General features: G+C 41.5%; 5 protein-coding genes across 16 annotated transcripts; 2 read left to right on the top strand and 3 right to left on the bottom strand.

The window, feature by feature from the left end:
* The first annotated feature begins 31,854 nt into the window (after window positions 1-31,854).
* Window positions 31,855-68,774, top strand: dnah9l (dynein, axonemal, heavy polypeptide 9 like). Of its 4 annotated transcripts, XM_040142981.1 has the most exons (91): window positions 31,855-31,933; window positions 32,178-32,368; window positions 33,640-33,835; window positions 34,127-34,226; window positions 34,645-34,856; window positions 34,962-35,195; window positions 35,496-35,663; window positions 36,377-36,493; window positions 36,768-36,905; window positions 37,187-37,311; window positions 37,883-38,078; window positions 38,779-38,883; window positions 39,037-39,228; window positions 39,588-39,788; window positions 39,899-40,234; window positions 40,371-40,448; window positions 40,535-40,590; window positions 40,721-40,841; window positions 40,981-41,150; window positions 41,374-41,596; window positions 41,705-41,821; window positions 42,052-42,138; window positions 42,275-42,433; window positions 42,737-42,820; window positions 42,919-43,077; window positions 43,280-43,402; window positions 43,919-44,041; window positions 44,318-44,542; window positions 44,673-44,891; window positions 45,187-45,354; window positions 45,572-45,697; window positions 45,790-45,897; window positions 45,987-46,118; window positions 46,208-46,368; window positions 46,863-47,019; window positions 47,139-47,284; window positions 47,412-47,528; window positions 47,628-47,766; window positions 48,480-48,572; window positions 48,709-48,903; window positions 49,327-49,404; window positions 49,820-49,952; window positions 50,265-50,392; window positions 50,585-50,733; window positions 50,837-50,987; window positions 51,163-51,294; window positions 51,413-51,586; window positions 51,692-51,896; window positions 52,502-52,667; window positions 52,840-52,942; window positions 53,320-53,457; window positions 53,645-53,746; window positions 53,904-54,065; window positions 54,332-54,415; window positions 54,843-54,952; window positions 55,099-55,261; window positions 55,397-55,520; window positions 56,109-56,251; window positions 56,386-56,547; window positions 56,820-56,879; window positions 56,971-57,144; window positions 57,249-57,395; window positions 57,569-57,682; window positions 57,976-58,119; window positions 58,787-58,969; window positions 59,115-59,120; window positions 59,348-59,449; window positions 59,862-59,996; window positions 60,188-60,361; window positions 60,582-60,714; window positions 60,855-60,957; window positions 61,252-61,374; window positions 61,500-61,704; window positions 61,925-62,089; window positions 62,283-62,423; window positions 62,724-62,894; window positions 63,040-63,162; window positions 63,332-63,525; window positions 63,777-63,925; window positions 64,254-64,381; window positions 64,648-64,785; window positions 64,981-65,070; window positions 65,148-65,339; window positions 65,512-65,631; window positions 66,009-66,068; window positions 66,433-66,615; window positions 66,890-67,072; window positions 67,419-67,534; window positions 67,823-67,935; window positions 68,077-68,217; window positions 68,316-68,774. In XM_040142981.1, exons 1-91 carry the CDS (start codon window positions 31,904-31,906, stop codon window positions 68,561-68,563), a joined length of 13,092 nt encoding a protein of 4,363 aa, XP_039998915.1. In that variant the 5' UTR covers window positions 31,855-31,903; the 3' UTR covers window positions 68,564-68,774. The 4 variants fall into 4 exon arrangements, with proteins under 4 accessions (XP_039998915.1, XP_039998917.1, XP_039998916.1 ...); XM_040142983.1 differs by lacking the exon at window positions 31,855-31,933 and having other exon boundaries at window positions 32,278-32,368; window positions 33,684-33,835; window positions 67,823-67,968; window positions 68,080-68,217; XM_040142982.1 differs by lacking the exons at window positions 31,855-31,933; window positions 32,178-32,368 and adding an exon at window positions 33,073-33,337 and having other exon boundaries at window positions 67,823-67,968; window positions 68,080-68,217.
* On the bottom strand, window positions 68,762-79,078 carry LOC120798595 (mitogen-activated protein kinase kinase kinase 7-like). Its single transcript, XM_040142990.1, has 11 exons — window positions 78,631-79,078; window positions 76,491-76,578; window positions 75,157-75,258; window positions 74,417-74,482; window positions 74,222-74,250; window positions 73,980-74,117; window positions 73,695-73,781; window positions 72,673-72,747; window positions 72,434-72,540; window positions 70,396-70,576; window positions 68,762-70,283 (listed from the first exon to the last, which is right to left on the bottom strand). Exons 1-11 carry the CDS (start codon window positions 78,787-78,789, stop codon window positions 69,312-69,314), a joined length of 2,004 nt encoding a protein of 667 aa, XP_039998924.1. The 5' UTR covers window positions 78,790-79,078; the 3' UTR covers window positions 68,762-69,311.
* Window positions 79,079-80,823: 1,745 nt separating this feature from the next.
* On the bottom strand, window positions 80,824-105,553 carry LOC120798593 (rap guanine nucleotide exchange factor 4-like). Of its 4 annotated transcripts, XM_040142985.1 has the most exons (30): window positions 105,484-105,553; window positions 100,892-101,034; window positions 99,680-99,768; window positions 98,540-98,686; window positions 94,388-94,460; window positions 93,921-93,976; window positions 92,543-92,649; window positions 92,261-92,382; window positions 91,513-91,696; window positions 91,160-91,244; window positions 90,263-90,323; window positions 89,122-89,198; window positions 88,338-88,484; window positions 87,857-87,951; window positions 87,639-87,724; window positions 87,019-87,097; window positions 86,234-86,384; window positions 86,047-86,135; window positions 85,905-85,932; window positions 85,743-85,818; window positions 84,789-84,935; window positions 84,491-84,588; window positions 83,994-84,119; window positions 83,459-83,637; window positions 83,213-83,303; window positions 83,035-83,085; window positions 82,462-82,549; window positions 82,296-82,360; window positions 82,114-82,168; window positions 80,824-81,988 (listed from the first exon to the last, which is right to left on the bottom strand). In XM_040142985.1, the coding sequence occupies exons 1-30, from the start codon at window positions 105,549-105,551 to the stop codon at window positions 81,861-81,863; spliced, it is 2,991 nt and encodes a 996-aa protein (XP_039998919.1). In that variant the 5' UTR covers window positions 105,552-105,553; the 3' UTR covers window positions 80,824-81,860. The 4 variants fall into 4 exon arrangements, 3 of the variants coding, with proteins under 3 accessions (XP_039998919.1, XP_039998920.1, XP_039998921.1); XM_040142986.1 differs by lacking the exons at window positions 93,921-93,976; window positions 94,388-94,460; window positions 98,540-98,686; ... (1 more) ...; window positions 100,892-101,034; window positions 105,484-105,553 and adding an exon at window positions 93,261-93,289; XM_040142987.1 differs by lacking the exons at window positions 93,921-93,976; window positions 94,388-94,460; window positions 98,540-98,686; ... (1 more) ...; window positions 100,892-101,034; window positions 105,484-105,553 and adding an exon at window positions 93,081-93,237.
* A 5,889-nt stretch (window positions 105,554-111,442) lies between these two features.
* On the top strand, window positions 111,443-122,758 carry LOC120798570. Of its 5 annotated transcripts, XM_040142936.1 has the most exons (20): window positions 111,446-111,964; window positions 112,151-112,260; window positions 112,438-114,335; window positions 114,984-115,116; window positions 115,565-115,685; window positions 115,771-115,875; window positions 116,650-116,740; window positions 116,839-117,000; window positions 117,262-117,315; window positions 117,817-117,917; window positions 118,161-118,289; window positions 118,425-118,521; window positions 118,611-118,680; window positions 118,821-118,957; window positions 119,043-119,272; window positions 119,506-119,571; window positions 120,103-120,313; window positions 120,569-120,667; window positions 120,847-121,035; window positions 122,109-122,758. In XM_040142936.1, the coding sequence occupies exons 3-20, from the start codon at window positions 112,455-112,457 to the stop codon at window positions 122,352-122,354; spliced, it is 4,122 nt and encodes a 1,373-aa protein (XP_039998870.1). In that variant the 5' UTR covers window positions 111,446-111,964; window positions 112,151-112,260; window positions 112,438-112,454; the 3' UTR covers window positions 122,355-122,758. The 5 variants fall into 5 exon arrangements, with proteins under 5 accessions (XP_039998875.1, XP_039998872.1, XP_039998870.1 ...); XM_040142938.1 differs by having other exon boundaries at window positions 111,445-111,964; window positions 112,151-114,335; window positions 118,842-118,957; XM_040142937.1 differs by having other exon boundaries at window positions 111,446-111,900; window positions 112,151-114,335.
* Window positions 122,759-123,239: 481 nt separating this feature from the next.
* Window positions 123,240-138,785, bottom strand: LOC120798569 (integrin alpha-6-like). 2 transcript variants are annotated; one of them, XM_040142934.1, is made up of 25 exons: window positions 138,470-138,785; window positions 131,679-131,806; window positions 131,464-131,543; window positions 130,430-130,691; window positions 130,148-130,279; window positions 129,816-130,029; window positions 129,523-129,716; window positions 129,308-129,405; window positions 129,000-129,127; window positions 128,830-128,919; window positions 128,540-128,601; window positions 128,148-128,317; window positions 127,909-128,052; window positions 127,686-127,801; window positions 127,446-127,602; window positions 127,238-127,321; window positions 127,056-127,135; window positions 126,657-126,734; window positions 126,470-126,572; window positions 126,168-126,338; window positions 125,864-125,965; window positions 125,634-125,744; window positions 124,929-125,024; window positions 124,588-124,713; window positions 123,240-123,704 (listed from the first exon to the last, which is right to left on the bottom strand). In XM_040142934.1, the coding sequence occupies exons 1-25, from the start codon at window positions 138,643-138,645 to the stop codon at window positions 123,540-123,542; spliced, it is 3,267 nt and encodes a 1,088-aa protein (XP_039998868.1). In that variant the 5' UTR covers window positions 138,646-138,785; the 3' UTR covers window positions 123,240-123,539. The 2 variants fall into 2 exon arrangements, with proteins under 2 accessions (XP_039998868.1, XP_039998869.1); XM_040142935.1 differs by having other exon boundaries at window positions 127,238-127,318.
* Window positions 138,786-144,179: the final 5,394 nt, after the last annotated feature.

Raw genomic sequence — 144,179 nt, 5'->3', positions numbered from 1 at the left:
TTACAACAATAAGAATATACTTTAATTTAATTTTAAATTTCCTTCTCTCAATCCCTCCCTTAATATGGAATGCTATTAGACTATAAGGATATTTCCAGTTTATTACAACCAAAGTCTTATTTTCAAAGTTTTGGCCATCATTCCTATCTGTAATAACACCCCCGTTCTCACCAAATTGACTGCTGAGAACTGCAAATACGACAACAGCTATAAAGTTTGACGGGGAAAGAAATGTGAGCAGTCAGATGATCGTAGTTGTAATAAACCATAAATATCTTTTTTTTAAAGTATGATTACTATAAAGTTATAATCCATAAGATTTTCATGAAATCAAGTCAAGTTTGTGTATCCTTGTGCGTGTACATGAAATAAACAAAATGCGGGCTTGGCCATAGAAAAACAGCTTCATGGCACTACTAGAGATCTAAAACTCCACGGGGAACCTTTAAATTACTGTTTATGCAAATCCAACATTTTTGAACTGCTGCTCATTCACATTAGAAGCATTCAACCAGCGAAACACAGCGTGGCTTTTATTGTGAGGTAAACGTCATTTATTTGTCATCAAATTAGTGAGGAAAGTCATCAAAAATGCTACTGTTTATAGTACTATTTATTTGATAGCCTTTATGTAGTCATATACACTGAAACACAAACACAAAAATGCTAAACTCATGCAGTTTGTGGCTTGTATCTGCTCCAAAAAATGACATGGGACATTCTTAGACACAGTGTATTGGGTTGTGGGTGGTGGTAGTGGATGTGGGAGGTGAAGTGGGTTTGGCAGCAGTGTGTTCACTGAGTTGGCAAAAGAGCAGTGGAACCTCATGACTTAAACATGAATTAAGAGTTTAATAACTGCGTGTGCATTTTGATGTGCGTGTGTGAGTCTGTTTCAGCACTTCTCGTTTTTTAAGCTGAGAAAGGTACCATGTTAGACCCATTACAACAAACTGTGTACCCCTAAGAGATCTATCGCCAAATCTCTCTCTCTCTCCGTGTCTCTAACTGGGTCAGTAGTAGACTTAACTTTTCTCAATTGCTGAGTCCAAATGCAGACACAGAGACAACAAACAAACAACTCCCTGCATTTTTAGTTTACAACCTAACAACAATCTGTGTAATTCTCCCTGTCTCAGTACAGTGGTAATAGTGGGGAAATGCTCCAGGACTGCACATAACTGGGCCAAATCTGCACCAGTCCAACAGGGACCCTGCTGAGTCGGACCTGAATGGCACGGACTTTAAAAACACATCAAGAGGCTGCGTTGGTGTGGGCCTGTTGCAACTGATCCAGGAACTCTAGTTGGAGTACATGTTGTGTAATTCCATGAGATTGTGACAGCAAGAATAAATCAGACTTATGGGAGCTGTAGTTAGATGATAACAAAATTATTTGATATAAAATGACTTGGTGTTTCAATTTTAGTATCAAGCAAATAGTTCCATGTGTCTTAAAATATCAACAAAATACAAAAGAGTTTCAAGTACACTTTGAGCTTTTCAAAATGATGAATTGAAGATGCAAAAATACATTTTGGAACAGAGGTCTCTGTGCTTTAATTTTCCCTTTTCTCTTGTGGATATGTGGAGACCAGTATGTGCTTAACTAGGATGCTCGATTATGTTTCTTCCACAATTGAAGACAAACTTTTATTAAAGCAACATTAGGCTCAAAAATCAACATCTCAGTCATACATTCCACAGTTGTGGAACCGTACCATCTTTTTAGCTTATCCCCGCAATCCCACTCAAACTAGAAAATACTATACTGATTTTTTAGAGAAACCTAGAACTGGACAGCTTTTATGACGCCAAAAGCCTGATTCATCTTAAGTCTACAGGGTGAAGAAATTATATACTATACATCTGCTGTACAGGAAAGCATCATGAATCATAAGCACCCACTATAACCTCTGACTGCTTTCCTTTCCCCTCACCATGTAAGAGCTTGAAATCAGCAAGGTGAGCATTACAATTACACCAGCCTGCCCTGTGCTAGACGTTGAATCCAACATGCCTAAAGACAGGAGGTTAAGAGCCCTCAGTGGGACCGCTTAACGCAGATGTGGTTAGGTGGGTTAGTCGCTGTACATGCAGATATGCAGATATGTGGACATATGTAATGTTGTGCCTGCACAGTCACCAGTACTCAACATCTCTCATAGAAAATTGCAGTTTACACACACAAACCCCGAGGCAATCACCCAGAGGTTAGCTTGTTGATTTAGTTGTAACCAGCTATGAATAAATAAATGAAAGCTGTGAGCACAGTCAGACAGGATTCTTGATTTGTACCTCTGATCTAAACTTTGCAAATTTCCAGTATGTGTTGATTTATTTCATTGTATTAAAAGAAAGTAACAGGAAGGTCTGGGAGTGAGGACATATACTCACACACTCAAACACAGACACACATGCATATATAAAGAGACATTTTTCATTTTGCAATTTGTGTTGTGACAGCTTCTCTGTAAATGGATATTAACCCAACATTCACACACATACACACACGTAAGTGACCATGAGTTCACCCTTAGCACCATGGGAATGTTTGGCTCTGCACTGTCTGTTAAACACACAGACAGACACAGACACACACTACACAACACATACAATGCTAAACTCCTCCAAACCAAAAGCACACATTACGTTATACTTTCTTTTTCTATGTCAGAAGCCAATTGCAAAATCCTTCATCCTACATGTGCATTTCTCATGCGGCCACATGGTAGATAAGAGTAGAATAGCTTAGTAGGGCCTCTGCCTCCGCTCCCTTCATCTTGGTACAATTATCGTCTAATGTGACAGGTGGCATTTTCCACCATACTGGGCCAGCCCCTTGTTGAGAATTCAAATGCATGATTATAGAGTGTAACTGAAAAAGACCATCTACTTCTGTCTGCACTCAAAAACACTTTACATGTGGGCATCTTTTCAGTGCCTTGGTCAATGTCATTTATATTTGTATGTAAAAGAAAAAGAGGGAGTAATGGAAGGCAGGGTTATGATGCAAAATGGTTTTGCATCAGTGGTTTGAATGAGTTGTCCTTCTCTTGGAAATGAGAAAAGAGCTCTTATGCTAATTTTAGGAACAAAACCAAATAAACAGGAAGACAGTTTAAACCAAGAAACTCACTTACTTGCTGGAAAGGCAAGCTCTTCACACTCCTTTATGTTTTTGCATCACGTACAGCAACTTGTCATCTTCAACCAGAAGTGTCAGTACTATTAGCAAACCCAACCAATTAAAATCTGGATATGCAGATTTATGGATGTTTCCACTATAGCGGAATCATGTTCTTTCTATCTGTATCTTGTCTGTTAATTGGCTTTTTCTAGTCGCAGCTAAAATCTTCTGTTTATCTTGTGCGTGTTTTCAAAATTTGTCTTATTTCATGCTGTCCTGCTGCATATTGAGCTATGTAAAACTGCACAATGGCTTGTAAAGACACTTGACAAGCCAGAGCAGACACCAATTGAAACACAGGTTTCATGGTCCCTCTGTTCACATTAACACACAGGTCATCTCTGGCCACACACACACACACACACACACACACATAACTGCATAGATTCCTATTAACGAAGTAGAAAGAGGGAGGGGATGAGAGAACGACAACATGTGAGAGCAAAAAAAAAAGAAAGCAAATGTGAGGGCAAAAGAAAGGGAGGTTAGGAAGGTCTCACTGTACAAGCAAGACACCCTCATTACCACATAATCTCTGAAAGGAAGTGAAAAGAGAAAGACGACTAAGAAATGAGAGAGACAGAGAGTTGGACACATTCAATTTGCATTGACGAGGTGTCAGCGGCGCTCAAGGCTAGTTGTTAAACCCTGCATCTAGGGTTGGGATGCAGAGGAGGAGAGGAAAGGAGTGGAGGGGGAAACGGGAGGCTGAGGCAAAAGATTAGAGGTGAGAGGGACAAAAAGGGACAAGAATTGAGAGAAAGACGGCAAGAGGTCTCGAAAACAGTGGTCATTAACAGGCAGAACACAAGCCCCAAGTAAGACACACACACATACACACACTCACACTCACAAGGGGCTTCTCAGTAGGATAAGCACATAGTCTTGATAGTGCATCGTAATTAATATTTCATAGGCTGTCTCCTGTAGGTGAAGGGAAATGACGACTAGATGGAGAGACTTATTGAGGAAAAGATAAAACAGACGTGCTCACTGCTTGCAATTGGTTTTTGTACATATATGCATCTGTGTGTGCATGCATGGGTGTGTGTGGGGATATGAAGAATCTGCAGGTTAAACAGGTAATCAATAAGAAAACATCCTCTACATTTTCTGTAGAGACGACCTGTGTCATCACCGCTGAGAGGAATTAATTAAAAAGTTAAACATAGTACTGTCTGTTTAGGTTAAATATTTTTCACACTGAAGCCTGGAAAATGTTCAAAAATTGATTGATATTTGCAGTAAATTACTTCATGATGAGGACAGCACAACCACAAATTTTTTGCCACCCATCTTATTCTGCAAAATGTTTAGCCGCAGGTGCTTTGTGTCAGTCAGTCATCCAAGTGAAAAGCAGGAGTGTAAATAAGCGTATAATGAAAAACAAGTTGGCTATGCAGCCACAAAAGGGCCTGGCCATTCCACCGATGGCTCCGCTGTGTTTACAGCCCTTTGTTTTAAGCATATCGTCTGTTGCAGTTCCCCAACGACCACTTTCCTCCAGCACCATTCATGAAAGATTGACACACTAGAAAATGGCTGAGTGGCATGAGGTCTCTGGAGCCACTTAGATCAATGGGTGTCCTCTGAGCTTTCCCCAATTTCGAGAGGCACAGGGACCAGAGAAGGAGGGGAAACCAGATTACCACAGCATTAATAAAACAAACTGTAATCTGAAACAAGAGCAAAAACAAAAGGCTGCATCCGTGTTTTCCCCCAGGAAGAGACTGTGAGACTGTGTGAGCACAGTCGCTGTGTGTCACATACACACAAGCATACACAGGCACCTACTGGCAGACACACACACATGCATAGTGGGATGCATCCAGGCTTGTAATGGCATTGTTCCTCAGAAAGGTTAATTCATCCCAGTTCAGCGTGCTGTGATGAAGGAAGGGAGAGAGGGAGGTGAAAGAGACATGAGGGAAGCCCGGCAAAAGAGGAAAGAAATGCCAGAAAATACCAGAAGAAGAAGGAAGTACAGCAATACACAAGGTGGAAAGGAGATTCGTAAACTGTATGAAGGCAAGTTGAAATTGACAGATAAAGGAGGAGGTAAGGAGTCAATGAGTCAATAGAGGGGAAGCCAAAAATACACAGAATTAGACGAGACACAATGCAGGTGAGTCGGATTAGCAGAAATTCATCATCGCAAGGAATATTGTCAGTCATATCAGAATCAAATGATTTTATACATTTAAAGCAATTTTATGTTGTGTTGCACTGATCCATAATAGAAGGACAGAATAATAAAAGCATGGGCTTGGTGAAAGCACTGCAGCCTAGATTCTAATAAAAACTTGTTAACTTGATTGACAAACCATTGAATCCCATATATATATTTTTTCAAATATTTTACGGTCTCAGCAGGCAGGCTTCATTATCCCAAAAACCACAAGTTTTCTTCCAATGCACCCACTTTCCTTGGAATGTTTTCCAAACTGCCATTGGAGAGGGTGGCTCCCTTGTGATCCTGATAAAACTCAAAACATAGTAATTTTCTCTACTTTTAATCTCAATTTTTCTTTCCTTTTCTTTTTTGTATTTTTGTTTTGACTTAACAGTTTCTATAGTGCAGGAAAATGATAGCTAAGTTTAAGTCTCATATACACTTTGTTCAGCTGTCATGGTCATCATAGCATTACCTATTTCTCTACTGTCTATGATTCGTTACATGAATCATGCTAACACAACCTTCTCTTCCTTACAAAGAGGTGCCTACCTACCTGATCCCTGTCCAGGTACCTCTGCAACCTGGGAATCCACCCCATTTGCTAAGTAGACGAAGTAGCCTATGTATGACAGTGTTCAGGGACAGGACGTTTATATTTAATAACATAATTCAGTGACAACAGTTATAATTAATTTGGTTTTACAAAGACATTCCACTCACACCAAAAGGTCCCAAACATCAGCAAAGTCTGCCACAAGTGGTTGATTAACATTGTCATCAACATCGGTCAACTCAATGACAATAGCATGAAACATGATTGCATATTGTGCTGTACCCTGTTGACCTGCTCCAAGCAGGCATGCACAAATCTTGATCAACCTTGACAAAAAAAAAAAAAAAACAGTGAGCATCTGTCTGGCTCACCCCTTGTGTTGCTTCTTCTCCCAATTTGGTGCACAACAGTTGAGTAGCCAAAATATGAAACAAACAGATAAAAACTAGCACTTCCACTTCGGGAAAATGTTACTTTGTCGGCAAAAAGCTTGCAGTAGGTGCTAGTACAAAAATAGAGCCCATGTATAGACACAGAGTGAGGGAGACAGACCTCTTGTGGCCCAGTGGGTCCACTGTGAGCAGAAGGCAAATAAGTGCATCTTCATTGTGATTCAGGGTTGTTGTTGGGTTTTGATCGTTTTTTGGGTTCTCTGCTGTAAATGGAGCATATGGCCCAGCTTAATCAAGCAAATGATTCCCTCCGCCCTTCTCGTTAAACATTACCTAATGGAGTCTTCCTTCACATAAACATAGCCTACTGGCAAATACAACCGTATTAATATTCAGCCGTTCAGACCTAACACAGACCAGTGGGTCAGTGGCATTTACTTAACTCACTTGGCTGGTATTTACTCATATAACATAGGGGACTGATGGAAGACGAAGCAGATGGTGCATCTAATTGTCTGAGCTGGATTCCATTTCTTAGCCATCTCTGACTTAATTTTTATGTAAGAATCGCAAGTGCAACAGTCATAATTGAGTTTTCCACTGGAACAGGCATGTGACAGAAATGAAAAGCTATTCCAAAGAAAACCTGAAAACATGAAAATTATAGAAGGTCGAGCCACTGTGTAGCAACCATCCATGTCTTTCTCTAGTGCTTTATAATGGAAATGATGTGCAAATGGGTTTCCGCAAAGCCAGTACAACCAAACAGTACCTAGACGATCCCCACCTCCCTTCCAATCTTTCTCTCTATTTCTGCTTTTTCTTACTCTGTTAGTCTCTGTGGATGAGGAGAATGCCCAGCAGCTACTGTTAGACTCCGGATACAGACACATCTCAGCGAGGCATAGCAACCTCTTAGGAAGTGTAAATGAAGAAAAAAGAAAAAAAAAAAAAAAGGAGTAGAAAACTGGCTTTTCCGTGCATTGTCAGACACAGAGACACAAAGGAACAAGAAAGAGTAAAGATGAGGACGAATGCCAGAGAAAGGCTTTGGTCAGGGGGGTGATGGCAGGAGGGAGAGCTTTGAGGGAGGAAGGGAGGCTGAACATTTGGATCGAGGGGGAAATTAATTTAGCCGGGAGTGGTCTGTCAGAAGTGGTGATAATAGCAGGAGGTGAGATGATGATAGCCTGGATGCTGGAGTGCTTACTGATGGCTGCTAAGGCATGCTCCTGTGCACACATGCACGCGCGCACACACGGGGAACACACACTGTTGCAAACATAAGAAAGTTGTCTTTGGGTTGGTGCATATGAATATTATAAAATACTCTCAAACTCAGCCAGATGCACTCACAAAGACACATGAACACGTGTACTTGAATGCCCTTTGCTGTATCGGTCCTCACAGATAACTGAGCCCTTGCTGTGATGTCTTTTTGAAAATTTGATTTCCCACCATTTCCCCTATTTTACAGACGTATCATCTAGTGGCAGGGAGGAGCAACTTTAAAGACATATCTAGCAGATAGCAAGCGAACTCTTCCTATTGCTGTGGAGCTCAAAAAAGCCTCTATGGGAGACTACCTGTGTGTGATGTATTATGATTGAGGATGGAAGATAAGATAGCGAAATGTGGGCTTAGAGCAAACATACAGCAAGATGAAAACATTGAAGACTGAATGCATCTATGGATAACTTTAATACTGAAGTATGTGTTGGTTTTCTGCTTTTCATTCTCTTCGTGTATGTGTTTCAAGTACTTGTGCGCACACACACACATGCAAAAACCCCAGAACATCTGTACAAAACACTTCCAGCTTCTGTCTTTTCTTTTCCTGCCAGGTTTTTCCACAGGATTCCGTGAGTGAAGGATGGCAAGTGAAGAGATGGTATCTAGTTTTCCAGGTCATTAGTACCCGGCATGGTTTGGTGTAATGTTGCGTTGCTAATGCCCAGAGCCAGCCATGTTCACTAATGATGTTAAATCACCACCACAGGGTGCCTGGTACTCACTCTGGTGATAGAGGTGTCAGTGGTGATGATGTTTGTCATGGGCACATTTAAGGAGGAACACTTAGAAGGTAATTATTGCACTAGCACAGAAACACCATTGAGGGGCTACACCAGCCATGGAAACCACACTGTCACCCAGCACTCCTCTCACCACATTTCTCTCAGATTCAGCAGTCTTGTTTATCTCCTTTATGACTGTCTCTAGTTTTAGAGGGTTTAAATTTTGCTATAGATGTTTTGATCTCAGTCTTTAACCCTCTCAGCTTTCTTTTGTCCTTATCTGTCCTTTCTCACTGAAGCTTAACAAGTCAATTATTATCTTGTCTGCTCCTCACTGTGTATCTTCTCATCTGTCTGCATCTTCTTAGCTTTTTAATGTTTTTCAGGTTGTCATCTGTTTGTTTTCTTCTCTCCAAGACTCTGTGGTTGTCCACAATTAAGGTGCCCTCAAGCCCTCTAACTTACATCATTAATTTTTCTGCCTATCTTCTCCCCCTCTATCCCTTTTGTCTTTCTCCTCGTTTCCTGGTTTCAGGCCATTATCATCCCTGGTTCCAATCTCATATTGTTTCATTTTTATTCCTCTTTTACAATGAACTATTTCTAAGGCTGAAGGAGCCAAAGCGAAACCCGGAGCGGGTTTGAAGCAACAATGGTCTGGGTGGTGAAAGCAATCTATATTCCAAAATGCTGCTGTTCAAAGTCAGACTTTCATGCTAGAAGAGTAAAGGGCACCTTTTAACTCGGAGCCAGTAAAGCTGTCATAAAGTTTTTTACTTAAATCTCCCGTTCCCTTTTTAGCGGACAAAAAAACTGGATATTAGGCTTTGAAGAAGGAGTCTTTTTATGACAGCAGAAAGCATTTCAAGGGTTAACTTTTACAAAATGCAGCAACCTCTGCTATTAATAAGAACAGTGCACATTACAGCATACAGGAGGTTGACTTTATATGATTGAAATATTTAATTTATATGATTGAAATATTTAAGAGCTAAAGGTAAGGGGACACAGAGAGGAATAAGAAATCTGCAGTTTTCACTTTGATTCCTTTTAAGAGCCATTTCCCAATAACTCACTCCATGTTTTTATGGAGAAACATACTTTTATTGTTTGGGGTTATTGTTTCCATTAAAATGGGTTTGGCTCCCTTTCAGAATCTCAGTCTTTATTAGTTTTTAAAAGTGGCAATTACCCTTTAAAGGTCAAACAGCCAATCAGGTCACTTCCCTTCACTGGCACTTTTTAATGACCTTGCAGTGGCATGCATTAATGACCTGGGTATGTGTGGAATTCCTGTGAGATACTTAATGCTGCATTTACATTCAATCTCTGTATCTCCAGTTGCTGTGCACCCTGTACATTTCTCTGTTTCCATTTCTTTACTAAGAAGTCATATCTACACAGGTACAGAAGCTTTCCTGTAAGTATAAGATAATTTCCTTAAGTCTACTCTACAGTGTGATGCAATGCATTTCTGCATTACATGTGACAAATGAAACAATTATGAGTCGGTGCTAATCTGTCAATATCAACATGCTTCATGCTGCATGAACAACACATGTACAGTAATTAAGCAGCAAAACAATCCAATTATAATTCATGATGTCATACTGGTGACTTGCATAAACAGAAAAACTAGACATCACAGTGCAAGTGTACAGTTGCACTGCTATTCCCAGAGGTTTCTTTCATAAGAACAAAAGCGTCAATTCGCTCGTCTTTCCCCTCCTCTTACAGAGCACCAGCACTCATTCACACCACAATCATAATCTGAGTAAGGGATAGGTGCACTTATACACCTCCAAGCATTTACAGGTGCACACACAAGCATGCATTAGACTCAAGAAAGCATGCATGCAAGAAGGGCATCACAAATGGGTACGAGCAAACCACATGAGCACACACACACACCCACACTCATGCCAATCAGCCAGCTTGGGAATGCAGGGAATGACAGCTCTGTAATCAGCAGGTAATGATGTGACCACATAGAGAGGAGAGGAAAGGAGAGGAGAGGGGAGGAGAGCAGAGGAGAGGAGAGGAGAGCAAAGAGAGGAGAGGAGAGGAGAGCAGAGCAGAGCAGAGGGGGAATGAACTGTCAAAAGGCCCTTCAAAGCAGCATAGGGGGGCTGAATCTGAATTGCATCGCAGTTTAAATGAGAGCCTGTCAGCACCAGGTGCCTGCTGAATGCCGCCCTCACTCACTCACTCACACTCACTCATTCACACACACCCTTTCGACTGATCTCACTTTGCGCTCACACCTGGCCCATGCCATCTAAGCACAGTGGGGCCTCTCCCTCTGTATTTAGATGTGACAGATTAAGAGTTCATCAGGGTCTTTTTCACTTACGTCTGATGAAGATCTGTCTATGCTAAAATCATAGACTGATTGGTGCAAGGACCCACGCTGAGTGCACTCAGAGACCAATATAGATATGCTAAGACATAGTCTACAATTATGGGCAGGAAACATGAAATGTGGTAATCACAAAATCAGAGGCAAGATGCTGCAGCTGCCTCACTGCATACAATCAAACATTCACATGAACAAACACTGAAATCAAATGTTAACTGAAGAATTCATCAGTGTATGCTGAAACTTGACTGTGTATGTAACCCCATGTCCAACTCTAACACTTTGTGACTTTCAATAAATCACTGTTAATTTAAAAACCTAAATGATGCCTGATGAAGGCGATGAATAAGATGATATTCAATGTGTTAGTAAGATTAGAGCCTTACTAACACTAGAGCCTTGTTAAAATGAAACTAATATGATATAGTGGCTTCACTTTTTGCACTTTATTTTGTTGTAGATTTCATTTTAAATGGATAAAACTGCCATTGTTGCCAATCAATCAATCTACACTCCATAATCCATAATGCCAAAGCGAAAATCTGTCTTTATAATTTTTTGCAAATTCACACCTGTGTATATAAGGTTCCACAATTCACACTTCATGTCAGGACAAAAACCAGACCATGAAGTCCAAGGAACTCTCTGTAGGGTATAAGTCCATTTCTAGAGCTTTGAGTTTTCCCAGGAGCACAGTGGCCTCAATAAATGTTAAATGGAAGCAGCAGGTGCAGACTGGCAACAAAAAGCAGCCTGGGAATTTGCTGTGAAGCACCCCCAATTTGATACACTAAATTCGGAATGACACTGCATGTTTGTCGATCAATGAATCGTTAATTTTAAAAAAAGAGAAAAAAAACACAATCTATTAGTTTGTATTATTTATGTTAATATGTAAAACAATGAAACACATTCCAACATATTCCATTTCCAACGTTTTCCTCTCTGTGTTTGTGTGTACAAAAGCAAAAATTCAAAATTGAATTAATATAATGACACCTAATTTGACTTAACAGCCTGTTTTCATTATCAGAATTATTTAAAATATTGCAAATCAGTCAACTGTGTTTAAACACAGTACTAAAAATAGAATCAGCAGACTCTGTCCACAGGAGCACACTTTATTCAAACTACATTTTCACACAAATCCCACTATATTTACAGCAATCTATATCCACATAAAGAACACTATATTTACACAGTATCACATAAATCATATTATATTCACACTATATCACACAAAGCACACTATATTAACAACGTTTTTTGTTTGTTCCTTTCTGAAGAGTAGAGTGTAAAATATTGGGGTTTTATATGTCTGAAATACTAACATGAATGGTGAGAACAAAATAGGGCCAGAGAAGATACTTGAAAGGTGAACACATACCTCCCTGGCATGTGGCTCAGGTAGCTGGTTGGTTACTCATCATGGATGATGGACTCTTGATCTCCATTTGGTTACCAAGGTTTAGGTCACAAAAACACCCATACACAAACAATGTTTTCATACTTTTCAGACTTCTACATAACCAACCTCAAGATAGAAAATAATCAGTTGTTTAACAGTAAAACGCAATCTGCTTGTTTACATACACTGTCTTATTTACATAAAATGGGACTTGTGTGACATTCCTGATTTTATATTCACTAAGTTCTGAAATAACAAATGTTAGGATTTGGAGTGTGCCTTGGTTTTATCCCATAAACAAGTGCATACAGATACTGATTTTCTAAAGCAAAGGAGGACGGAGGAAAACCTACTTTTAGTTGTCAGGAGGTGGTGCATCATCATCATCATCATCATCACCACCCCTAGACTGTTAAATAAATCTATTGTCTTAGCACACTTTGCAGCATCAACCAGCAAAGCCTTTTTTTTTGGTGCACCTTCTCTGCACTGCTGCCCGCAGGTTTTCTCTTTCTATCCGTGTCTTGGCAACAACTGTCAGATACTTTTAATGAGTTCTAGATACTAATTGATCGAGTACTATATACTTTCAGTTGTGATGGCAACTGCTACCTGCTATTACAAATTGTAACAGATGTGTCACTGCTGCTAAGATGACCTTTTGAGAATATAGGCAATGGGAGGGTTGGGAAAAAAGACCGGCCCAATGGGAAAATTCCAGAAACTCCCAATGGGAAGAAGTCTGGTACCACCAGGACTCTTCCTAGACCTGGCTGTCTGGCTAAACTGACAGCCAGTAACTGAGCAAGGAAGGCTTTGGTCAGGGAGGTGACCAAGAACCCAAAAGTCGCTCTAACAGAGCTTCAGAAGTCCTCTGCTGAGATTTGGAGAACCTGCCAGAAGAACGGCCATCGCAGCAGCACTTCCTCAGTCAGGCCTTTATGGTATAGTGTCCAGACGGAAGGCATTTTGACTAAAAGGCATATGACGGCCTGCTTGGAGTTTGCAAAAGAGCATTTAAAGGATTCTTAGACCATGAGATTAAAATTCTGCAATCTGATGAGAGAGAAATTTAACCCTTTGATCAGAACTCCAAACATTATTTGAAATGTGTTAGTTTTATTAACAGCCACGAAGTAAAAATTTTCCATCAGATTGAAATAATTCCAACAACTTTGTCTGGTCACATTGATCAAATCAGTCAGAAACCTGCAATTTTAGTCCTTTGTAACAGATTATGTTTACACTGTTTTTATAGGTTTAACCATTCAAATGGAATAGATGTGTTTATAAACAAAACACATCTATAGCTTTCAATCTTCTTATAATCAGATATCCCGAAAAGAGTTGTCTTTCTGTGTATATTTATCTGTGTATGTCTGTGTGTGTGTCTGTGTGTGTGTCTGTGTGTGTGTGGGACTGTGAAATTGATTGTGGCTGGACAGGAGGCAGGCAGGCAGGCGTGTGGTGGTACCCAAGGGGCAGGACAGTGCTGAGTGAGCAATACTTCACCTGCACTAGACACACACACACACGCACACACACACACGCACACACATACACAAACACACATGCACACCAAAACATCTAAACTTTGTCACACACCCCCTGACCATTAAGATTTACTCTAGTCATCCGGCCCATTGATCTGAGGCAGGAACAGAGAGAAAAGAAGAAGAGAGAGAGAGCCTGAGAGAAAAATAGAAAGGCAGAGACAGACAGAGAGGTATTGGCATAAAGATCAACCTTGAAGCAGCAGTGTAAATGTGAGATGAAGCAGGTGAAGTCACCTCAGGCTTTGTGGGACACATCACTTTAATGTCCAGCCTAGATGTTTATTTTGAACCATAACAGATGTTGTGACAATGCTATATGCCAGAGTGCCCTAAATATGTTTAAAGTCTCGAAATTCATTTCTATAAGTTATTGACAGGGTAACATAAAATAAGTACACTGAAGAAGAAATGTCTAATGACAATTTACAGGTATTTCTGCAGATGACCCCTTTTGAGAATGATAGAGAACAAAAAAGTTGATACGAAATAATGGATGGAACTTACATATCTCACAACATGAAGCCTTGAGCTGAGATAAAGCCTCAACTGGAGAACTTCATATGCAAAAAATATCTTACATCTTTTACCCGTGCACCTTTCACACTGTTCACAGAGTGGTTTGTGTCTTTGTGTGTCCTAGTGTGTTTAAATGCTGGGAGGGCTTATTGTTTTCACTAACTCAATTCTCTCAAGCTGTCCAGCCATATAGAGCCAAATCAGGTTCTTCTGATTCACCTTTCCAAAAATGTCAGTTCTGTGGCTACGAGCAGTTTAGTCTCCAATGAAATAAGAACACAAGAGAAATACTGTCGAATCTACAAGATTTTATTTGAAAAGGGCACAGGCCCAGCCACCATTAATCTAATGTAAGTGAAGCTAGGTTAACACGTTTAGGGCTCTCCGGCACATAAGTGAAGCTAGGTTAACCATTTCATGGTTCCAACTTAAATTAGGTGCATTGGTCAAATCCAGTTTTAAATAATGGTGAATCTGGACTACACAGCTAACATGTTTAAGTAATCACTGACTGATTATAACAACTGCTGTGCAAACTGAGAAAACTGCAAAGTATTGTACCTGCACATTATAGGCATATATGTTGTTGGGGAATCTTATACATATTGTAAGATGACAATGAGCAAAAAACGTTGAGAATCAATGTATTTTTAATAAATGAGGTTTACTATACCTATCCTGGTGTGCAACCAGTTAGCAGTGTAGTCATGGCTAAAGTTACCAGATTAAACCCTGGGCTGTATGATGTAAATTATACACACCTCCGCACACATGGCTACTCACTGCCTGTCAGTGCAAACTAACACTGCCCCCTCTTCAGAGAGATGACAGAGGAGTGGATTTTAGACACTGTTAGACAATCCAATAAGCACTTTGTTTGAAAAATACTGTACTCCTAGCAGTTCAGCGCAGTCTAAAAAACTTCTGTGAAAACCTTAGCTGAAAGTGTGGTAAGGCACCTGGAACTACAGAAAATTAACATCTGGCTCAGCAAAAATTTTGGCTTGTGTTTAACATAAAACTCAGGTCGCCAAAGTTGGAGAGGGCAAATCTTTGTGACCATCCACTATTTCAACAGCACAACCCAAACTGTAACATGTTTATAGATGTGTCTCCTTCATGTGATACTTCAAGGAGGGGAAAAAGTATTTCTCTCACTTTATGTGCACAAAGTACATATTTGCATTTTAGGACATTGTGCTCATTTCACAAAATCTCAGGAGACTGGGCTGTAAAGTAGAGTGACAGATTGTTCTCTTCTGCCTCGTGGATTGCTTTGGCAACGGACGCCTGCTGACAAGAAACACTCTCAGTAATAATAATTACACTGAACAGAAGTATTGATAGTTATTTATGGGACAGGTCTCACATTAAACAGTCTCATAGATTAGGCGGAAATGTATCAAGTCTAAATGGTGTAATATAGCGTTTCTGCAATATTGTTTTTTCACAGACTTACTTCAATCCATAAGGGATAATAATTCATGGGGACGGAGAGAGAGAGAGTCTGAGTATAGCTGCTTGTTAAGTAGTTAAGCTCTTTATAAATGTCACATGCATCCTCTTTTAATCAACAACATGGGTTAAATCCAGAGCACTGGTATATGCACACTCTAGCAAACAAACACCAACACGTTCACGCAGAAATGCTCACATAAAACACAGACAGATATACAGAGTCCATCAATATCCTAAGGTCCCACAATAGAGGAAATGTGTAGAAAAAGAAATGAGCAGTGTATAATTTTATTTAACTCCATGTTGGAGCTTTGAGGGAGAAAAGGACTCAACAAGTGCTCTATTGTTGCTTTTATTTGTTCCCAGGAAGGCTCAACAAGAGAGTCTAATACTCTCTTATTGTTCTCTCCAAACGCCACACAGCATGATGAACTTCAAAGCACTTAGCTCCTGACAGATATATACACAGTCACACTACAGCCTGCACGCCCACGCACAAAAACGACGGTGCGCGACACAGCCACAAAGGAAACTGCCTACACGCTACAATAATTATAGAGAAAAGCGCCAGACTTAGAGTGTAAAGATCCAACTAATGAATCAATATGCTAAGTGAACACTGGTTTCCCAATAAAACCCGGGGAAAGCGTTTTAATGTGACACTGCTGACGCATATCCAAAATAGAGAAAATAACATGTTCCTCTCACAAATACACATTAAAGGAGAGAACGAAGCATTGAGTTAATTAAAGAGATTAAATCTCTCGAGGCCTTTGCCACACCTTGTGAATATTGACGGATCAGCAATAACAATCTCAAAAAGGAGAGGAAACACAAAAAGAAGGAAGAGCGATAAAGGAAATGTGATGAAATTAGTTAATGAAGAAAATCCAAGGACACAGGACGCCTGCAAACCTGAGAGAGGAGTCAAAAGAGACAAATGGGACATGAATGGATGCAGATGAGATGCAAAGAAGCATGACATCAGAGAAGGCAATGCTACTGAGAGATGGAGAGACAAAGACATCCAAGAATGAGCAATGCTAAATTTATTCCTGTCCTCCATCTACTCCATCTAACTCCTCTCCATTCTCCCGAAGTGCAAACAGCGCTCCATCAACATGAGATGAGGTCATTTTAAACAGATATACTGTTATGGCTTTGTCAAAAGCGAGAGGTACACACACACACACACACACACACACACACACACACACACACACACACACACAGACACACACACACACACACACACACACACACACACACACACACACACACACATACACACACACACTCTCTCTATTTGTTTTTTAGGGTCAGTTTCAATTTCTCAGTTTCATAATCCCAGAATATCTGTCTTTGTTCAGATATAGGCTCACTGGCACTGATATGAATTCTTTACGTTACAGAGCTCCTGTCCTCTATTCAGCCCAACCAGGATGACTGACACTGTCCACTTCCCAGCCCTCCAAACCAGGTATGAGGTTACAATACAGCAGCTTCATACTCCTTTGGAGAAGAAAAGAAGACGTAACTACCATGCTTTTTCTTCCTCACCCAGAAAAATGTCTTTACATTGTGTCTTCTATCCAACCTGATGACCACCTTTTTTATCTTCCTATTGAAACAATACACTGTCATCTCTTTCAAAAACCAAGACCTGCACATGGCAGGGAGGTGAAAAAATTGAGAGATAAAGAAGAGACAGGTATAGGAAGACAAATAATCAAGAGAAATAAGAAGTGTGACAAAGAAATGACTAAGTGAGCAGGAAAAGGAAGAGAGTAAGGTAGGATGAGTTCAGGACAAGTAACCAAATAATCATTTACAATAAAAGTTTGATTGTGGAGCTCTTGTTTTGCATGGAATGGATTCATCTATCTGGTAAAGTTATGGCTTTTTGGATGTCATACAGGTTTCTGGTGTGGGAAAGTTCCATGACAACTTGATTCACACATCACAGGATCATTGCCATGCTCATGCAATGTTTACCATCTGGCGACCAACTAACAACTGAATCTACACAGAGAGTTGTATAATTTCAGTGTTCAATTTCCAGCAGTGTATGTGTCACTTGTGAGCAAAAGTCTTGAATAAAGCTTCAGAATAAAATCTGATCTTTGTAACCTAGGCACAGCATTTACAATAAATACTTCCTAATTTCTCACGATTGGTTCACTATATGCAACAAGACTTAGAGTCCATAGCCATGTGAGGCTGCACTTAGACGCAGCGGTACTTTGAACAAAATGGCAAAGACAGCATGCTAACATACTCTTAATGACAACGTTAACATTCTGATGTTAGGTATAACGCAGGTGTAATGTTTACCATATTTACCATCTTAGTGGTTAGCATGTAGAAAACTTATTTACTAATTAGCACTACATACGAAGTAAATATGAGGCTGATGGGAATGCCATTAGTTTTACAGGTATTTTGTCATAAACCCAAGTCTTGAACAAATTAAATTTTTGACCTGATCATGGTGCTAGATGAAAAGTTAAGGGCTCGCCAAACCTATTACTATTCTTCCTGAAGTGGAAATTAATGTTTGTACCAAACAGCGTGGGAATCAATCCAATAGTCCTTGAGACATTTGTTAAGACACTCCAAATGTCAACCTCATGGTGGTCCTACAGAGAAAGTCAGGGGATCACCAAAGTCATTAAGATCAAAATGGTAGACCAACCTACCAAAACAACACAGAGAAACTTCACTAGTGCCTTGCTGCTAGTGTGGATAAACACATCATACATACAAACTATGACAAAGTGCGTTGTAATCTTGTGCATACTTTTGCAAGCAATGTGACTTTCGGCCTTTACTTGAGCTGTGTAGAAAATGTTACATAAATGTTTCCCATTCCTAAGTAGGCAGACTGCCACAGTGACTTTAACAGAAAAATGACTCTGGGCCTTTTTAAAATTTGACACCAGCATGTTAAATTGACAGAGCTTGTATGTATACAGTGCATTTCTGAAAGAGCCTTAAGATAGAGACAGATTAATGTAAAGTGGAAGGGGGAGTCACAACGGAGAGAGAGAGAGAGAGAGAGAGAGAGAGAGAGAACCGTGCTCCTAAAGTAAATCAGGCCTGATGGACTGACCTTTGATAACCCCAGACAGAAAAGGTAACATGAACGGTAGAGAAAATAGGTCCATCTGTCACTTACTAGGTAGCTATAAATGATGTTATATATGTGATTCTTTGTGTGTGTGTGTGTGTGGGGGGGGGGGGTCTGTTTCTTTCTTTCACCCACAGAACATTAAAAATAAACCGTTCTCTGTAAAACTCACTTTCTATACTTTCTCCTTCATCCTTAATTGAAGGATACTGAGAATGTTTTCTGTGGTGCTGCTCATTAGCTCAGGTAGATCTGTTATATAGACTGTATACAGCAGTACAACCTCTACCCCATTCATCAAAGCCTTTGCTGCATTTGGTATTTTAACTATCTAGTTTCAGGTAGGTCGGTGTCTTGATGCACTATTCTGGCTCTAAGAAAGTGAATAATTTTGCACATTTTTAACAGCAGCCCAAGTAGTTTTATGTAGAATAAAAGGATACCACCGACACAAAGTCTACTCCATTAATAGAATATGCAAGGAAAAATACATTTCAGTGTTGATGCTGTACGTCAGCTGTCCCAGTCATCTCTGGGAAGTGCAGCACCACTACAATGGCCACAGCCAAGAATAAAAGAAAAGCAGATTACTACCTTCAAAGCTGCAGCAAAAAATTAAGAAGCATTTGTCAGGTGGTTCAAATCCCAGTTACACATAATTATATTCACAGTCATCAGCAACTCTATGGCAGTTTAATAAGTAAATGCTTTATTGGAGTGCATGATGGCTGTGCTCAATAGCTTACCTATTATTGCTGGCAACACTAATTTACATCCCAAGATACGCCAGTTTTCCATGCCCTTGATAGTCCCTTAAGTCCCCTACGCCCCTGTAGTGCCAAATGTGCTAAATTAAGCTTACTGTATTTTACAAACCTCAGCGACCCATGCTACCTAATAAACTACTAATGGAGGGAAACACAGGCCTCTCATTAGGAGGTTGCCAAAAGACACATATACAGACACACGCAAACACACTCAAGTTGAAGGAACTTTACTCTGGCTCTGAGTCGGACATTAATGATGTTTCAGCTTGTTTAACAACTATTTATTTATTTAGGGAGTAATTTTGCGGTGTAGGGAACCTGATAACAGTGTCTGGAGAATTCTTATGTATTAATCAACCTGCAGTGTTTGTCTTTTTCTGGAGAGAGGAGAGGAGAGGAGAGATACAAGGGCAGGGCTTTTACATTATCTACTCATGTGCACACACATGCACACATGCGTATTTCTTGAGTAAACACAGGAGAAAGTACTATTTAAATAGGAACTTGGTGACAATGTGCTGTGATTGACAGCAGAAGGAGGGGGTTGATGGGAGGATTCTGTCAGCGACTGATAACAGCTGTCTGCTTCACTCACCAGAGAGACAGAGACAAAAAGAGACAGACAGAGAGATAGAGACACACACATCTAAACAGATGCATAGTAATGCAACCTGCATATATTTCCAGTTAAAGTTGTTGCTTGCGTCATTCCTAAATTACGTAATGCATATGGAAAAAGGTAGATTAGAGAGTCCATCATGTAAATTTCCATCAGCACAAACAATCCATCGGAGCCTGACACTGCTCTGTACTCCAGATGACAAACAGAGATGCAAAGTCACACACAAACACACACACTCACACACACATATACACAGACTTATTAAACATTCATCGGAGTGAGGATGGGGTAATGAACGAGAGTCAACAATGAATTATGGATCATATTCTAATGCTTGACTTACCCCTCTCATTACTGGCATGCTAATGTGATTGGGAAACAAATGATTATCAGCTTTATTAGAAAGGGGAAAAGGGCAGGAGAGGGCAGGGGCTCATGGTCCCCAGGACACCCCATGACTGTTTCACCTGGAAAGAGGGTTGAGGTGGAAGAAAAGAGAAAATTCAGATATAAGGGAAAAGGGAATCCTTTTAAGACTCTGGATATTATTCAAAGTCTTTGTTATTGCATTTATCTTTGAAGTTAGCTAAGAACATAAAGCAAAATATCTCATTAATTACAGTGCACAGGTCATTGCGAATTAACACATTTAACTTCTTTGTATGCAGTTATGGTTTGTCCTAAAGTAAGACTGTCTTCCTGCAAATGTGTTCAAGTGTGGAATGTATCACATTATAAATTCCTTTCTTCAACAAAATACATTTGCTAACACTGGTTCTGCACCAATCTGCACCGACCTACAGTTCCCAACTGATGTAATACATTGGAGTGCATGCATACACACCCTTGGGCATTTATCACAGCACTGGTCAAGGTGGAGACATCTCCAGCAATCCATCTCTCAGCTTATTGGCACCAAAAGACTTGCTTTTATGCTTTGCCCAGAGATTTATGAGCGACTAAAGGCGTGTGGCTGCGTGTGTGTACGTGCTTGAATGCATACATTAGTAACATATGCACACCTCGCAGTCTGAAAGGGATCAGGTTGATGTGCTTATTGACACCTCGCCTCCCTCTCACTTCTTCTCCTCCTCCTGTCCCATCCCCCCTCCCTCCATCCATCTATCCCTCAATCCATCACCTTCCTTTAAAAGCCTGTTAGGAAACCCAATACCTTTCATTAGCACAAAAAGATTAGCTTTTTAGCAGGAGGGGCGTGTGTGTGTGTGAGAGAGCGTGTGACAGAGAGAGTGTGTGTGTGAGTGAGAGAGAGAGAGAGCAGAGAAACAATGGGTGGGAGGGATAAATAAAGATAATCAAAGATGCCTGTGCCAGACAACCACTTAGCTTAACCTACAGTGAGCTGCGCACTTTCAAACCCAAGCACACAGTTACAAGGTATTACATACCTCGCAACACTGATATTGCACGGTTTGGAACAATTTTAAGTGTTTCAATAAAATCACACATCCACCATTAGAAGAAACTGACAGACAACTACAAAATGATTTCTGGCATGAAAGTAAGGCAATTATGGATTATAATTAAAGTTATGAGCCATCTTAATCTCTTTGGTTGCAAAATACTTTTGGTTTTGATGATACAATCATTTGGGTCGTTGAAACGTTAACTGATGAATTTCAGATAGCATGACATTGGGATGAAAAAGAATGTAATACTGACTGAGAAGGAAATCATATTGTACTTTACATACTCGCAGCAATATTTTTGGTGAATCATATAAACTATGAAAAAAGACAGCTATGTTTGAGGTACATTGCTGACCCTCAGCTTCACTGAACCATTTGTTTGATGTCAGTAAACACAAAGCTACAGCTATCCCATATTCCTTCATTAAAGGCACCTAGATATTGCTGCAAAACCTCTTGCGTGTTTGACTGAGATCTGTGTTTATTGTATGTGTGGCTGATTGTTTGACCCCGGGGAATACCAGTGTGTAAAGTAATTGATTTTGTTGGCTACCTGGGGGCAGCACAGCATAGTGCACATGCAGCATAGACATATTATCACCATATTCATTAAATATGGTGAATGCATTAGGAAATAGCTGCCTATTTACTGTACACATCCAGCAGACACAAAGCAACATTAGCATTAATTTCGAGTCATTTTTGTGTCCACCTGACCAAATATAATATTCACTCTCTTTTTACCTCTGTTTTTGTTCTGGGTCTTTAACTGCTAAATGCTCCACTATGTTCCTTATCTAGTCACTAACTGTGTCTGTCTACCATTTTGAGCTGGGCAGGAAATGTATAGTGGGTTTATCAGGGGTTCTTTTGCTGTTAATAGCTGCAGGCTGCAGCAGGAAATGTGGCTGACGACAGTGGTGAGACTGAATCAAAACAGTATAGCTTTGAGCCGTTAAAACACAAAACTATGAGCTGAAAGACACTAAAATGCTCCGTAGAGCTGAGGTGAACTGCAGAGTCTAGTGACAATTCTCTCTTTATTGAGGCACTGTCCCTTGAATCTTTGGAGGTTTTCTTTCACTTCCTTGAGCATACTTGTGCACCAGGACCAACTGCTTTTTGTTTAATCGGTGCTGGATCCCAGTAGCACTTTCTCCTCCGTTTTGTAATGAACATTACACATGCGTGTGATTTGGCTTTATAAACCAACACGTAAAGTAGGTAACTAACTGGTTTCCCTCCCTTTGACTATCAACATATGGAATTATCATTTGTATTTCTGTTATCAGATGCATTTAATAAGTTTAATATGTAAACAAAGCTGAATTTTTTCACATATGAATTTATGTCAAAATACAATATGTCTAGTTCAGTATGTATATGCAATGTTTTAAAGGGCCAACTGTGCAAAGTCAGTTCTCCTGGGCGCATTAAAGGTTTTTATTCATTTATAACAAAATATAAGGGAGAAGGGTGCAAACACACACACACACACACACACACACACACACACACACACACTTGTCTTACATTAGGTGTGAGGAGTCTCATTGCCATAATACATTCCCTAGCTCCTTAGCCTAACCCTAACCTAAACCTAATTCAAACCTGGACCCTAAATCCAAGTCTTAAGTCTCACACAACCCTTTGAAGTTATGAGGACCATACCACCAACCATAGAAAGACATGTACAACACACACACACACACACACACACACACACACACACACACACACACACACACACACACACACACACACACACACACACACACACACACACACACACACACACACACACAAACACAGTATGTACTGTTCATCAGTCCTGTTAATCATGCAGACACACACTCATTAGGTACATTTTGAGTAATCTTGATAGATATACCATCAGTAAAAACAATACCAATGCATTTCCCTTGGGATAAGATGGCAGTCAGGTTAATCTATCAGCCAAACTCACCTTACAGCACACACACACACACACACACACACACACACACACACACACACACACACACACACACAAATAGAAAACACATAGTTATTTAACTCACTATTTCCCTTGAGAGAGGGTCTTTAACAGTAACAAAACAGCGGCCAATCACTTACATGCTTTTCCCTGGTGCCTCCTCTTTCCATACAAAACAATCTGGAGAATCACACACACAAAAGCATAAAAACACAGACTCACTCACATACACACAAATTCCTTCACCTAATACCCATCAGCTTTTGGGACAGAGGAAAATCTATATTTCATCTGAGAAGCTGAGGTGTTTGTGCACATGCTGAGTTTGTTTGTCATTAGGCCTAACCCCTGTGGCTCACCTAATCAGGTTGCTGGGTGTGTGTGAGTGTTTAATTCTGTCTGTGAGGGTTTGAGAAAAAGACAGAATATGACTGTGTGTGTGTGTGTGTGTGTGTGTGTGTGTGTGCCTGGTTGACATCTGTAGTGGAGCGAGAGTTGAGGTAGACAGAATCGTGCAAGCACACACTTGAGGCTGAATTAAAGTTATCGATCAGCCATGGCAAGCTCACACTCAGAGATCAAGGCTTAACCCTGATCAATGTCTAATCGGTTTGTTTGTGTGTGCAAGTGTTTTTATTCATCATCTCAATTTCCATCTTTCTAGCTGCATTCATATTCTTAAACTTCACATACTTTATAACCAGGCTCTATCTTCACCATCAAGCTTTGATGTTGATCAAGAGTCTCGGGCCATGCTATGAGGCTGTACTTAGGCACAGCAATGCTTTAAGCTAATTGCTAAAATAAGCATGATATAATAGCATAACATGCTCACAACTACAATGCTAACAAGCTGATGTTTAGCTTTAATAATGTTCACCTTGTTCACCATCTCAATTTAGTGTGATGGTATGCTAATATTTGCTAATTAGCACTAAACACAAACTACAGGTGAGGTTGATGGTAATATCAGTAGTTTTGCTGGCATTTGGTCATAAATAAACGTACTGGGGAAACTGAAATATTGACTTGATGATGGCTAGATGAAAGGTGAGGGGAATCACCAAATTTGTTACAGTTCATCAGGAGGTGGAACAGTGAAATCTGTATCAAATTTCATGGCAATCTATCCTATATTTATTGAGATATTTCACTCAAAACTACGATTGTCAACTTCATGGTTGCACTACAGGAAAAGTCAGGGGATATGTATGTGTATATATACGCATATATATAAATATACATATATATTTATACATATATATATATACATAAATATACACACACACACTTATACATACACGTATATATACATACATATACACATTCATAAATATATATATATATACACGTATATATATATACACATACATACATAAATACATACAAACATACACACAAATACACACACAAACGCACATACATGCACGCACACACACACACACATATATATATATATATATATATATATATATACACACGCACATATAAACACACATACATACATCCATATGAATATACACTTACATACATACATATATACATACATCCATACATCCATATGAATATACACATACATACATATATACATACATCAATATTTATAAACATACATATATTCATCCTCTGTTGACCAAGTTTCATGGCAATACATCCCATAGCCGTTGACATATTTCCACACCAACCTGGTGGTCTGACCGACTGACCAAACCGACTGACAGAATAGCCATTCCTACAGCCCAGCTGTAGCTTGTGATTCGCAGGCTTGTCTAGTGAACAGAGGGGATTCTGGCTTGTGTTACAACAAGCCTCCATCCTGCTGAAGTGTCCTTGAGCAAGATTTTGTTCTGTGGTTGAGAGAAATCCCTGTTTGGTAGTCAAGTATCACAAAAAAAATCTAACAGCATCTGATTGGTCCCTGCAGCAGACTTCACACACCACATGATAACTGTGTGGAGGGCACCTTGAGACCCTGTTCTCATGACCAGCCAACCTTGTCTGTGGCCTAAACTCTGCACTCAGCTAACAATTACTCAGAGTTTCCCAAAGCATTTCAGTGCAAATCTCTCCACTTTCCATACAATAACAATGGCAGAACAAGTGCCTTTTTGCTAATAAGGACATCGGACAGCACCACAGTTAACCTATATGCAACATTAAACTAATTGCTGGCCAATGTAATAATTGCGAATGAATGGCACCAAAATGACAGACAATCAGTCCCTGTGCCCTACTATTTTATTCATCAGAGAGAAACCTCAGTCTATCATTTCTCCTTTGTCTACCTTCATTAGAACATCTTCACATTTCATGGCCAAGCAATGGCAGCCAATCAGACAAAGGATTGTAGTCATTTGAAAGGGGGATGGTGGTACAGTTAGTGTGTCAGTGTGTCTAATTCCCTTCTTTGTTTTCTGACATATTTTAATGGAGTATGGAAAAGCTTGGCTTCTTTCTCCTCATTTGGGTAAAACCACTGAGCGCGAAAAAGATATAGGGGTACAGTACGGTACTACTCTTTATCTAATCACATGATGGGGGAGCTTCTAAAGGCAGGTGAATGTCTTTGAGGTGAGACAGCTCTGCTTGAAAGCTTTACTTTTGTCCCTTCTTGTAAAAGTTAAACAAACAAAGTCAGAAATGGAAATTTTCTGTCTCTTTTTTCCATCACCTCACCAACCCTGAACACTCCTCCTTTGTTGTTTTTTGGTTTTGATATCTCTGAGGTGAGCAGATGATGATAAATCAACAGAAACAATACCTTCTTTCTATGTCAAAAACCAAGGGAACACTCAGTGTCTGAGCCTGAGCCTGAATCTGTGCAAACATGCTTCTATTAGTTTGTGTCTGCTAGTATCTGTGTGAATACCTATAGCAATATGTTTACTATATGCCTGCACAGGAGTTATGCCAAATCCAATTCAGCTATTGACAAGGAGCATATATAATACACATCTCCCCAGAGCTTATATAGGAACTCATAAGCAACAACAGGATGGATGAGACATGGGAGAAATTTTGAATTAGACCATCCAGTGGAGTTTTTCTGGAGCCTGATAGAGAAACAGCCCCATCTACAGGATTTAAGCATGACTGTAAACCAACTCAGACTCCCCCCAACTCATACAGGGAGGGTTGTGTACATAACTTTGAATTCCAGTGCATCCCTTAGTCTCAGCAAAGCTTAATGAGCCTCCTGAGAGCATGCCCAGGTGAACCTGCTGTAAGAGGAAACTACTTGTGTCTACCACAGTACAGAACAATGCTGGCCTTTTTTTTTTTTTTTTTAAACAGAAAATACTGTACCTGCAGATTTTGGAGGGGACACTGCAGTACTTTGCCAGTGAAATAAGGGTGTTCTCTTACACAGAGTGTTGACTTAGTGAACAATATCCTGGAAGTGGTCAGCATGGACTCAGCGTTTCTCAACACAAGCTGCTGGGGTCCCCTCAACTTGAAAGCACAGACATGCACATGTGCGCACACACACAGCTGATATACTCAGAGGAGGGCAAGCTCCGGACTTAAACACACAAACACACATATCCTGGGAGACTGGCGATGCTCTCTAACCCCTTCCTGTGTACACAGACCTGCCTCTCAAATATCACTGAGTCCAGGCAGAGGAGAAAGACCTTTGCAGAACAAAGGAGAGGTCTGATAAGAAAGAGCTAGCTGGTGACACTCTGCCTTTTCTCCTAACTACAAAGAGACCGCCTGCCCCTGGTGGCTAGTACGAATTGTTCCACTCTCGGCTCATTTCTGGTTGGAGAAAAACACCAAAGAAATAGAAACCAAAAACATGGAAGGACAGGAGAGGGGGCCATTTTGAAGTGGGTCAGATTGGAGTGATACATGGTTGAAAAGGAAGGTTGCAGAGTGGTATGGGGATGAAGAGACAGACAGAGGACTAGTAACAGAGGGTTAGATTGAGGAGCTGAGAGGGAGCAAGGTAACCTTGACAAGAGGGGTCACATTTCATCCAAACTGACTCTCTTTGTAAAGTACATGGCGTGTCAACTAGCTGCTTATATTTTTACATATTTACTAGCCAAAATAAGATAGCAAACTGCAAAGTTGTACAATACATTATTATCAGATAAGAGGTGCATTATAATTGGATTTGATTGCTCTCACCAACTCCACAGATCTCAGCCAATGGTGTGTGTGTGTGTGTGTGTGTGTGTGTGTGTGTGTGTGTGTCTGTCTGTCTGTCTGTGTCCAAAAGAGCTGGCAGCCATGCAGATGTATGAGACAGATGTGTGTGTCGTTCATTACTGTAATCGCTCCATTTACTTCATCAACCCTGGGAGGAACGGCTGGTCAGCACCATCTGGACACACACACACACACACACACACACACACACACACACACACACACACACACACACACACACACACACACACACACACACACAAGCCATGCTAGGGTTTCATGGGTAGTCAGCCAGCAACAGGAGGGAAGCTTTGAAATGAGCATTACATGTGTGTGTGTCTGTGTGTTTGTGACTGTGTGTATGCATTTCCTATCTTTCTCACTGTCTCAATTTCATTCTTTCCCTGGTGACAGTTTTCTCTCTGCTCTTCCCATCTTGCTTTTTTCTCCCCTCGTGTCTATTGTCCTTTTTCATCCATTTTTCTGCTTCCCCTGAGTCCAACTCCTTCAGAAATACATGAATTTGTCGTTTTTCCCCAGACACTACGAGACAACATGAAAAAGGCCATGGTGAGTAGCCCCAAAGTGCAGCCTTTTTTTGAGACACCAAGCGCCTGAGGAGATAATGGTCATCATGGTGTGTGTGTGTGTGTGTGTGTGTGTGTGTGTGTGTGTGTGTGTGTGTGTGTGTGTGTGTGTGTGTGTGTGTGTGTGTGTGTGTGTGTGAAAGATGCAGAGACCTCAAGCTCATCTACATGTAATTTCCTCCCCTGACTGAGGACAGGGAAAGGGTGATGAGGAGAGGAGTAGAGGAGTGGTCGAGGAGAGAGACAGAGAGTGAACCAGACTGAAGCTCTGGACTCAAAAGCGGCAGCCTGATCGTCAAGCAACACGTAGTCATGGCAACAGCAAATGGAGAGAGCAAAGGAGAGAAGTGGAGGAAAGACGAGAAGAAAAGAAATGAGACAGACGCTTCAAGTTAAAACTATATTGCTGAGAGATTCAAAAAAAAGAGTTTAGCTTATGCTTTGCTACATTGGAGCAGAATATTACATCCACTTACAGGTGATATTTCAGTTACAGCCAAGGACTGGGAGTTTAAATATTACCTGAAGATATGTTTTTCCAATTGCCCTCATACTCCTCATGTTTACATTACTCAGCAATGATTCTGTTCAGAACGACATTTGAATATTTATTCCCAGTAGCCAGCCAAGTGTATATCTCTATTCTGCTGTTGCTCTTCTGCTCCTTCATCACTCTATTCTCTGTCTCATTTGTATTCTGTAAGCTCGCCAACCCTCCTCATTCTCCACCTCGGCTTTTTTCCCCATTGTGTCTCCATTGGCTCCCTCTCTTGCTCCTCTTGTCCCCCTGTTGTCCTAAGATCTCTTTTTCTGGCCTCCATCCCTCCATCCCTGCAGAGCAGAGCTGACATTGGGCATGAGGTCAGAAAGATGGGCAGTCATGCCCCTACCATCAGCAGGCTCAAATGGGGTTAGATACAGTGTGTGTGGAGACACCCAAGGGATACCCTCCACTGGACTTGGGCTCCAGACAGCCACATGCACATAAACCCCACATATTCAATCACACACTTTTGTTGGCGTATAACAACAGAAATACACAAAAACACACACACACACACACACACACATACACACACACACACACACACACGTACATTAAAACCAACAAAACTGCACCTCTCCATATCATATAAAGGACATTCATTCGAGCTGCATGACACACACATAAACAAAATTAATATCTTTAAAGAGCAGATGTGAAATACAACCACAAAAGATACACACATGCATTTGCTTATGCAAACAGAGCGAGGCATGGAATTACAGATTTCAGAAAGGACAAATTCCCTTGGAGAACTGTCATGGATTATTGGCTGGTATAGCCAGTGTTGTGAACAATGGACATATTCACTGTAGATGAATGCTGAGCACTTATGTTAAAAATAAAGACATAAACCTCCAAACGTCATTTACATCCATTAAGCATATATATGTCATGTGAAGTGAAAAATCACTTCCATTAAATATATCTACGTTTATAAGTGAGCATTAAGTCAAAGGGGAGTAATTACAGAAAATACAGTGGCTGCATGAAATCTTGTTTAATGTAATTGGGAACAGCTAAAATGCATCTATACACTATGTAGGAATAATAGCGTTGAGGACATTTTACAGTTGTTAAATCGCTTTGTTTTGACAAGCTTTCTATTAAAAGGGATGCATATTTTATCTACTTGTACGTATTGCATAATCCTGCAGTATATATGGATCAAATGTATGACCAAGAGGTTAGCAATACACTCAAATGTCAGAAATCCCAGAAAAGCTCTGCCCTCTCCAGTCAGCCCATTTTAAATTGGGATATTATTACATCCATGTATTAAGGTTAAAGTCAGAAACTGCAGGATCTTTAAAAGGGTAATCATTGCTGTGGTATTTTAAGTAACACAGTTAAAGAAATGTCCCATTTTTCCATCTTTTTACATAAATGGCATATCATTTGTAATAGGATGTCATGGCTAGGGTCACTTTGGATTACAGTTGCAGGATACTGTCAGAAACACTGTACCACACTGCCCCCAGGTGGTGATGATACACACTGCATAGATTAGTCACAGAGGACCCATCTACTTGGATGAATTTGACTTTGGCTGCTTTCTCTCGTCAGCATTAAAATCTAAAAAATCTAAACCTAGATGTACTACCATGTGACACTTACACAGAATCAGTATTTTCTCAAATTATCTGTATTTACTATTTGTTGCCAAATAATTCATCTTTTGCTTCTGCCATATCCCTGCAAACCTTTATGTATAGTATAGCTGTAATATCATTACCTGTCCTGGAGGTGTCACTGTATTAAGGTCTCCTGTGAAGGCTCAGGTTACAGGATAGGGTTGCAGGCCCCACAGGCTACACAAATAGCCTGCACCGTGCCGGATAATGAAGTGAGCCCACACTGCATTGTCGCATTGACAAGTTAACCTGTCCATCACGTGTCCACTTGTATCAGTTTTCCATCTGATAGCCCTCAGAGCATAAGAAGAGAGAAGACAGGAATAGTTTCTCAGGGTTACATGTGGGGAAATGTTACTTTGTAGCTTCTGATTATTGACAAGAAGGATTGAGGAGTGAGGTTGTACCTTTTATCGCACTTTGCGTGATTCCCTTTTCTGGTTTCACATCCCCTACACATTGAGTAAAGTAGTAGTAGCCTTAATTTCATTTTTCTTCTCGCCAGCCGAGTCTTGATGGCTGAGTCCACCAGTAGCAGCAGTAACAGTGGTGGTTTGGGCAGTGGAGGCACTGGCGGAGTGCATGTACCCCAGGAGTCTTCTTTCAAAGCTGGGATGGTTTTGTCAGATGAGAGGGTGGACTTCCTTCGCGAGCAGGCCTTCTGTGTGCTGCGAGTGAAAACAGATAAGTGGAACCGCTTTATCGGAGCGGAGGAGAACCAGACGATTATACTGGATTTCCTGGACCACATCTGGACCAACAGGCTGCTGCTCTTCACCGGACCTGGAGGGACATTGCATGCAGAGGATGCTCAGGTCAGAAAAAAAATACACACCAAGTGATGAATACACAAAGACATAACGTGAGTGTATAAACAGTTTGGGCACCTGCCTTCATAAATGTGTGTCATTTTCTTTTTCATCTCACCATCTTGGCTAAAGCCAATTTTATAGGTAAATTCAGTTAAGGTTATAGCCTCGTTTAAATACAGTATTTAATACTCTGGTTCATCTGTTTTCTCCCGAATGCATTACATGTTACAAAGTCTGTATACTAACAAAATTCATTTTAAAAAAACAAAAAGTGCAAAATTCCTTACACTCTGACAACCTCAGGCAGTCACGATTACTGAAAATTGAATTTAGCTCTTAAGACAATAAGCGACAAGCAGGCATATACTGTAAATCTATAACAAAATCTCCTGGGCTTGCTGTCTACACCCGATCTAACATTCACATTTTTTTTGAAATAAGTCACTACTTATTTCTTGTGCTTTCAATGCTGTTGAAAGCATTCCTACTGTTTTTGCATCTGTGAAGACATCCTCACCATGGAAGACCAAGCTGCTGTGTGTGCTAAAGAAGGGTGTAAAGAGAATTGCCCGCCAAGGATTCAGACACCAACTCCGGTTGGGAGAGGTGCCTGGATACCCCATGGAGCACCTTCCTGTTGTCATCTCAGAGGTGGGCTAATGTGTGTGTGTGTGTATGAGTGAGTGTACAGGTGTCCAACTTGCACAGTGATGCAGGTGGTATGATGTCTGTGGACATGCAGGAGGTTATGGGTTTTCTGATTTAGAGTATTTCTGGCAGGACAAAGGTAGAATGCATTGTCTGTGTGTGTGTGTGTGTGTGTTTGTGTTTGTAATACAGTATATGTGTCCACAGTTATCTTGAAAAACAGATTGTGTGACCGTTGCATGCACAGGTGCTGGTGTGTGTTCTGTCCAACGGTCTGAACCACGAGGACTGGCCGCGAGTGGTGTCTGATGACATCCGCAGGCACCTGGAGAAGCTGAGGAGCAAGGTGGTGACTCTAAGGGGCCGCGCTGAGGGACGAACACTGCTTCCGCTGCCGCTGTGTGTGGAGAGGGCACGGCCTCAGGGCACTGCACTCAGGTCAGTGTGTACTCATGTGTAGGAGCGCGCGTGTGTGTGTGTGTGTGTGTGTGTTAGCGAGTAACAGAGTAGCATGTTATGTACAGAAGTGTTAGGCGTGTAAAATAAATTAGGCTTTGGCTAATAGCCGAACAATAGCCTAGCCTAGCTTAAATTGTATTTTTCATTGCACATTTCTGACGCTAGAAATGGAGTGCGCTTTGTCGTAGCCTTGTAGATAATTGAATGCCCATTATTATATCATCAAGGTTAACAATGAAAGTTATGCGCGCCTATATTTCTGGTTAAAACGTTTTGGAGAAACCTCGGCAGGCCGTTTGACAACACTCGCCGCATATCACGATTCGTTAAATGCTCCTTTAGCCAGCAGGAAGGAATAATATTCAGTGGGCGGCATTGTAACTAATGTTAACCTACGTAAAGACCTGCCACTGCTCTGAACTTCTGTTTAACTTGTAGCCGGAAACGACAACTACCTGCCTTACCTGTACGCCACAGCAAGAAAACAAAATGAGGATCATTTTTAAAAATCACGGAAATAAAAGTTTGATCACAGAATTTGTTACGTTCTACTATTACTTAGCGTTTTACTATCACTTACAATTATCTAAGTTAATTTCATTGTATTTATTCATAATTAATAAGGTTAAATGCCTTTTCCGGCGCCGTATTTGTTTACTATGATCATCAGAGTCGCAACTTGGGGAGTCGAGCTAAACTTCTTTATTGTGCAATAGACGGAATATTTAATTACACTTAGCTAGAGTATATAGAAAGTCTTTAACAAATATCTTCAAGACAGCGATGAGTGTTGACCTGCGGGGTTTGACAAAGTTTGCCTAAACAGAGGCGCTAGCTTGGATGTCATGGATGTGCAGCTCAGATTTACACGTTTCTCATGTCGCTTTTGTAAAAGCAACATGTACCGTGTGGAGAGACAGAAACTGGGCTATTGTCACTGTCTATTGTGTAAGTTAGAGAATAAGATATAACGTAATGTACCGTAGCATGCATTGCTTATGTCTAGTATTTTCAGGTGCATGAATGAAGGTAAATTGCTAACGCACAAACAAGTCACCAACATCTTGTTACGGTAAATGTAGATTGTGTCAAACCGATAGGATTTGGAAGCTGACTGTGATGAGACTTACAACTTTACGTTGTACGAAAATTTCTCGTTTGCTGACTGCACATTCATATACACATACTTTTTTCTTTCTTTTTCTTTTTTTTTAAACCATACTGATTGCCCATCTCTCCGTCTCGCTCAGCCCCGCTGGTTGGCCACTGGACCGTGGCTTGTTATACTCTATAGAAACTCTGATAGTTCAGTGGTCCGGACAGATATGGCATATCCTGAAGAAAGACTCTGGTATGGTTCTGCTCCATGGGGACCACCCAGGCCCCAACATGGAGCTCCAGTTTTGGACCACTCAGAGAGAGAACCTGCTGGGCATCCACTCGCAAGTATGATATTGATTTCTGTAGAATCTTGCAGGGGTGCAATAAATCCAGGATGTAAACTCAGGCAGCAGTTCTTAGAATAGAGGTGTTTTTAATTCATAGAATAGATATTAGATATTGTTATTCCTGAAGACTAGATTTTGGGTCCACAGCTCGCTTGAGAGCACTGAATTATTTGATGTCAGCAGACCCTAAATATGTTGTATGACATACAACACACTTCACTAATGGAGTATTTATCTTTTCACGGCAGCCCAGGTGATGTACATTCTACTGTGTTGTCCTTGTTTTCAGATCCAGAGCCCCAAAGTGGAGCAGATCATGGAGATCCTGAGACGAGTCAAGAGCAGTTACTACTCCTCCTTTAAGGATGTCTGCCTCAAAGTCAATGAGGGTCAATCAGCTATATTCATCATTTATCAGTGCTTATTCATTAATTTTCTCATTTCTTATTTAGTTTTACTTTAAGAAACAAGAACATTTTAATCTTCAGATTCTTCAAATGCACAAAGAGCAAAGGGAGTTTGTTTTTTCGTATTCTCTGTCTCAGAGTACAACAATAATTTGAGTTTAGGCTTATAACTTCTTCTGGATTTCATATTTGTACTCTAGTACAGCTTTATCTCGCCTTTTTTGTGTGTCATCAAGCTCATTTAGCAGAGGCGGGCAACATGGAAATCAAATTGCCACTTTTGCTAGAAATTGTCAATCTAAGAACACAGCAATTAGTCGACTGTATGATTTTAATTCTGCTAAATTACCTCCCTATTAGAACCATGTTAAATATTAATATCTGTATGTGATAATTACAGCGGTGCTGGAAGCAGAGGACATAGATCTGTATCTACGCCCTCTGAGGAGACTGATCAGCAACTTAGAAGAGAGGAGTTTCCCTCAAGTAGACGCTCTGCTGCCCCCTCTCTTCCACACACTCTGTCTCATCTGGAGCAGTTCACAGTACTACTGCACTCCACAACGCATTGTGGTCCTCCTGCAGGAGTTCTGTAACCTGATCATTGAAAAGGTACAGTGATGCTCCTCCATGTTTATGTGAAAGAAATGGAGACAAAAGAGGAGAAATTGAGTGACTCAAATAATTGTTCATCCAAATTATTGTGGTTGTCTTCAGGCCTTTTCCTACCTTATCCCAGAGGAACTGTTTAAGATGGAGCTTGAGGAAGGGGTGGAGAGAGTCCATATAACCATCTCAGTTCTGCGCAACTTCAAGCAGTTGTTTCACACTCACCGCCAGCAGATTCCCAAGTACTACAGACCAAGCCAGACCATTAAGCTGTGGGACTTTCCGGCTACACTTGTGTTCCAGCATTCAGACCGCATCATGGAAAGGCTGCTCATGATCCAGGTGCATGGGTTGACAAGCGTAGTTCTCTGTGTGTTGGTTTTATACACTGTTATCCCTAAAAAAAAGATGCTAGAACAATTTGCCTCAAGAAGACATTAGTTCATGGTATTAATAACAAGAAGTGTTACTTTTCAACACATATTTTACACCAAAGAAACTGCTGTATATCAATTTTAAAAGTATATTTTTGATTTATTGTGAATAGCAAAACTGCCATTTCACAAAAAGTGTATTTAACTATCTTTACCCCCATCCTATCAACCTGCCCCATCAGTGTCTTTTTTCCTCTCTCATCTATAGGAACTTTTTGCAACAGCGCTGGACTTTCTGAAGCTGGAGAAGGTTGAACTGGGTGGATCCAGAGGGAAAGTCCTCAGTGAGATGGTCCTCAGCATGAGCGAAGAGTTTCATGACCGCTGGCGGGCCCTCAGAGAGAGCAAATATGACCCCCTGGACTATACTAACAATGTGAGACCTACTGAGATTGTTGCAGTTGTCTTTGATATCACACTGCTATTTAATTAATAAGCCCCAATGGGCTGTGATTCAAAGCCATTTATAAGTGGAATTGACAGGCCACACATAGCCATATAATAGAAAATAACAATTAGATGTTGTGTTTCTGCCCAGCAGTAGAGTAATTGAAAAGTAGCACAGCAAAGTAGTTGCTAAGCAACACACAAGAACCAATGACGGCAATCATTATTTGTCAGTGCATCAATACATAATTTACTAGATATTTTACAGCTATTTTACAACATCTTCCAGTGTGACTCAAGCCAATCTAAACTGGAACTCAATCAGAAATTGATCCGTGGGGCATACCGGTGGCTCACCTGGTTAAGCGCATACCATTAAGGCTGAGTCTTTACCACAGTGGCCCAGATTCTAATCTTGCCCTGGCCTTTTGCTGCATGTCATTCCCTCTCTCTCTCCCCTGCCTTTCCTGTCTGTCTCTACTATCACTGTCAAATAAGGGCTGAAAATTTAAAAAAAATAAGAAATTGATCTGTTATATCCAACAAATAATGATCAACTGAGCTAAGGAGAACATGAAGTACTGCACTGAAAATATTATGGAATAAAAATAACCTAACAATAAAAGTGGACCCAAAGCTTTATAATGTGGAAAGGGACTGGAAATATTCACCATTTCCCATCTAATGTCGTCTTGTGTCCAGGATTTTGTGCATCACTACAGGCACTTCATGGAGCAGAACAGAGATTTTGACCAGAGGCTTGGGACTGTCCTTAATTTGGCTTTCCAGCACTCCAGAAATCTGAAGTCCACCTTTAAGGTTTGTTTGTTACGCCTGAATTCCTCAAATAATCCAATTCCTTTACAAATATACTTTAAGGCCATCAAGGGAGCACATGGAGTAAATTTCCCATGTTAGCATACTATAGTAACATTTATCTCAGCTTAGCAGCAGTCTGTTCTTATTAGGAATTTCAACTTGTTGGTGTTTTATGTTAAAAGTCAGGGAAATGCCAAAGTAAATCAGTTTGTTTGAGCATCATACTATGATTATGTCTAATATGTACATTGTCTTAAAACTGTGTCCCATCTAGTTGTTAAAGATTTTCGGTACCCTGCTTGAGAGACCCAGGATCCATCAGCTGTTTTCTCCTAACTACAGCATGTTGTTGACCATGTTCAACCAGGAAATAGACAACTGTCAGTTTGTACTTGACCAACACAGAGATGGGGTAAGAGAGGTGGAATAGAAATAATAATTCTAAATGACAGAAATTTGAATATTGACACACTTACTTCAGAATATACAAACATACAGCTATATGAGCAGACTACAGCCAGTTACCACACTAAATTATACCATAACAGGAAAGTCCCTATCAGCTTATTATGACACTTGTGGTTCACACACTTAGCTAAACGTGTGCTACGAACGTATGTGGGAAAAATATTTACTTAAATTCATGAATATGACTCAGTCATGAACCAAATGAATAAAGCCTTTGTTTTTCAGCTGCAGTCAGGCTGTGCAGTCCTGGGGAAAAATATGCCATCAGTGGCTGGCAACCTCAAATGGTCACAGGAGCTTCGGAATCGCATCCTCACCAAAAGGAGTAATCTCTTCCAGCTGGCCCATATGTTAGGACTGACCCTACTCATACACACACAAACACACACACACAAACACACACACACACACACAATTACGCCATCAGTGTCATCTGAGATCCAGCACATCTGTTGTTGTGTTAATCGTAATATTTATTGATAGACAGTCAATTAGGACTTATCGAAACTCTCAGACAGTCCTTTAAAAACTTTAAACAGTGAACTGTTTAAAAGATCATTTATACTGGTGTCTGTGTTCTAAAATAAAAAATAAAAAAACAGACATTAAGAAATCTTCGTCTGATGTGTGAAGTTTACTTAAAATATCTGTTTTGGTTAAAAACAAAATCTAAACTCTTCAATACTTCAAAAGCTATTGATTTTGTTAGTATTTGCGAGGATTTAGCTCAAAACTCTGACACTGAATTCACTTTTATTATCTGTATTTAGTAGAGGAGGTATCAGGTTCTTGAAAACAGTGTTAATCTTATTTTGGAATAAAATTCTAGCATTCATGATGCAGGAATACAGTTTACTTATCAATACATACTGTACAAGCTAATGTACATACAGAATCCTTCCTTCCTTCTCTCCCTTCCAGGCCTCTAGGGTGTGCTGAAGCGGATGATGTCCTCCAGAAGTGTGAGCATGTTCTGGAGGTTCTTGATCAGCATGATGAGGAGCTGTTCTCAGAGTGGACTGAGGGTTTGGAGGAAATCTGTCAAACCCACCTGAAGGAACCACTGCTCACACTGGACACTGACAAACGCCTGTTCCAGGTCAACTTCAGTCCTGCTGTAAGCACGAAGAAGATGCAATCACCATTAAACATATTACATATATTAGTCAAAATTAAAATATCTAACTCTACAGGGTTTTTTCTGGTGTGGAATTGTTGCAGAATTATGACTAAAGTCGTACCTGTTAACACATAAGATAAATCACGCTACATACAGTGAACTACAATGGATAATTTATGATAGATATTCAGTTGTACAAATCATTCTGTAATCATAAATCGTAAGTTGAGTTTACACCGTAAATAAGATGTGAAATCATTAAAGTATACATACATTTCTGCTGCAGCATGTCACTGATTAGTACAATACAATATTAATTTAGCTTGTACAAAATCATTGAAATCATGATTTTTTTGGATTTAGTAGTACTAAAAAAGTGTTCTCTGAAAAGCACAGCAGCAATGAATATGTGTATCCAACTATGTGAAAGTGAGTCATTCAGATCCACAAATAAACAACTAATTTGATGTACTGTGCACATTTCCTCTAATGTAGTGTATACCGTATATGTGCACTTAGTTCCAACAGTGATTGGCCTTCCTGTATCTGCCACTCAACTATTCGTGAGTCTAAATTAGATCTCCAGTTTATGATGCTGATCCTATCTATTCAGGTTTATTTCTGTGGAGATAAAAGGAAACAAAACAATGAACTTTGACTTTGGATTCATCAAATTGTTGATTACCCCCCCCCCCAGTTGACATCAGTGCTAAGGGAGGTGAAGTATCTGGGTATGTTGAAGAACCAAAACATTCCTAAAGCAGCTCTCCATCTCTACGCCAAACGGGAGAGACTCTACATGGTGGGTAGCTAAGCTCCTAGTGTTGCAATGGACATTGTGTCAGACAGCTGATTGTATATGTGAGAGCTCTAGATACATTCTTTAACAGTACATGGTTTCTTGACCTGTAAAATATGTCAAAAACCATCTGATACACTTCTTTTTATCATGTAGTACACACAGACACTGACCTTGGTGACCCAGTGGTACAACCAGCTCCAAAGTACCATCCTGGCTGTAGAGCTTGGACTGGTGAAAGATGAGATGGATGAGACAAGACGACAGCTAGATCCAGCCCTTCAGGAGCTTACCTGGGCTCAGGATGACCTATGGGACTACATTCAGAGCACACGAGACATGGTCAAGGTACTGAATATTTCTTACCCACTGTATTTAATATTACTGCTAGTGAGTGAATTTTTTCAGTACACAGGTTGGCACTAGTTTGCAGCTTTTTCACACTATTCTGCTATATTTAAAGCTGGCCTCAGGTTAATTTTGAGCTGAAAAAATAAAAAAGGGCTTTTGTTTAATAACATTTTCAAAAGCTGCTATGAAACTGTTGCTTGCCAATATAGCATGAAATCTGGCATTCCTCTTATGAGGTCTAAGCCAGTTTTGCTCAATTATAGAAAACACTCCTAAAACAAAAAGCAACGTGCAGCTGATGACCAAAGGGAATGTAATTACTGGTTGTAATTGCTGCTCTCTTTTGCCATGGCCAGAGCATCTCTAGTCGTGTCCAGAAGAGCAAGGCTAATGTGGAGGCTATCCACGCCCTTATGGGCAAATTCAGCCACCGGGCCTTCATCACCAGAAAGAGCCGTGGTTCTGCTCTCCTCATCTTCTCTGACATTGAAGAGAGTGTTTCCAAACAGCATGCTCTCATCACCACTACAGGGGAGCAGATACACAAACTTCTGCAGGTATATTCACATGCCTCACCCTTGATTCCAGAGAGAAGGACTTGTTCACATTTTGTAGATGTTAACATCCTCCTCAACTTCTAACACATCACTGTTCCACTGTGCTCCAGGAGAACCAGTCTCTGTTCGGTGTGACAGACCTGGAAAGCAGTGAGTGGCAGGCCTACACAGACTATGTGGATCGGATGATCCTGGCAGGCTTCTCCAGTGCAGTACGCTGCTCACTGCAGTACTTCATGGACAACACAGACGCAACCCAGCGTATTACACCACTGTTTGAGGTCCAGCTGGTACTCAACAGCAGTGAGATGACCTTTCACCCCTCATTGGATTTCAGCCACAGTGGTAACTTTTATGATATTATGGACAAGATGGTGGCCAACATCACGAAAATGGCGTCCTTCATTCCCAGAGTGTCAAATCATAAACAGCTGGATAACTATCAGGTGCTGTAAGGATTAGATTATAGGCTTATACGCAGTGTGCATCCATACTGCATACACATACAGAAATATATTTGCCTGCTGACACAGACTTCTTTAATACTGCCACATCATGCTATCTTGTTTGCTCATCTTGTAGTGTGACATAAATGAAATGGAGGATTTGTCAGAGATGTGCCATGTAATCCGCTCACGGGCACGTGCAGCTATCGCTAAAGTAAGTGTTTGTTTTCTCTAAACCCATGAAGACCCATTTATTATTCTCACAGGCTTTTTAAATGGAAAGACTGGGTTGATTTTCAGGTCAAGGAATACCAGGGATCGTTTGCCAGCTACCGCTACCTCTGGACTGATGACAGGTCAGATGTGGTTTTCTGTTGTGCTCTGTAATTTTCCAAATTTCTTAACTATCATTCCTATTAGTTCAAAAATGATAAATAGAATTTGGAGGGAATAGCAAAGCCAGTCTTTTTTCTTAACGTTTCACAGGTCTGAATTCATGAGGCAGTTTCTACTTTATGGCCATGTGTTAAGTACAGAAGAAGCTGAGCTGTATGCCGACTATGAACTAAAAAAGAACCCACCCACCCTGGAAAACTTCAAAGAGCAGGTGTGCTTCACCAGCCTTTATCATTCCTGTATTTAACCACAATTTAGTGTTTTTATGGATCTGGTCAATGAAACCACAGTGTCTGGTTCTTTCTTCTTTGGATATTTTTTCTGAGTTGTCATATCATTTGTCATCCCAGATCAACCTGTTTGAGTCTCTGTATTTACGAGTGAGCAAGCTGGAGGACAGGAGGGCGTTTAGTGGCTGGCTGCAGCTAGACATCAGACCCTTCAAGCACACACTGATGAATGTCATCAAGAGGTGGAGCTGGATGTTCAAAGAGCACCTGCTGAACCACGTGAACCAGAGGTGATACACAAATACACACAAGTACAGACAAACACAAACACAGTCATTTATGTTTATCACTCTAAATGGACAAACAAATAATTAGTACAATATTTAAAATGAAGAAAAGCAAGGCTCAGCATTAACAGGCACTCTTTAATATTAACCATCATTCAAGACAGGTTTTCCTGTCCCTCTCCTCTCCACTCTGAAACCATCATCCTCCTTCCGCTCTCTCCCACAGCGTTAGGGAATTATCCTCTTTTGTCCAGGACACAGCCCACGGTCTTTCTAACAAGGTGTCAGATGGCGACTATGTAGGTCTTGTGAACATCATGGGACACCTCATGGCCATACGAGACAGGCAGATCAGCAATGAACAGCACTTTAAACCTCTCAAGTCTACTGCTGAACTCCTCAAGACCTACGGGCAGCAACTGCCTGAGAGCGTCTACACACAGCTAGAAGTGCGTACCATTGCACAGATACACACATTTCAATGGATACTAGCAGAATATGTACATTTATCATTTATATGTACATTACATTCTTCACTTTATCACCACAAAATACAGGAGCTGCCGGAGAAGTGGAAGAGTCTCAGGAAAATTGCCTTCACAGTCAAACATGAAGTGGCACCTCTACAGTCAAATGAAGTTTCAGTCATACGCAGGAAGTGTGTCCAGTTTGAGGTGAGTCTGTCTGTGAGCGGGATAGGATGTCAGTGTGGCAACCCCTAACAAAGAGCTCAGTATCTGACATATAAACCTTCTCACATTCTGTCCTGCATTATATATGACTGACACCACCACCCCCACTGTGTACAATTAAAGATGGGGAGGTGGAGGCAGATGTATATAAAACCTACAGCTTCTATGAAGCCTGAATGTCCTGTTTTGTTTTTTTTCCCCACATATTTTAGGTGAAACAGCAGGAGTTCAGAGAACAGTTTCGTACTGAACCTATCTTTAAGGTCAGTGTGGAGGAGCCATATAAACTAATTGATAAGGTGAGATAAGTGTACATGATTAACTGTTCGAGATTAAAAGGTCATACCTTACAGTATATGATTAAATAGAAATATAAATTCCATTGTTTTTAATAAAATTGTAATATACAGCATTTCAAAATGTCCTTGTCTCCAGTCTAATCGAGCAGTAGCAATGATGGAGGCGGAAATGAAGAAACTTCAGGACACGGCTGATCTATTTGAGGTCAGCTTCCCAGACTACAAGCAGCTGCGCCAGTGTCGCTCTGACATCATATTGGTCAAAGCAGTCTGGGACATGGTTATCTTTGTCAAGGTACACATTAATCATCACAATAAAAATAGGTTGCCATTTGGTTTTCATAGCTATGATTAAGCTCTATAGATTAACTATTAACACAAGTCAGAAGGGCCAGCATAGTGAGGCTCAACCTTTGACAGCCATTTTCCACATTGCAGGTACCCACACCATACCACACCTATAGGGGGTGTTTTATTTGTTTTTTGTTGTCTGTTGTTGTTTTTTTTTAGTTGACACTGAGCTCTGATTTACTTTTTCCTCTGTAAACATCATTAGGGAATCACAGATTGAATGTTTCAATTTTCCTCTCCATGCCAGAACAGTATAGAGGATTGGACCAAGACTCCATGGAAAGAGATCAATGTTGAGCAGATGGACATGGAGCTCAGACGATTCGCCAAAGTATGACAAGCTACCCTGGGCAGACATGCATAACCTTAAATATTTGCTAAGATTAATAAAAAGTAATAATTAATGACTATCTCTGTTGCACATTAAAGGAGATGAAGATGCTGGATAAGGAGGTGCGGTTGTGGGACGTCTACATGGGTCTAGAGTCGACTGTGAAGAACCTGTTGACATCTCTGAGAGCTGTCAACGAGCTGCAAAACTCTGCTGTCAGAGAAAGACACTGGCAACAGCTTATGAACACCACCAGGGTATGGGACTATCTCTGCTGCTTCACAATGTCTCATACCATCTGCTTCAATTACATTTCATCATTGATCACATTCTGCACTGAGTATTAGCCACTATATTGAGCTTAGTTCTGTTCTTCTTTAATCTTCATGTACTGTACCTTCGTTCATTTATCCTACAGACTCCTATCCGTAGTTGCCATGTATTCTTTTTGGTCTTCAGGTCAGGTTTGTAATGGGGGAGGGCACCACCCTGGGGGACCTTTTGGAATTACAGCTTCACCGTGTGGAGGATGAGGTCAAAAACATAGTGGACAAGGCTGTGAAGGAAATGGCCATAGAGAAGGTAGGAAGAGGCCAACTAGTAATATTGGGCTGTATATTAATGTTGTAGTGCAGTGCAGTAGGCTCTAGACTATTAAAGTATCGACTAAACAAAACAGACAATCCCTAATTGAGTCTGTTATAATGCACTCATTTAACAGTTCAATGCACTCATAGATCAGTTGACAAGGATGTACATTTCAAAAATTGTTGCTAATCTTTTGGGAAAAAATGAACCTACACGACTGTCCCAACACCTTTGACCATTAATTGTAACTCTTACTATATTCTAAGAATATAGTAAGAGTATAAATAAGAATGAGTATAAATAAGATTTGGTATTAATTAATTAATACCCAAGGGGCAATTTACCTGTGGCTGACGTATAAAGACAACAATGTGAAATCTAAGATCCTGATACAGAGAGATGATAAACAATAAACGTAGTAACATCTTTATTTTTATCCTGCTCCTGCTCATTTTTTTAAATGTTTTTTTAAAGATACTTTTGTGAGAAACATTTTCTACCTTTGTTTAGGTTTTGGCAGAAATAACCAAGACATGGAGTGTTATGTCATTGTCATACGAGAGTCATAACAGCACAGGAATCCCTCTGCTCAAAGCAGATGAGAATCTGATAGAGACACTGGAGGACAACCAGGTGAGTGCATGTTGCTTTGCTGCTTCTTTCAGTAGTTCAAAAGCGATATTGTGCCTTTATGTTTCATAATATAGTTTTGGTATGAAACATTAGCTTTGGGGTTATTGGGGTCACACTGACTCGCTGACATCAAAGAGGTAGGCAACCAAAACCGAGCAGGTACCTTTACATAGTGAATGGGAAATGCAGAATATTTCTCATTTCAGTTGTGGAACAATGCACCGAAGAGGCTTCTTACAGACCGCCGTTTAAAGTTCCTGTTTTATTTGTCTTCAGGTACAACTGCAGAACATCTTAATGAGTAAGTATGTAGAGTATTTCCAAGTAGAGGTGAGTGGATGGCAGAAGAAGCTGTTGGTGGCTGACCTGGTCATCTCCTCTTGGATGTCGGTCCAGAGGACCTGGGCCCATCTAAACAGCATCTTCACCAACAGCCACGATATCCGCTGCCAGCTGGCCAATGACGCAGAGCGCTACCAGGGAATACATACTGACTTCAAGGTAACACATGAATATAGTAGAGCAAGGGCCTCTGTCGCCTGTATAAACAGTAGATCCATCTCACGATAGTATTACATTGTATCTCCTTTCCATTTTTTTTTTTCTTCTTTTTGCCTCTTCTTTCACCAAGGGCTTGATGACCAAAGTGGTGCAGAACAGTAACGTGGTAGAGGTGACTAACCAGCCTGGCTTCCTGGAGAACCTGGAGACTTTGCAACAGAGGCTCTCTGTGTGTGAGAAGGCCCTGGCCGAGTACCTGGAGACCAAGAGGCTCATATTCCCCAGATTTTACTTTGTCTCCGCGTCAGACCTGCTGGAGATTGTCTCTAAGGGAACACAGCCAAAACAGGTGAGAGATTACAATTTAATGATGTTTTCCAAGCGAGAACATATAGAGAGACACCCAGCTCATTGTAGTTATCAGTTCAATAAATTTTTCAGACTGTGTCTTAGTTTTAGTGGACTGGAAAATGTTAATTATGAAAGACAAAAAGTGGAAATTTGACATAGATTTTTGTTGCTTTCATTTTTTTCATTTTTCTAAATTCCAGTCAAGAGATTAGGGTCTGTAAACGACATTACCTTTAGAAATGGAACCGTAGTCAGTGTGTTTGTGTGTATGTGTGTCTCTTTGTGTTTTCTAGGTGACCAGACACCTGCTGAAGCTGTTTGACAACATAGCAGATCTTCGCTTCAAGAACTCAGACAGAAATGGAGGACAAGAGGAGGATGAGGAGGCAGTTGCTATAGGGATGTACAGCCGAGAGGGAGAATATGTTCCATTCTCTGAGCCGTGTGTCTGTGAAGGACAGGTATTGAAAAATAAAATCTGATTATCGTGTGTGCAAGTACAATTACAGTTACACTCAGTTATCACTGTATTCGACAATCACATTATTAAATATATAATTATATGTTTATACATTAGCCATGTGTAATAATTTTGATGCTTCTTCAAAACATCATATAGAATGGAATTCTACTTTTATTTTTATTTATTTTTTGGACATTTTTTCTGTCTTTCTTCAGGCAGAGTGTTGGTTAAGTGCCTTGGAGAGCACCATGCGCTGTACAGTCCGGAAGGAGATCCAAGAGGCCGTAGCTGCCTATGAAGACAAACCACGAGACCAGTGGCTCTTTGACTACCCTGCACAGGTGGGATTATGTATAATCAGCAGAATTACCACTTTAACTTTACAACGATGGAACGAATCTGCTGTCTGCATCTGTTTTCCTTCCATTCATAGGTAGGGTTGACTGGTAGTCAGGTGTGGTGGGCCACGGATGTGGGCATTGCCTTCGAGAGGGTGGAGGAGGGATTTGAGACAGCCCTCAAAGACTACAACAGAAAACAGGTAATGCTAACACACTAGAGTAAGATATTGTTACGATGATGGTTGAACATACTTGTTGGTTTGTTCATTGATTTTTGCTGGTTTTCTAGATTACACAGCTGAACTCGCTTATTCATATGCTGCTCGGAGATTTAACTCCTGGAGACAGACAGAAAATTATGACTGTCTGTACTATTGACGTCCACGCTCGAGACGTGGTCGCCAATCTCATAACTCAGAAGGTAATGCTGATACTAGACCTAAGTTTGTTGAATGAGTTTTATGCAAACAATTAGACCTTCCTGTTGGTATTACTGTACGGGTCTCTTAGGTGACAGCTGGACAGGCATTTGCATGGCTGTCCCAGTTACGCCATCGCTGGGATGATGAAACCAGACACTGTTACGTTAACATCTGTGATGCCCAGTTCCAGTTTAGCTACGAATACCTGGGGAACACTAACAGACTGGTCATCACTCCACTCACTGACAGGTGCGCGTACATATTGCACAATATGCTGCCAATACACATGCATACAGATTGTACACATTATTAAAGATGTGTCCTTTAAAGACAGTGATTTGTTTGGACAGGGTGAAGACAGACATTATTAATAGACTCCTTTTCATCAGCAGCAACAATCAGGGTCACCATATGCACTTAACACCTAAGTCCTCCAGTGAAGATGTGTAGTGGTTGAAAGTGGGTAGCTCCCATGCAAATAGGAGTAAATGTGAGTGTAATTAAGGAAACAAGTTCGTCGTCAACCTTGTGTGATCAAATTAAGGCAAAAAACACAAACATTGGTCGCTTGTATATGACCACATTATACTGTATATTATTCAACAATAGATAAATACATATTACACTGTTGCTTTTATACCATAGTTTACAAATACACAGGTCCACTCAGTTCAAAGTTATTACATTGGTTACTCCTGTTTTTTCTTAAATATGTTTTAATATCTTAACCTCTCTTCTGTTAGGTGTTACATAACCTTGACCCAGTCCCTCCATCTGACTATGAGTGGTGCCCCCTCAGGCCCAGCTGGTACTGGTAAGACTGAGACTACTAAGGACCTTGGACGCTCCCTGGGTATCATGGTTTATGTTTTCAACTGCTCAGAACAGATGGATTACAAGGTAGCATGGACTATGCAGATGCTCTCTGTAGTGTCCATGTATGTCACATTTACTTCATTTATATTGTCATTTATATTAATTCCACTCTCGCTCTCTCTTTCTCCATCACATTTCTTCAGTCCATAGGTAACATTTATAAGGGTCTGGCTCAGACAGGAGTTTGGGGATGCTTTGATGAGTTTAACAGGATCTCAGTGGAAGTGCTGTCTGTGGTAGCTGTGCAGGTCAAAACTATACAGGATGCTGTACGCAACAAGAAGCAAAGGTAGATTTGGAAATAATGACATGCATCATAAACTATCCATATAATTATTCAGCCTTTTTTCTGCTAATCTAGACTACGATTTCTATGCACCCATTTAGTAACCTGAATTGGTGCTGTGTGTATATAGGTTTCATTTCCTGGGAGAGGAGATTGAGCTGAAGCCCACAGTGGGAATCTTCATCACCCTGAACCCTGGTTATGCTGGCAGGGCTGAGCTCCCGGAGAACCTCAAGGCTTTATTCAGGTCTGATATAAGAGAGCGAATGAGGAGATATTACGTGCAAGAGTTACCTGCCGTTAAAGGTGACTAATTAAAAACAAAAATGGTTTGCTAACTGTTCAGGCCCTGTGCCATGGTGATCCCAGACTTTGAGCTGATCTGTGAGATCATGTTGGTTGCAGAAGGATTCATAGAAGCTCGTCTGCTGGCACGCAAATTCATCAGCCTCTACACACTTTGTAAAGAGTTGCTGTCCAAACAAGTACGTACATAAAACCAATTTGTTAAGACACAGAAGGTACTATAACTATCCCATGGGCTATTTTAGGATGAGTACACACAGTCTAAAAATCTAGGGTGAATGTTAATGGAAAGAGAAGAAATTGCACTTGGATTATCATTTGAGCACAGGCCTCTGGTTGAATTAGGCTAACAGCATCTTTACAGGGATCAGCAGTGACTTTTGCTTCTAACTATGATTAGAAATACAATATCCAACACCTATATTACTAAAAATCAATTCAGCTTTTGGTTCTCTATTTTTATTGTAGTGCAAAGAAATGCACTAAGCGGTGCTCTGACATCTTTTCCTGAATTTGAAATGTGGTTTGCCCATACATGAGATGCTGGCTGTGTGGCTGGCTGACAACACTACACCCTTTTTATTCATATTCCACTTTCATCAAACCGTTTTTGTATAATATGGTAAATATATTGCACAATATATGAACAAAAATATCAGGTGCTCTTGAATACTCTTACCATTCTTTCACATTTTTCATTTTCACTATAACTGTCAGTTTAATTACCCTATGAGCTGATCCTTGTAACTGCACAATTAATGTAGGCCTCCTAGACTTACACTAAGTGTTCTCTACAGTATTGAAATGTATGAATAAAACAATTTAATATAAAACATCATATATTATCATGCTTGTTTAATACTTGCATAACTTTATTCCCTTTATCTGCCAGGATCATTATGATTGGGGATTAAGGGCCATCAAATCAGTCCTGGTTGTGGCAGGATCCCTAAAAAGAGAGGATCGTAGCAGGCCTGAAGAGCAGGTATAGATCAGTCTTTTTCATTGATATGTGCTGTCATTCACACTGAATCATCTCATATCTAGTGGATATAAGACCTCAAATTTTAGTTAATAAGTGCATTTGCATTACAACATCAGAACTGTCATTTTCTCCCTAGGTGCTGATGCGGGCGCTGAGGGACTTCAACCTGCCTAAGATAGTGACCAGTGATGTTCCCATATTCCTCGGGCTGATCAGTGACCTGTTTCCTCAGCTGGACGTGCCCAGGAAGAGAGACCCTGAGCTGGAGAACGCTGTTCGCCAGTCAGTCAGTGAACTGCGTCTGCAGCCTGAGGAGAACTTTATACTTAAGGTGTCTCATTTTAAAATTATACTGAAATGGAAGTACTCCTCTGCTCTGTGAAACTAATTAATTTTGTAGTAGCGGCACCAAGGGGTTTTTGTATGTCTTTTTGCTACAAAAAAAAAAAAGGATAGTGAGGAAGAAAAAGCTGTCTTAGGATTGCAGGCCAATGTACATATATAAATATATAACTATGATGAATAAAACACAGTTCATCAGTGTGTTTACAGCAATTTATACTTGAGAATTATAGTTTGAATTGCAATTTTTGAATTAGGAGGTTACACAGAACTTAATTCATTTGGGTACATCAATGAAGACTTAGAGTACATATATTAGGTCAGTGATTTCTCAGAAAGAAATGTAAATGCATAAATAATAATATTTATATGACCAGAAGTCAAGATTTGGGTAATGTTTTTGTGTCTACAGGTCACCCAGCTAGAGGAGCTGCTGGCTGTCAGACACTCTGTGTTTGTAGTAGGCGGACCAGGGACTGGAAAGAGCCAGGTTAACTTCTGTATAACTGCTGTGTCCGTGAAACCACATACAAAATAGTATTTGTCCGTGTATTTCAAAGCCACTTTATATAACTGGTGGCTTATAACCCATGTCCTCGCAGCCAAATCACACACGTTTTTAAGGTTGAAACTATACTGTTACGTTTGGGGATTTTTGTACATCTTTAATTTAATAAGCATAGAAGAGGTGTCAAGCAAATTTACCATCTCTACAGTCTTGGGTTGACACTGCCCTGCTGCAGAGTATTGCTATCTAGAGTGAGAAAGTCACCCACAACTAGAGTCAAGGAAGAGTTGAATTTCACTGTTCTCACAGCTATTATTATCTAGAGTGATAATAAGAGATTTGCTTTTTTGAAAAGACACAGTGCACATTGTGTCATAAATGTATGTTTATTCATCAGATCTTGAAGACTCTCCACAGAACCTATGCAAACATGAAGATGAAGCCTGTATGGAGTGATATCAACCCTAAAGCTGTGACTACCGATGAGTTGTTTGGATACCTGCACCCTGCTACCAGAGAGTGGAAAGATGGTGAGGATTATACAAGGAATTTAATAAGAAATAAATGATGATGCAGGGAACCAGTGTTTTTTTCCAATTAGGTCACTGTAAAGCAGGAGTAATTTTGGTGCTAAGACCATAATTTATTCCCAAGCCTCCTCTCAGAATTAATTAGAATTTATGAAGTACTATTTTCTGGTTCAGACTTAGCTCTCCTTTGGATACTTTAGATTTAAACATTAAATGATAGTTTGTGACATATTTGTCCCAGTGATGGCTTGGTACCAGGACAATCAAACAATTGATACACCACTGTATGTTTTACTCTCCGCTTTATTTTAGGTCTGTTCTCCTCTACAATGAGAGAGCTGACCTCAGTGGGCCATGATGGACCCAAATGGATTGTTCTGGATGGAGATATTGACCCTATGTGGATTGAGTCACTCAACACAGTTATGGATGACAACAAGGTGAAAGTACATCTTTGCTCTCTGATAGTGTCCTGTTTCTATTCCTCTAATGCTTGTTTTTGTCCCCATACAAAAAATGAGTACGAACATTTTGGTCAGTGCCAGTCTCTTTAGGTTTTGCAGCTTTAATATATATTTGAACCCAAGCTGCTCAGTCTCCAACAAACCTAATTTTTCCTCTCCTCTGTTCAGGTACTGACTCTTGCCAGTAACGAGAGGATCAGTTTGTCCTCCTCCATGCGTCTGCTGTTTGAGGTCTCTCATCTGAAGGCAGCTACTCCAGCTACTGTGTCCAGAGCAGGAATACTCTATGTCAACCCACAGGACCTTGGCTGGAGCTCGTAAGACACTAACAAACGCACATTTAAAATCATGGAATTCTATTTCTTCACTTTTCTGAAACTGTATTTTGGTTAAGCAGTGCTATCTTTGGTGTATTTTTAGTTATGTGACAAGCTGGATAGACACCCGAGAGGCCCAATCAGAACGAGCCAACCTCACCATTCTCTTTGATAAGTATGTGCCATACTGCCTGGAACAAGTCCGCTGCAACCTGAAAACCATCACTCCCATACCAGAAAACAGCATGGTGCAGGTGAGGACATGCTTATTTTTTATCTTAGGCCAAAGAGTCTTAATCAGAGTGTCACATACCTTTACATCCTGTCTTCTCAGTGTTATTCAACCACTTGTTGAATTTCTATGTTGTGTTCATATGTTACTATGTACTGTCTAATCAGTTGTTGCATTTCTTTGTTTTGCTTAATCAGACACTGTGTTCCTTGTTGGATTGCCTGTTGACAGAGAACAACACTCCAGCTGACTCTCCCCGAGAACTCTATGAAATCTACTTTGTCTTTGCATGTGTCTGGGCCTTTGGCGGGGCTCTCTTCCAGGATCATGTGTGTGGTGACTGAGTGTTTGCTTGCAGAACTTATTGGAATTACTAACACTTTACTTTGCTTATAATTAGTTAATCATGTTATTTCCTGTTATTTGTTTTCCAAACACCCATTTCAGCTGAATGACTACCGTGCCGAATTCAGCCGCTGGTGGTCTAAAGAGATGCGAGCTGTGAAGTTTCCTTCCCAGGGTACCGTCTTTGACTATTTCATAGACTCTGAGACTAAAAGGTTTACTCCCTGGAGCGAGAAGATGTTGCCATTTGAGCTGGAACCTGATGTACCATTACAGGTGTGCATGGTTTTGCACAAACAATTACTGTAAATTATATTTACACTCATTATTGACCACATTCTGGACAAGCCCTTTAGTCAGGTCATGCGATATCTGTTTCAGATGGTGCTGGTCCACACCCCAGAAACTATTTGTCTTACCTACTTCATTGACCTGCTGCTCCAGAGAGGCAAACCTATCATGTTAGTGGGCAATGCAGGAGTGGGCAAGACCATCCTGGTGTCTGATAAAGTCGCCAAGTTGAAGGAGGACTACATGGTGGCCAAAGTCCCATTCAACTACTACACCACATCAGCCATGCTGCAGCGTAAGAATCACAGGAGAAGAAAACAAACATTTTTCCGATGGCTGTGTGCAAAAATGAATGAATTAATAATTAAATTGATTCTACAAAGGCTTTTTATATGTTGTGCAGAGAAGAAAGTTAGATTATATTATATCTTGACTTTATCTATTGATGTCCAAAGGGTCATGGTATTTGTGCCATAGTCACTGCTGTTTCTACTAAATTATTTCTAAGGAAGGACAGGGTGTAAGTAGAATACTTCATCTCCTTTTTCAGATGTCAAAATCTTTGTATATACTAAATATATGACTGAATACATAATGTGAATAACAAAGGCTACATATAAGATTTTGACCCTTGATGTAGCATGTGTCACAATATATTACATCTCGTAATAGTACATTATTGTATTTGCCTATTAATAGGTGTTAAATTTCAACACTCACTGCAGTACAAGCATGTTATTTTGACTAGTTGATTTATTCTTGTATTTTTAATTTTCTTTCCCTGGTGCAGAACTGAGCACCAATTCCGCAATTCAGAACTGCAATTCACACATTTCTCGAGTTAAGTCAGTAATTTTCTATCATTTTCATGGACTGTCTTATTCATTATATGGACCTCAGGTGTCCTAGAGAAACCCCTGGAGAAGAAAGCTGGTCGTAAATTTGGTCCTCCTACCGGCAAGAGACTCATCTACTTCATAGATGACCTTAACATGCCTGAGGTGGACGTTTATGGGACCGTTCAGCCACACACACTCATACGCCAGCACCTTGACTACAACCATTGGTAAGACTGAGATACACATTATGGACACACGCACACGGTCAAAGCCTTCATACAGCTGAAAACGTACTATGCAGCTCCATACTGTGTGTAAAAACATGTACTGTACCGTGAATACAGGTTGTACAGAATGTGGTGGCTGCTTGAAATCTAAATAATCTAAATAACTTTTTAGGTATGACAGACAACGGCTGGCACTGAAGGAAATACATAACTGCCAGTATATTACCTGTATGAACCCGACCGCTGGAAGCTTCTCTATCAACCCCAGACTACAGGTACAGACTTGAATGCACTCAGGTACATACAGTACATTTATCAGCATTTCAGTTTCCCCTAAAACAGCGTTCCATCACCATGACATTCATCATAATAGTTACTTGATACTTTTTAAACATTGTTAGGTAATACATTTGCCATAATGAATATAAACAAAAGACAAAATCAGTTGTGAAAACAGGAAGCACAGAAATGATAACTGTGCTTAATTGTAGTCCTTCAAAATAAAAAAACAATAAATACATGAAATCAGCTCATTAATAGTCAGATTTCAGAGGAAGCTCAGAAGGTAATTTTGGTTTTGTGAGTCCAAGTTTGGACCAGCCACAGACTCCTGATGGCAAATAATTCTTCATTCTCCCTGTTTCCATTCCAGAGACATTTCTCAGTGTTTGCTGTACATTTCCCGAGTGCTGATGCATTAGCTACCATCTTCTCCAGCATCCTGTCAGCTCACTTCCTTCATGGAGGATTCAGCTACGGCGTCTCTCGCTCAGTCGGAACTCTCATACAGGTGCATCTACAGTATCAGTGTAGCATTTGTCTACATTAAAACCTGATGTTACTCTTTGAGCCCATTGAAGCAAACACAGGTCAATGAATCAACCAATACTATATATCCATGACATTGCCCAATTGTTTGTCTATTTCAGTATCTATCCAACCATTTCTGTATCTCTCTTTTGATATTGCTCATCCAGGCAGCTATTTGTCTGCACCAGAAAATCAGTCAGAACTTCCTTCCCACGGCCATACGCTTCCATTACATCTTCAACCTGCGAGACCTCTCCAACATCTTCCAGGTAACACATGCATAGTCATTCAAAATACTTATAAAAACATCAGCTGTCAAACTATATTTTCCTGTTTTGTGGGGATGGTAATGTGGGAAATAAACTTCAATATAAAGTGTCTTTAATCTCATCATGTGGTATTTACTCTATGTGACCTGGTGTGTAGGGCATCCTGTTTGCCCTGCCGGAGTGTATCCGTTACCCCATTGACCTGGTTCATCTATGGCTCCATGAGAGCTCCAGGGTCTACTCTGACAAACTGATGGAAGAAAAGGATGTGGAACTCTTCAATAAAATCCTGATGGACACTGGCAAGAGATATTTTGAGGTAAGAAACTAGGAACATCTTTTATCTTTAAAATTTTTAAAAATGTAGCTTATTAGACAATAAACGTCCTTTTACAATCAACACATCAACCCCTTGTGGCATATCCAAGAATGTAAAAAACAGGGATGATATGTCTAGGCAAGAGCTTGTTACACTGTATAGCTCAAAATAAATGGTCTATTTCAAGTCATTGAAGGGCTTTTTACCTGTGGCACGTTCAGCATTTTCTTGTGTTTTTCATATCTCTTTCTGACTATTTTTTCCAGGGAATAGATGAGTCCATCTTTATCCACCAGCCTTTGGTGTACTGTCACTTTGCCCAGGGAGTGGGAGAGCCTCGCTATCACCAGGTAGACACGTTCATTTACACACAAGCTAGTCAGAGCTATTTCGGTTTGCACTTTGTGTTGCTCCTTTCAAGCATCCATTTATTCTTTATTAACTGTTGTAGTAAAAATGGGTGAGTTTAATTGTTTTTGACTTAAATCAATTTAATATATGGATTATCTCACATAGTTCACACATTCAAAGACCTTATGGCACAAATTCGGCTGTCATGTCTGATCTGTCAGGAAACAAATGAGGATGAATGCACTGTCATTAGCAAAATAATTGCCTTTCATTTCTTTATGGGCTTTGAATTGAAAGTTAATCAACTCAAATCTTGATAAGAACTTAATTTCATTATGTCTCTGGAAGTAACCACATAGTGAGTTGGACACTGTTACCCTTAATCAAGAGAGTCAACTTCATTTGTTTATTTGCCTGTCCTGTCAGGCTTCAGACTGGGAGAAACTCCAGAAGACACTGGCTGATGCTCTGGAGCATTATAATGAGCTGCACGCTGTCATGGACCTGGTACTGTTTGAAGAAGCTATCCAGCACGTGTAAGCCACACACACAGACACATGTATGTAAGCTGCAGTAAAACACATACTGTCTGCTAATATGCATAAGGATGGGTTTACACAAATGAGCACATATGCAAACCACAGACCGTACACACACTATTAATTCTGGTGTTTATGTTCAGGTGTCGTATCAGTCGTATCCTGGAGGCCCCGTACGGTAACGCACTGCTGGTGGGGGTTGGGGGCAGCGGGAAGCAGAGTCTGTGTCGGCTGGCTGCCTTCCTCAGCATGCTGGAAGTTTTCCAGATCACTCTGCGTAAAGGCTATGGCATCAATGATCTTAAGGTAAATACGCATTTAAATACACACATGCACGATAGCTACAAACTGTTCTTTTCTTCTATTTCCTACTTTCACTTGTTTTATTTGTTGACATATTTATGTATTCTTTGTCCCTTTTCTGCAACCCCTCATATCCAGAGTGATATAGCAGCATTGTATATAAAGGTGGGGGTGAAGAACATTGGGACCGTGTTCCTTCATACAGATGCGCAAATTCCAGATGAACGCTTCCTGGTGCTCATCAACGATATGCTGGCCTCAGGTTTGGCTACACTGACCTGGGACGAGAGTCTTCCTTTCTTCTTTGATAAGCAAAGGTTTTCTGCTCTAGTGTATTAAATCTAAAGAATGAACATACTTTCTTCTAGGGAAAATCAAAGACCTTGTGTGTGAGAATTTATAGTGTCAAAGCCTCTCAAAATTAAATTCTAATTCTAAATTCAGCAACAGTCTACAGAGTGAAAATTTCATCAGCTAAATTTAATTTCCATTGTCTATTTGAACAGAGAGCAGAGAAGGTACATTACAAAGACTGGTGACATATAAGAGTGGCTGGTGAAACAACAGACCTACCCAGACTCCAGCACTAAATTATATTGTATTATTTTTCATTAATGGGATGGGACATGTATCTGATTTTAATGCAATTTATATTTTGTGTTCTGTCCCAAAAAAAAGTGTCACAAATGACTTTTTGAGTATTAGCAGCTAGCATACAGCACATTGTCAGCAAGCAAAATAACTGAGCCCAAATGGCATTAAATGGCATCAACAACTGAAATAGGATCTGGAGCATTATATAAATAGGAATAAATATATACTCTGAGTCTGCATTGTTTGTGTTATTTAGGGGATATACCAGACTTATTTGGTGATGAAGAAGTGGATATTATTGTGACATCCATCCGTATGGAGCTCAGAGGACTAGGACTCATAGATACCAGAGACAACTGCTGGAACTTCTTTATTGAGAGGATACGAAGACAGCTCAAGGTCTGAAACATCATTTATTATGTAATATTAAAAATGTAAGATATGCTATTAAAGTAAAATATGATAGCGGCATTTACACATTTTACCAAATCATCAACTGTGAAATAAGTCTGCCGTCACCCTCTGTCCTCCAGGTTGTCTTGTGTTTCTCTCCGGTGGGATTCACGTTGCGGACACGTGCACGAAAGTTTCCAGCACTGGTGAATTGTACAGCAATAGACTGGTTCCATCCCTGGCCGCAGCTCGCCCTGCAGTCTGTCAGCTCTAGTTTCATAGAGAAGATACCTGGACTGGAGGTAACAACATTCATCTAGTATTCATATTCACTTTCTTGTACCTGTCAACTGCTTCCTCTGCTCTTTGGAGTTTAAGAATACAAACTTTTATTTTAAATAGTGGAAAAGTAACGTGGAAATGTAGGTAATATGCCAGTCATATTCATAAATATGAACAAACTAAATCATTGTGTCACAAGTGAAATATTATTAGATATGACAGTATTATTAAGTTTACTATCAAAATGCTAAGCCGATATCCATAAATCTTTGTGCGTGTTCATCCAATGCAGCAAAATGTGAGGGCATCTGTCAGTGGGTTCATCTCTTACACCCACACTAGTGTCAATGAGGTGAGTTATTACAGAGCACTATGGGTGATGACCACACTTGACATCTTCTCTGACATCATCTCTCAGTCTCTTGGTTAACTACACTACCCAGGTGAGTGTCAAGTACCAGCAGAATGAGAAGCACTTTAACTACACCACCCCAAAGAGTTTCTTGGAGTTTATGAAGCTGTATGGCAATCTGCTGGGGAAAAAACGCACAGAGCTGGCCCAGAAGATGGAAAGATTAGAGACTGGCCTACAGAAACTGCAGTCTACTGCCTCACAGGTCAGATAACATGCACTGTGCTGACTGAATACATGCCAAATGTAGCTAACCTACCAAAAAAAGTCTCTCAAGCTCTTATCTTTTTGTGTGTTTGTTTGTGTCAGGTGGAGAATTTGAAAGCCAAGCTAGCAGTGCAGGAAGTGGAGCTGTGGCAGAAGAACACAGATATCGAAGCTCTCATTGCTAAGATAGGACAACAGACAGACAAGCTGAACCAAGAGAGGGCTGTGGCTGACGCTGAGGAGCAAAGGGTAAGCCTCTAAAGCAGCAAAGGAATAGACAAGAAGCCCTGTATTTCAAAATGACAGCACATTTTGAGAGAGCCCCGAGAAAAGAGAGAGGAGGAGTAATAACATTAGACAGAAATAAGCCAAACCTGCAACATCCATTCAAAGTACGTACGTGACTTTTTTTGATTGTTCAGGTGGCAGCAATTCAACTTAATGTTACCAAACAGCAGCAGGAGACTGAGGAGGATCTGGCCAAGGCTGAACCCGCCCTACAGGCAGCTAATACAGCCCTTAATACACTGAACAGGGTAAAACAACTGAACACACGTAAACACAGAACTGAATCCTTTCACCACAATTGATTTATTTTATTTCATATAATCAATTTTATAGGTGCCCATCGCTAGCGGTGCAAATAAACAGAGAAAACACATTACAAGGTTGTCTCCATTCCCACCCCCCAAATCAAAGTGTGTGTGTGTGTGTGTGTGTGTGTGTGTGTGTGTGTGTGTGTGTGTGTGTGTGTGTGTGTGTTTGTGTTTGTTTGTGTGTGTGTGTGTGTGTGTGTGTGTGTGTGTGTGTGTCTGTGTCTCACATCCAGTTGAACCTGACAGAGCTGAGGACGTTCCCCAACCCTCCAGCTATTGTCACCAATGTCTCTGCAGCCGTTCTGGTGCTTCTGGCTCCCCAAGGCCGAATCCCCAAAGATCGCAGCTGGAAGGCGTCCAAGATGGTTATGAGCAAGGTGATATTTTACAGTGACATCTTGTAGTATTTCTCAGATTAATGGCTTCCTACCACAAAGCCAAAGAGTCCATCACAAATAAATTCCCTGAGCTGCTGAAATAACATTGTTTCACGTATAAAATAATTTATAGCTGTTTTATTATTGTCTCTTGTCTGAGCTGCCAACAGAACTGAGAAATTAATATTTATGTTTATTGTGTTTTCAGATATATTGTAAACTTGTATTGACTTCTGGTATTTTACCAACTGAAAATCTTCTTCGCTGATCCTTGATCACCCTTTTCATAATTTTCCTATTTTACTATTAGTCTCTGTTACCTCTACATAACCTCTATATTTTATGTTCTGAGAGCTGCTGCTTTCTTGGCCAGGACACTCCAGATTAAAAAAGATTTTTAATCTAAGCAAGACACTTTTTGGGTTAAAGAAGGTTACATATAAAACTGAAAAAGAGACTTTAGGAAACACTTGTGTTACGTAAGACAGTTGCCAATACGGTGTGTAGCTGTGCATTTTTATTTTATTGTATTTCTCAATTCCCACTTGTGATGTTGAATTCAAAAACCCTGTAAAAGTATTGTACAGAGAGACTACGATATGACACCATTTTATTTAATCCACACACACACACACACATACGTCTCTGCACACAAATGCACATCCAGGTGGATGACTTCCTGCAGGCTCTTGTGAACTTCGACAAAGAGCACATCCCCGAGGCCACAGTGAGGTGTGTCAGAGACGAGTACCTCAGTGACCCAGAGTTCAACCCTGAGTTTGTACGACAGAAGTCCTCAGCTGCTGCAGGGCTCTGTGCCTGGGTGATCAACATCATACGCTTCCACGAGGTACCCACATTTGTACCAACTGTCACGCATATTTAGTGTCACCCAAGCTAAGCCCCTATGTGATGTTTTTCACTGTACAGCTCTATGTTCTGGTTGTGTGATGGGTTATTTTCTGTTTCCCAAACTATTGTGCTGTCCTGGATAGATTTTTGTAAGTACAACTCTATCTTCTGTTTATTGTAGGATTTTAAATATGAAGTGTACGATATGTATGAAATTTTATGAATGTGGTGATGAAGATGAGCTGAATTCTAATCTTTTTTTTTTGTTTAATATCTTGTAGATTTTTAGTACTCATGTTGATGCCATTCATGATAAAAGATTATACTAGAAGCAAGTGTTTGCATGTGTGTGTATGTGTGCTTGTTGTGTCACCAGGTGTTCTGTGAGGTAGAGATGAAGAGGATGTGTTTGTCTCAGGCCAATGCTGATCTGGCCGAGGCTGCTGAGAAATTAGAGGCCATCAGAAAGAAACTTGCCGTAAGTCTGCTTAGATGATGGTTCCTTTCTTTTTCTTTGTTTCCTTTGTCTGTCATTCATTGTTTCTTTATTTATTTATTTATTTCCACAGGTCTTACTGACTTTTATAGTCCAGTTGATAATCTGTACATTACGACCATACACTTCTCCTGCAACAGTTTCTCTATGACTCCTACTTCCTCCTGTTTTTTTTAATAGCACCTTGAACTACCAGTAATTGAATCCCTTCCTACGCCCATTCTAGACAAAGGTTAATATGTGGTTTGATGCTACTATTTTTGTTTTTTGTTGTTGTTTTTTTGTTTGTTTTCATAGTTTTTTTGATTTCTGTTTGTTTTTCTAACATTTACAGAGGATTAACAGTCACAAGTCATCGTATTTTTGTCCGTTTTTCTGTTCCTCTCATTCTCAGGAGCTGGACAGTAGTCTGGAAACTCTGACAACAGCATTTGAGAAAGCCACATCAGAGAAACTACGCTTTCAGGAAGAAGTCAACCGTACCAACAAGACAATAGAACTAGCCAATCGGCTGGTCAAAGGGCTTGAGGTGAGCACAGCTGCGACCGTTAGATCAGTTTGGTTCGTGATATGATTATGATTTGTGAAAGTTGATTTCTGATATTTTATATTGTCCAGTGTTTCATACTATATTTCTATTTTTATGCTTTGCCTATAGTATTGAAGTATTTTGGCAATAATAAGGTGCTCCCCTCCTGCGTGTGTGTTTGTGTGTTTCAGAGTGAGAACGTGCGTTGGGCCCACTCAGTGGCTCAGTACCATGAACAGGAGGAAACACTCTGTGGGGACGTCCTCCTAACTGCAGCTTTCATCTCTTATGCCGGCTCTTTCTCCAAGAAGTACAGGAGAGAGCTGCTGGACAGACTCTGGATGCCGTTTCTGCGCAGCCAGAAGGTCACATTCTACAAAACACTTGCTCCCTGAGTCATCCTACTATGAAAAAATATTTTTTCTAAAATCTAAGGTCTGTTTGAAGATTTGCTGTGATAATCTGCCATTCTGTTGCTCTTTGCTTTTCAACCACTTTTCCCTCCCTCTATATTTCCCTCAGCTGCCTGTCCTTATAATCCTAGATTCTTATTTTGCTCGTGTCTCCATATCATCCCTCCATCAGATTCCAATCCCCATGACAGAGAGCTTAGATCCAGTGTCAATGCTGACTGATGACGCAATGGTTGCTCAGTGGAACAATGAAGGCTTGCCAGGAGACAAAATGTCCACTCAGAATGCGACCATCCTCACTAACTGTGAGTAGTGGCATTAAATATATCGCATCGCCATGGGATTAACAGTCCCTTTCTCACAGGCAACACAAACAGCGCAGTGCTTGGTTCACTTTAATGTACGGGCTAATCTCCATGTGTGGGTTGTGTGTGTATTGCTTTAGGTGAGCGCTGGCCTCTCCTCATTGACCCTCAGCTGCAGGGCATCAAGTGGATCAAGAGCCGCTATGGCAGCCGCCTCAAGGTTGTCAGCCTAGGGCAGAGAGGGTGAGCGTTTTCTTGTTCCAGGATGACCAGCCTCAAGTTGTCATAAATGTTTTCAACATGCTGCTATACTATACTAAAAACATATCCTGTTCTCTTTGTGGGAAAGCTTTTACTGCGAAACAGCTGTAGGAAGTGTTGAAGTGTGCTTAGCAGCATTCTAGCCTAGGAAACACCTGTTATCATCAGCAGTTGTCTACTACAGTTTTTCTTCAGCAGTGCTATTATTTTCTCCCTCTGGTAGAGCTGACATTATTTATGTAAATGTACTTTTTTCATTTTAATTTAACATTCCAGTTATGTAGATGTGATAGAACAGGCTGTAGTGGCGGGTGACACCGTCCTCATTGAGAACCTTGAGGAGACCATTGACCCTGTTCTCGACCCTCTGCTGGGACGGCACACAATCAAGAAGGGCAGGTAACACACAAACACACACGTGAGCATTGGTAGACAGCGTACAACTGAACAAAACAATCATGTGTTCCTCTGCAGATTCTCTCATCCTCTACTTTTGCTCCTCTTTCTTTCTCACTCACTCATAGATGTATAAAGGTTGGGGACAAGGAGTGTTTCTTCCACCCAGGCTTCAGACTGATCCTACACACTAAATTGGCCAATCCTCACTACAAGCCAGAGATTCAAGCCCAAACCACCCTCATTAATTTTACCGTGACCAGAGATGGACTGGAGGACCAGCTTCTGGCCCAGGTGGTGAATCAGGAGAGACCTGACCTCGAGCACCTCAAGGTGGGGTAAATTAAGTTCTTCTTTCCCTTCATTACATAGCCAATTTGTTCAATTTTCTTACAACATAATGCTCTTAAACGTGTATACCAGTGATTATCAGTGTTTTCTTATTAAACTATAAAGTATAGTAATGGCAGTGGTAACTAAAAGTACTTAGTTTTTAGTTTGGGTTCAGTTTGGGCTATTTTTTAATTAAATGCCTGTATAATCTTCCCTGCAGAGCGAACTGACCACACAGCAGAACATGTTTAAGATTGAGCTGAAGCATCTGGAGGATGAGCTGCTGACCAGGTTGTCTGCTGCAGAGAGTAACTTCCTGGGTGACAACATGCTGGTGGAGAAGCTCGAGACAACCAAGCAAACTGCTGCTGAGATTGAGATGAAGGTAACAGGGGGTTGGAGCTAACAGTTTGTGTGTTCTTATTTGTTACAGCATGGACTGAATTTCACAGTAAGTTCACTTGTTTTTTATCTTTTATGCCCCAACATAATCCCTCCCTATTTCCTCATGTACTCCACCTTATTTGTTCTATCTCTTTAATTCATTCTTCTGTGTCCTTGTCATCCCTCACTCTCAGGTCCTGGAAGCTAAAGTTAATGAGGTGAAGATAAATGAAGCTAGAGAACACTATCGTCCTGTTGCTGTCAGAGCATCTCTTCTCTACTTTATCATGAACGATCTCAACAAGATAAACCCCATGTACCAGTTCAGCCTCAAGGTAACCAACCAAGTTGAGAACTGACTCACAGTCCAGAAACTGACAGTTTGGATTAGAAAGAAGCAGACGCTCATTCTTATTTTCTCCGGTTCAAATCTAATACAGCAAACACATCACTTCAATTTTTCACTGTCTGTAATGTCACTAAATACCTCGTGAAGATCACAGGCGATAAAATCTGCATAACCAGTGATGAAAAACATATAAATTAACATAAAATGTGGTATTAATGCAGTGATCACAATCAACTACTTAATAAATAATCATTTCCCCCAAATCCATTATTCCTCTTGTTCTCAGGCCTTCAACGTGGTTTTCCACAAAGCGGTTGAAATGGCAGAGGCCTGTGAGGACGTGAAGAGCAGAGTGAACACCCTTATAGACTGTGTTACCTACTCCACCTTCAACTATATCAGCAGGGGACTATTTGAGAGAGACAAGCTCACCTTTACTGCACAGCTTGCCTTCCAGGTGTGTGTGTGTGTGTGTGTGTGTGTGCGTGCATGCGTTCGGGTGTTCGGGCGTGCGTGCATGTGTGCGCGTGCGTGCGTGTTTGTCTGTGTCAGTGTTAGAGAGAGTGTGTTTTTTGTCCCTGACTGTGTTCTCCCTCTTTCAGTTGCTCCTGATTAGTAAGGAGATAGATGTGCGAGAGCTAGACTTCTTACTACGTTTTAACATTGACCACAACTATATCAGCCCCCTCGACTTTCTGTCTAACTCAGTGTGGAGCGCCATCAAGGTGAAAGTATACACACACACACACACACACACACACACACACACACACACACACACACACACACACACACACACACACACACACACACACACACAGGAGTTATTTTTCCTGGCTCTAAGAATTAAATTACACCATAAATGACCAGCTGCTTTCCCTTGTCTTTGCCCAGGTAATGAGTTTCACTGATGAGTTTCGTGGTCTGGACCGGGACATCGAAGGCTCTCCTAAGCGCTGGAAGAAGATGGTGGAGTCAGAGTGTCCAGAGAAGGAGAAGTTTCCTCAGGAGTGGAAAGGGAAAAGCTCCCTGCAGAAACTCATCATGATGAGAGCCCTGAGACCTGATCGTATGACCTATGCTCTTAGGTGCAGAAGATTTTTTTTCTTCCTTATGTTACTTTTTTTTTTTTATATACATTAAATCTCCCTGTTTGCATAGTGCTGGGTAATGTCTGTTTTCCCAATCGCAATGGATAAAGGGCTTTCAAAATTTGTATTTGTAATTGGTAATAGCGGCATCTAACAGGGTAGGCATTTAGGTCCTTTATGTTATCCGCTTTTCTATCACTTCATTGTAAACCCAGGCTATTTCTGCTCTTTTTGTTGGCATACTCTAGGAACTTTGTGGAGGAGAAGCTTGGCGTTAAATACACGGAGGGCCGGAAGACAGAGTTTGCAAAGTCCTTCAGAGAAAGTGGTCCGGCCTCACCTGTGTTCTTCATCCTCTCTCCTGGAGTGGACCCACTTAAAGATGTGGAATCACTTGGTACTGTACTCAAAGTACCTGCAAACACAGACTGCACCTACACACAAATATATTGTCATATACACAATAGTCATTGACATACAATGGAGTGACAGTAGCACAGTAACAAATAAATAAATCCTTGTATTATAAAATTTATAAGAATGCAAAGAAAAGTAATGTAAGATTTAAAGTGAAATAACATATAGGAAAAGACGAGTATAGTTAGTGAAGATAAAAGATGTTTTTCACCAGAAATATAATCACAAAAGGCCAAGAATTTTTTTTCTTAAGGTTAGTTTTTTTAGTCTGTGCCACATAAGAAATTCAGTTGTGTGTGTGTTCTCAGGAAGGAAGCTGGGTTTCACTATCGACCTTGGGAGGCTTCACAACGTGTCCTTGGGTCAGGGCCAAGAAGCTGTGGCTGAGGTTGCTGTGGAGAAGGCTGCCAAGGAGGGCCACTGGGTTATATTGCAGGTCTGGATGCTAGAAACATGGGTTTACTTTGTCTGGATAGACAGGGCATGTTTTATCATAGCATAGAAAGGCCATTCCCTTCAATTATGAATGAAGAGAATTGAACATAATTTTAAATACATTTTCAGGTTATAAAATTTGCTTAGTTTACAGTTTATAAGTTTAATTAAAATAAAATGTTCAAACTATATATATGCTATCGGCTGTTTCACTTTTATATACTATATTGAATTTTGATTACGGGTTTCCATTCGATTTCCTTGCAGAACATCCACCTGGTTGGTCGCTGGCTGGGTTCGCTTGAGAAGCTCCTGGAGCGCTGCTGCGAAGACAGTCATCCAGACTACAGAGTGTTTATGAGCGCCGAGCCGGCACCAACACCTCAGGAACACATTATCCCACAGGTAGAGATGCAGTGTACATGCAATAACACTATCTCAATTCATCTTGGCATCAAGCACATACACATAATGAATGTATGCTCCCTGTCTTTCCTGCACCCACATTGTATTCCTGCTACAATGTTTATTACAGATCTGCACTTTTATAGTGGCACTAAATACAGATGTAAAACTGTGTATCTTACATGTTTTACTCAGGGCATTCTGGAGAACGCTATCAAGATCACCAATGAACCTCCTACGGGCATGCATGCCAATTTGCATGCTGCTCTGGATAACTTTGACCAGGTTAGCTTCTACTGTCTGCTTTGTGTTAACAGTGCTTATATATGTAGTGATTTATTAATTTCTTGGCCCCTCTCTAGGACATCCTGGACCAGTGCACCCGTGAGCAGGAGTTTAAGACCATCCTCTTCTCTCTGTGTTACTTCCATGCCTGTGTGGCGGAGAGGAGAAAGTTTGGTCCTCAGGGTTGGAACAGAAAGTATCCCTTCAACACTGGAGACCTGACCATATCAGTAAACGTCCTCTACAACTACCTGGAGGCTAATGCACAGGTAGGATGTGTTGCTGGTGTTATGAGTGGATGCGAGTGTGCATAACTGTGTGACAGGGAGAGAGGTGCATGTAAGTGTGTGTATAGGGCGTGTAGTTAGCAGTGCGCAGAGTGCCACAACATGATGAGGAAGATTATGATGATTGTTTTTCATAATAATTGTGATGATGAAGGTGCCGTGGGAGGACCTGAGGTATCTGTTCGGGGAGATCATGTATGGAGGACACATCACTGATGACTGGGACAGACGTCTCTGCAGAACATACCTGGAAGAATACATGCAGCCCAACCAGGTTTGTACATGCACTTGTCAGAGGAAGACAGAGAGAAACATGAATGTAATCCTCCACAGGTAGCCAGTCGAGCTTGGCTGACAGTGACAGCCCACACAGCTGTGTTCTAGCACAAGAGGACCAAATGTGAGCTGGCTCTGGTGCAAATATGGCCACTAGCTTTAACTGTCTCTTTGGAGCGTGGACAGTTTGGACTGAGAACCAGTTCCAGTAAGCAGCAGTCTTGCTATTTTTGAGCCAAAAACTGCACATGCAAGCTCTAAAGAGTGTCTGGCAACCAGACTTGCAGGAGTTATTTTGGCTGCCTGGGTTGGGACAATTTTAATGTTGTGTACTGTGTTAGTGTTTTGAATCTAAAAATTCTTTCCACCTCCCAGTTTGACCGGAAGCTTGCTTTGGCTCCTGGGTTTGTCGTCCCCTCCAATCTGGACTATAAGGTAACTGCAAACAGATACAGTTTGAGGAAACATTTTCTTTAAAAAGTTTAACCGTCATAGTCAAACCCTCTTAATGTTGAACGTTTAACTGGTGTTAACAGAAATGCAACTGCATCCTGGTGCGTCTTTTGTGTGGATGTAAAGCAAGTCATCACTGAAATGTTAGTGAGTTCAGTCAGCTGTCCCTGGGTGAATAAAGGTTAAAAGTTCAGTTCCCACAAGGGCAGTGCATACACTAAATACATCTGACTGTAAAACACTTAAACACTTTGAATAAAAGTAACAAATGACTTGCAGCATTGTTCCTTATGAATAAATGAAAGTAATAGATGGATGGCATTCACACCCCTCCCCACATCTCCAGGGCTACCATGATTTCATAGATGAGATGTTGCCACATGAGAGCCCGGTGCATTATGGGTTGCACCCCAACGCAGAGATTGAGTTCCTGACAGTGACATCAGATAACCTTTTTCACACCCTGCTGGAGCTGCAGTCTCCTGATGCTGTGATGGGGGAGGGAGCCTCACAGATGCTGGAGGAGAAGGTAGCTACGTCTACATGTTCAGTTATTTCTTTGTCGGACAGTAAAAGACGTTATGTTTCGTTAACTGACTTAACTCTGAACCTCTCCTAAGCCTAGCAAACACACAAAGAGACTGACACATTTATTAACACAGGCTCCTATTAACACAACAGCAGCAGTTTTGAATATCACTGATTAGAGAAACAAGGTGGAGAGCAGCACATCAGCAAATCTAACAACTATGGCAAGTTTCCCTTCCTATGCTCATACTTTTACTCACTCCACCCACCTTCAGGTGAAAACTATTTTAGATGAGGTGATGGAAAAGCTACCAGAAGAGTACAATATGTCCGACATCACCTCCAAGACAGCTGAGCGATCCCCGTACATCCTGGTTTGCTTCCAGGAGTGTGAGCGCATGAACACACTCATCTCTGAGATACGACGCTCACTCAGGGAGCTTGACCTAGGACTCAAGGTATGATACACTATATACTCTATATGCATCTTGCATAGCTTCCATTATCTCTTTCCGTCAGGGATTCCAAGAAACTCTGAAACCATACACTTTGTGTGCACTATAACAATAAAAAAGCCCTCTTATACTGTCTTACATTGTCACACAAATTCATCCTGCAGATTTCCTTCATCTGATACTGCAGTGTAGTGCGATGTTAAATTGCGGCAGTACATGTAGCACTTGCAATGTGTGTATTCATATTGATGTAACAGTTAAATAAGTGATGTGAGTGGTCGGCAAGACTAGAAAAGTGCTATATAAGTGCAGTCCATTTACCATAACCGTTTAAATATGTCTGTCAAAGGGTGAATTGGCCATCTCCCCTGAGATGGAGAAGCTGCAGACGGCCTTGTTCTTTGACAATGTCCCTGATACCTGGACCAAGCTGGCTTACCCCTCCACCTACAGCCTGGCGATATGGTGTGTATATATCCGCATGTGGAAAATGTTTTGAGTTATATATATTTAATTCTGTTGAGGATGCAATTGATTGCTGTTATATTTTGTGTATGAGGAACTGTATTTACCTGCAGTAATTGAAGTTACTGTGTTATTACAGTATGCCTCGTGTCCAATGCACAGTAATGTTCCAACATACATGCGCTGCATGCATACTAATGCATCTACCTGTAGCAAATATAGATGGTAGATTTAGATCTCTCTCTCTTATCCTGTGTTTGTGTGTGTGTGTGGGTGTGTGCGAGTCAGGTATAATGACGTGCTCCAGCGTTGTAAAGAGCTGGACAGCTGGACTCAGGACCTGTCTCTGCCCAGTGTCATCTGGCTGTCTGGACTTTTTAACCCACAGTCCTTTCTCACTGGTAAACACACATTTGTGCATATAGATAAGAAGGGTAGGAGGTCGATTTTTATTATTTCTACCCTTATCTTTTTGCCCTGGCTCCATCTTGTGTCTGCTTATCATCAATCCTTTGTCTTTTCATCCTGTTCATGCTTTGCAGCAGTGATGCAGTCTCTGGCGCGAAAGAACGACTGGCCCCTGGATAAAGTGAACCTGACAGTGGATGTGACCAAGAAGTTTAAGGAAGAGTTCAACCAGCCTGCCAGGGAGGGTGCATACATGTATGGACTTTACATGGAAGGTAGACAAACACCGTCTTTCATTTCCTCCCTGTTGTGGGGCAGCATGGAGGGCCCTGTCCTGTTTTTTCCCCTCCTCTGAACCCATGTCCTTCCACAGGTGCAAGGTGGGACAGTCAGGCTGGAGTGATCACTGAGGCCCGTCTAAAGGAACTGACCCCTTCCATGCCTGTCATCTCAGTCCGAGCTGTGCCCAATGACCGCCAGGAGACCAGGAATATCTATGAGTGTCCGCTCTACAAGACCAAGATCAGAGGACCCACATATGTGTGGACTTTCAGCCTCAAAACAAGGGAGCGGCCCGCTAAGTGGGTTCTGGCCGGAGTGGCTCTGCTGCTCAGTGTGTGAGAGGAGTTTTTTTTATAGGGCAAAGTAGATGTCTACCGTGTGTTTAAAAAGGGTGTTCCTCAGCTCTCTTTTTATGTCCCTATTGCACTTGCTTGTCATCCATATTGTTAATTTTATAAAATTTTACCTACAGTGCAAATAAACATTTTACTGGAGGATGGAGGCTGTCTCAAGCAGAGCAAAGTCACAGGAATGGAATCAGATTTTCTTTTCTTTTTATTGAAAAATGATAAAATATACAGAGAGAAATGCCAAAAATTCACACACTAGATCACAGTTAGAACTGATGAAGTCAAAGCTTGTTTTGAACAAATCAAATCTACAAACTAACAAGATACCCTATAAGCAGGAGGAAAAAAAAATCAGACAGTGCTGCCTCATTAGAGCGGCATTCAAGTGTGTTATTTTTTTAACACTTGTACCTCTTACAGTATGTTATGCAGCAGTTTTAATAGCACATTAAATTACACAGGTGAAATCATTCTGTCAACATGACAAGACAGCCTCTAATTGTCTTTTTGCTCCTTCCTACTTCACAGTACACATGGGTGTAATATTCATCCATTCAATAAAAAAATTTAACAAAAGAAATGTGTGTATACCAGCTCTTTTCAACTGGAGATTCTAATGCACATACTGTAGCTCAGATATTGTATGTGCTAACAAGTCAAAATCTTTCTAGTTTGGCCTCTGTGTGTATTTCTATGTTTGTTTTCTGTGCGTGTATGTGTGTGTGCTAATGTGTTCTCTAGTCACTGTCAGACCAGTCGAGCTCCATCATGTCCATGGCTGCGGTAGCCATGTTGATTTTGGTTCCATGCCGCACACTGCAGCTCTTCACAGAGTTCTGATTGGACGAAGCCCGCATGCTCACCTGCACCCCCGAGTGGCCAACGACCCCTACTTCACCTCTAATATTTTGGCTGATGGCCTCGCTGAGGTCACCTCTGACTCCCTGGACTACGACTCCCATGTCACTCCTGCGACCCCTGACCCCCAGCTCACTCCTGACTCCATGACCTACCACCTTCACTCCCAGGTCACCCATGTTCATGTCCATGTCACCTAGTCTCTCCATCTCGCCCATCTCATCGATGTCTAAGGACAGCATGTCTCCCAAGCCTCCCAAACTCCCATGGAGACCCTTAAACATGGTCGGAAGCCGCCCTCCTTCAATTCCTCCCTCGATCCCTCTCTCTGTGAGCCTGTCCCCGGGTTTTTCTATTTCCCATCCTCCGTCCTTCTCCCTCTCACCTTCTGCCTCTCCAAACCCACCTGAGTATCCTCGGACTATGGTCGTCACCCGGCTCCTCTGCCTGCCTCCTCTCTCCATGTCCCCCTCCTCCCAGGTCCTCTCCTCTCTCTCCACTACGCCACATGGGAAGCTCCGGAGTGTCACCTGCACTCTTCCTCCCTCCATGCTCCCACTATCATCTCTCTCCCTCTTTCCCCAGCCTTTCTCCTCCAGGGTTCCTTCCTCTTCCTCGTCCTCCTCTCCGAACCTCCCCTGCAACCCTCGGAGCATGGCGTGGAGCCTCCCGCTGTCGAGCGAACCCATCCCCCTCTCCAGCACCACACTGCTCCCCCTCTCCGTGTCCCCGTTGCTGAGGGTGCGGAGGAGACAGCTGACACCAGCACTGCTGACCCCTGTACTGTTGGAGTCCTGAGAGTGCGAGCGGAAGAAAGAACCAGAGGAACCAATGGACATTGGTGTGAAGAACTGTTTAGAGAAGAGAAGAAGAGGAGGGCCAAGATCGTAAAAAGGTATTAGATGATTTTGCTTCAGCTGTCTGAACAGACTTATACATTTACTCAATTCCACTTTGCCTTACTGGTGAGATGTTTGAGCGCTCCATGAGTAGGGAGGTCGGACTGGGAGTCATATTGGACCTCTCCATCAGCCTCTCCTCCCACAGTTTGAGCCTCCTCTCCCTCTCCTCCAGCTCCTTCTCTTTGGAGTAAAGTTCCCTCTCCAGCTTCCGTAGGCGCTCCAGGGTCGACTCAATTTCACACCTGTAACATTTGCGCACAGAGCACACCCACGGTCAGAATATCAGTCTTCTGTTTTGACTTTTTACATGCACATGTTGACAAGTTTTAACAATCAACTTTACAAATTCAGTTTCAAAACGCAACTCAGACCAATGAAACACACCGATGAGTGTTTCAGAAGCACATAAATGTTGTTAAAACTTATTTAACTGTATTCACTACTCTTTGGAAAGCCACTCTTAAGATCCCTCACAACCGCTATACCTATAGTTTGCTCTAGTGTTTGTTTGCAGCATGTACTGTAGGGCAACATTTATTTTTGTTGTTGTTTTAGAATGACACTTACATTGTCAAAGCGACCAATTTTTTCCTAAGAGCTCTGCAAATGCAACACATACTTTGTCCCAATTCAACATCACTTTATTATGCAGTTAATATTTAACAAACCATTGTACTTTTCCCTTCTGTACTAACAGGAAATAATGCAACACCTGCACTGCCACAGGCTATGTAAAGTGCGACTTTCCATCCATTTACACTGTTAAAAATCGTTTGTTTTGACAAATCACAACTTATTTTGATTAATGTTAATAATGTAGTATTAAGAAAAAAATCTAACTTTACAAAAAGAAACAAGATGTTTTCAAAACTTTTTTCTTTTTTCTTTTTTGGTCTGTCTTCCTGAAGCTGTCTCAGCATCATCCACAATTTGTTTTAATTTCCTTTTGTGCAGTTTTTCTGAGTGTATGTGACTTTCATCCATATGGACACGCTGTATATTCAAAACATCCAAACAATTTTCAGTGTACTGTTGTCTATGTGATGAGTCAGAGTTACCAGTTACGACTTCAGTTACTTGGCCTTAAGCAAAGACACAGCCCTGATACGCCGTGGCAACGTTACAAGGCAAAACAGATGACCAGTTAAAATGAGTATATTCTAATTTCCTATAGTATACGACATGGGATTAGTCCAACATCTAGCGTTTACTATTCCTGCAGAATACAATATCGCTTATTCAAAAAGTTGTCCGTCATCAGTGAAAAATAAGTCACTGCAGTACCGTCTGCTACCACAAGAGGGGAGTTAGTGAGTGTCTCTATGAACCTGCTTTCACAAACACAATCAGCTCTCACAACAACTAAATATAGACGAGAGATCTGACGCACAGCCATACCTCTTCATGTGTCCCTGCCATACCTCCCTATTCATTTACCCCCCCCCCCCCCCGACCCCCACACACATGGACCTCTCCTCCCCTCCCCTCCCTCCTTGTCCAAGTTTTTCCACCCGTACCCAAAACTTCATTCAGAATTGATTGCCTCACTGTACTCGTGTTAAATATGCACAGAATCTTGCACCTTCTCTTCTCTGCTCCATCCCCCACCGCCCTCTCTCATTCCTCTGTCTCCCCCCTGTCATCTGTCCACTCTCATTTCCCACTATCCCCTGTGTTTTACATTTCACATGCACCCAATAGATTTCTGTTCTTCCCCGAACTTCTCTTCTTCAGTTCAACTCCCCACCCCTCTTTCTTTCTCCCCGTGGTATTGCGAGTGGAGGAGTAGAGGAATCTCTTCCATGGACACTTTCCAGAGAGCTTATTATAGACTGAAGTAGAGTACAGGGTCACACATTCAGCTTCTCTCCTGAGCTTTAGAGTCCACAGAGCTGTGTGTGTGTGTGTGTGTGTGTGTGTGTGTGTGTGTGTGTGTGTGTGTGTTTTTGTACAGGCTGTGATTCTGTTGAATTTGTGTGCATGCATGTTGAGGTTTATTTGGAGTACAGTACAGTACAGTAAACAACAGACTGCATTTGTCATTCTGATGAGAGAGACCGAGAGACTACAAGACTGTATACGTGTGTTTGTGTGTGTACCTCCACTGGTCCTTGTTATGTAGGAAGGAGTTGCACTGGTCCGGTAGTCTGCTGTCATTGGCCATTGTCTCCAGGGTTCCCAGCACCTGCTTAAACTGTGGACGCTCCTGTAGATACATGCATGCACACAAGCCAAAATAAATACTTGTCTTAGCTAGTTTTAATATCTTTAAAAGTATACAAGAGAGGCATAATATCATTTTCAACGGAATACTTTTTTGTTTCCATCTTTAGCTTACCTTTGGGTCCGCTTGCCAACATTTCCTCATCAGCTCAGCAAAACTTGCTGGACAGCTGGTGGGGATGGTCAACCTCTAGATATGCAGACATAGATTATGCACATAATACATTATTTTGTGCGTTTTATAGATTTGGATTGTAGTTAAGTTCAATCATTTGTTGAATTTAAAATGTACTCTATTTAAATTGTTTGACATCCAATTTAAAAGCGTCTGGGTCCATGTTTATCTTTCTGTAATCGTGTAAACTGCAGAACCACGCAACTGAGATAGTGTTCTCGCATTAAAGAGCCCCTGGCATCAACAAAGGTAGGAATGAGCCCAGACAGTTCCATTGTACAGTGCAGTAAATGGAAACTGTTTTCTGTGGGGATTAATCCTAAAATATCACCGACTGTGAGTGGAGAGAGGGCAAGTTAGAGGGTCAGGAGGAGGTATAGCAGTGGAGGGGAAAATCAGAGGGAGACTGGGAAAGGGAAAAAGAGAGAGAGAGAGAGTTATTTAGGGAGAGTATTTGGAGATTAGCCAACTGCTACGCACAAATCGTGTTCTCAGAGTTGTTTGTTGGTCCCCAGTGTGTTTGAGTGTGTGTGGCTGTTGAAGGGAATTCACGCACGTCAGTTACTGAAACACATACACTATATAACCATCATCCCCCACCAACCATAAACCTCTTGAATCAACCCTCCTATTGCTGCAGTCTTTCTTCTATCCCCCATCTCTCTCTTTCTCTGTCTCTCTCCCCTGCTCGCTCTGTCTCGTAAAGGCTTTAGCCGGGGGGGAGTGTGGCCGAGCTCCACTGCTGTGTATCCAGGCCTTACAAGAGCAGAGAACTGACATCAGGCCTAAAAATACCCAGCCTCAGCCTCACCAGCTCACAGTGGAAACCATGAGAGCATCGCATTGTTCCTCCAGCCTTCTCAAACTCTGGTGGCTCTACATGCTTACAGGGCGTTCACAAAGGTGTGCTCTCACGTGTGTGTGTGTGTGTGTGTGTGTGTGTGTGTGTGTGTGTATGTTACCTCTTGTTTTTCCACCACCAGCCATGCAACCTGCAGCCCTTCGAAGCCTTTAAAAGGAACCTCCCGAGTCAGCATCTCCCATAGCACCTGGCAACAGAACAGACTGTGTTGGTTCATTCAAACCGACATGGCTGCTTCGATGTGCTGTCGGTAGCTCCACAGACACGACATTTGGGTCTGATTTGTTTTTCTACAGCTGTCTTGAATAGTTTGGATGATTCGTGAATAGATACGTTTGATCTCTGGCCTTATAATACTGATATTTATACAGTACTACCAACTCACTACGCCATAGGAGTAGGTGTCACAGGTCTCGGACACAGGCAGGCTCTGGATGACTTCAGGAGCCATCCAGGGGAAAGTGCCCACCACTGTCATATGGGTGGTATGGGAGAGAAACTTAGATGCCCCAAAATCACAAATCTGAAATGCCAACAGAGAGGGAGAGAACATGAGCTGTGGGCCTGAACTGTATGAAGATTACTAATATGGGGTTGTCCATAAATCACAAAATCACTGTTACGAACCTTCAGCACTTTGTCTGCTGTCATTACCACTGTAAAAGAAGGAACGGAGAAACCAGTCAAATGTGTGTGACATAACACAGTATTATACTATAGCTAACTGAAAAACGGCAAAAAGAACTCATGTTTAGATGTGAAAAAGAAACGTAAGCTCAGGTTGAGGAACAAATCAGAGTGTGATTTTAGGTCGTATGTTACCGTTCCGTGACTTCAGGTCTCTGTGAATGACTTTGACTGGAGCTTCTGCGTGGAGGTAATGCATCCCTGAAAGAAACACAACATTTAATAAAAAAAAATCCTTTTAATGTTTATTTTGTGATCGGCTTTGGTGAAATTTCCTACTGACGTGTAAGGTTTGGCTGCAGTTTCATTGTAAAATATCCAATTTGCATATTTTGGGCTCAGCTTCAGGTTCACATACAACAATTCACTGGATGACCTTAGGTTAAAAATTTTAGGCTAAAGGCGACATTTGAAACTAATGACCAGAAATAAAAAGAGCTAAGAACAAAGAGCTATCCTCAACAGATTAACTATGACCAGGCTCATCTACATTTAGGTGCTAAATTGCTTTTTGACAATCAGATACATTTGATAATTACTGATACTGTATGTGACCTATAACTGTTCAATTACTTTTTTTGTTTTATTTAATCAAAACATTTGTTACTTTGTCTACTGCTGTTGCTACCAACTGAAACAGGCACATGGAAGAAGCTTGTTGGTACTGAATATACACAGGTTAGAGACGATGATTCGAAGGCAAATAAAAAGCTGAGTCAACCACGACCTCTGGTACACGATGAGTTAAGTGTAAGAAAATACAGCACCCTGGGGACCGTATCAGTGCTTGTACCTCTGAGGTGCTTCACTCTTGTGACTAAACTACAAAACCCTGTCACAAGGACATTTGATCAGTATTATTTCCTCAGCTGTACCTTTGGCTATCTGTATGGCCCATGTCATGATCTGCTCCATGTCCATCTCCTCACTCTGCTCACTGGAAAGGTACTCATACAGAGACCCTCCACTCGCATATTCTGGAAGAAGGAACACACACACACACACACACACACACAGAAACAGTGGTTATTATTATTATTATTAGGAGAATGAATGGGTGAATGCAGATGTATCAGACTACATTGAACCTGACACACTGGAAACATATGCATTAGAGTTTCATCTTTAAACGCTGGCTATTAAAAGATTAAATATCTGCTTCTATAATGCAGTTCCTGATGCAGCTACAGCAGATTTGACAGCACTTTCTAAAAGCGGTGATTGACATTCTAAATAAGTGAAGTAAACTCAGTGCTTTTCGTTTACTTGTTTGGGCATTTTCTACAGTGCACGTGTAATCTACGTCAATATATTACAATGTGTAAGAAACACAGAGAAGCCAGTTCAAGCCAGTGGAAAAATTCACAACCATCACACCCTGACTGTCTAATCCAGATTATCTCCGAACTTTCAACCTTTCCCATTTCCCTGTAATGTCTGGCAATGTCCGGTGGGTAGAAGACGCTCTCTTAAATGACTGAATGTTACCATTTGCAAGCTCACGGGGACCAAAATCTATCTCCTGAACCAATTCTCATTTATGCCCACTGTACTTTTTTATTTTTAGCAAGCTTTGTGCTTAGCCAGACTCAACTGCAGTCAGAATTATTGCTGCACAAGTCTGCAGTGGTGTGTTGGTGCTTTATCTTAACCATATGACCCCATCCAGGATTACAACCACATCCAAACATGCTGGTCTCAGTTACAAATGTCCTGCCAGGAAACACAGAAAGAGCCAGCGCTCGGAGTATACAACCATACTTCAAAACACACACATAAACACTGGTTGGCCGACAGAGCATGTGATAACGTGTAAGGAAGTTGTACGTCTAGGATCACATACAAACTAATAAACCCTGACCCGTACACACACGTGTAGTTTTATATGAGACCTGACCCTAATCTTTTCATTCCTCACCTTAAACCATGACCTGACCTAATGGTACTTAGGTCTGTTAGACCTTAACCCCAAAGATAGTAATACAAATCCTAATTTGTAGAGCACTTTTTAGAATGACAGCCTTTATCTAAATGAAGTTAGGGATTAAACAACCACACTTTTATGTTTTATGTTCTTGTGAGCACATTTGAAAGGAAATATGGATCTCTCTCTCTCTCTCGATCTCTCTCTCTCTCACACACACTCACTCTATCTCTCTCTCACTCACACACACATACACACACACACACACACACACGGGGGTCTGACCTGTGACAATGCCATAGTTGGGAGATTCCAGCACGGCTCCATAAAACTGAATGATGTTCTTATGACTCAGGACACTGAGTATCTCAGCCTGGACGAGGAGACAAGAAAAAAAACAGAAACAGAGGGATATGAACAACTTCGGTAGCGAACTACTTTAGTTTTTCAGTGTCTGACACTGGCAAGGAAACATGACCTTTAAGAAAATAATCATTCCTGATAGGCTTTAAATCTAACACAGCTTTTGACTCGTTATCCGGGTTTGAATCCTGACAGTGTCTCGGGGATGTCTGAACTGAGATCTGAACTTCTATCATACCACAGGTTGAGTCTCCAAACAAAAAGACCTTTCACACTGCTGTGGCAAACATGCCATTAATCTGAACTGACTTATAGGTCATAACCTCTGCATATGTGGACTATGTAACTGTTGCCAAGCAACATAACAGCTAACCATCAATTTTATGAAATCACACAAAAACTGCAATTGAATACCAAAATATTTTCTGAATAAATACTTTTTCTTCCAAAGAGCAATTTAGCTTTTCTGCTTTGTCCCCATCATTTCTGCCACATGTGAGGTTATCGCTGTGCAAACATCAGTTTGTGTTACTGTGTTTGCAAATGTCGCTTTAGATTTCTGAATGATGTGTTGGAAAGTAACATCTAACTACAATTACTCAGATACTGTACTTAAGTAAAGTTTTGAGGTATTTGTATTCTTCATTTTAAGCTACTTCAGCTCCACTACATTTCAGAGAGACATGTTGTACTTCTTAATCCTCTGTTTATATCTTATATCTGGCTACATACTAGTTACTTTTCAGATTTTACATTAAAAAAAAACCATATGATCAGTTTATGAACTGGGGCATTGTTATGGATTAAACCCCAGTATATGAAATTTACTCCACCTCAACCAACTACAACATAAAAGTACATTTTAATGTAATAGATCACTAATAATAATCAAACAATATAACAGAGATCATTCTGCAGATGAGTATTTTTACTTCTGATGTTTTAGGTACCTTTTTTGCTTATACTTCAGCTAAATTTTGAATGCAGGGCTCTTGCTTGTAATAGTGTAATTCTTATAGTGTGGTGTCTCTAGTTTTACTGACGTAAACGATGGGAATACTTCTTCCACCACTGTGTGACTACAGCGTTTGAGCAAATATCCGAGATCAATTGAAATTAACGCGATCGTGTTCAAAAGCAGCTCCCTTTCACATAAAGCTCTGCAGGAGACGATTCCTGAAGGATCCACTCAGCCGCAGGTCTCCCATGATCCATCAGTTTGTATTCACACTTGAACTGCACTCACAGTTTTGCCCGCCTGCCAGCCCCTGCGTGCGTTTGTGTGTGGGTGTGAGAAAGTGACTGTGGGAGAAATAAGTCAAACGAGAAATCAAAGTAGTTTTAAGTAGTCGGCCTATGCATGCCAGTGCATTTTATGTCCTTAAACTCAGTACCTTTCGACGACTGTCTCTGTAATTTCTTAGTGCTTTACATTGCATAGTTCAAAACCTGCTGCCGCAACAGGAACACCATGCCCAGTTCACCCAGTGGTCGCCCTGATTTCCTGACACTGGGTTGTGAGCCTCCACGGCTCCAGTATTAATAACATGGAAGGAAATTATGTTTGGATTCCCACCGGGGTCATACTCACGGAGAACCACCCGGCCTGGGCCCGAAGGGTGTTAGAGCCCCAAATGACCCCCCCCCCCCCACACACACACACACACACACACACACACACACAAACAAACACACTCACACAACCACCACACACCTTATCCTGACATACAATGGGAGGAACAGGACAGCAGTGGCATAAATAAAACCGCTCCATCCACAAAAGAGTGCGAGGAGGAGGGGGAGAAAGAGAGGTATGTTTAAGATAAACACGTTCAACGGCAGACAACAGGGGAGGAGGGGGAGGGAGAGCGGGGGGCTATGGGTGCAGGAGCTCAGTCGAGAGAATCTGGGAAATTAGTGGGAACCGTCTCATGTTGAGGTTTCGAGCGGCGGCGTGCCGCAGGGCAGAGGCTAGAACCGACTGCAGCTTTGGATGCGAGCGTTGCCTGCGTGACTCCGCTGCAGAAGTGTTCGTGTTCGTGCGTGCGTCCTCCCTGCTTACCTCCTTGTCAATCTTCAGAAGCTTCTTCACGGCCACTTCCTTGTCCTGGGATATCCAGAGGGCTCTGTAGACGCTCCCGAAGCTGCCTCCTCCACAGTTCTCGTAGAAGAGCAGGTCCTCGTGCTTTATCTGCACAAACGACGAGCCGGGGGACGACATGGCATACTGACTCGCACGCTCGCACGCACGCACGCACGCACACGCGCCAGACACACGCGCGGAGACGCGCGCACACGCACGCCGGCACGAGGAGCCCGAAAGCGTGCGCGCCCGAGCCCCAAAAGTGTCTAGGAAAAGAAAAAAGAAAAAAACAACCTGTCGGCAGAGAGCGAGTGAAGGAGCAGAAATCAAGAGAGGCGGAGTGGATGGAGTGAGCCGGCAGAGGAGACTGTCGGAGAGAAGAAAGTGCTGGAAAGAGAGAGAGAAGTTTGCTCCCCGTGAGTCAGGAAACGTCGAAGCTCCGCTGTCACCACTGGACAAGGTATTACATTGCCTGATAGTGGTGATCCCGTGTAACTGCAATGCAGAGCAAACACGCGCACGCACGCACGCACACACACACACACACACACAGCGTGAAGATGAAGGGGAGGTGAGTGTTTGCAGTCAGTGTGTGCAGTCGGCCTCTAGCTGACACACTGTTCAAATATGGTCACTGGCATCCAGGGCATTCCTTCTTCCTGGATAACTGTGGCTATATAAAGATCTCCATACACTACACACACACACACACACACACACACACACATGCAGCTCTAGCCTGTGGCGTGTCAGACATAGTAAATCAGTTAGCAAACGAGGCTGACCGCCACAGATACCCAAGTCCATCTCTCACACACTCTGCTGCTAAAAACACACTCACCAGAGGAGCCGGACAGGAACGACCCAGTGACATCATCAAGCAGGATGGCCCTGTTGACAACACTGTGTCGGGACAGGTGAGATCAGCTCGAGGGAGGCTAGGACAGTTCCCAGTTGCTGACGGTAATCAGGCGCAAAAGTAGACTTGGGAGTGATTCACTGAGTAAATGGAGGATGACTAAAAGGCTGAAGGCTTGTGAGTAGCTCCTAGAAGCCGCAGTGTATTAATAAAACCTCAGAGGTCAAACGTATTGGATGGAATAAACAAAATTCGGAGGATTTTGATACTGCTGAGAGTCTTGCTGCTTGAAACGCAAATAAGTTAAAAGTCTGACGACAGGATGGCGCTACAGAGGGGGCTGCAGAGAGGCCACATTCAGAGGGGTTCTTCCTCCGCAATCGGCCCCTCGTCTGCAAGTGGGCAGTCTGGCCTAAGGGTGACGCCAGGAGAAAGGTGAAGAGGTTTATCCCCAACATCCAGATTTAAAAGGGTTTCCTCCTGAGAACCATGAATATCCATTAGGTCTGACCATTAGGTTTCATATGCACAAAGTGAATAATCAGTTTTTTTTAGAGAAAAACTTTGTTCTTTTCCATATTTTACATCGACATAGTCATGAACAGAAGGTAGGCAGAGAGATAACAACATCCAGGTTTGTTAACTCTTTAAAATAGAACTTCAGTGATTTACTAATGATGCGGCAGAGGCCAGGATATCAAGCTGCAAAACCCTTCAATCTTCTTGCACTTCCCATGATTCAATCTGATTTATACCCTCCCTCTGTGGTCTTTCAAACTCCACAACCATTCTTTGTACTGCAATTTTTCCATTAAAAAAAAAAAGTTATAAGACTCCAAATGATGTGACTTGAGTTATTTTCTCAGACTTGACTCGTCTACAACCCGAGCCACAGAATACATTATGGATCTGTCTCGGACTTTGCAGAATGTAAAATAGGTCTTTACGTGTATATCAAAGATATGCATAAGAAAAGTCAGACATGTTGGCGTCCCTTCCTTAAGTTCAGGAAATTCTGAAAATTTAATTAAGCTCCACAGCAGACACCTGCAGAAGCTGAGATCTTTTTCCACCGGATCTAGGTGTTGAACCGATCAACAGACCCAACAAACGACCAGCTTCACCAAACCTTGGCTCCACTAATGGCGGGGGCAAAAAACACATTCGGAAGAACTTCATCGGCTCGTTGGCACTGTTAAATTAGCCATTTTTATTTACAAGGCGGACTACACATACGGTACAGTTACAGGCCTCTCTGGGGGAAGCCAGCCTCACGGCAGTTCTCAACACACACCATCACATCAAGAGCTCCTGAGATCAAAGGAAAATTGATGACACTCGTCAAGAAATCTACACCCACATATACAAAAATAAAATTACACGGACTGAACACAACTGGGAGATGACAAAGTTTCCCCCCCCCCCCCAGGTATAAGTTGCTCTTAGACTCCATATCGGTAATCAGTGCTTCCAAATCAAGGGAGTACAATTTGGTTATACAGCTGACCTCGGAACAGATCCAACAAAGCAACTTCATCATCTAGCATGACTTGTATTTCTCAGGAGTTGTCCTCCAATGCAAAAATAAAACAACTCCGAACACTGTTTGCAATACCATTAGGGCTTTAATCCCACTAATACTCTGTTAAATAGTTTTGAAAGTGTCTGACTAGTTAAGGGACACCAATATTTACTTAAAGGACATCATAACCTAAAGATTCTCAAAGACTTTGACATACTCACGTAGATTATGAAGTAAATAAGAATTTTCCAGATTTCATAATCATCCGTATATTCAACAGGGAAAATGAGGAGTCTAGATTTCACTACAGTTTTGTGTTTTCCGTCTATGAGCTGGACCGTCAGGAGAGTAACGTTTGCTTTACAGGCAGGTACAGTAATATATTGTAAACTAGGGCTTATCTGGGGTAGCACAACATTACAGGACACTCCGATAGAAATCCACTGTATAGAACACAAAGCCTATGAAGTTCAGTCATGCAGGATATTGATTCAAGTTCTATACATTACAGTTCTATCTAACAGGTCCCAAACAGTAACAGCTAGTATGGTATAAACCATCAGTCTGAGGTCTGAGACACGGCGACAAGAGAGCAGCTGAACAGTTTGTCTGTCCAGGAAGAAGAGGCTTTTAACGGCACAGTATATGTCCTTGATCCCTTCACAAAAGTGCTAAAGTCACTGACTGGTGTGATTTGCTACTGAACGTCCAGTTGTGTTGAGTTATTTTGTCCAGGTAACGTGTGTGTTCTGCTTTTTGTTTTTGTTTTGTTTTGTTTTTTTTATGCTAATGTCACAGAGAAGGCGATGGCGGTGGAAGGTTTGGAGCTCATGTCCGCCGAGGCTCCAGCCTATAGGAGAGCTGCGTCAGCGCCCTCTGGTTGTCAATCACGCAAAGCTTCCGAACGTAACCCCGTACCTCTGCTTGATTTTTGTTGGGCTGGCATATGTCGGGATCTAAGGCCGTAAGAGAAAGAACGGGATAAGAGAAAACGTCGTGAGAAAGATGGTTTGCAATCAAAGCCTGCAAAGCCAGCAGACAAATGTAATGAAGGTGCAATGATAAATAATGTGCCTCTTACTGAAAGGTTGGCTTCTACAATGCCTCACTTGCCGAATCGTGTTAGCTATAATACGCTGATGAAATAAAGAGATGACGATATTAGTCAAACATGAGTGAGGAACACTATGACACTGTTAAAAATCAGCATAAAACCTAAGATAAACTCAATAATTTGCCTTTTGATTGTGCACAGAAACTCACCATTTTCTCAAAGTTGACCATATTGTCAATAAATGTCTTGTTGCCCTCATGTGTGAATGTCATATCTGAAAAGAAATTGATGAAATTTAATGGCAGCCATGTTCGTCCCATTAATAATTCCTATGTGATACACTGACGTGGAGATATTCTCCACAGTGAGTCATACCTTTGAGAAGGAGGGGCATGAAGGGGATGATTGGTGGTTCCAGTTTGGTAACAGTGAGTCGGTACGACCGGTGGTTTCTGGATGGGTCCTGTCACCAAAGAAAATGACAGAGTGAATACCTAATACATTGAAAGGCTGGCCCACCCTGATTCTGAAAAACACTACTTAGTTTTCTTACTTAACACCGGTGATATCTAGCCATGTTAGTTAGTCGGTCATTAGTTCTGCTTTTATTCACCCGGGTTTTTAGGTATGTCTCTGAGATTTCTGCTGCCAGCCCAACACAATGTTGGTGAATGGAACTTCATTTGTGGTACTCAGAGCATTGAAAAATGACCCAAAAAAAAAAAAAATCTTATCTCCTATACTCTGAGGTGGCAGCACAATTCTCGGATGAGTAACTCACAACCAGCGCAAATAAATATCAAAAACAGCAGCGTCTGCGTGGCCAGATGCAACTTGATTTAATTGAAAAAATTCTCTTTTTTTTGTCATTTAGGTGAACCGACCCATTAAAGATATAATCAAAAGCCCATTTAAATGGGTTTTGAGAGACTTTAAAATGCAGCTTACCATCATGCTCTCAAACTCGGCATAGAACTTCTTAAACTTCGTGGGGAGTTTCTGCCAAAAACAGATATGATCTCAGTGAGAGGAGACATGAATGTAGTACTTTAGCAACAGCAGAATACAAACAAGGTGACTGAATACCTAGACACAGATTATTTGCTTTTTCGAAGAAGATGTTTACCTCCCACGTCTGACTCAGTCTGCTGACAGCAGGGTTGCTCATCCCCATAATGATGGCAAAGAATGAATTCAGGTTCTTAAACTCTCGACAGCTACAGACAAATAACAAACACACAAGCGAGAAACAAAGTGACAAACTAAAATCAACCTTGCCTTCTCACGGTATATAAGAAACTCTTCATGTAAGTGCATGTTTACAAACCAACCCGCATGTTAAGTGTGACAGTCACCAGCAGGTACTACTCACTGTGCAGCTATCTTGATGAACTTCTTGAGGAGCTGGACTCTCTTGCTGAGCTGTCCGCAGAGGCAGACTTCAGTGACCACCCACAGTTGAACCTGGTTGAACCTCCGCAGGAATAGGTCCAAATTAGCCGTGGTTCTTCGGAAGCTCTGCCGGCCAAACGTGTGGTAGAGCAGCTCGTGCTGGGGAGAGAGAGAGAGAGGGGGGGGGGGGTATTTGAAGGAGCAGGTTTGGAGTTAATCCAGTGGACAGGTCCCGCCACCCTGCATCTACCAAGCATTAGTCCTGCAGGGTTTTTTGTTATGAAAATATAGTGCACCTATCAGAAGAAGGCCTGTAAACAGCCAACTTGCAGTCAAAGGCGACATATGTATGGTCCAACACCATTATCTGACTATGAGACCGTTTTTTCCTTTTATTTTATATTATAAAGTGTGAAATAAGCCTCTTCCTAACACTCTACACACTTGTTAACAGATCATTTGTCTGCCACTACTAGCCTGAGGTTGTTTTTAGTGGGTCTGTGCGTGAGCGATACCTCATGTACACAGCTGAAGAGCTCCCAGTCAAACATGGTCATTTGGTAAGCCAGGTCCTTAGAGCTCATCAGCTCAAAAGTTGACATGGAGCCTGCGGAGGGGCCCTCCTGGTCTGGAAGAGGAGTCTGGGACACACAATCCACAAAAGCAAACATAAATTTACAAGCACATAGAAAAATATAAATAGGGAGTACAGGTTCTCACAGATTGAGATGTATTTACACATGTAGTTTTGGCCCAAGATGTATTAAAAACACATTACAATAGGGCATGTTTTACATACATCATGACTAGCTGGGATTCACTGTTCGCTGTATGAACTTCATTGTCAGCCAGAGAGCAGGTAGCACATTAAGTCCAATATGCATTAAAAGATTTGTCACAATATGTATATATATTCCTAATCAAAGCTCAAAAGCCATAGTACTCTTAGCACTGTAAAACCAGTTTAATAAAAATGTATTCCAAGTAAGCATGGGAAACATTCCTCTCTTACCAGACTGTTGAGCTGGTCTCGAGGGCAGGCGAACAATCGCCCGTTGATGCTCAAAGTAGAAAAGACTGACACCTCATTAGGCTTCAACATTTGTTTTTCTGTAACACAAAGAGGCGTAGTTGAGCTCTGCCACCTAGCTATGTGCCAACATTAACTTAAAGCCACTGGGAACAATGTGCATCAGTTGTTAAAAGATACATTCATCTACAAGAAGTCACTGAAACTACTGTCCTGTATTATCTGTAGGCAATGTTGAAGTTCTCTGTCCCATCGACAGTAAAACGCCCTGCCCTCTTACCACCGGCAGAGCTGAGGTGGATCAACAGGAGCTCGTCAGTGGTGCCAAGCTTGTCAGCCACAGCGCTGACCACTTCTCTTCCTGTCGCTGCCACAGCAATCCGGATGGTTGTGTATGTGTGATCGCTGCAGTACACCTTCAGCAGGACTAGACACACATACAAGAATAATGCTGAAATAATATGGTATGCAACCACATCTGATTTGTAATGAATAAAATGGCAGTGATGAAGATGCATTTGTCCAGAACAGACAAGACCAAAAGTCTAAAGCCCTACTAGCAGCCCTTAGAGGATGTGATGGTTATTGCACCCCAAAAACCAAACAGTTCCATACGACGAGTAACATACTGGAGATTTTGCTTTTTCTTTTCTGAGTCATGGATGTATGAACACATATATGGGAACCTGGACCTTGCAATCCAAGCTGCTCAGCGAATGTTTACACCAAAAAAGTTACTCCAGCGCCCAACTCAGCGCACCATAACGTATGAGCATTAGTGTCTTTCTCTTGCTTCGCCCGGTCAGCTGCTGCATGCACACATGAATGGCAAGAAAAATAATACCGTAACAGGACACAGGATTTCAGCTTTTACATTCTGTACTTATACTCAGTAAATGTCACGGCAATCTGCCCATTAGAATTTATCGTTTCTGGTGTAAAAATCGAAATTTTGGTTTTGGTGTGATTGTGGCTCTACAGGAAAGGTCAGGGGATTACCGTAATATTAGAATTCGTCTCCTCAGGACTATGAATTAAAATTTCGTGGCAATATGGCGAAGAGTAATAATTATCATAATTTTTTTTAAGTTTGGCCTGACACTAGTAGAACAAAAAAAGTGATCTCACACACACACACACACAGACACACACACACACACACACACACACACACACACACACACACACACACACACACACACACACACACACACACACACACACACAAACTTACTGTCATCCTGATTCCTAATGGGCTGTTTCTTTTGCAGCCGTTCCTCTCCGTTGCTGAACTGTCGTATTAGGGTTTTCTGTTGAATTACATGGGGCAACTCATCAGTATCCACATCACTATGATGCAGCTAACAGTTTATAAAAAATACTAGTCTGGACATACCTTTTTTGTTGATTTGGCTTCTTCTGAACTAAAAAGTGAAAAAAGTGTAGAAACAAAAAAATGACGCAATAAATAAATATGACTGGGGTTGAGACATGAAACATCAAGAGAAAGTTTACCGTGTAGGGGCTGAGAAACATACTGTAATTTGACAATTTTCTCCAGGTCAGGAACCCAGTCTTTCAGGGCTCTCAGCATCCGAGAATCATTTGATAAGCTTCCATACAACTCCTGCAGAGACACAGAGGAGGAAGACACACGCTCAGACCGTGCCTCGGATCTGTGAAAGTTTTGTAATTTACTGCATTTGAAAGCTTGCGCATGTTTACCTCCAGGAAAGAGATTGCAGCAGGCTCCTCCTGTAGCAGGTATGTGTGTGTGTTTGCCCAGCGCAGGGCCAGAATGAGGGCCCTCCTCTTACTGTTGAGCGCATACTCCAATCGCTCCTGTTCAGAGCCGGGCGGAGATGCCGCATGGTAGGTGCACACGAGGTTAAAGATAAATACAAAGACCTAGATCTTACGTTTCTGGTCGGGGCTGGACACGGATCACAGCACAGTGCAAGAACATTTTTTATTTGCAGAGTAGTTCCCCCATCTTATCAGACTGACACACCGCTTGATCAGGGAACACAACTAAACGCTTGCCTGAAAATAGAACAGATACTTGTGGAGGATCTACCGAAGGCCATAATTAATCCTCTTCACTGCATCTTTCTATAGGTACAAAATAAGGGTACTGTTTATTTTGTACAATCATCAGTGCAGCAGTGGTAAAACTCAAGTAGCTGAACACTTGCACACTACAATGGCTAAGACATTAAGAAAAGGCCTTCGGATCATCTGGGATTACAACTTCATACTATGGTGTGAAGAAGTGAGCAGTTCATTAGCGCCGGATGGTCAACTGCTGCTTCAGCACTTCCATAAGCAGAACTGTAAGTTGCGCAGTCCAAGATGATGTCAGTAGCACTGTTATAGTGTGCAGCAAAACAGTGGACATGTTGTCAACATTACCTGCTGCGAGTGGGTATCACAGACAGTATAAACTACAAAAAGGAAACACCGTATACCAAGGCAGAGGGCGCAAGAGAGAGTGAAGGCAGAAAGGATATTGTGCCATGAGTAGAGGGCACAGCTGGCTGTTGGGCATGAAGACACAGTGCATGAGGACAAAGTCATCTACTGCTGGGTCTAACAGATGAGAAGAAACATAGAGAGGGCAAGAGGGAAGAGAGTCAGAGGGGAAAGGAGAGCCCTTCATCATTAACCTGTTTCTCCGTCTATCCTTCCTTCCTTCCTTCTTTCATCATAACACATTTGATATCATGTCTGTACTATATCTGGTATGTTAAACTGCCACATCAGCATTGAGCTGAGGGTAAACCAATCTAAACTCCCCATGCCCTACCTTTAAACTGTGAATTTAAAACTGAAGGTAAAAAGAAAACTTTCATTACATAAATTCATGGTACATAGCATACAACATAATATCACAATGAATAATCTAGGCTCAATAGAGATGTGGTGTTTTAGAGGAAAAACAATACTGAATTAAGTTTTGTTTATACACCAGATACTATTAAAACACAGTGCCTTTTATTATAGTTGGTACAATATGAGGAGCTCTCAATATAATCCTACTTGCAGTATATGAGGCATGATAATCTCAATAACCATCTTTAAAAAACCCAATTCAGTTAGGGTCTGGTAGCCTATTCATTTCTCTGGCTACCTGGTTCACTGTGGTGAATGTCCATCCTCATTGTCTCCAGGAAGTGCTCAAGAATCTTCTCAGGTGTTCCTGATATCACAGTGTACCTTCAAAAGGTGAGAGGATGCAAAGTGTTGGTAGAGTAGCATATATACGTTTTTTTTTTCTACTTCTAGCTATGTCGGTATGTAAATTGGTTGGTACTATATGAAGACATGTGCACCCAAACACACACATACTTGATGCTTCCCAGGGTGGAGGTTCGAGGGCTCTTCTCTAACACCAGCACAGCTTGTTCGTGTTCTTTCAAACGCACTGTGTTTGCTTCCACATCCTGCAGGCACAAAATCCGCAACACAGTGTCACTGCATGTCCAGTAAGGAGATTTGATGTTCAAAATGTAATACAGCTCATATGCCAGAGGAGGGAGACAAACACCCCCGTCAGGCAGCGTTACCAGACACAGAGTGCATCATAATGCTTCGGACAGACAAAATTAATGGATCTATATGTTTTTCTTTTCATTCAGATTATGTTCAGTGGCTTGCATCTAACTTTTGACTAGCAGGTTCAAGAATGTTGACTCAGCAGTGACTTTGTGTATATATATTGCCAATAACAGTATTCAGAACAGTTTGGAACAATGGGAGTAATCTGATGCTGGTGGGACTGCGTTTGTATCTCATCGAACTCAGGATAAATGTCCAGCTCTTCTCCTACCCTGAGTATCCTGTTGAAGTCTTCCTTGTCCACACGAATGAAGTGGCAGTTGTCCTCTCTCAGGACAATGGAGGCAGCACGAGGTGAATCTGTAACCAGGGCCAACTTCCCAAAGTCATCACCCTCATGGAGTGTACACACCACACCCTAAGACACACACACACACACACACACACACATGCATGATCGCAAACAGGGACAAACACATACCACATTACAAACGAGCACAGACACAAACACAGTTTACTAGTCACCTTAAGCCGTGAAGTAAAATCAGAAAGGAGCTGGAGTACTCAGGACTGGGATGAATAAGGTGTGCCTGTGTGTGTGTGTGTGTGTGTGTGTGTGTGTGTGTGTGTGTGTGTGTGTGTGTGTGTGTGTGTGTGTGTGTGTGTGTGTGTGTGTGTGTATGCAGATTGCATTTGTGTGCATACATGTGTGATCAGCGTGCAGTGAGCATGTATGGTACATCTGCCTGGACAGTGGTTGTACGGCGTGAATTTGTGTATGCGACAGTCCCTTAAGCCATTTGATCATAACGATGAGTCACGGTGAGCCGAGCAGAGTTTGACAAACTCCACTGCTGGGCACATACTGCTGCTCTGCTCCATACAGACATGATGAGCTACGCATTTTAATCCAGCACACACAGATGGAACATCATCAAATGCAGCAATGCTCAATGTGTCAAACAAAGAAAACATAAGCATGTCAGTGGATGAATGCATTCAAGTACCTATACACGCACACACACGCACACACACACAAAGACATGCACACACACCTTGCCATAGATAACCACATTGACAGAGCCCTTCTGGATAATGTACCATGATGTGCCCTCCTCTCCTTGGTTGAACACTGGAAGATAAAGAGGACAAAAAGATATTACCCCCACAGGCTGTACATGACTAACACCCTCATTCTGTACACCAGAGGTTTTCAAACTGTGAGGCGTGCCTCCCTAGGGGATGAGCAGAAGAGTTGTAGAGGGAGCGTGAGGGGAGAGATGTGAGGCGTGTGCCATGTCAAAATTCGTAGTCAAATCACTCAGTCAAATCTACACACAGACATGATACCCATGTTCTTAGAGTCAGTGTGACTTACATTTCCTGAGGATATCATTATCTCCAATGTCCATCACAAGTAAATGTCTATAAATACAGTTATAAATCATAGAATAAAGACAATCATCATACCTCCAGAATTTGCCAATTTGCCTGAGAAACCTCTTTTTTTTTTTTCTTCAGTATAATATTAATCCATTGATAGTCATCAGTATATCCATGGGTACACTGCAAACAGGAAATGCTAATAGCTATTCCAGCAAAAATAACACATCGTGGGAGCATTTATTCAGTGTTCGGGTGTTCTTTATTCTTGAGATTGTTTTTGCTTTTTAGCCCACGCACTTGAAGACATGTTGGGTTGTGCATTCACTACCATGAGGCAACAAATACAGGCAAAAAAAAAAAAAAAGTGGCTCAAATTTAGCCCACAGCTAACTACAGTTACTGACTCCATGGCAACATTATACTTCCTGCTTACATCCCCCAGTGCACTTGTTTGCAACTATTGTTCCAAGTCTTGAAGCATGATTATGCATCAAAGTAAAATAAGGAAATTAATAATAGAATCCATTGATATTAACTTTTTTTGTGTTGCACTATCTATATTTTTTGGCAGTACTAAGAAATGCCCAGAATGTTCTATCAAAGCAGTTATTATATTCTTGGAATAATGTCCCTTCTCTACCCATTCATATACAGATGTTTGCCCTGAAAACCAAGGAGTAGATGGGGGGTGTTGGGGAAGAACTTTTTTTTGGAGGGGGGGGGGGGGTTCACAAAGTCAAACTTTGAAAACCCATGCTGCACACTATGTACACAAACAAAAATGAATTCTGGGACAAAGTGAAGACTCACACACAGTTCCAGCTTTTGCATGTGACTCGAAGATCACAACACTTGCCAGTTCCCTCTTCACCTGCAAACCAGAATACACAATTTTAAAACTAAGGTCATACTGGATTTAGCTGCACTGCAGAAATACTGTGTGTGAGAACAGGAAAATGCACAGATCAGGGTTTTTGAAGATTAGTTAAAGTGATCTGGGAGTCCTTACAGTCCATCATGAGAAGTAGTTAAATTATTTTTTTGCCCTTGAAGATATACCCTTGCATCTCTGTTTACATTGTATAAAACAGTGCACACTGTAAATTACATTGCTGAACTTTGCACATATCCTTTACAGTTATTTATTTTATACATGTATATTTTTTGCAGATTGCACTATCCTGGAATGACAAGACTATGTTTTGTGGACAAAGTTCTCAAAGTGAATGAAAGCTTTTTTTTTTAGATTTTAGTTTGCTGTAATATATATATATATATATATATATATATATATAAGCACTGTGTTTGGAAAATTGACGGATGTCAGTGGGACTAAAAACTAGCTAAAAAGTTAAAGAACTTGATTTAAGCCCTTTGGTTGGGAACCTGTTGACTCCTGGAATGGGCTTCATGTAATTTACAATACTCTAAATTTATTCTGGCAGGGAAATTCTTGGCATAGAGCACAAAAACAAAAACACTTCTGGAGCCGGTACAAACTTAAGACCTCCTCCACATGGTGAATCCGTGCCAACACAGGGCAGATTGTGTGTAAAACTGTGTCCCATGACGCAGGATTGGTGATAGTGACAACGTCTCCCTCTAGTCTTAACACAAAAAGACTGTAGCAAGTGGTTCTGGTGAATTAACAGCTGTCTTGGAAATCTGTACTGTCCCTTTAAAGGAGAAGTGGACCCTCTGACTCACAGTGTTGGAGAGGTGAGCTAAGGCCTTGATGTGAAGCAGCTCATCATAGATGATCTCTAGGTCATCCCCTGTCCTCTGACCAGGCCTACAGACACATGCAGAGGTAAGTCAGAATGAACTCACCATGAAGACTTCATGCACACACTCCACCTTTTATCACACTGCTGTAGAATTACTAATGACACATCCTAATGCTAAAATAATGTTGATGAAATGAAAAGTGGCAGAAAGGGGGGGTATTGAAATGAGCTTTCTTGATTTATTTGAAAGTATCATATATATATAGTGAGTTGTAATGTGTAATGTGTTGCCATTGTGATATAAAAGTAATGCGCTAATAATGATTGACTGACGATTTCCTGAGGATCATGCGCAGCAGTGCGTCAGGGCCAATCTGGGCGAGGAAGAGGATGGTCTCTGGCAGCTCTTCCTCACTCTCCCTCTTCTCCTCCTCACTAGGCAACGGGGTGTCCTCCTCCTCGTCATCAAGAAAACGGTAGAACAGGTACTTGTCCTGGAAACCCAGCTCCTGGTCCACTGAAGAGCAGACAAGCACACACGGGTCAAAAGACACAAGTGTAAACACTTAAACGCAGTAACATGCCAAGTGATTTTTTTTTAGCAATCGAAGTTTTTTTCTTATTTCTAAAGATCATGTCGGCCGTCGGCTTTGAAGTGTATGAATCTGAGCTAAAGACTAAATCTATATTTTATGTTCAAGCTTCAAAACTTCTAATTAATTCTCTTCTCTGGTATTCACACTGACACTCTCACTGCGTTTGATGTTCAGATTCAAAAACCCACACTCCTACTCAGAGTAAACCAGTGACACTTTACTGTTAGTCTGAAATTTGTTTCCAAAATGTAGCTTCCATTTCATACTCTGAATAGCACTAAATTCTAATTTAGGCATGGAACAATACATACAGCAAAACAAGGATAACATGATCGAATTAGGTATCCTGTCTTTCTCAGCCGCTTTGCAATAGGGATTTGGGAATTGACCGCAGTATGCCATGACAACTATATAACGTAAGGAACTTAACTTAACAGCATGCACTATGATGAGAAAATAATAAAGACAGCTAAAGTTGTAGTTACCATGGTTTAGCACCCCTTCTTCTAGTAGTGCCTGCCACATACCAACAGCATGGGACCGTGTGAGCACACACGCACTCTGCAGCACCAGCCAATCAACCAGCTCTGTGCCTACACAGCATTGTCTGCAATACACACAACAACACAATGTTCACATAGCAAATGCAGAGAAATTAAAAATAGCCCCTGAATTTGAATCAACCCGGCGATGTACCCAAAGCTGCTGCACGTTCATAATTCCGCACAAATACACACAGTTGGAATTGTAGACAATCACACTCCTACCTGTATGTCTTGAGGTGGTACTTCCTGTCTCGAATCATGTGTGGGGCTCTGGACAGGATGGCGTTGCGGAGAACCTTCCCCGCTCTCTGCAGCTTCTCTGAGGGAATCTACCGAACACCAGGGAGGCATGGTGAACAGATCCAAGAGGCAACGCTTGCAATACTTTTGCTTACTCCAGGATGCACCATTTATGCGGACAAAGTTAAGAGTAATACCAATCCTAAACTTCATTTAGAAGAAAACGAAAATGCCACATTATCAGTCGAGCCTGAATATGGGCAACCTTAGTGCAATATTCACAATGTGCAATAAGTAATGGCACGGATCTTAGTACCCAGACATGTAAATATGACCAAGTAAAACAGCTTCATCTGATGGGCAATTCAAAACAATACATATCTGAAATTCGAGGAAAAATGTCAGCAAATCCACAATAAAATTGATTGTTTTGATCATTAACTTGGATTTTGATTGACATGCTGCAAGTGATGTTTGTGAATGAGTGCATTGCAGGTTGTGGTTAACCCTCATAACATACCAGTAAAACTGCATCAAAACCCAGCACATACAAGCAAACACATCCTATACAGATCACACCTGCATCTAAGGCAGAGAAGAAAATGGCAGATGTGTATATATACACACACACAAACAGAAAACACAAAGGAAGGCATGCTGACTGGGCAGATGGTATCTTTCTTCTGTGTGCATGCATTACCTTAGCATTAGCATAACTACAGAGGATCACAGCTGTGAGTCATCACTTGTCTCCTCACAAAACACACACACACACACACACACACACACACACACACACACACACACACACACACACACACACACACACACACACACACACAAACACCCCTCCGAAATCCATTCTGGCATTCTTGTTCATTCACAAACATGAAAGTACACAGCAGTGCTGTGGCCCGGATCATTACGTTCTTACTGCGCTGTACAGAAGATACTGAATGTTCTTGTAATTTGGATAGACTTAAGCACCTTTTGATTTCAAATATTAACTACAGCACACATTAAAATCACTCATCTACTGGCCAGTGCTATGAGACTAAAATATACGTTTTTGCTCAAAGTTTAGTGCCCAGTCCACACAGATAATCTGACACAAGTAGTGTGGCGTCGAGGAATCCAAGACAAACCAAGGCTTCCTGGCCACAGTATACTGGTTGTGAGTTTGGTTCATTCATGCTTTGTCTGCTGTGGGGAAGGGCACAGTTCTCTGAAACGTGTTGGCAGAGTTTATTTAAAGGACCAAGTTGCCATGTCGAAGTCTTTTTTTTTTTTTTTTTTTACTTCCTATACAAATCCAAGACAGACCTTCAGGTCCTAACTATGAGCTGGTTTGAGTGTTTACCTTGTTATGAGCTTTGTTTGCGGAGTCGGAGTTCATGTTGTCCTTGTCTATGAGTCCTGAGGAGGAAAAACTGACATCAGGCTGGTCGAAATGAAGATTTTTACAGGATGCAGATAGTTCTCTTTTACAAAACATCAAAACACAATCTATTCATTGTGTGATTCAATGCCATATGCTAAAACATGCAGGGAGACATGCTCTGCTGCACAAGATGTCCTGATAAATATTAGGTGGGAAGTATAATATCTTGAAAAGCAACCAGGGGCACATTAGGGATGAAGGTTATGCAACACTGTCTTTATTTCATAAAATAAAATAAAAAATAAAGTTCACCGTCTTCTTTCTCAAGTTATAATACTTATTATCTCTACATTATACTTACATTTTCTGACCTCTAACTAACCGTATTAGCAACATTAACAGTTTTTCTTTCATTCTTGTATGTGTGTATGTGTGTGTCTACTCACTGTCATTGTTGGATCCACTCTCCATCGCTCCATAAGGAGGGGCCAACAGTCCAGCCAGGCTCTGACGATACTTCTACAACACAAAACACACATGCACAGATCAGACTCAGCGTCCATCTTGAAAACTTTTACACCTCTACTGGTAGGATGCATCATTTGTAACACATCATCATTTATTAAACGTCAAACTCATTGCATTTCAACATACACACACACACATACACACACCATTACTTTGAAACACCCACACACGCTCAAAGTACCCCTCAAAACAATGCCCTTTGTACAACCAAGATCATTTACATGCAGAACAACTAACATAACACACACAGACACACACACACACACACACACACACACACACACACACACACACAGAAGCATTCAAACCACGATTAATGACAACTGCCAAAGCTGCTAAATGTGTACAGATGCTGTTAAAAACAATAAAATGTGTTTGTATTTCTATAGCAGAGACACTGAAATACATACAGCAGGTAATTATGAGCCTGAATGTGCCACTGGTCTTCTGCAGGGTCATTACCAGGCAACCAATGCCTTCTGAGGACTGCCAGGAACACACACACACACACACACACACACACACACACACACACACACACACACACACACACACACACACACACACACACACACATACAGAGAGAGACAGCGAGACAGAGAGGGTGTCTGTTTGACGTAAAGACACAAACACGACCTTTCTATGTAACCAAGAAGAAAATCAAATTATCAACCAGATCCCAATATTAAAGACAAACATTACAAAAGAACCTCTGGGAGTTTCGATTTCATTTTGTGAGAAAAAAACAAAAATAAATAACATGAAAAATGACAGTGAAAGACTATCTTGCCCACATAACCACTACAGACTTCACAGAGGTACAGTCGAGGAGGAAGACTCACCTGAGCTAACACACTCAGCTGCCTAATGCTGTAGGGATTGAAACCCCAGAGAGCTGCCCTCTGCTCCTTTACAACTCACACACATGCCACCGGATAGCATCCTGCTCAAAACAAGCTGCTCCCTTCCTTTCTCTCTCTCTTCCTCTCACACAGTCGCCTCAGTGTCGCTCTCTGTCTCCCACTCTCCCTCTCTGCCTCCCTCGCTGTGATCGAGCCAAGAACCAAACCACTTTCCCCTCACAGGTTACCACGGTGATCTCAGTCTCTCTATGACTGAGCTACTCTAGTGGAGGAAGAGAAAGAGGGAGGGACAGACAGAGAAAACAACCCGAGGAGGGAAAGAAAGGAGTTGTGAGAGTGAGGATGGAGAGGGAGGGAGCTGGGAAAGGAAGGAGGCTGGCAAACGACACGACAAGGCCAATAGAGGAGAGAGGAAGTGGGAAAGAGAAATGTAGAGCTGGTGAAAGGGGAAGAGGAGTAAATAAGGAAAGAGAAAGACAGTGGTAAAGACTTACAATAACAGCCTGCCATAGTCCAGAGCCATGTAGCCATCCGCGGTTTGTTTCACTCTATATTTACACATATCTGTCAGAAACAACAAGCCGTTTTACCTTTACACCCTGTTTATTCATCTCACTTTCATTCGCTGTTAAAAGTATGGAGCAGCGGTTTTTCATCTTTCATCTTTTCATCAAACACATGACTGCATTCATCTTGTGGCTTTCTAGTCATCACCACACACAAGCACATGCACACAAATTAGTCCGAGCACTCACACGCACACAAACATAAAACACAAAGATCTTTTTACTATGAGTTGAATAAGATTCAAAAGAGGACAACCTCGGGCTATGTTTTCTGCTCCATGTTTACTGTCCTAAAATAGACAGCAGGGAGGGGGACTGAGTGCACTTAGTTGACAAACAAAACACTCCAAGGCCAATGATAAGATAACACAAACACTTTAATAACCAATTATTGTCTCATCTTGCTTTCATATTTTCCTGTGGCATAAAATGGAGAGATCACGTTTACGATAATCCAATCTCTCATCATCTATGAATAATAATACTGAGGGGGGTCATTGTTTTTTTCATAAAACGCAACAAAAAATAGATTAAGGTGTTTTGTACTGACACTTAGAGCATTAAAGCTGCCAAAGAAGCTTATATTTTTAGAGTGCTCTTTTAGATTATGAGGGTTTGTAAACAGGAAAAAACAATACTACGCAGTCATAGTAATTGTTGATCAATAACCGTTGTTTAAAACACATATGTCTCCTACATCTTATCCCATTGTCATCATCAACAAATTTAACCCATGTATAACACATAGAACCAAAACGTTTATTATGTGGAAAATGCTGCATGATTCAATCAATACTTTTAACGATAGAAATCTGAAAGGTTATCTCTCTACTCTTACTCATCAGAGTAGTAACTCAAAGTACATGTACACCGTTCCATTACTGTAAAAACCTTATGTTTCACATTAGGTAATAGTCCATCCAACTGCTTTGAGGTCAATGATGTGCTTAAGTTAATAAAAGGTGGATTCAAGGTCAGATTTTGGGGTGCTGAAGTGTCCTTAAGCAAGACACACAAAATTGCTCTTTAATTTGAGCCTGACCTCTAAACCCAATATGAAAAAAGACAAGAAACAACTGTTTCCCTACAATTAGAAATAAAATCTCCTATAGCAACTACAATATATTATAAATCATAATTATAATATTATAATAAGTATGAAAGCAATGATGCATATGTGAAAAAACTAAATACAAAAACTACATTAGCTTAGAATCTCAAAAAAAAAGAACCGTGTAAAATAACAGATTTCCTGACCAAACTATAGGACAAACACTTGTAGTCTTTGGGTGCTGACTGTGAAGCCACAGTAAACTGATGTACTGCTCTGCCAGGACTTCCTCTCCAAGTGGGACCCAGTGAATGGAGAGGGTCACCTCAACAAGGAGGCCTACAGAGAGGCAGCTACAACAAAGCCAACCCCCAAAGACGATGCCAGTCTCCAGGCCAAAGCCACGTTACTGAGTGCTTATCTGTTCTACCAGGAGTTTTGTGTGATACAGTACCTGTTTCCAATATTTGATCGGCTAACCAGGAATTTTTTAAATCCTGAACATGAGTCATCTAAGCCATTCGGTACTACAGTATGATTATTTTTTTTCCCCTCTTTGGTGTGTTACAACGGTGATGTGCTGTAATGATTAAAGTTATATCTGTACTATACCAATATTAGCTAGGAATATCAATATTCTTCAATAATTACTCCAGTGTATGACCCTTTACACATTTAAGCACAGAAGGAGAGATGATTGCTGCAGCATTTGTCTGCATTGTTTTTGAGTTTTCCTTTGATTAATATCTACTTCAAGTTAATCTCATTAACATCACCACTTTCCTACTGTTTAAAAAAAAAAGGACATTTGTTTCGTATGTATTGAGTGGGCACCAGTTGAGACATCTTAAAACTCATTCCGGCATTAAAATGTGTTCTTATTTCTTTGAAAAATTAGATCCATTTGACTGGTCATAGCAGAAAAAGCACAGGTGTAAGAAACCAGCTGACTCACTGGAATGGAAGGTTAATGTTATCAATTACACCTGTGCTTTTCCTGCAGTGACCGGTCAAAATATCTGCCATGAAAAAGGTTGATTTGACAACACTTTTAACTAAGACAGCCCGAAATGTTGTATTTATTAATCGTGTATTTATTCAAACAGATTAAGTCATCTATGCGAGCTTAATGACATTTATTAAGATCGCCTTAGGATACTATCTAACCTCTTCTTTATCATTCCAGCACAATAAAAAATGCTGATTGCAGTCCACAGGTACCTGAGACCAGGAAGAAACCTGGATGAAGAAATCCCTGCACTTATCATGTTGAGCGTCTCCTCAGGCATTGTATTGAATATACACTCTCCTCTCTCTGTACCTCAAATAACTTACTATTGAGTGTCACCTCAGGCGTGTATCTAATAGGAACGAAGGGCACTGTTATGGTGGGCCGCCCTCTCGTGGTTACAAGCACAATTACAATATGAGGTTGTCTGAAATTAGCAGTCTCGAAAGGGAAGCCGTTTCCCTGATGGAAACCTTTTGGCACACTACCCAAGACAGAGTTCATGCTGAATCATTACATTCCAGCTCATTCTCACAGCTACAAACAGTTTTTAACTCTCTCTCTCTCTCTTTGTCTCTCACCTCCCAGAGGCTCTTGAACTCCCTCTGTTCGATGCGGAGCAGCTCGCTGGTCTCTCTGCTGACAATGGTTGCGTGGCGCGGTGTGTTGTCCAGGATCGACTCCCCGAACGCTGTCCCAATCCCCAGTGTACAGATAGTGACTGCATCCTGCGCACAAACACAACATATTTGTTTAAACTACTGCTGTCACAGAGGAGTAATAGTCAGTTATAATGGTGCTGTTTTGTAGTGGTATAGTGAAACGCTACACAGTGAGACTATACAGCAGTAATAACCAGCAATATGTCTAAGGTTTTCTTGATGAACATGGACAGACATGGAGACCAGAGAGATTAATATGTGGTAATTCATGCAAATAAATTGAAATACGAGGAACTGGTAGCCGGAGTCTCCTGTAAGGAAAATAACTCTAGGTGCTGGATGGATGGACAGGCTAGGGACAAGCAAATACACAAACAAATACTCTACATGCTATAGAAACCTTTTCAGCTGTCCAAACTGACATTTCAAATATAGCCACAGAAACTAGGCCACCAATGGCAATCTAGGGCTACATACAGTACATGCAAAGGACAATTCACAATGGAGGGCCTTCTTATCTCTGCCTTTCACTAAGAAACAAATCCTCTCTCTCTCTTCTCCCACATGTCATTCTTTTCCTCAATATGTACAGTATAACCCTATTTCCCCACTCTCACATAAAGCGTATAGAGTGTGGCGGAAAGCAAAATTCTCAGTGGACTTGTTTTGTGTGCTGTGACAGCTTTACTCTGGCATATTTAGGCAGGCACAGATGAACTAATGTAACTGAACAATGTCAGCATCTAAGAGAGTCACGCAGGACCAGCTCTCTAACATGAGGAGCACTTGTAGAGAAGCCTGGACCTTGACAGAGAAGGTTATGATAGAAATAGTACAAGAACAAAAATTCACAAAAATAGAAAGAAATCACCGAATGCATCCAGTAGTGTCCATGATTGGAGATTCGATCATTATTGTTTCATTCGTTTGTGATTCAAATGATTTACAGGAAAAAAACAAAACAGACACAATGGAGGACAAGTGAAACTGAGCAGGTTGTTACGTATGTAGCTCCAGTTTGACTTGAACTCAGTCACATGAACTTGGACGTGATGTTACCTGGTGGTTGGCTGTTTCCGACACTTTGACATCCAGGGAACCAGAAAGAACAGCATACCAGCTGGTGCCTATGTCTCCCTGTCGAAACACTGGGAGAGTACACATTTTACCCAGTTGACTATTACCAGATTCATTCATTCATAAAAAAAAAAAAAAAAAAAATAAAAAAAAAATATATATATATAAATATATCAAACCCAAAATGTTTCTTCTTGGCACAAACTCTGCTACAGCGACACAGTCTATCATGTCAGCTTATCAGTATGGGCTGGGATACAGGCATGAAAGTCTGTATATGTGTAAATGTGACCAGGTGTATATTTCCTGTATGTTGCTGTAAAGAAAAATCTCCCTCTGGGACATTTCAGATTATCTATCCATCTGTTTCTTCATAATGGAAAACACTTTTAAAAACTTCTTCATGCTAGTTAGATAGAGATGGTCCTGAATGTAAGTGTGAGGTCATAAGTGTGTGTTTTTATGCTGCACTGAGAACTAGTTTGTAAGAACAGTAGAAACTGCATTATGATTTTAAAAAAAAACTTTTCACTTTCAATCCTAAATAGCAAGGGCTTGCAAAGGTTTAAAGATTAAATGATTAGTAAATTAATCATTGCATTGATTGACAAAATAATCAAATCAAAATCAAATAATTGATGAAGTGATTTATCAAGGAAAAATGCTAGACATTTACTGGCTCCTGCTTCTCAAATGTGAAGATTTGCTGCATTTTATACTTCAGTGTGTAACTGAATATTTTTCGGTTTTGGAAAATTCTGGGAATTTTTTTTTCCACTATTTTCTGATGGTTAATAGACTATAAAGAAAGAAATTAAAGAAGAAATTAAGTAACAGATTACACAATAATAAAATAATCATTAGTTGACGCTCTAAAAAGGTTTCTTAAGGACAGTGGTCTTATGTGAAAACATCGATATTCTATGATGCATTAAAATAACATTTGAATAACTGGTGTGTGTGTAAGGATTGTGCACACATTAAATAAAATGATCACAGTACTCTGCATTCCAACGCATCATACTTCTGCAGCATGACTGTCATACAGTAAAATGACCATAGTAGTATAATTCTGTATACCAAACAATGATGCTTTACTGTGCTCTACTATAGATAGCCAGTCTCTGCAAGACAGCAATATTTTATAATCCAACTGTAGCATGTGTTTGTGCGTTTGTGTGTCTGTGTACGTACAAGTGATGCCTTTCTCCAGGCATTCGTAGAAGGCACAGGCACAGATCTGCAGTAAAAGTGGAGATGGGAACCTCTGAAAGGCTTTGACCTCTCTCAGTCTGGTCAGAATAATGTCCACATCCTCTCCAGAGCGTTCCGAGGGCCTGTGCAGAAAAGACCCACCATTAGATCTTACATTAGCTGTTAAATAAGCATATCAGTGGTGTGGCAAAATGATTAACTGCATGATGTAATCTTGTTCAGTGTGATGGATTATCCATCTCAACCAAGTCCATATCTGCCTGAAGAGTAGGAAATCCATCAAAAACCTACAGTGCGCTTTGGAAAGTGGTTAGCAGTAATGTTAAATATTAGCAATTACCAGTTAATGGACTAAAACATGAAAAATCAGTTGTGTTGACCTTTAAGTTAAAAGACAGCACAATTGCTATTTAGTTCTATTGTGTGTGTGTGTGTGTGTGTGTGTGTGTGTGTGTGTGTGTGTGTGTGTGTGTGTGTGTGTGTGTGTGTGTGTGTGTGTGTGTTCGAGCACGCTGCTTCATTGTTCAGCCTGTTGGTTTAGTGATGATGGTGGAAAGCTGCAGGCGCTACTTCTCTAGGCTCAGACCCCCCACAGGGTGTTGATGTTAGATCTCATTTGTACGGCTGCTATTTCTAATAAGCTTAAATCTGAGCGCACACAAGCACGTCTCTGTTGGACATCTACAAGGGTGCAAAAGACACGAGAACACGCAGAAGTTTGATCTGAGAGCTTAAACATTCTGCTCTGCCATGTAGTGGTGAAAAACTACGGAGGCAAAGCGTCTCAGAGTAACAAACACTGGAGTTAGCCCCATTCATTCCCTTTTATTTCCCCTTGCAAGTGACTCATCCTCTCACATGTGCGTGTATGTGTGAGTTCATACAGAATAGCTAATGCACCGCCGGCTTCTTCTTTCACAGACGGGGGGCTGTCTATCCCCTCTCCTCCTTCAGCTCCTTCCTTTCCCCTCGCTCCCAGCTCTCTCTTCTTTGTCTGCCTCCACTAAACATTTCTCTAATCTCCATCCCTTTTTCTCCTCTCCTCTTTCAAGACTTGCCTGTTTCTCTCAGGAACATGACAGGCAAAATGGAAAAGAACAAATGACCCCTCTTCTTCTTTAAGCTACCTTTTTTCTCCTCTCCATTACTGGCACAAATCACGTTTCCCTCCATCCATTAAGTCCCACCGCTAACACACTCTCACATACTATCATCCCATTATCATCCCTTTATTTCTCTTTTGCAAGCTCACAGGCAGCAATGACTCACTCTTTACCCGCACGCACATGTACATACAGTGATAAACACAAATATATTTGTGCGCCCGAACGGTAGTTTGCCCTCGGTAGCTGGGACGGTACTCCCAGATAAACACAGACTACGCCTGAAGGGCTGCACTGCACAACACATCTTCCAGGCACACAACATCTGCCAGGAGCTCAGGGCGATTACAGACAGGTCTTTTCTTCCTCTCTCTGTCTTTTTCTCCGTTTTTTTTCTCACTCATCCTCCCATCATCCACCTACCGCCGGCGTATTGGCCCTTTGTGCTCCCACAGCGCATCATATCATAGTGTAGGCTGGGTTAATGGTTTAGACAGGTGGACTCCCACACAATGCAATGGGGAGAGACATAGAGGTTAACTCTGCAGGGTTGAATGGGTAATACCAGCATCGCCCCTCACCTATTCGTCTACAGTGAAACTGTTAAGCTCTGTCAGTTATAATCCACTAGTTAAAGCCTTGTTTTCTTGATCTTTCTCTGTCATTGTCCTGTGCTTGCTCGCTCTCTGCCTGTCCCGAGGAATCTGCCTCACCCGTTGTTGTGCAACGGATGTGACCTGAGAGCTGTTCACCTTATCTCACTCTCCCTCCCTCTATCTGCCTTTTCTTTCCTCCTTGACTTCTCTGTCCTCATCCCCCACCTCAACCCACCCCCCAACTGGCCATGTCAGCAAAGATCTCAGCTTTCAACCACAAATTATGGCTAAACACACTCTCTCACACGCACACACACACACACACACACACACACACGCGCACACACACACACACACAGAGGATTTATAAATCGACCGGCACGACACACTGAAGAGAAAATTGAGAGACACCAGAAGGTCCTGCAGATTGTTTCAGGAAACATCCATCTGGAAAAATTCAGTGTTTCCAGACAAATAAATCATAAGTCCAGACAAATAAATCATAAGTTGATTTGTAGCAGCCAACCAAAAAGTCAGACAGCACCAACACAAACAGATTTCCTGAGCTGGCCGATTAACACGTTACTGTAGCAGTTACTCTTGAATTGTATGAACACTGTTCTTTCAGCATCCATCTGTATCACCACCAACAACCTGAGATCCTGAAAATTACTCACCATACATAGCTCAGTCTACAATTTACTCATTTAAAAATTAGTCATCAAATTACTCATCAGGCCTCGATATATTTGCAAATTAGCCAATATATTCTATGGAGGAGAAAAATGGTTAAACTTGGACTTATTGTTTACGATGTCATCTGAAAGTGTGTGAACTGCCCACAATGCTCTTTGCTTCTATTTTCCTGTGGTAAAGGGACATTAAACCTCAACTTGCATGTTGACCAGTGTGTGTCGACTGGAACGTCTATTGCCCGCCTGGGGCTACACTGAACAAAACAAATCAGATCTTATCTCACACACTTCACACTCACTGGTAATAAATGTCTTCGGACAGATATATTAGAGACAGACGTATCTTAATCTCTATCTCTCTTTCACCTTACTCCCCCTCCCCCTCCTCTCACTCTTCACTTGCTCACATCAACAGTTACTGTAGACGAAAGCTCCCGAACACACACACACACACACACACACACACACACACACACACACACACACACACACACACACACACACACACACACACACAGCTGGATATTGATTGAATAAGAGGTGCATAGCTGAGGAGCACTCAGTGCTCTACAATATGATCCTGTCCAGTCTACTCTTTTGACTTAGCATGCTCTTATTGACACCCACCTACTACTGCTAATGGGCTGTATTTAGTTTAAGGTTATATAGTACCGTAGCCTTTTGTCAACATTTTAGCACAGTAAGCATCACACCCTCTCACAATTATTTGATATATTTTACAGAATTCGTCGCATTTAACAACAAATTTTTAAAAAATCACACTTAACTAAAGCTGAAAAAAATCAGAAAACAAATAGTCAATCAACAGAAAATTAGTTGGAAAAAATGTTAATTCATTCAAGAAAAAAATCTCCAAAATTTGAGTGGTTCAAGCTTCTCCAATGTGAATATTTGGTGGTTCTCTAAGTCTCTTATGATAGCAGAGTGAGAATATCTTTGGGGTTTTGAACTGTTGGCTGAAGAAAAAAAACAATTTGGAGACGTGACCATCTGATCTAGAAAACTCTTTCTGACATTTTAGAGACCAAACAATTAACTGAGAAAACAATAAGCAGATTAATGAAATAAGTCAATAATCTTTAGTTGCAACACCTTCTACCAACGGCAAAGTATAACCACACACTGTATTCCGATCATACCTCCAATCTTATTACAGGTGAGGATGAGAAGACAAGATGGTAGCTTCAGGTTGCCACTGGCAACGCGAGGATGTGTCATAGTGAGGTGTGTACAGTATGCGTGGGTGTATGAGCTGTGGGGTGCATGTCTTATATCATTGTTTTTTGTTTTGTTTTTTTTAGGTGTGAGATGTATCCTCTACTCAGCTACAGTAATTAGTGTACAGGTGCCCTTTCATCATGTTTATTTATTTAAGCCCTCTCCCTCGGATACTATGTTTTTTTTTCAGCACAGTATCCTGGCAGCACAGGACCTTTATATCAATTGGGCAGGTACAGTATGGAATCAAATGTTTTCTAAACCAGTTAAACCTCAAAGCGGCTTCTGAGTAGAGGGTGACAGTTGTTAATAAACACACTGTAAACTGGCTGCTCAGTTATTCTAACCTGCTCTGTTCAGTCAGACCAGACAAATACAGCCTCACATCCAGCACTGTGGCAAAAATGTGGGAAAACAATTCGTTGACCTGCCTCTAATCCTCATTTGCAGGAACGCACTAACGTATACGCCCCGGTAGTATTTTAAAAATGTAAAGCTATTTGGTTTAAGCGGACAGACATAAACCATGTGCCTCTCATCAGCCATCTATCACAGCCCATGCAGTGCAGAGACATCCCAGTGAACCTCGAAGCCACCAACGCCTTTTTTGACCGTGAAGATACAGAAACAGCTTTTTTTTTTTTTTTTTTTTTTTAAACGAGGGTGAATACACTGAAGCCTTTACCGTCACCGGATGAGGGGTATATATATATTCACTGAAAATGACAGTAACCTATAACAAGGCGTATCACGCTATTATTGCGCACACACACACACACACACACACATACACACAGAGACATACAGTGCACACGCAGCGATCGCCGGTTCCGATTAATCACGTCAACGCCGCTAAATGACAGAGGGTTGAGTGAACACAAGCGTTGCCGTGTGTGGATGCGCGGCGCGGCGGTGGAACGCGGCGTGGATTCACCCACCTTTTATCCAGACAGCAGATCCACTCCGCTGCGGGGGACGAATTGGGGGACGTCTGCACCGCGACCATCTTCCCCGGCCGTGTGTGATGCTACCGGAGGAAGCTTCCCGGTCGTCGGTGGTCGTTAATGAATGTGAGCTCCGGCTGCGCCCCCTCCCCGCCCCCTCCGCTTCGAGCTGCCTCACGCAGCCAGCCCACAGGCGGCGGCTGCTGCTGCTGCTGCGGCTGCTGCTGCTGCGGCTGCGGCTGCGGGTGCTGCTGCGCCGCCTTCATCAAGGCGTCCAGACGACTTGTGTCAGTCTGCCCGAGTGGACTTTTTGAGGGCAACTGGAGTGCTCACAAACGACGGCTAAACATACACTGCACGACATGCTTTAGAGGGACACCTCGCATTAGGAGAGAATGTAATAACGTGTCAGTTGTAGTGGACCTTTGAAGGAATATCATTGTTACTATTTGACATATAAGGCTGTATAGTACAACGTGGCCTCCTGTTGCGTCCAGCAATCAGCAATAACAACTGATTTAGGCAATCGGCAGATTCAAATGTAAAAACGTGTTTTCATCAGATCCTTCAATACTGTACCTTTGATGTGAACATATTCTTGGGATGACACTGTGGGTGCTTTCAAAAGATATTTATAACAGTGGAGTATAGAGGGGTGTGGGGACAAGGTGACCCAAGTGCTCCCCAGGGGTCTCTCTGGTCAGAATCAAATGCCTTCTGATTAGCTCAGGTGCTGCTGTAGTATCTTAATAATGCCAAAATGCCATCGGTGTTCTTCACTTTGAAGTGACCCCATCACAGGTACAAATAATGATATATCAGTGGTGGCTGAATTCCGTTCAGCTGCTTCGGTCTCAGGGTCTTGGTATGCTGGCTCACTGTCATACTGTCATGGCTCAGTGGGACAATAGAGTACAATGGAGTACAATCGAGCGATTGTCAGTCTTACTAGTAACACCAGTGCTTTCCCTGCTATGGCAAGTCCAAATGTCTGCTGTGAAAAGGGGCCTATTGATAGTGCGTTGTGGTCAGCAATGCAAATTTGGGGTCAAAATTCAATTTAGAAAAACGAGGCTGCGACCTCCACTGAAAATACTGACCTTGCTCTATGTAAAGTTGCAATTTACAGCATGTTTTTACTCCCTGACCTTATGGTAAAAACCCATCCAGTGCGATCCACCCCAACGAGATGCCCGTTCTTATCCAGTTCCAAGGTTGTGCAAATTGTACGAAACTGGCCTACAACGTGACAAAAAAGTAGACTCTTTTTTTTTTTTTTTTTGGCATTTTGTCTTTATTTGAGGGGTATCATATGCAGTGCAGGTAGTGGTATGCAACTTAACCATTATGGACAGTAACAACTACACTGGCACTCAGTAGAGCACATACATCCGCCGAGGCAAAAAAAAATGCCATATCTCGCAATGTTAAGGAAAGCGATAAAAATATTCCTGGACCCGCCCCTTTAACTGGATCCGCACTAAAATGTAATGAGTTCTTCCCTGGCCAATGCCCCATCCCTCCCCCGCGTTTGGTGCAAATGGGGTCAGTACTTTTTGCATAATCCTGCTGACAAACAAACAAACAAACAAACAAACCAACAAACAGACACGGGTGAAAACATAACCTCCTCGGTGGAAGTAGTAATAGGAACAATCTAACTAGTTTCGTAAGAAAAGGATGTAAGTTAATGTTTGCAGACTTAAGCATAAGAAAAAGACAAGATTTCACACAATATCACAATATTAGAATGACCAAAATTCCAGATGTGTGATCTCCTATCATAATACATATTGATACATGACATATTGATATATCACCATATTTTTTTATATTCTGGACCAAAGTATCTTAATGATAAATGGGATTTGTTAAGACCATAGTCTTGTAATATGAAAGGAGAAGCAGCCAAATCTGTGCATTGTCACTATTAAGCTAGCCATATAAGGCAACATGGCATACACAAGCTATGAATGCTGGTTCTGTATACAGAGGCTTTGATGTAACTAAATCAAGATCAATGCAAGATGCAGCCGCTGTGGCCATGAAGGATTCCTCATGTGAAATGGTGTATGAATAGCAACAGAGCAGCATTAGTTTCACTTGTTTTGTTTCACCCCAAGTGATAAGAGAGAGGCCGCAGCAGCAGCAGATATGCAGTCTGTCACCAGGATGACCGCAGCCACCGCAGCAAAGGGAGGGAGGAAGGGAGGAGGGGAGAGAGAGGGAGCAGGGATGTTTTAAGCATTCGGCCCTGCCTAAAACTATAACTGAGGTCCCATGCATATGAGAAATAGGGACAGGATAACAAAGACAACAGCAGTTTGGGGATATATTCTATGTCCATAGTTTGCTCGAGGAAAGCATGGCAGGACAAACAGAAAGGGTGGACAAGGATTGTTTGTATTATGATAAATGAGACACAATGGAGGCAGGAGAATTACTATTTCAACTTGGGCCTTCATTTTCTTCTCCTCATCCTGCACACTGACATGATTAAAGCTATTAGTTTGACTGCATCAGGTGAATTACAGTGTGTGTGAATGTGCGAATGTACCTGTTGAAATTATGTGTGTGTGTGGATGTTTCCGCTTGCCTTACTGCATCTGTTTGAAATGGCACTTGAGCTCGCATGACTGTGATACTGGGGGCTTGGGGGGTCGGGGGCTTGGGTGCTGTCTCAGAAAGGGTAACATTCGATGTTTACAATTCTTTCTGAAAATCAGCCATCTATCAAATCAGATCAGAAAAATGTGGATAAGGGAAAGCTAAATTACAATAGCATGAAAAAGCACATAAGGGTATTGAAAAGGCATGAAAAAATGTTTTAACTTAACAATTCAAAAAGTCTAAAACAATGGTTTTAAACAAATAAATATGTAAATACATCTGAGGCTGCTGCACATCAAAAATATGTATGGATAAGGCTCTTTCTAAAGCACATCACAGCTTCCTGGAGATCAGATTTATCATGTTTGGCCCCTGCAGGAATTTAATCCATAACTCTGTAATGCCAAGGTCTACATATTAATCTGCACAGGATTACATCGTTATTACTAATGTTGTTAAAATAATACATGTGCAGTACACACATCTAGACACAGGGTGGCAGTATCATTGTTTATGGACTCATGGATGCATCCACACTTGAGCTATAAAAACTGTCATTTAAGGGACATCTCAGTCTAATTTACAGCACCGTATAAACCAACTGTCCAGAGCTGCAAAACTGCTACATTGTGCTTTGCTCATTTTACAGTGCTGACTTGCCTGTTCATCCCAACCAGGGGTCGAATGGTGTGTGTGTGTGTGTGTGTGTGTGTGTGTGTGTGTGTGTGTGTGTGTGCGTGTGCGTGTGCATGTGTGCCTGTACTTAAATGTTCAGAGGATTGAGCGCGATTCCCTGGTGAAGCTGGGGAACTCTAAATATGGTTGACTGAACAGAAAACCTAATGGGGCATGACTGTCTGCCAAATGCAGTCTACATGACACACACACGCACGCATGCCCGCGCACACACACACACACACACACACTCACTCACACAAAGAGCTGATATCCTCAACTGTCAGACAGTATCTCATTCTAAAGACAGCATCTGTGCTTCCCCCCTAATTTGACTCTTTAAATTAACAGTGTTAATGTTGTAGCTGTTCATTAAAGTTTAAGTTAACATTGTAATTAGTACGACAGCCACACAGATGCTGAATTTTTGAGGCAGATACCAATATTAATATTTGAGAGTTTAAAAAAAAAAAAATCACATAATGTACTAGCTGATATTAGTTTATTTAACATACATACATAACACAAACATTTTTACAAGGAACCCACAAATTATTTTCTGACTGAGTACTGACCAAGATATGTACTGAGTGGGTTATTTTACAGTTTACAAAGAGAGACAAAAATAAAGTCAGTGCTCTCTGGTGGACAAACTGTGTAATGTCGACACTAATCTCAAACATCTGTTGGGCATTCTTGGTTAATAAAATAAATGGGGACAGCAAGCAAAATGTGCTGTTTTTCTCATAAAGCTGTGTCTTCTAGTTTTGTGTGGAGGCATTGACACAGATTTGTTGGCCCTCATTAAAACGTGAGGCTTGGCAAAACATGATAACAGGTTCACTCATGCACCCCCACAATCCCCCCACCTGCAATGCACACATACAGCTCAACACTATAATTGGCCACAAACTCAAACAGAATGGCACTGTTGTGAATACTGTGTGTGTGTGTGTGTGTGTGTGCGTGCGTAGACACTCAATCCCTCTGTGAGCCTGAGGAGGGAGGAACACAAACTTCTGTAGAAGACAAGGTGACCTGCTGCTGGTGAGAGGAATGGGAGTTGAGGATTATGTGTGTACACACAAATCCCTGTATTTCTCATCTTATACACGTTCAATCGCAGATACCACTGCTGAGTTAAATAGAAGGAATTTGCCATTACTACTCAGCATTTATCACTCCTGTAATTTTAAATATTCTCCACCTGTACCTTACCCCCTCAATTCATATGACCGCAACCCCCTGAGTCTTTCACATTTCCACTGCTTCAACTAATCGAGGTTAATTTTTCTCTCCCCATTCTTTGCGTCCATCTACTTGGGCTCACTCACTTTCTTGCAGCCTCTCTTACCTCTCTAAATTTACTTTGCCACCCACCCTGACATCCCTCCCTCACTTTCCATCTCTACTTCAATTCACTCTCCCTCCCTCCCTTCCCTCTCTTGGTTAGCCTCATTCAGAAGTAGGCGTTTGTGATTGGCCACTATTTATATCAACTAGGTCCCAGTGCCACCTGGGACAATGGTCTCCAGTCAGATCCAGGTCACAGCAAGCAGAACCATCCTTCGGCTCAGCACCGATCAGTCCAGTCCAGTCCAGTCCAGTCCATCTGCCACACAAGCCAGCTTCACAGACAGACATAGGTACTGCACTGACTCACCCACTGCCATCACATACACACAAAGGTAGGCACACACACACACATACATCAGCAGGTGCTGCATCACTGCTCTTGTTTGCCTCTCACACACACACACACACACACACACACACACACACACGCACGCACGCGAACACACACACACACATACACAGGTAGATAGTGGGAGATCTGGCTGACTGCACTAACCTGCATCATGCACACAGGTGAATATTCACACAAAGATTACCTCTGAACCCAGGAGAACCTCTGTCACAGTGATATCGGTTTTCACAGCAGATGGCAACGCTGGCAGTGATGCTGAAAGACAGGTAAAGGTAAGTGGATGTAGCAGTATCCTGCATGTTTGATAGTAGTGTAAGATACAACCTGCTTAAATGTACAGTTTATGATGCCAACATGTCAATTACTGGCCATTATGGAGAGACACAGTAAATAAAGGTGATATTTGTTATGATAGATGGCATCAGTGGCACTATATTAGCCTCCACACTTACTACAAATGTTCATTTAATACAATGGAATTACTAGACTGTAACAGGCTGAAGTAACCAGTAACCAAAATGTTAAGACTTCCTACGGTAGGTAAATACATTGGCTTATGAGGCTCATATGTAACAACTGACCCTCCAAATGTAGGCTAACTGGCCCCAGCGCTGGTGCCCACACACGGACAGTGTTTCGCAGTTACTGGAGTAGTTTACACAGGATTACCGGGGGATAATCCATTTACAGTATTTAGAGACATGAGTCGCCATCTGTCTGTATTCACCGCAGCGAGGGAGCCGTCAGCACAAGTTCGGCGGTAAGACGAAGGTGTCGTGAATAGTGTTAGAAAATCGTACACAGCTAACATCACATTTTACTGGTGACTGGTGACCGGTTCCCGGTTGTTGGCCGCTCGTCCGACACCCAGGACGACTCAACGTTTGTCACGACCTTTAAACTGCGCGCGCACTCCAGCCAGGTCGGTGAGACTTGTTGCCTTCACATGCTGTCGTAAACTCCCGCTCTGAGCCCTTACGCGTTAATTTTTTTTTCCGGCAGTCTTAATCACAGTCGGCCAGAAGGCTAATGTAGAAAAAAACATTGCCGTTTTAGTTTTACAATCCAAGGAGCACGAGAGGAACTTTGTGGTGTACTGTACGTGTATTACGGTGAAGAACGGACAAAACACACCAGCCACCCATAATTAGCTTATGACGCTGAATGAACAAAACGACTGCTTCAAAGACCATCTTTTGTTCTTTATTTGACACAAAGTGCCAGAACGTTGATAACAAAATTAGCTAAATTACATAACAGTATTTAATTTAAAGTGGGCATTTTCCCCAGACATATTTACCGCGTTCCTGTGTCCTCTGTTCGCCGTTCATTTTCTGACAGCACATGAAAGCAGCTCCCAGAGGACTTCATTGTTGCTGCAAACAAGTTAATCGTAAATACCTGTGTCGAGTAACTCGGTGAGCAAAACGCTTTCATGCTACGTTTTGTATTTGTTGACGGAACTGATCTTCTAATTGCTCAGTGAGTATGAGTGCTCAGTCTGACTGGTTTTAATCACAGCGTTTATAGCTCCAAGTCATGAGTAAGGTACTTGATAGTTTGTCTTGGCTGTAATTTTTATTATGCCCCCCCTGCGTTGTGCCATTTCACCCCAATGAAAGTTTTGTAAAGGTCCAAACTTTACCTTCTCTCAAAATGCATTTCCAGGAAATCTTTGCTGTGCGGACTGTGAATAAATATCAGAAGGCTACCTGAAGACCATGAAGTTTACAGACCAAGAGCCTGCCTTTGTCACCTGCTGTCATCCAACAAATACAGTAACCTCTTAAAACACCAGCCGTATTATCCAGCGCATTTCCTGCCTTATTGCTACCATTCCACTGTACCAGCAAAACCTCAAACATTATCTACCTGCTCAACGCTTGTCTAGGTGCTTTCATTACCTGTGAAAATCTTCCTCCTCAGCTCCTTCACAGTTTTTTTTCTCACTCCAGAGAACCTACACTCTCAAATGATGCGGACGGACAGCAAAGGCCGAAGTGCCTCCCCTCACAGGATAACCTACAAGTCTGACTTCCATGCCATTAAATGTTCATTTGACACCGGGACCAGTCTTCACCAAGGGACCAAAGCTGCTGCTGGTCCTCAGCGCTCTGCTGTGCATCCAAACAGGCTGCTATACAGCCTGTCAGATCCCATTATGTCCCACACCAGCAATAGCAGCAGCACAGGCAGCAGAGGGAGAGTCCACAGCACCAGGGGGACCAAGATCAGAGACAACATCTTCCTCCAAATGGACAGCCAGCAGCTTAGACAAGATGGTGGTCCAGTGCTGAGTTCTGGCTCCACACTCCTCCTTCCTCCCCAAAATCCTAGCCTGCAGCTCCAAACATCACCTTTCTCTGGATCCAGATGTTCAGTCATGAGTACCTCATCAGCTCTGAGCACTGTGGCCAGCATTTCTATCCCAGAATCCTCTCTGCAAGATAAACCGTCCAGATCGGATGAGATAAGGGATATTGACAGAGCCGCTCTGGCTCAGAAGTTCTCTGTTACCCGGAGGTTATTTGAGACCAAGGTGATGGAGGTTGGAGGAGTTTCAAAACCTGTGACTGGCAGAGGAAGTAAGGGGATGGCGGATGGGAAAGTAGAAGGAGAGGATGGGAGAGGAGGAAACAGCCAGCTGGAAAAAGGGGAAGAGGCAAGTGGGAAAAGGAAGCACACAGAGGAGGATGGCTTTGATAAAGACATAAACCTACCTGTCATAAATATTTCCTCGCCAAAGTCTCCTGCACCCATGTTCCTGACAAGGCACCCTAAATCTCCTGTATCAGATGGCCCTGCTGAAGCAGCCAACAAATCTCCCTCCCACCCTGACAAACATGGTCAAACCACAGGAACACAGGGAGAGGAAGAAAGGGTAGAAAGCACTAATCTTGACCTCTGCTTGACCCCTGAGGAGCCAGTGAGAGCAGAACTCGTTGATGTAAAGACCGAGTCATCAGAAAGTGATGAGAATGAAGAGGAAAAGGAGCAAAAAGAGATCAAACAATGGCTTGAGGACAAGGAGGGAAAGTATGTAAACAAAATTGTAGGAGAACATGTGGAGGCCCTAGCGGATGATGTTTTTGAAGAATCAAGCATGGAAACAACACCAGGACCTTATACGCTGGAAAACAAAGTGGAACTAAGAGCAGGAGAAGGTGGGCCAGTTGCTCCCTCAGAACACCAGAGGCAGTTATCCAGAAGCATGCCATGTAAAAAAGAGACTAAAGATGACAAGGAAAGTGGAGGAGACAAGTATCAGCAGGTGAATGAACAATGGGAGGGTGAAAGGGAGGAGCAGTACGGAGAGTTCATTGCATGGGCTAAGAAGAAGTCAACAGAAAAGGGGGACAACAGGTGGGGAAAGACAGATGCAGGAGTGGAGGAAAGTGCTGGAAGGAAAGAGAGAGGCATGATGCAGGAGGAGGATGTTGACAAGGAGGTTGAGGGAAAGAGGAAAGGTGAAAGTGAAGAGAGAGAATGGAGACAATGTCAAGAGAAGGAAAGAACTGAAAAAGAAGAGAAAAGGGAGAGAGAAGAAGGTACAACATCTGAGCATGCCAATGAGGAGGTCAAGCATGTGGCATTCAGTGGAGATAGTGATGGAAAAGATGACATAGGAGGAGGCAAAGAGAGCCTTGAGAACAAGGCCTTTGTGTATGATCAGGAATCCCAGTTTCATCCAAAGCAATCAACGTCACCAAGACAGGACTTTGAAAACACTCTGCACGCAGGAAATCAGATTTTATTGGAATATGAGGAAATTCCTGGTGTTCCTGATCAGGATGATGAAGATGCATCAGAAGAGGTAAAGAGGAAGGTCCGGTTCTCCTCAGCACCAATCAAGGTAAAGGAACTCTTTAATAAAAATGATACAAATTCAGGCTTTCAGCATTCGTTATTCGCTTTATTGACAGCTGCAGGGTCACTTGTCTCTAAAGCCAAGCATTTAAGGAGGCTCTTCATTGTAGATTTGCGTGACTGTCAGTTCCAGATGCTACTTGAATCCATATAAGAGAATTTTAGCCCAAAGCCATGTTTCTGATCCATCAAGGGAGGGGGGAAAAGCAAGATCCCACATGCTTCATTCTGTCAGCACTCGGCTCAGAGCTGCCATGATGTAAATGCACAGAAAACATTCCTGCGGATTCGTATGGCAACAGTCGGGCTTAATTCTTGACAAACTGCTGCAGCGGCGATCAGTGTAGTATCAGTAGCTGACAGATGGGAGTTGTTTGTACACTGAGATATTTGGCCATCCTGTAATTAAGTATTTGCACTCCCTGAATTTATCACTCTCTGATTCTCACACACTCTCACTGACAGATTTGCCAACATAAACGGTGTCGTCTTGTGTCAATAGCTGCAGAACATGTGTACTAGCTATCAATGCACAAAACAATATTTTCACTAGGCCTGGATTTGACATCTGTTGTTGACATAAACTGAGGCCGTTGCAGTGATTTTTAAATGTATATTGACTGCTGTCTGACAGGTGTACAGCACCTACTCTAACGCAGAGTATGACAGACACAATGAGGATATTGACCCAGTGTCCGCCTCGGCCGAGTATGAGCTGGAGAAGAGAGTGGACAGGATGGACGTCTTTCCAGTGGAGATAGAAAAGGGTTTGTATTTCCCCTGTTTTCCTTCACTTTTTGTGTCTTTTGCATTTCAGGGCCCACATCCGAAGCCAGAAAGAAAAACATTCATGTAACTGGTCATATCTAGTGGCATACCAGTGACACAGTGGTATTTTTTTTCTACCTCTCTATGCATAGAGATCTATTGAGTCAGTTATGTGACTACAGCATTGTTGCAACCATTCAAGGTAGAGCCTTTAAATCCATTCCAAACAATTTAGTTTGTCTTATGTCAAAAAAATAATACAAGGCTGACAGATAATAGGTAAAAAGCAAAATTATTCTCCCCTTATTTCGAGTAACAGGGTTCTCCTAAAAGGTGTTTTTCCCTGTTTTCATTACAGATCTTTCGCTTCTTTATGGTACAGCAGTCTTTCCCTTGACTAATGTTAATTTAATTTGAGGATAAATTCCTAATGTCTTTTCCTTCTAGGCCATGGCGGTCTGGGTATCAGTATCATAGGAATGGGTGTAGGGGCTGACCAGGGACTGGAAAAACTGGGAATTTTTGTCAAGACAATAACTGAACGAGGAGCAACACAGAGGGACGGAAGGTGCATTTCAGCTTCGTTCTCTTCTTTACTGGGAATTCAACGTGGCTCTAATAACATGACATTCTCTTTTGTTTGTGTGTGTTAGGATTCAGGTGAATGACCAGATAGTGGAGGTGGATGGGGTGAGTTTGGTTGGAGTCTCCCAGCTGTTTGCAGCCACTATACTCAAGAATACATCAGGCCTCGTCAAGTAAGTTACCATGTTATAGAGCGCAGATGTTTTTTTTTTAAACGGACCACACCAGTGGATTTGCATGTTTTAAACAGTCAGCTGTACATAATATATACTTGACACTACTGCCAACCATTTTCCTTAGCATACCATAGAGTTTATATTGTCTACCAGCCATTCAGATATAGTCATTGGTTTTGCAATTCATTTCTGTATTCAACATCCATTCATTTCTGTATTCACCATCTGAGATCAGCTGCCAGTCAGCAGACCTATTTATAACCAGGGGTGACCTCATTCACATTTTTTTACATTCTCATGAGCGTTTTCTTCTGAAATAGGGTTTTCTGAGATAAGTTTTCCAACAACAAAACACAATCAAAATTTCTGATATTGTAGTGTCTGTAAGCGCACCATCACAGCGAGTATTCACAACAGCCTATGCCAACAACTGCATTAATTGGCAATGACAACATACTGCAACAACTCATTGGACATTTTCTTTCACAATCATGTCACAGTAGAAAAAGCACAGATGTAAATAATAAAATCAATGATGGCTGAATTCCAATTAGCTACTTCAGTTTCAGCGTCCTGGTGCGTGCTGGCTCACTGTCATAACTTAAAATCTCATCACTAATGTTATTAGTAACACCTGTGCTTTAGCTACTATGAAAAGCCAAAATGTCTGCAGTGAGATAAAGGCCTGTCCCATAACACAATCTGTGCAAGTGAGTTGTGGGATGTGGTGATTGCTCACAGCTGTAATGGGTTTCTCTCTTTCGGCCACAGGTTTTTGATTGGTCGTGAGAAAGAGGGTGTGGAGAGTGAGGTGGCAAGACTGATCAACGAAAGCCTGGAAATGGATAAAGCATCCAGAAAGGTGCGTTTTCTTAAAGAAGAGTGGCTTTTCAGACTTGTCAAGAATTCCATTTGGTTTTCCTGCACTGTTTACTGTGTGTTTTGTGTTTATGTATGAAGAGGGAAAGAGCAGGCGGAGATGAGGATAGTGACGGCAGCGTGTCAGAGGAGGGCTCAGTGGCTGAAGAAGAAGAGGAAGATGAAGAGGAGGAAGATGAAGAGGAGGATGTGTCCATTCTTTCCGGTCTGGACAACTACCAGCTCTGCCTCAAATACCAGCAGGTGCTTTACATTCAACATGAATTCATTAATTAACATCCATTAAAACATGATATCATAAAAAAATCTTACACTAAGGGATGTGATTATATTTCCATTTCTTTCATCTCAGTTTTATATTGTAAAAACAATAAATAGTAGTCAGTATAATCCTTTGCTTGTAATGTAAAGCTAGTAAAAATGTATCTCCTTTCATATATATGTCAATATACCCAAAATGATCCACGTATATTTCCTCCCCGCCCTTTTATTTTTTCTCTGTAGCTTCAGTCAAAACTACGAAGCAGAATGGCCCAACTTCACCACACCAGAGAAAAGGTAGAGAGCGAGATCTGAGATTGGGATCCCTCTCACACGCACACAAACCAGTAACTGTACTCACTTTAATACACTACCGTTGCATCCACATTTGGAACAGTCTGACCCATTTAACCGTGTATGAGATGGCTCGGTGTGGAGTTATTAGGACACAGGCCGTGTTCCAACACTTCTCCATGTCAGCCCTGCTTTTCTGCATTTGCCTTGAAGTAATCGCCACTGTGACATAACTGGGTTGGTGAAGGCCTTTCAGTCGAAAATCTGGCTTTCTTCTATCATGCTGCGTTAGATCAGTGAATGCTTCATTTGTTGTGTCAAAACTCCTTGAAGTAAGAGGATTGAAGGAGCATTCTGTTTCTGCTACTCTAAGAATAGTTTTTGATGTGAATTACAACAGAGGCCTTTTGTGGAATCCTTTCTTGCCCCCCCCCCCCCCGTGCATATGACATTAATTGCAGACATGCATACATAAAAGACATAATCTTTTGCTGCGTTTCTCAGTTAAAGGCATGGGAGGAGCAGCAGGCGTTTTGGGAGAGCCAGAAGACTGAGCTAGAGCAGAGAGTGGAGGATGGAGAGGAGAAAGCTGACAAACTAGAGAAGTACGATGCTAAAGACGCTATGCTTCATCTCTATTTATGACCATTTTTTTCCTATCGCATATTTCATAGAAATGTATTTTTCCACGGTAGATGTGATAAATTTCAAATTTGAAAGTATATACAGATCTAGGTTAAAGATGGGGTGGGAGCATAAAGCCTGCAAAAGGATAATCATGTTGAGAAACATTATGAAGACAATGATTTTTTAAGAATATTATAATAGATCCTCCCTCTGTTCATCAGGTATTGGCAAGAGGCCCAGACACTGTGCAGGGTTGTGAGCCAGCGACTGGCTGATGCCCAGAGCCAATCAGAGAGCCTGGAGATCAAATACGGCAAAGCCAAGAGACTAGTCAGAGAATACCAGAACAGGTATTGATCAAATCTGTTCTTCTGTTATTTCTGACAATGTAGAATAATACTCCTCAGTTAGTGTATTTTGTATGCCTGTTAAAATACACCCCCCCCCCATGGATTTGGATTTAACCTTTTGAAATGCTGTTACAGAGAGGAGGAGAGAGAGAAAAGAGAAGCAGATTTGAGGAGAGAAATGGAGGCGAGAGAGAAACAGCATAGTGACACTATTGAAAGGCTGCAAATCCAGGTGAGAAGAGTCGTCTCAATCCTTTATGGATTTTACTTTACGGAGACTGCCATTTCTCTGTAGTCATTGTTTCACACTGTTTGTCACAGATAGCACAGCTAGAGAAAAAAGAGCCTGTAGCTGAAAGAAAGAACCACTCTGTGGACTCTTCAGTCATAGGTACGTAGCTGTGTTACTGAGAGCACTGGTAATTACTTGTTTTGTTTTTCTAGTGTTTTTCTTTTTCTTTTTTTTTTTTTCCAAACCTCTTGAGTGAAAATGCACTTTTTGACCAAACAAAAAGGAATTGTTTGTCTTAGGTTCAGAGTGGTCTATTCCAGTCCCCAATACAGGACGTCTCGACTCCAGTGCTCATATAGCTAGAGCTCAGCTGGCCCAGAAATCCAAGCGCCACCCACCCTCACGAGACAAGCTCCGAGAGAGCTTTAGAAAACAGGTAAGAGATGGAGCTGAAAAATTGGCACTAAATTTTGCAGTTAACTGCGAAACCTAAACTTGCACATGTCCCCTGTTGCTTTTAGGAAGATGCTGTCCAGAAACCAGAGGAGAGCCAATCGCTGTCTGCTCCCACAGTGGTACAAAGGAGCAGTAGAAGTGACATGTCCAGTACCTCCTCGCTCTCAACCCTCAGTCCTCATCCTCCCACCAGCTCCATCTTCACCCCTCCCATCTACATCACTGACACTGTCACTCCTTCGCCATGCAAATTGTCAGCTTCCAGAAAGTCCAAAAGGAGATTTCCAGACTTCAGGTGCAGGGTCTCTGTCTCTTTCTTCCATTTTAGATTTGGGATTATAACAAAGTATTTGTCCCATATTATCTGGTTTAAAAGCCGTAGTAGTTGATAGATTCCCTTTCAGCCCAAGCAATGTTCTGGTTATTTGCCACAGCGGCTTGTTTAGTAGGGACACTGACCAGCCATTTTGCTGGTGTCAGGCTTTTTTCCTGATACTTTCAGTGACTATAGTCTGTTTCTTTTTCCAGTGGCCTTCGCAAGTCTCTCAGCAAAAGGAGAAGTGGAAAACACAGCAGAAGGTCCACGAACAACAGGTGTGATAATGTCACAGATGCACAAAAACTAAACTATGCAAAATGGGTTTTGATATACAAAAAGCTTTTAATGTTGAATTTCCTTATCATTTGATAGGGCTATAAATAAAAGCCATTCAAAACTGATGATCCAAACTATTGTATCCTCTGTAATTCTGTTGCACACTGCCTCTCCTGAAAGCAATCAGGCTCATTAAATACCATCCCATCACCTGCTTTTATCCACAATTATAAATTAATGCCAAAAAAAGAGGAAAAAACTTCCAGACAAGTTTTTTTTATTTTTTTTATTTGGAGATACATTGAAGGTTGACGGAAACAGATTTTTCTGAATATACCTTGACAGAGCATTCAGCTTTTCTGCTTCAGCATTGATATGAATGCTTTACATCCCTCCACTCAACTAGAAAGTCCAAAAATACAAAATAAATGGAGTGCAGGCGAGTGTCACTCGGGTTTATTTTTACTGAAATTTCAGGAATTTACTTAATCTGTGTTTTATTTAATATATATAGTCATAATTTTCACCAGGGGGTCGTTTGGTGACCTGGTGGATGAGCCTGCTGGAGTTTCTCCATCAGGTTCAGTCACCTCCATGCCCTCTTGCTTGCCCTTTCCCTGGTTTGGAGAGAGAGGGAGGGAGAGGGAAGAGGAGGAGGAGAGGGAGAGAGGCAGGGAGAGGCTTCGGTCTGTGTCCAGCAGCAGTTTACCGTACCTGACCACCACAGGCAGAAGAGATCAGGTAAGAGCTGGACGTCTATACCGACAATATGTGCACGTGGCTCAATTCTGGCTAACTTGAAGAAACAATGATACAAATTAGACTCAGGCTTCTCTGCAAGACATCCTCTCCCTCTTTCAACTTTTTTTACTGAGATTCTTCTCTGGATGCCTTTTTATAAGCAAGAAACCTTTTTTTTAAAATAAACACACATGCATGGGTAAGCAATAGATATGGAGTGTGCAGGCAGCCCAGGTTTGTTCCTCTTGGTTCCAGAGTATTGGCTCTCCAGTGGGCAGCTCCAGCATGGTGGGTCATGCCTCTGATCACTCCCTCTTTGGACACACTCACACTTTGACCTTTTCTTCCACTGAGGTGAGTTCTCCCTTCATTCATTTTCATTTTTCCTTACTACTTTCCTCATGGAGCACTCCTTGCCCTACCCCCTTTTTTTTTTTTTTTTTTCCTCCCAAGTCACTCTCCTCTTTAATTAGTTTTCTCTAATTTCTCTCTTTGCTTGTCTTCTCCTGTCACTGTCTCTCGTGTCCCGTCAGACGTTGGACGATGACCCGGTTCCCACCAACAACAACAATCAGTGGCAAAGTCAACCCATCTTGGAGTGGAACAACCAGCAGGTCTGTCTGTGGTTAATCGCCATGAACCTGGATCAATACACATCTGAATTTGCTACCAGAGGAGTGGACGGGACACAGCTGCTTAACATGGACAGTGAGAAACTCAAGGTGAGCAGTTATAATCATTATCAGGGGAAAAAAGTATTTGATCAAATGTTGGAGGCACAGATATGCTGACTCTGCAACTCTGATACGTTTACTCAAATTATACAGGAATTTTTTTTTTTTTCTAAAATCCGCATTTTAAACATTTTTTATATATTATATCCTCAAGATCATAACTAATTACCTTTTTAAAGGCACTGGACTTTACCAATGTTTTCACATTGGTTTTACTTTTTCTAGTTTAATTAATGAGCAGTAGTCTTAATATAAAAGTCCATGTGAGTACACTTTGAGTTTTGTTAATATCTTTTAAATTCCCAAAACACTTTGTTAAAATAACGATTCCACCTGCCAGTTTTAAGAGGACACAATTTTCCATATATGCTGATAAATTCCTGCTATCTTGCTGCTTTATTTCGACCTCTCTTTTCAGTTCTGTTATATTTATTTAAAATCTGAATTGAAGCTCTAAATGCTACTTGATTTCTATTTGTTTGGAAATTCAATAAAGTCTGGAAATAGCTACTGGTAAACACAGGCTGATAACTATCAATATTTTAAAGATTTAAAAAAGTCAGATAAGGATATGTTGGCTGAACTTTTTAACATAAACACAAGGATCCCTTAAAACCCCAAAGAATTGTTACCATGATATGTACTGAAGGGGACTTCTCAGTTTAAAAAGACTTCTTGGCGCTCCCTGATGGACAAAATATGTAATGTCCACACGCTCAGACATATCTTTGGCCTATCGGAGCCGCAATTTCCTCTTATCAGTCGAAATTCAGTACAGTATATGGCAACACCCTTATAGCTTTGATAAGATAAAGGGGGAATGCATATATATCAGCAAATATCAACTGATAGTAACTACCTCACTGAGACTGTCTCTGTCCCCTTTTATTAGGCTTAAACCACCACAAATGGATCTATAATTAATCAATCGCAGCGGAAATTTAAAACTGAAACCTGGTTTTGTTGGAGGTTCATTAACCTGAGCCTGTAAACTTCTGTTGACACGTCTTCCCTCTGCTTGGCTTTTTTTTTTTTTTTCTCCTCTCTCCTCCTAATGTCAGGCTCTGGGCGTGTGCAGTCAAAGTGACCGGTCTGCCCTCAAGAAGAAGCTGAAGGATATGAAGAAAAGAGAGGAGAGAGAACAGAGGAAGGTAGAGAAGAGACCGAAAGAAGAAAAGGAGAAAGAGAAGAATGCAGTTTTGGGCCAAGAGAATGAAGGAAAAGAGTGTGTGAGGGTGATGATGGAGAAGTCTGTAAAAGACGTCAGACACAGTGGCAAAACTGTAAGAACTGAGTCACTCTTATAAAGAAACGACAGAGGTGATGTCGGATACACCACCAGCATGATGGTGTGTTTGCAGTCTGACACACACAGAAATACACTTGAAGCAATTTCTATTTAGCTATTAGAAACCAGTACATCTACTGCACACATCCTCTATAGTTCACATGTTGATATCATTTAGGATACAGAACACTGGTTGGTAATTAAGAGATTTTCAGGCTACAGCAGAGTTCGACTCCAGCAATTATGTATTTGTCAATATGTCAGTTATAAAGTGTGTGAGAATTTGACTGTTTTTACTTTTCCCAATCAACCGTAAATTATCCTTTACAATGATTTTAATATTTAACAGTGCTGATTTTAAGCACTCAGGTAATTGCTGTAAATGCTTTTTTTATGTATTAATAAATAATGCTTTAAACATCCTGCTGTTGCCTTGAAATCTCATTCAACTTGGCCTTGAACAACAACACACAAAACATGGATATGACAAAAAAAAAATTTATTCAATATTATTGGCTCTCATTTTCTTCCTATTTTAGAGCCAGTGAATTAAAGGTGAATTCTGCAGAGGCTTGGTAGTAAGTTTAAAAACTGAGTATTTGACAACTAATTAATTTACAGTTCTGCCATAATGTACAACCTGAGGCACCTTGAGCATGAATACAAACCAATTGATCAAAAGTTAAGGCAGATGCACTGTAGAAAGAATTTTTAAAAATTTTAAATTGGGGAAAACCACATTTTTAAAGTCGCTTGCGTAAGCATTGAATGACTCTTTGGCCTATAGAGCACGTAACAGAAAGTACTCCTCACAGAGAATAAATACAAATTCTGCAAAACATTCAAAAAAATGTACAAAAAAAAAAATCTAGAAACAGTCCCGTACCCCCACCCTCCCTCCCTCCCCTAGTCAACACTGAACGTAGTCAATGTACAAAACAAGCTCTAAAGACAGACAAACAGTAATTGTGCAGGACCAACTCTCCTTCCAGTGATTCATACAGACTATCCGAGATCAAATCAGCTCCTGAAGCAGGATGTTTGATCAAGTTTTTAGTCCTACTAAAAAGTTTACAAAAGATTTTTTTCTTTCTTGATTTTTATAGTCCAAGCTGTGCAAAGACAGGGCAGGAAAAAAATCGGTGAAACTGGGAGTTCAACAGTAAGCAACAGAAATCTGTGTGGAGTCAGATTTCATCGGCTGTTAAGAATAATGGTCATTGTCATGCCAGGTTGTCATCCAGGGCTTCTTTTCCAGGTTATCCCAGTTACCATTCCCAGGGTTTATCGCTCTCTCCTCCCGTTTAATCCGAACTGCATTGTAACTGGGAACCTTGTCTTCATATTTGGCACGCTTGAAAAAGCCACACTGCAGTGAAGAAAGGGAAAACAAAATCAATATTTTGTTTGGGAGACGGCTATTTAAAGGAAGTTGAAGAAAGCAAAAGGAAGATGGGATGTTTAATGTCATCAGTCTGTTTCACAGGAAAGAGCCAAGATGCAGTGAATCTATTAAGAGGTGCAGAAAGCCATCTGCCCTCCTCTTAAAGAAAGGAAACATGTTTTATGCCCGTTTTTAAAAAGAGAAAGAAACCTTCAGACCAAGTGACTGCAACAAAAGAAACTGGAAATAGAGGAGGAGAAAATCAAATAGATGCAGAGCAGCCCCCCATGGTGTAGTTCCTCAGAACTTTAAATAACACAGTCATTGTTTATCAGCCATCACCTCCCCTGGCCATGCAGGTCAACTGTAATAACCCACACACATAATCATGTGTGAAAATCTTCTAGGTGAAAATTCTTTGCAGAAATAATCAGTTAGCTTTTACAGTAGCGTTCCTGTGACAGTGTGAGAGTTGCCCACTGCCTGTCTAATACCGGAAAGCAGCGCTTTTGCAGCAAAAAGGAGCAAGAAAAGATGTTTCACTCATTCATGGCAGGCCGGGTAATTTTACCCTCTTTTTTTTTACGCATTTGACGTCAGTGTCTCTTTTTCTGGTGGCTCCTCTTTATTCTTTTGTCCAAAGACTCCACACTGAGGAGAGGCAAATTGTTAGAAGATGTGTGTAATCGCTGTTATGTATACCTACAAATTGTCCTGTAAATGGTGCTTTACAGACTAAACTAGAAGTTAGAAATTAAAATCTTCTGAAAGGCTTTTTCACTTAAAACATGAGAGTGCAGGTGTACTGTATGTGTTTGTAGTAGCTGGGGCATTGGGTGTATCCTGGTCCTGTATCTTTCAGTCCTACCTTCCAGAGAAGGAAAGCCAAGAGGGCCAACAACAGCAGCCCAAGCAGGATGGACAGCACGATGATCCACCACGCTACTCCTCCATACTGAGCTGCACGCCTCTCTGGGAAAACCGTCAGTCTCACCTGGGGAACACAATACAGTGGCAGAACACAACACTTTAAAGCGTCTTTTTATTCTCTATTTATAATCATACACCAGCTGAGGTTTTGGTGTCCATCATCATTAACGACCTGTTGCATAAAACTGCATGTCACGCAGTAAGTAATCACGTCCCCTTCGTGGTCCAATCCAGTCACATATCGTGAAATCTTTCTTTCTTTCTGTTGCGTTTTATTACCTCTGTCTCAGCATTTTCCAGCACTGTGTTCTTTGTGCTATCAACGTGCAGAGAGGCCTTCACTGTCACCTCCACATGATGTAACTTTGAAAAATCCTGTATAAAGAAAATAGGAGAAGATCCAGTTTAGATGGTGCTGGGAGTAATGAAAGAAAACTCTAAAATAAACACATCCATCTGCTACAATTAGAAATTAGAGATCATTCCGTGCCCGAGGCAGCCTACAAAGAAAGTTCTGTTTGTAATTCAATAATTCTTCATTTAACCCAGTGGGTCTCAAACTGGGGGGTGGCATAGAGCAACTGCAACTGTGATTGACCAGGGGAAAAATATGGACTGAAACTAAACTGAATGAATATGATTTATGTACGGGAAAATAAACAAGCAAGAGTTTGCCGATTGTAAGGCAGTGACCTTTATTTCACAAAATTCAACTTTGATCCTTTTTTATTAGTTGCTTCCCGTATCATTGTTAATGATTGATAAAAAATTGTGGGGTGGAGGGGCATGAACTTTTTTTTGGTTTCAGAAGGGGGACATGCCAGAATAAGTTTGGGAGGCACTGATTTAACCTAAAGCAGAGTTAACCTTATACAGTCCTCCTTAACACTCTACAGAGGTTTGCTAATTTGCATTTCCTTTTTCTTCTCAGGACAGGGAACCTGATTCTCACAGAAAAGTAGTTGAGTTAAAACACTTTGTTACCTCGATGAAGGTGCTGTTCCAGAGGCGAGAGTGCAGAGTGATGAATGCATTACTTTCCAGGCCCCGCAGGGGGCACTTTATGGTCACACATTGTGCCCCACTGTCACAGGACTGTGAACAAAGAAGGGAGTACAAAGTTACTACTGGATTCCTCTACTACTGGTTGCAAATGCACATAAAATGTAATATAAAACAATAGAATAGAATAAAACTTGATTGTGTGGTGTTACCAGAGATATTGATTTCTTGGTGTCAATAAACCGGGAAATAATGCCCTCATCACTTCCCTGGGTGTTTCTTGCTGCTCTTCTCGTCCTGGTGTTACTTGGTTCCTTAAAGCAGAGAAGAAAAAGTACATTCAACAGTTAAATTGACCTCAACTGTCTAAAGAAATATAAATCTATAAATGTAAAATTCTCTTCCTCTTTCACCACATGCCTCTGCCGCCATTTAAAAAAAAACATCAAGTGAGAAAGAAAGAAACATCATGCAGGTAGAGACACCACCACACATTAATGTGATGTTCTCACTGACCAGGCCAAGACTGTTGATCTCGTCTTTCGGAGAGCAGTCCATCTGCTCCACTCCTGTGGAGCTGATCTTCATCAGGTAGAGCAGCCACTTGCCCTGCTCTGTCAGCTTTGGCCACTTGATGGTGAGGGTGGCGGTGCCAAAGTCTCTCAATCGCTTTCCCAGGTAGATTATCTTGTAAGACAAGCCAGGAACAGTGTTCTACCTCAGTTGACATAGTATTAATTGTCTAACTAACGCACACATAAATACAGAATGCTGGATTAATCAATGATTCGATGAAATAGTAGATTTCCTCCACTCACTCTCAACTGATGTGTGATGGCACTGCCAGTGTCACTTTCAGTCTTCATTGCAGTCTCACCTTTGACCTCTCCTGTAAAGTAGACCTGAGACGGCTTGGCTTGTCTGGAAAGACACAAATCCACAGTTAGTGGCATGAATCTGTGCACACTTCTGTGTTTTTTGCACATTTGTGTGTGTGTGTCTTACCCTGTCACAGACAGCTGCAACAGGATGGCCACCTTTGCCTTTGCTTTGACGAGATCTAATTTTTGCTGGTCACTTGTCCTGTCGAATCAGAGGTTACACACAGGTTAACACAGATGCTCCTAAGGAACTACAAGTATTAATACATAATTAAAGTAGGTGCTTTAAAGTCCAGAAGTGTGTCTGCTGTATCTGCAGTATAATTTATTCATATGACAGGAATCAAACCCTGAACCTCCCTGTAAGGTTCAAACGATCACCACCACCAAACTATCCATCATATTTGAAAAAAAAAAAAAAAAAAAAAAAAATTATATATCAGTCACCTAACTATCTAAGAAGTTAGTTATCAATGTTATTTAGCTGTTTGTGCTGAAGGATCCGAAGCTTAGATATACTCACGTTTTTAGCTGAAGATCAATCTCCAGTTCAGTGGTGTTGAGAGAGATGCCTGCTGTACCCAAAATAATGTAGAAGGTCGTCTATATGCACAAACACAAAGATATACACAACTTCTAAGTATTAACAATGACACTTGTTGTGCAGAGGAGGTAAACAGGACCAAAAAGGTGATTTTCTCTCACCTCTGAGTCACGTTTGAAGGGGTTCCCAAGGTCACATTCAGCATCAGAACCGTTTTTACTGGCTTTGCAGTTTACCTGCAGCTGCTGAAATAAATAACAAATCCCAGTCAAACCCAAAAATGAGTGTGTGTGAGTGTGTGTGTGTGTGTATGTGTGTGTGTTTGAGTGAGAGAGGGGGAGAGAGAGAGTCAGAGATAGCGCGACTCACACGAGGTGCACCACGGTATGCAGAGTAAGTCAGGGAGCTTGGGAAGTTGGCCTTCAAAGAGGCTTCGTGTGCATCATCTCCATTGAGATTGGTTACTTTGACCTCCAAGGCGATGTCCTTCTGATCCTTGAGCGAGATCACCGGCACGCCATTCTCTCTTTAAACACAGAATTTGTGAACATTTATGAAATAACCCGTGTGTGTTTGTGTGTGTGTGTGTGTGTGTGTGTATCCTCTTACAATTCTAATGGAACAAACGTGTCTTCGTCAGTTGTCCTGTAGCCATAGCGATATTTCACCTGCAAGTTGCTCTGGCACACATTGTCGCTGCCACAACCCTCCTTCAGGAAATTAACCTACAAACGCACACAAAAGATTACACAGAGACAGTGGGAACATCCACTGCATGTCAATGAAATCGATCCTTCAGTAAGTTCATACATCAACTATCACGCATACACACCTCTGCTCGAGTCGTCGCCGGCTCGTTGGTGTCCAGGACAGGTTGCAGTTGAGGAACTGAGCTCTGTCTGCGTTTACGTTTGGCGTTCTGGATGTCCACGGACACATCGATGGGGATCCCACGCAGCCTGTCTCGAATATTTTCCTGTGGGGCGAGAACATCACACAGCATTACACACCCCACCCACGATGCACTTTGATGAAGAGAGAAGGGAGAAATTTTCCAGAGAGAGTCAGCACCGTTAGGACAAGGTGACGTGTAACACAATGTATCGCTTCTTTGCTGCTCATTTTGATGGTCCCTTTTAATTTGTAGTTTTCAGGGGAGGAGGACAAATCCTTGAAGGTCGCCCTGGGAGTAAGACCGCGCTTCCGGTGGTCAGCGTCTGCCTCGAGGGAGAACTCCACAACTACATGAGGCAGAAGAAGGGACGTAAGAGAGAGGAGTATAAATAATGACAGATGAAAAACAGAAAATCCTGTGCAAGGCTTTAACCTCCCTATTACTCTGTATCATTATTATTCCTAAGTATTGTTTCTTCCTGTGGAATCTGTTTTTTAAGATAATTAGAAAAGAAAGCATGATAAAGATTAAACTGAGCTTAAATAAAGAAAAATATGGGTCAGCTTACTCAGTTCTGGAGCGTAGCTCTTGGAGTTGGAAATGTAGGTGAAGCATGCGTCAATAGTAAAGCTGGAGATACAGTGCAGTTTTTCCACAATCAGACACAGTACTGGCATAGTTTTTTTCCACACAATTTTTATGAATGCCCAGAAATTAAAAGAAGTACCACCTGAATTAAATAAATTATGTTTCCACTTAATGATTAGACATTAAAAGTCACATTTATAGATGGGATCTTTATATTAGCTTCTTCCATAAATAAAATAATTCATATTTCACACAACAGCCAAAACTTACCAGAATTTGTTGTCACAGTTCTTCTTGGTAAGGTCAATTTCCTTCGGTGTGAACTTGATTTCTTTCTTGATGTTAATAACTGGACGGGCTCTGGGAGGACAAAACTCAGTGAGCATCTCAATAAACATGATGAGAGAAACATGATCAAATTAATGTACCGGTTTACTCACCTGTAGACAAAGACAGAGTCGGAGAGGGATCCGACAGCCATGTCGGGGTAGGAGTTCTTATCCAGGTCCATGTTGCCTGCCAAAGAGTAGCCAAACAGACTCACTCTTAAAGGCTGGCCGGACAGCACCTGAAGCAAGAGAAACACATGTTCTGTGTGCTACAACAAAAGTATTACCCTGCATTATGTTGGGAAATTTTACAGTATTTCCCTCAACCTGAGAGCCTTCCTACTTCACAAAGCAAATTGCTGCAGCAGAGTTACTGTTGAAAAAAGTTAAGATAGTTCTTCAGGCAGTTTATTACATACCTGTACAGCTTTTTTAGAGCTGAGTCCTGTGGCTGATCCGCTGTAGATGTAAACATTCCCGGCACCATCATTCTCATAAGGAGCTCCCACAGCAAAATCTGTCACAAAGAGGGACAACAGTAACTTGGCACTGCGGTTTTACAGGTACATACATTTCATTCGCAGAGGGGCGTCAAGAATGTCCAGCAGTACATGTACAAATACTGCAGCCTCACCATGGTAACTATCCAGATTGATGTCCCCCAGGTTTTCCACGGCCAGGCCAAACATGGAGTCCTTAGTTCCGTCTATTCTGGTTGGTTTGACTTTGTTCCAGTTTCCTGCTTGGTTGACGTAGACATAGACAGCTCCACCAATTTCTCCGTCCTTCTCAAAGTACTGAGGTGCTCCCACTACTATGTCCTGCCAACTAACAAACAACAGAATTACATGTTTGTGTGTATACTGTAACAGCAGCACTTTTCAAAACAGAAGTTACAGGTTATGTGAACCACCCTCCGTCACTCACCCGTCCCCATTGAGATCCAGCACAGCTAGGTCGTAGCCGAAAGATGAGGCCAGCCCCTCCCCTTCCAGGGTGTACTCTCTCAGCAAGATGTTGCTTGAGGATGGGCCTCTCTTCAGCAGCACCACCGCCCCGCTGTGGTTTGCTCTAGGGGCTCCCGCCACCACTGTCAGCTCCCCCTTCTTGGTCAAACTCTTCCCCGAGTCCAGAGAGAAGCCTGAGAGAAAGAGACAAAGGAATGCTTGCTTACGTAGTCAGAGGATGGCCGAGTACTTGAATGCACTTCTTTGTGTAAATGGAACAACTGGAGTCATGGTGAGGACTGAGCGTTTTACCCAAGTAGCTGTTGGCAGGGGCAGGGACCAGGTCGGGGTTCTTTTCTCTCTCATCTCCCGCCTCAAAAGGGCCATCGTCATAGATATCCATCTCCAAGAAGGTGTCGTTCTTTTGTTCCAAGCGTACCACACCTTAAAGAGAGGGGTAGAGGTAAGACAAGATAAGATGGGATAGATTTGGTTCGTAATAAAACACACATGCTCACGCTCACGCACACACACACACACACACACACACACACACACACACACACACACACACACACACACACACCAGAGTACCTTTCCAGTTGTATGCTCCAGGAGCCCCAAAGATGAGGTAGTGGTAGTCGTTGTCGAACGTGGCAGAGAGGCCCTGCTGGCAGGAGCCGAACATCTCATGGCCTCTGGGTCGGCTGTCACAAAAGTGCCAGCCACCTCCATCTTCACCTGATCTGGGATTGATTGTCAAGTCCTGACTCAGCACGTAGCAGCGGCCAATAATGTCACGGGATTCAATGGGTGTGTTCACGTTGGTCCGGCGCTGGTAGCGATGGGCACAGGTCTACCAGGGAAACAGACACACATACTTGAGTTGATGTGATGAGAAGGAGTTGTGGTGTCAAGTGGGAAAAAAGCTTTAGTTGAAGTGTGCATTAAACGTTTAGATGCCTTAACCAGTTTGTTTAGTCCTTTATATAAAACAGGGAATGTCACTGAGGTCTATTTTTTCAAAGAGACGTGCCCACAAGAAGAGAGAGATATATAGTATAAGCAAAGACAGCCACAGAGTACATGCACCAAAAAAAAACACAACACACAAACTCCTACTGCCTCTAGCACCACAGACATGAGGATTTTCTGCCTCTCTCTGTTTTATATCATTGTAAATTGAATATCTTTGGATTTTGGACTGCTGACATAAGGAACATTCATATGAAATGGTATTATTTAATGCTAGTCAATGTCCCAATGTTTCTAAGGTTTTCCTTGAGCTCTGGGAAATTATGATGTGTATATTCAGATATTTTAAAGGCTAAAAAAAACAAAAAAAAAAAAAACAAATATTGATTAATCAAAGAATAATTAACAGATTAATTAGCTGCACCTCTAATAGTCTGTATGTTTTCACATCACTTATTCAACAGACTTTCCAGATTTTCAATAATGGAAAATTTTAAACGTTTATGCAACATTTTGGTACACAGTCAATTTCCACTGACTTGTATTAAATAATGAATTTCTGTTGATTTGAAGGGAACTGTTTGGACAAGTTCATAATTCATAATAATGAGATGAAAATGTTCATGGTCATATCCAAAGACAAACAGTCTTACCACAATCTTGCCTCCTGGCCCCTGACTGTTGACCGTCACTCCCATCCACTGGTTCTCTTTGCTTTCTCTGGTTAAGTCCTCTACACAGAGACAGAAGGCGGGGACAGAAATAGACATAAAAAGGATACTGTGAGTCCGATCTTGAAGGAAAAAAAAGTGGCTAAAATAGCCAAAAACATATTAGAGAAATGTGCAGGTGTAAGCAGGTATCTCACCTTCATTATCAAAGTTAACTCTGAGGCAGCTAGCTGAGTTGGAGCTCATGTCACATCTGTAGAGTCCTCCTGTCACTTGAGCTTTTTGACCTTTTAAGGATTTCGCTCTTGGGGCACCAACCAGCAGCCTGCAACAGACACACACATGACTCCATTAAGCCAAACACCATACGCAGCTCAATCAAACGCACATTGTGAAAGAGGATCAAGCAGTAGCGCTCTTCTGTCATCTAGGACTCAAAATGAGACCAACTCTGGAATTTCTTCCACTTGAACATTTATATTATCACACATTCCAGTCTACTGTGTCACACAACAGCCATATTCACACACTCACTAAGACACACACATCCACCACCGAACTGATGTTCCATGTCCTCGGGATCCAGCTGTGTCAAAGACCCCTTTCAAACGTCTGCTGGGGTAGATTGAACCAGGCGTTCTATCCCCCCCTCCACACACACACACACACACACACACACACACACACACACACACACACACACACACACACACACACACACACACACACACACACACACACACACACACACACACACACACACACACACACACAGAGGCAGCCTTTGTGGAACAAGGACAAGGGCAAATTAAACACCCAAGCCTTCAAGATGGGCATTCAGTTCCCCAGGTTCCCTACAGAGTAAATCAAACAAGTCAAGGGTGTCATCCTTTTCAACTGATGCTTTGCGGAGGTTTACAGTGGAGAGCCGGGCACACGCACTCTGTCAATACACACTCTCTTTGTAACCTCCAGGATCACTCTCTGTTTTGCTTTGTCTGTCTGATGACCTTCAGAGTTAACGTTGTACAGCACACTGTCTTCACCAGATGACATTAAGCAAAGCCAATTTTAGCTGGAATACAAAGCATTCTCAGACACATGCACCATCTGGGAGGGAATTTGCAGAGACATATAGTCAGAGAGAAGAGCTGAGGCCTAATGTGATCAGCATGTTTTCAGTGTAGACCTCCACAGTCAGCACCGCAAACACTGACTACATGTGGGAGAAGATTTCAAAGTATAAAGCCGTTTTCTTGAGAAAGCGTAAATCACTGCAAATACTGAATTCAGCAGGCATGATGGGGATTAGCAAAGGACAATAAATCAATCCATGTGACATACAACAATATGGCTTGTTGTGATTGTTACCCACAATCTCTTAATGCTGCCGTTATGAGATGAATTTAGATGTGTGTTGCGGGAAACATTGAAAAAATATGATTTAATTTCTCTACAATAAACTGCAGTAAGATAAGTCATGACAGTTGAAACACACTCATTCCGCATGATGGATAAATGTACACTGTTTATCCTATTTTAACTACTAGATTGGTTTGGCCTTGTTTCAAGAACCAGAACACTATAATTTGGGAAGTCATCCCAGTCATTTAGTGTCCAAGCCAGTCTTTTTAAACTGTAAGGGAAGTGAAAGCCACTTGACACTTGATACCACACAGTCTGGAGTAAGCTCTCCACCTCTACGTGCACCAACATACCGAACTGAAAATGTGTTTTCACACAAGGGGAAACTGTTAGGGCATGTGCCTTGTCTATCGAAAAGATGAGTCTGATTCGAAGGAGTCAACTCTTCAAATAAACGATTTGTGAAAAACAGAGAATCCCAGATAGGCACATCCCCACCCCCATTACCCTCAGAGACACAGGAAGTCAGGAGAATCGATGGAAGGAGCTCTGCCAAGACATACGGACTCGGGGGTAAGGGGTCACTGGGATCTCTGATGCAACAACAGTCCACAAACAGCAACAGTGATGTGATAGCAAAATAACACATTATATCAAGATCATGTTATCGAAGAACTGAACATGTAATGATTTACACAGCAGAAAGTTACACTAGTTACTTACATATGATCCAAATCACAAAAAGACTCATGTAAGAATCTGAACTGGAAGCTAACCCCAATGGACACACTGGATGTTTAATGCTTCGCATATTTATTATTTTTTGCCACCATGGACTGAAGTGCTGACATGATGTGTCAGGGACTATCACTGTGATAAAGGCGACCTGCTGCTCCACTGACGGCGAGCCAGCTGTTTATCTAATCGTTCACCAGCAGAGGAAGCCCCAACACACAGGCTTTGTCTACAGGAAGGACTAAGACAAACAGACAGAGAAAGAGAGAGTACGTGCATGTTTGGGCATGTGTGCAACGACTCGTAGAGCAGACACACACATATCGGCAGTGACACTCGGACACACAGGCGGACTGTCCCCGCGCAGGACAACAGAGCGACCAGCGCAGAGCGACCATTAGGGAGGCATCCCATTGAGAGATGTGTGTTGTTTTTTTTGGTGGAAAACTGGCTGACGGCTAGGGCACAGCCCGTTGCTTGGCAACAGCCAGTGGCACCCTATCAACTTCAACTCCAAATGGGTTGCAGATCCAGAGGTTCATGTCATGTGTTACCCAACTTCTCTCTCTATCTGTCCGCCAGCCTTGAGCCTGCTGGTTGAGTAACGGCTTATTACTTGGTGCCCAGAAGTAAAACTGATTTATGTTCCTCTCAGCATTCTTTCAGCCATCACTTCTTTCTCTCTTTTCTTCAGTTCCTTTCTATCTCTCTTTGATGTCGGACAACCTTAACTAACCCGAGACTGAATCTGATTCTCATATTTATAAACAGACCATATACATACACACACAAAGCTGACTTCAGTATTAAACTTTGCAGTCCTTTCTCCGAATGTGTCTTTCTTGGAAGACGTTTTTAATCAACCCATACCAAAAAGATTTACTTCTTATGTTTATGAAACCTTCGGTTTAAATTTTAAGCATTCTACTCATCAAATTTGAAAGCAGTTGCAGATTGATATAGAAAGTCAGATAGAAGAAAACACCTGGGCATCAGTTGTAGAAAATACACTTACTATTCAGAGCTTTAATACTGATAGAGAGACACAATTTAAAGTATTACACAGGCTTCATTTTACACCAATATTGAGAGGCAAGCTTGGTCTAAGCTCCCCTAAATGTATTAAATGCCATTCAGAAATTGGTACATATGCACATATAAAAATATTTTGCAGAGAAGTGAAAGGTGAGGTGGTTACTTTGATTGGATATGACCTGGAGCTATCACCTCTCCAGTGTATTTCGCCAGCTCAACCGGACATCGCAAGGAACAACCACAACGCTAAACTGATTGGAATACTGTTATTTATAGCAAGAAAGAGCATTCTCATATTCTGGATATCTAAGGGCATCCTTGCGCTAGACGGTGGGTATGACTTGGTACTGAGAATGCTCCCTGTGGAAAAGCTTACCCACACCCTTCATGACAATGTCAAGGGATTGATTAAGATATGGCAACCAGTCTTGGGCATGATGGACCCCTGTGGACTGGACTTTGTTCTACCTAATTAACTACATTAGAACTGACTACAGCATACCCTTGTAATTTGAATGTAATTATATCAGCCTGGTGGTGTGTGTGTGTGTGTGTGTGTGTGTGTGTGTGTGTGTGTGTGTGTTTTGTCATGTTTGTAAAGTTGTGACTCCAGCTGTTTTTGTGTTTGGTTGAGGTGGTTCAAAAAAACTATGAAAAATCTGGTTCTGTACATATTCAGAACTGGAAGTATATTGAATTGTTGCCAGAATCTCAAGTAAAAACAAACAAACAAAAAAAAAAAAACTTTGCAGTCCTATCCCCTCTATCATTTCTGCAATCCAGACACAGTATGACATTGACATTACTATTTAACATGTCAGCATTTCTTGCTTTCCTCTTTCTCACAGTATGTCTCTATACCCTTCACTGTTCGGATCCAGTTTATTTCTCAGAAACACACACCAGCTCAAACTTGCCTAAACTCTCACTTGGTCTCCTCCTCATCTGCTCTCCCCAATCATGCATTTTGCACTTCCCCTCTTGATTTTATCATACAGACTTATACAGACTCCATCTGGCAATTATGACCGACACGCGTACACATGCATATACATGATCCCACCAGCCCCTGTCCTCTCCTGCAGGTACATGTAATATTCAGCCCTGTAGGGCATGACAGACATACGTCTGAATAAAAGTGGTCATGCATGGATGGCAAAGGATTGTGACTCACGGTGCACACCCAGAAGTGAGGAAACACACGTGGGGGGACACAAGTACACACATGCTAACACTTACTTCAGCAAATGTTGTTGCCATGTACATAGGTGAACAAGGAATCTATCTATCTAGTTCTTTTTTACCTCAGGTTAGGAATGCATCAAGCAGCACAGTGGACTTTCTGACATTCTTCCAAAGGACTGACAACACGACAACGCCTCTGTGCTCAGCCACAGCATGCATCAGCACCATTAAAAACACACCAAACACGCACACACACACACACACACACACACACACACACACACACACACACACACACACACACACGGCCAGCACATGAAAGCATGTGCATACAAACAAACACACAGTCCACGGCCAGAGCACATTCCACCTCTGTAACAGCAGTATGAGCACTGTCACTTGCAAAACAAAACATGGCTTCCTGCTCAAACATGCACACACACATTCAAACTTGTATTATAATGTAACACACACATGCTCCTGATGGTTCAAGCTTATCTGTTTCTGTACTGACTGAGGACAAGGTTATAATTGCAAAAGACTTGCTAAAGAAAAACTATCCAACTATGTGGAATATGTTTGTATTTTAATAGCAGATGAGGGCAAACATCTTAAAAAAACCCACTGAAATCCTGTCTGAGATTAGACCTCTGAACAACAAGGGTAAGAGCTGCAAATTACAGATTTTTTCATTATCGATGAATCTGTTGATTACTTTATCAATCAATCGATCAGTAGTTTGGTCAACACACTGCTCTGTTTTCTCTTTTTGAACTTTACAACCTGAAGCCGGGGGACTCTGTGGTGGCTTTGGTCTCGTGCTCATCACCATGTGTCTTTCATTTAGACACAGCCAAAAACTAGGACAAAAACTGCTACTGTGTGTGTGTGTGTGTGTGTGTGTGTGTGTGTGTGTGTGTGTGTGTGTACACATGTGTAGCAGTAGTAGAAGAAATGTGTAAAGATGTTTAAGAACAGCATTTAACCTCTGTGGAGAAGGTTAAAGACTTGGGGATGCTTAATAGCCTTCATAGTCCAGAATATTTTACAGAGGGTAAACACACTGGGGTGACCTTTGGGCATTACTAGAACAAATAAAACTGACTCCTTGATGTGCTGTTTCACCCCATCTGTTGGACTAGTTACAAGACAGAAAAGCCTGTGTACTGACCATTTTTGTGTAATAGCAGCACAACTATTAACATTACAGAGAGGATGCCGTTTTCCCTGTTGGTACTATAAAATACTTTAAATGACATAAATGGCATCTATAAAACAGCATCTTGTGCTATTTCATGGACAGTGGTGGAATATAACTAAGTACATTTAATCAAGTACTGTACCTAAGCATATATTTCGGGTGTTTGTACGCTACCTGAGTATTCCATTTCACACTACTTCTACTCCACTACAGTTCAGAGAGAAATATTTTACTTTTTACTCCTTTACATTTATTCGACAGCTATATTCTTTACATACTTAACTTAATTACAATTTTACATACAAAACATACAGTGAGTTGGTAAAACGTAACGCATTGTTATAAATTAAACCACCTAACAATACAGTTTAGAACGCAGTTACAGTTAGCTCCAACTGGACCATCTACAATATTAAAATACTACTGACACACTGATACAATTGTAATAATAATCCAATGATATAACATATAATAATAATAATACAACATTCACAGGGGGCGTTTTTCTGCATTGAGCAGTTTTACTTTCCATATTTTAAGTACATTTTGATAATGTTGTTTCTACTTAAGTAACATTTTTGAATGCAGGAATTTTTACTTGCAACAGGGTATTTTTACAGATTACACATCATTTTTCCACCAGCAGTGACCATGTAGACACAAAACAACTTGAAGCATGGGCTAAAATGCGGTTTGTTTTTTTTTTGTTTTTTTTTTCCTGGGCGGTTCATCGTAACAAAGTCGAATATGACTCCTCTGATCTCAAACCAGTTTTCTATTTAGGCTGATCATGTCAGTGACAACTTGACGGCACTTAGCCCTCATGCGGAATGACAAATCCCTCTGAATCCATGCCCATAAAAAATAAATGCCAAGACTCGGTCTCACTCAAAACCACTTTGAGAGAAAAAAAAAGAAGAAAAAAAAAGTGCGCGCGCACCTGTGCGTGCCAGGCTACCATAAAACCACTATAGAGTTCAAATAACAACTCGCAAATAAGTAACCTGGAAGGAAAGACTTAATTGAAGATTGACAAGGGGTAGGCCAATGGTGAAACCCACAACAGGTGTATAAAAAGGCACAGCACATTCTTTTACAAAGTTGGAGGAAATGGTTTAAGATTTCGTGAAAAGAGGTCTCTGCTATGAAACGGCTACCTGCGACATACCTGAGCGCAAGTGATTCGTGGATAGCATTTAGCAATCTTGTGGTTTATCTACGGCAACTTCGACGGTGCTCAAAAGTGGGTTGAAAAAAAAAACCAAGATTTTTTTCATCTCATGTAGCAGCTGTAACGACGCTAAATAATTTGACGGTCGTCCACAGAGCTGTGACATTTTAATTACGTGGTTACTGAAGTTATTTTGAAGGCATTAAAAGCGTGTCTCCAAGGCGCGGACGACGCAGCAGTAAATAAATGGCCTCCAACACGACCCCCCCCCCCAGAAACAAAACTCTGGTTCTTACATTCTCTGGTCCTTCGGTTCAAGCTGCCGGTGCATGGCGAGAGAGAAGCCGAACAGGCTCCCTTTATCCCCGCTCTTCCTCTGGACATTTTCGGTGTCCAGGTTGAAAGCCGCCAGGCGCCCACATGCCACGAGAAGCACGAGCAGCCACAGTCCCCAGGTGATCCTGCCCTCCATGAGATACGATCAAACGCAAAGCTCCCTCGTTACGGGCGAAAGGTGAGTCCTTCTTGAGGGAGGCGCAGAGTGCGGCGGGCTGACTACTCCAGGGTTGAATTTTGTCCACTCTACTTGCAGCTGCCCCTCCCACAGGCCTCTCCTGGTACACACACACACACACACACACACATTCAAAGCGCTTGGAAATCTAGCTCACGTCGTCTAGTTGGACACGATTCACACCTCGTTAGGGTGCTGTTAGTTTGCAGCAGATCAACGCTCTAATCTAACTGGGTCAGTGATGCCTGAGGCTTTGTCAAAACAGATTTGCAACAATCAAAATTGGTGCTTGGGGCTACACTGGCAGCCTCTGTAAGTAGATCTCTAACACGATAATAAAGGCTGCAGCATAACCAGGTTGGAAACAAGAGCAAACGAAACATAAGTCCCACAAGAGGGAAAATGTTGGCAAATCTGCACACTTGTTCCATGCTCGTATAGTTAACAGTGTTTGCTGATATCAAACATCCTTGCAGTTAACAAGGAGAAGTAGAGACAATAGGCTGGGGGAGAGAAGAGAGAAAAAACTTGCTGGTGCAGTGGTTAGTCAATACAGTATTTTTTGCCAGAAATACCAATATTCCCTCTTGGCATTGGCTGTTTAGTCTGGACAACAATAGCAACACAATGAAATAGACGGGGGAAGAGAGATGGAAAGAGAGGAACAAAGACAGAGACTCAGATAAAGAGACAATTTGGACCAAAGGAACAGAAGAAATAGAAACCGTAGTAGTAGTAACCGGTGTGTTTGCAGTACAGTAGGTGGCCTCTAAGAAACCACAGCCCAGAAATCCAAAACTAGAAATTAGTAAAGATTTAGGATTACAATCCTTCAGGCCTTCTTGCTCAGATTGTTACATGCTATCACCACAGGGCCAGTGTCTTCTGTAATGATTCACTAGATGACTCACAGAGCCAGAAAGAGCCAGAAAGAGCCAGAGACCAGGCTGGGCACAGACCCACACATTAACACACTCCCTCACTAGATGGTTTTCAAGGCATTCCATGAGACGCTGACCCAAAGCTTGTCCTCGCAACACAGCATTTCAGCAGACAACGCCGGCTTTGTCTGCACACAGAGAAAGAGGGCAGACAGAAAGGGAGAGGGAGAAAGAAACTGCCCACATACAGTATAAAAGGCACAAATAATGGTGGAAAAGGGGAGTGCAGAAAGGAAAAAGGGCTGGGGAAGAATGTGGTGTCTATAGAGGTCTGTTATCTACTTAAGTCTTCATGAAAAGGCTTTGGAAATATTCCCAGTAAGGTTCAGATCTGTGATTGAGTAATACTTGGAACTCGGGGGGGGGGGGGGTTTACTCCTTTTTTATTAGATTCTCAATTCACAGATTTGCAAACATAAGGTTCATTTGATATGTATTTAAAGACCACAAAAGCCTAGTTAAAGTTAATCAGACTTTCAGCAACCTTTTTGTCGAGGTCAGTCACATGTGGGGCTGATGTTTTGATAATATCACTCTAGCTTGTAAAAATGTCCTTCTTGAAAGTAGCGCCATGCCTAAATCATGTGAGCGTCCACCTGTTGACTCTGTTTTTGCGTCTGTGTCAAGGTAAGAGCGGCAACCAGCTGATGGAGCAGCAGTGATTTATGGAAACAGGAATCAGCCACATCACTGATAAGAACAATAGTATCTAAAGTGAGGTGAGGTGTGATAGCCTGCCCTTGGCTTGTGGATTTCTTTCACAACACACTTCCATGCCTAAAGTGTGTGTGTGTGTGTGTGTGTGTGTGTGTGTGTGTGTGTGTGTGTGCATGGTAAGATATGGACACAGTGCCAACATTTGAACCACAATGAATTAACAGAGATATGGCCCCTTCCTCTGTCTGACACCCAGAGCTCTCCTGCTGTCTCCGGTGTTTACTTTTTCAGCCTCACCAACTCTCATTCATCCCTCCATAGCTATTGCTACTTTTAATGACAGCCAAAATAAATTTTCTGATTGTGGTCATGTTATTTTTTTCAATTGTGTAATCTCGCACACCCCGCCTGACAATTAATCAGCAGTGATTTTTTTTAATTTTATGAATGAATCACTGCTGATTAACTCTTAGTCAGGATTTAAAAGGCAAAATTCACTCATTTTAGCTAAGGCTCTGCTCAGTGTCAGTGATTGACAGTGATAACATACACACTGTATATTATTTGAATTACCTCTAGACAGAATTAAGTATTGAGTCAAGTCAATCTGCTCCATGTACAACATGTAGTGTTACGACAGCAGGGTGCTAAAGCAGAGGACTGACAGTGAAAGCAACGTTCTCAGACACACACGCATGTTGAAAATGAAGCGTCTGGGCTCGCCCGAGACACAGCCCTGTATTTTCTTATTGAAGCTACAGCACAAAGTAAACTATGGGAGACAAACGCACACTCACCTGAAGATGTGGCACAGTGAGCTGAGTGGTAGGGTGTGTGTCTATGACACTTCAGAAACACTTAGCCTAGGGATACTCATAAAAACACACATACTCTACTGCACAGTCAGTTTCACATTCTTATTGAACTCCAAACCCAAGATCTTTCACAACTGCAACACTTTAATGCAATGCACTACGTAAGTCTGTAAATATGTGGACAGCAGGAAACCTTGAAGAACAACAACAACAGTGAAGGAGGGGGATTGCTGCGTGCCGCTGACTGAGCTCTTCTCAAGTAACAGTAGGCCTTTTGGGTTTGAGTAAAAACGGTGTACGGTAGCATATCTTAAAGGAATAGTTCACTGGCTGCTGGCTGTAGCCTCACGTTTGCCGTACAGACATGACAGTGGTCTCAGTCTTATCATCTCGCTTTCCCCAAAATGTCAAGGGAGAGTCAAGGAAATTATTTATTTCATTCATGAAGTCACAGCTGACAGAAAAATGTTTCTTTCTCATTTCTGTAGTCAAAGTGATGGTGACAAAACGTAACAAGTTACACAACTGGAATCTACATGACAATGAGATTTCCTGGTCTAATGCATTTTAATGCATTCTTAACATCATGTGAAAGCTTCACACTCATGAAAATCACGATTTTAGTGCTTTCATACGCGATGAGCTGTACTTTACAAGATATCTCTGACATGAACATTAAGAACATACTGTATAAATGTGGCGAGGATGCTGTGTGTATCATGTACTGTAAAACGAAAAGAAAGGAGAGAGCTATCCGTTAGCAATCAAGTGAAATTGTGGGGACACATGTAATTTACATTCCCCTATGTGGGATCTCTTATTCACAGTATTGATCCTATGTCTTAGTAGAACCAGCTCTCATGGTTAAAACATAAAGAGGCGAGCACACACACACACATACACACACACACACAATGCAGGCTGTAATAGATCATCACCCATCTTGATGAGTGTATTGATTACAGTCAGTGAGGAGTAATTGATGTCTCCTCTTGTCCATCAATGCGGTGACACCCTTGCGATAATTGCAAACCCCCGTTCGTACATTTACCTCCTGAATGAGCAGTGTGTGTGTGCGCGTGTGTATGCGTGCATTTATCCCAGCCCTGGGCAGAGGATTTAAGATGAGATGGCGGTAGTTACGGGAGGGGCCCCAGTGTTAGTGGGTCCAGGTGTGCTTCAAAAAGAAGTTAGCTAACCCCAAGATCATTTTCATTCTGACAGATGATTGTCTCAGCTTATAAAACAACATTCAAATCACCGTATCTCCCCGATTAGATAATGTGTTCGCTTCCAGTGAAGTCAGATATACTGTATTATTTTATTGTTTTTTCACGCCTCTCAATGCACTCCAGTGGTAAATGGCCTCTTGAATTTAATGGCTTGAGTCCTTAATTTAGCTTTAGGCTGCTGTTTGTCACATGCAGTGACAAAACACATTAAATATCTGCAACACTGAAGTCGCCTTACAACTCCCACTACAAACAACATCATTCTTTCTCCTTGACAACAGTAAAACTGTAAAATATATTTGAGGACAATTTTCTGTGCGAGTGCCAGAATTGGTCCAGATTTGGAAGTACCCTCTGACAATCATGCTGTATGTGGGCTGGACTTGGGCCAAGGAACCAGGCATATATTGAGCCAGAGGAAACAGAAATATGTAGCTCAAGTATTCGCCAGAATAATTTTTCTATCTGAAATACCTGTTAAACTATTGACATTTCCATTAGCCTCAGCTTTACTTTGTGTTTAATCCTAATAAGCAAATGTTAGTATGCTAATTCACTAAACTAAGATGGTGGACACGGTAAACATTACACCTGCTGAACATCTGCATGTTAGAATTGTCACTGTGAGCATATGAGCATGCTGACATTAGCAATTAGCTCAAAAGCAGCTGTGTGCCTAAGTGTGCCTTACAGAGCTGCTGTAGACTCCTAGTCTTGTTAATTTATTACAATTTAATTTAAGTGCATTACAAATAAAATATCTTATTGTTACTCCTGTTAAAAAAGTTAGGAGCTTTACAAATGTAAAGGAAGAATACCACACTACATGTGTGTTAATTCCTAAAAAGTATATATAGTCAAAAACAACAAAAAATATGTTATCTCATGAAATAATAGTGAATCTAATGCAAAAATATCCAAAATATAATAATCAAAATATAGGAGAAAATAAAAAATTGTATGATGTCTGATAAGGTAAAAGTTCCCGTAAAAAAAAATCTACCTCGCCACCTTATAACTCTGCTTTGGGGGAATGCATGCCCACGCACACACGCACACACACTGAGCTGTTCTGAGCAGTTTTAATTGCACTTTGAGGAGTCCGGCGGGGACCTTCAAACTTGTGAGGATTGTTTTAGAAATTCCTCCACCATTTCACCATTCCTTTTGGCCCCACAGAGAGAACTTCCTTCCTTCTGTTTTTGTCCACTGCACTATACTGTACACACACACACACACACACACACACACACACACACACACACACACGAACACATATAATTAATTTGCCACTGTTGAAAATATTTATGGTCTGTAGGAAGGAGTGCAGTCAAAGCAGGAAAGGTAAATGTAAATGTGATGCCTGTTGCTCATCACTTCTCTGTCCTCTCATCAAGACGGGACACTCTAATATAAATATCACATAGATCATATCGTAGTATTGCATAGCATATCAACGACGACCATATTACTGTCATAGTGTGGGTTCTGTCTCAGCAGTCTCTGTTTAGGTGAAACTTTCTTGAAATAGATCAAAGAAAATGAGACTTTGGAGCGGGGAATTTTTCTGAGGAATAAAGAAGCACAACACTCGTTCTTCTTTCAAGGTTATGTGATTGTAGCCCAATGTCTCCACACCTCCCAGCTTTTAGCAGTCTGCTTTGGTTGTTTAGACACAGGAAGGGTGTCAAAGGAACAAAGAGACACACTGAAGCCAAAGAGATACATGCAGGAATCAAGGGATGCACGGATAAGCTTTGTTTTCTTATCTTCGAACTGAAAGCACTAGATCTCTCCTCTGAAATATTTCCACTGATTTAAAACAACAGAAGGCATTCCTGGCAATG

This window comes from Xiphias gladius, chromosome 14 (genome assembly GCF_016859285.1).
Source record: "Xiphias gladius isolate SHS-SW01 ecotype Sanya breed wild chromosome 14, ASM1685928v1, whole genome shotgun sequence".
In the NCBI taxonomy this organism is placed as follows: domain Eukaryota; kingdom Metazoa; phylum Chordata; class Actinopteri; order Istiophoriformes; family Xiphiidae; genus Xiphias; species Xiphias gladius.
The sequence above is the reverse complement of the archived record's forward strand: the minus strand, read 5'-3'. Positions and strand labels throughout refer to the sequence as shown.

Bases quoted from the DNA above. Each gene is read 5' to 3' on its own strand.
- LOC120798569 (XM_040142934.1), bottom strand. From the start codon at position 138,645: ATGGAGGGCAGGATCACCTGGGGACTGTGGCTGCTCGTGCTTCTCGTG. The intron at 127,802-127,908 runs GTGTGTATGCGT...GTGCGTTTGTAG, and splicing joins CGGCGACGACTCGAGCAGAG to GTTAATTTCCTGAAGGAGGG. The intron at 126,573-126,656 runs GTAAGACACACA...GTGTCTTTCCAG, and splicing joins TTGCAGCTGTCTGTGACAGG to ACAAGCCAAGCCGTCTCAGG.
- LOC120798570 (XM_040142937.1), top strand. From the start codon at position 112,455: ATGATGCGGACGGACAGCAAAGGCCGAAGTGCCTCCCCTCACAGGATA. The intron at 114,336-114,983 runs GTAAAGGAACTC...GCTGTCTGACAG, and splicing joins TCTCCTCAGCACCAATCAAG to GTGTACAGCACCTACTCTAA. The intron at 119,572-120,102 runs GTGTGATAATGT...AATTTTCACCAG, and splicing joins AGAAGGTCCACGAACAACAG to GGGGTCGTTTGGTGACCTGG.
- LOC120798593 (XM_040142985.1), bottom strand. From the start codon at position 105,551: ATGGTCGCGGTGCAGACGTCCCCCAATTCGTCCCCCGCAGCGGAGTGG. The intron at 87,098-87,638 runs GTAGCCAGAGAA...CTCATCTGTTAG, and splicing joins CATTCACCACAGTGAACCAG to ACCCAGCAGTAGATGACTTT. The intron at 82,550-83,034 runs GTAAGCTGCATT...CTTTGGTGACAG, and splicing joins CCGAGTTTGAGAGCATGATG to GACCCATCCAGAAACCACCG.
- dnah9l (XM_040142981.1), top strand. From the start codon at position 31,904: ATGGAGCACCTTCCTGTTGTCATCTCAGAG. The intron at 48,904-49,326 runs GTGTCTCATTTT...TTGTGTCTACAG, and splicing joins AGGAGAACTTTATACTTAAG to GTCACCCAGCTAGAGGAGCT. The intron at 60,715-60,854 runs GTGAGTAGTGGC...GTATTGCTTTAG, and splicing joins TGCGACCATCCTCACTAACT to GTGAGCGCTGGCCTCTCCTC.
- LOC120798595 (XM_040142990.1), bottom strand. From the start codon at position 78,789: ATGTCGTCCCCCGGCTCGTCGTTTGTGCAGATAAAGCACGAGGACCTG. The intron at 74,251-74,416 runs GTAACATACGAC...CTTCTTTTACAG, and splicing joins AGACCTGAAGTCACGGAACG to TGGTAATGACAGCAGACAAA. The intron at 70,577-72,433 runs GTACACACACAA...CAAATGTTACAG, and splicing joins CATAACAAGGACCAGTGGAG to GTGTGAAATTGAGTCGACCC.